Genomic DNA, 144,179 nt, shown 5'->3' with positions numbered 1-144,179 from the left:
GAAAAATACAAAAGATTTTTTTTTTAGGTAAAATCAAGATTTTGTGACTAATCGGATAAAGGAGAAAGGGAGAAGAATAAATATTGTATTCCAGGCAAGCGGAAGATTGATGTCACCACTACTAAAAATAATACTATTTAAAAAAGTATATTATTTCATCATGGGTGAGAATGAGGGTGGGTGTAAGAAATCCATTTCGTTTCAACTGTACTGTGTTTAAGGAACCCAGGTATACACAAGCAAAGGGATTCATGGGCCCTGGAAAATTCGGGTTGTCAACAAGGAGAATGCTTGAGGCTGAAGAAGATGATTTGAGACCTACCCAAATAGTGATAGCAATTGAAGCAGTAGATATGAATGAGTTTGCCCAGAAACAGAAAGATGTTACCAGTGTGTGTGAGTAGAGAATGGTTTATACAGCCTCCTTATCTCATAAAATGATCAACTTATCACAGGCAAGGAGTATGACTCAACATTTGAAATCTAAGGATAATGTGAGCAAAAAAGAGAGACATTACTGATGCTAGAAGGAGAGTGGCTAACTATGTTATTTTCAGATGCTTTCTAAATAATGCAAAGTATTTTCTGTATAATAAAAGCTTTTAGGAAGCAAAGTATGTAGGTCCCAAGGAAATACCTTTAGAAAACAAAGGAGAGGGCGAAAGGCCAACTTGAAGCCATTTGCAAAATGGGATGCAAATGGCCTTACAAATATATATATCTTCCAGGAAAGTTATGTCATAAACATTTTATTTTTAGAAACAGTGCCATCTAAGAAATTAACAGCTCAATAAAGCATTAAAGGAACTTTAAAGTAGACGATATTGCCTGGTTGGATTAAAAGTACAGCCATAGCTGTAGTGTTTGTGGGATTTTTACTCTAAAACCAGACACAATCAAATGAACTGGGATAATAATAGACGCAGGAAAAGTAATCTGACTTAAATAGCCGTTTCCTTCAGGTTAAATCACTTTGACGTAGCATGCTGTAAAAGAGAAGCCTTTGGCTTCTTGTCCTCTCCTGCTGTCCCCACCATGTAAAGACTTGCTTTGTTTCCGAGCTGTTTTATAGGATTAGGGAAGTCAGAAAAGGGCAACCTGTAGGATGGAAGGCAGAGAAATATTCAGACAAATGCTTGTTCAGAAGGCCAAAATATACTGCTTGTGTTGGGCCTCTCTTCTGAGTGGTTGGTGTATATGATGCAAAGGTAGTAAAAGACATTGATTATCAACCCAGGAAGAAACAAGAACAATGTTTCTCCCACTCATTGTGATAAAAGACCAGCTTCCTCCTACCCTACACAATCTATCAAAGACCAACATATTTTTTTAATGCAATTAAAATAAAATAATATAAAAATGAAATTTTTTAAAAAGGCAAAAATCAAGCCCACGTTTTGTTACTAGAGTCACCAAACAACAACAACAACAACAAAAGCTCTATCAATACAGTACAAAAGGTTCTAAATGTTTCCTCTTAATTTCTGTACTTTCCTCATTGCTATTGGCAGCATACATTTCTGGCATGGCATGAGTCTGCACACCTCTCTGAGTCTCCCTGCACTGGAAGACATTGTATTAAAGAAGGAAGGAAAGAAAGACACGGGTCCAGGAAGGTGACAGGGCTGGTGAAAAAGCCAAGAGTCCTTCAGCTGGATTTGGAGAGGTATTTTTGGTAAGGAAGGAAAAATGGAGCTTGAAGAGAAAGCTCTGAGGGCATCTTCTATGGAAAACAATTTTAATAACTATTGCCTTGATTAAAAGTTAGACAACTTTAATGTTTAACCAGGTATTTCCAGCATAACCAGTTATTTCTTTGAGAAATACTGAGTAAAGAATGGATCTCCTTTTAATACTTTTAGTTGCTGATTACTTTACTGAATTTAATACCAAAAGAGACAAATATGCAAATACAGTGTGGTTAGCCCTAGGTTTAGAGAGAAACTACTCAGCTGTCAAAGCATGCTATCTACCATAAACGTATACAGAATGTGTGTCAATTATTTCTCAATAAAAATGGAGAAAAGGTTAAAAAAAAAAGTGAAATCATTCCATCCACAAAGGGAAATAACCCAAGTTTTTATCCAATTACTGCCTCTAGCTCCAAGATCATCACCTATGAATGATGTTTGTTTTAACCAGTCACATTTATCTGAAGCGATACACATTCTGGCAATTTTAGTAATCTAAAATATCAACCTTGAAAGACACATGTTTTGACATTTTATCTAAAATAGATGGCTGTTTGGCAACTACTCTGCTTACATATATAAAAATATGCCAACACTGCAGCCTTGGAAAGGAACTCCCCATTGCCGTTCAATCTAGTTTTATTCAGCACATTCCACATTTTAGGGTCTGATACTTGGAAAGCGTAAGCTCATTTCTTATTTATTACATTAGCCAGGTTTCTTATATTTGCAAATGTTCTAAGTCCAAAGTTCAGGGGGTACAACAGGCTAGAGGGGTTGCTGAATTCAATGGGTTATCTAAACCAATCATCGGTGTATCTCTTTCTATCACTTTTCTCATTTTTCTCCTGTGTTGGCTTATATCGGGGCTAAAATTTTCCTATGAGATGGCAAAGATAACCCCTGGCAGCTCTACGCTTAAATTTTTGGAGAAGTAACAATTCCAGGAAAGGAAGGGATGTTATTTTCCAGCAGTGCTAACATAATCCTATGAGTGTGATTTCTATCAATTTGGCTTGAGTCATGTGCTCCTGAAACCATCAGTAAGGTGCTGTGATTGCACAGGCCTGCACAGGACATTTTTATACCTAGAACCAGGAGGTAAGATCAACCCCATATCAACCACATAGACCAAGAATGAAGGAGGGCCATTTTCCCAAAGAGGCAGTTAGCAGAAAAGCAGATGTCCAGTTCATCTGGAGTCTGTATGATTGAAGCTGCCAGAGAGGACACCCATTCATAAGTAAGTGAGGAGCTTGTAACTACCTTCAATTTCTTTTGATGGCCTTTTGCACCATAAAGCTTTGATGTTAAGTACCACAAATGGACTTTAGTTTACTTTTTTCAACTTTCACCAATTTCTCTCTCTCCTACATTATTCAATTTAATTCCACAATAATATATTCAATACCTGTTCTTTGCTTTTGAACACATAGGATGTACCCTTCAATTAGTGGTATTATAATAAAGAAGACAGACATGTAAAATGAGTAACTTTGTTATAAGAGAGAAATGAGAAAGCACTGCAATGGAATTTAACTGTATTGATTTATCAGATTAGAATTGTAAGAATGTTCCTTTCCAACATATATATTTTGTCTCTGTGAGTCAGTTTTTATTCCTGGGAGTATAATAATGTTCTTCAGTGGTTACAACAGGTCTTTATTTACTCACATTTGGTGTTCACTTAAAACAGATGTTATGTAGCAAAATGCTGATCTCATGCCAATTGCATAATTTAGCTATTCCATGAACCATATTATTACATGAGCTACCTGGACTCATTTCCCACTACTTACATTGGTATGTATTATCCAAATACACCAAAATGGTTTATTATGCTATGTATTGAAATAAAAATATAAAAATCTGCCTAGAAGGTGAAGATGAAGAAATATGGCCTCTAAAAGTATGCAGCATTTTCTGAATTTAAAGATACCAATATAGTGCTGACACTTTGATTCATACACGGGACACATGGCAATTAGCAGTAATAGGAGTTTAAAGTTCACAAGGAGTGCAGAGTTATCACTCAATAGTAAAATATTAGAAGATTTTCCTTCACATATATCTTTGACATAACCTGGACTTGCCAAGTTTGTCATTCTGGCATAAATTCTCTCAGAATATATCTGGAAAACTAAGCTCATAAGATTTATGGGTTTTGTAGGGAAAATCATATGCTGATTTCTTCATCTCATTGTTAATGATAAGGGTTATAAAGCAAGGAATAATTAACCCAAAATGATGACACAAGATGCCAGATTTTATGGTATTCTAAGATAGATAAAGTAACTTCAGATGTTTCAGAATTGCAATTTATTGGCAAAAACTGTGTATCTAAGAAACAGGCTTAATATGATCATGTTTCAGCTATGCTACTTGCCTATATAACCATAAAATGATCAATACATGCTTTGAAAGGGACTCTGAGACAGGGACCATTTCTCAGGAAAAAGTAAATCAGGCTCATTTCCCATTTATTCATCTGAGAACACACATACAATTTTCCAAACACTTACTGCAGAAATGTTGCCATGTAATTAAGAAATGGAGAATTAAGAAAAGAAAAAAGTTGGATTTCTTGATTTTTCATTACAAGGGTCTGGATTAAAGGTCCCTGTAGCAAGCGATTGTATGGAGCAATCAGACATATAATCTTAAGATATATGATGAGGCATTATGGTTTTTATTAGCCTTACATAGTGGTACTGTCAAAGGATACCCATTAGAAGCTACATCCACCAACAATTAAAACAGCATTTTAGCTTTCAATATTTCTCCCTCAAATGTAACACAGAAAGAGAAAATGGGGAAAGTGGAAGGAAAAAAGAGAATTCTGAAATAGAAGGAATACTTGAAAATTAAAAGAAAAACTTCATTGAAATATTTTACTCATCATTCGTATAATTCTAATAACCAACATTAAAAAATAAACAACAGCTGATGTAAGATCTAAGAACAAAGAAGAATCTACAACTTTTATTTTCCTGGGCTCTAAACAAAGAGGAAAATAATACTTTTCTCCTCAATACATTTAAATAATTCCATAGGAATTATGCATGCTGTTGTATAAAGAATTTCAGAGCCTATGGAGAAGATGGGTGAATGTTATCTTTATCATTAATAAGCTCTACCCACTGCAACTGGGTCTTAAAAATGCAAAAAAACAATATTTGGTTGGAAAACTGTCAGATATTCAATAGTTTTATCTCCATGATGACACCTCATTAAGACAGGTAGGAGGAAAAAAAACATTAAGTCAGTTATATACAATTATGTTTGCCCAAGTCTTCAAGGTTAAGATGATAGGTATGAAGATTAGAGAGCCAAATCTGCGTTAACACCTTGAAGAATGCAAGATTTCCCACCTAAAACTCTCTCTCACTGACCATAAAGTCTGTTCTGCGACATAATGCAACATATTCACAAGTTCTGGATTTTTGGCATGGCATCTTTAGGGAGCCATTTTATTCTGTCTATTACAGTCTCCTTTTAAAATGCTAACTCCTGAAGAAAGACGTCACTTTAAATCAGTATATCTAAATTGATCACAGCCAAGAATCCTTTACACACAGACTCCACAATCTGAAATTTTGTATCTAGTCAACAAAGCCATTTATTAAGTGGCTAGAAATTAATTGCATTTTTATTAATCAAAGTGCTTCCATTATTAACAATTAGACCTTTTGACTACCAGGAGGTACCACTGTTATTAAAATGAGTTGATATCAAAAAGAAACATCATATTTGCCTTCATTTACTTAACTTTATCTTAAGTAGCTCAGGTCAGACCTTTTGGAACACTTTGGATGTTCTGGATTCATGCTGAAATGTTCCTAAATAATACTAAAATCTATCATTTAATTATAGAATTGAATCACACACACACACACACACACACAAATCTGAAGATAAAGAAACGAAGCATTTGACTCCTATGCACTCCTATTTTGGAGAACAAAATCATTCCTCATAGCCCTCCAACATACTTCCTCTCAGAGCCCATTGGTGGGTTTCAGTGTCTGCCTCTATTATGGGAGATCTGTTTTATCAATAAAGGAGAGGAAAGGAAGAGGCAGATGGACAGCAACCAACACCGCTATACTGGCACATAGTTTAAAAGTAAAATCCATAATTTGTACTGTGATAAAGTTTGGCTCTATTTTTGAAGTTTGGTGGCTGATAGTTTTTTTTTTTTTTTTAAAGATTTTATTTTTATTTATTTGACAGAGAAATCACAAGTAGGCAGAGAGGCAGACAGAGAGAGGGGGAAGCAGGCTCCCTGCTGAGCAGAGAGCCTCATGCTGGGCTCTATCCCAGGACCCTGAGATCATGACCTGAGCCAACGGCAGAGGCTTAACCCACTGAGCCACCCAGGCACCCCTGGCTGATAGTTTTTAAGACCTACCTCTCCTTTTCCCCCGAATGCCCCCCATCAGGATGAGCTGATAAGAAATAAAACCAGGTGTTCTTATATTTGGTACCATAGGACCCTCACCCTAGCCCAGTCCCCAATCGCCATAAAAATCCTATGCCAGTCTCTTTTTTCCTGCTTTCTCAAGCTGTTTTCAGCCAGAGAGTCTGTCCTGCTTTCCTCAAGAAACCTCATTATGTGAGACATAAACCATTCCATACTTTCTTGGTATCAGTCTCGACATCTAAACCAAATTTTGGCTAAGGGCCCATCCTTTTTCTGTGGGATGGCTCAAACAAGTTCTGCAAAGTGTTTTTTAAAGGCATTACCTCTTTTGATCTTTACAATAATCTGTTCAGGTGGTTCAAATTATCTAAATGGTTACAGACCAGTAAACTGGGATTCTAGGAAATGAGTGACTTTCCCAAAGACAGATGGTAAATGAAAAACCTGTCTCAAAAACTCCAGTTCAGCATTATTGCCTCTGTACTACAGTACCTGTGATACATTCTCCAAATATGGTTTGGTAAAATGTCTTTATCTCAAGAGCAACTTAAAATTAAGGATATATTATATGGGACTTACAAAAATTTCTTCACTAACAGAAAATTCTGCAAAAACAGAAAAGATTTGTATGTCAAGTAACTGTATGATAAGGATACTACAATTTTAACTTAAAAAAAAAAAAAGAACTATTTCAAAACCACTGGAAGTTCCAATGACATAAAACCAGAATTAATTTGCACAGTTTATGATAACATCAAATTATGCGTAAGTGTGCTTGTATGTATGTCTGTATATTTTCTACAATTTGTAAGAGCTTCCTATGAGTGAATCATTATGCCAAAAGCCTTACATATTCCATCTTATTTGATCCTCATAGTCATAGGAGGTAAACATTTTTCTTGCTTCAGGAAAAGTGACAAACTGGAGGCATAAAGAGTTCATATAATTTGTTCAAGATTATAGACTTGGGATTTGGAAGCCTTGGGATCTGAATACAGACTGCTTGAATCCAAAGAAAGTCTGTAATCTCAACCAGCTTTCAATACTATCTCCTTGATAATTACTCTTTGAAATTATCAAGTTTGGGGAGCCTCTTAATCAATATATTTGAAGTGTTTTTAACTGTAGTTATTGTTAAAAATCCAATACTTAAGCATATTAATAACTTAGACTTACCAATTATCTTAAGGTAATGGTGACCAAATATTATTTTCCATGTCTTAGGAGATGGCCTGAGTCTCCATATCTTATTATATTTTTAGATATTATTGTTAAAGAAAATAAAAATACCTTCAAAACTGACTTTATATGTTCATTATTCATTTTAATAATTCCTTACATTTCTACAGTTATTTTTATGGTTCTAAAGTGCTTTTATATTCTCATTTGCTCCTCATAAACAACCCATCAAGGTAGGAAGAGAAAGCATTTTTATTCCTATTTTATAGCCACAGCTACCACAGAGAGTTTATACATAATGTTTCAGAGTCTGATGTAATGCTTTTGATTTGAGAATAAACAAAAATGTTGAAAATACAACAGCTTCTGAAGGATTTTTTTTTTAAGTCATTTAATATATCATTGTGTACTCCACTGCAGGAAAGGATTTATAAGAAATGCTTCCTGCTGAAAAGTTTTTGGAGTCTTTTTAATTTTTTAAAAACATTATGCGTATTCACCCTGCATTATCTTGTGGGGTGTGACATTTTCTGCACAATAAAGTATCAAGTAAGCAACAGAGCTAAAAGAAGGCTTATTTTAATTGGCTTTAATTTATATTGCTTTTTAAAATATTACTTATAAGCTGACACATTTAAATGAAGATCCTAAGAAATAAATTATAAAGTTTATATTTATAATTAAGGTTTATTATTCATTTGTTCACTCACACAGCAAACTTTCACTGAGCACAAACCAAAGTGGCCTTAATGTACCCTCAGCTTGACTAAACTTTAGACAAGCTTCTCCCTGACTCTAGGCCCTTGAACTCCCTTACTTACAGAATTTACTTCAGAAAGTTTACAGTTATAGATTCTTTCTCTAACCTTTAAAATCTTTTTAAAAGCATCTTGCTAATTTTGAAACCCAGGAATGTCTTTCTCAAGAACCCAGGCCCCATCTCTTTGAAATATAAGCACCAAGGAAGATAGCAACCCTGTTCCCGAGTTATTGCAGGACGGTAGGAGCCTCACTTGGACAGGCACCCAGCTGTAAGCTATAAAACCACTTCCTGTCATGAAGACAGGAGAAACTTGACCTGCAATCCCTCTACCCAGCTCTAAACACTCTCCGAACTTGTTTCAGCAGAGTTGAGCTCAGACTGAAGTCTGGCCTCTCTTCTATTGCAATAGCTTCAAATAAAGTGTTCTTGCTGTTTAACTTCGCTGGGTGCAATTTTTGCTTTCCCAGCATTAATGACCTGCTAAGCACTTTACTAGGCAATGAGGGTAATGCAGATGAGTAGCATGGTTACCACATCCTCAAGGAATTCAGAGTCAAGGAACTGGCAGAGAGCGGAGGAGGAACATGCAGATAATTAAACAGATCATTAGAATCTGTCACAGGGGTGTTATAAAAGGCACACACAGATAAATAATTTAAAAGATAACAAACAAAGGTAGCTACAGAAGTGGGTCATGCAATACTTTCCAGGACAAAATGTGAGGTAAACCTTAAAGATAAACTACTCGTAAATTTTAGAATAACCGTAACAAGCCAGGCCTTGTTACTAGCAAGTTACAGGTTAACATCGGCACCATTCCAACTGCCCCAGAGGCAATGGTATTCGCCACATATTTATCCTGCCTTGACCATATTCTTTGTGCAATGCTGAAAGTCACTGTGCAAGGCCCAGAGGATATAGATATGACTAAGTTATTAAATCTGGCCTCAAGAGCTGACACTCTGCATTAATCCTCAAAACGTAACCAGCATTTTAAAACAGGCAAAACTGCAAAATGTACCATCTGTCATTGGTTTCACCTTCCACCATCTCTATACACTTCTAGGAATCCAAAATAATAATGCCTCAGAGCCACCCTGGCCTCCAGCTACTTGAACTCACACACTGTGCTCGCCTGCCTGGCTGCCTTCCTGTGTTTTTTCCTGTGAATTAATTAAAATTCCCATAACATACTTAATTGTCTCAGAGACCAAATCCCTACACCTCCATTTTAATGTTAGCAAATAGAGTAAACAAATTGGACCTAATAGAGTAAGTGTTGGTAAATTCCAGCTCTTCCCATCGGCATCGTTAATAGATAAAGGAAGTATATTAGAAATTTTAAGAGTTTATCTGAGCAGAAACCAATTCCAATCAGGCAGTGCCAAACTGGAAGTGGTTGGAGGACCCCACTGACCAAAGCCAGGGGAGAGACTTTCACAGAGGAAAGGAAAAGGCAAAGCAAGGAAATTGTTTGATTGGCTATAGTTGAAGCATTACCCTTGTTTGGAAAAGTCTCGCTGGCTGTGATTGGTTGTTCCTGTGTTTTGATTTCTGAACCTAGAGGCATTTATAGGCTTAGGTTTGGGTTTTGCTTACAAAGGCTACGGAGGTATTAGAACCAGCTGAGTCTAATGGCCTCCTTGTCTAATTAATAATAGGGAGTGTTGGGTGAAAGAACCTTACAGATTATTTAAGTTAATCACCTTCTGAAATTGACACCAGGCTCAGGAGACACATACCACAACTAGAACTCTGCCTCTTCCGCTCACTTCCCTTTTCTTTCCCTGTGGTACCTTCATTTCTCTGAGCTGCAGAAATGGAATAGTAACTGCCCCTTCCTATAAAATTTGAAAAATTAACCCTGTCTGACCAATAATGAGGACAAATGTTAGTTATAAATGACTTCTTTCTATTCAATCATTCATTCAATAAGAATTTGTTGGTGGGTAACATGAGCCAAACACTGCTTTGGGAACAAGTAACAAATGTTAAATACATTTCCCCAACTCATCTTAAACTTTGATTTGAAGACCTTCAGTGATGGGAAGCCAATGCCTCCTGATACGGCTCATTCAGGTAATTGTGATTGTGAGAAGTAATGCTTTATATTAAATAAGAAATCAGGTGCCCTGCAATTTCTATCCGCTAAAGCTATTTCCACAGAACTTGAGCTCCTACTGAGTGTGTTGGCTTTTCACCACATAGGCTTTTAAATAATAATCGAAAGCAATGTGACATGAAGCCTGGCTTCTTAAGAGCCTGCAATGCTCTAGAATGCTAGACTGGTCACTCTCTCCAAATCTGCCCTTTACTTGTTTTCCTTCTGTCTCTTTGAAAGAGTAGTACACACAACTAGTCATGGTATTTCCTCTTTTAAGGCAATGTACCTTTATTAATAAAGTCTAAGCTCAAAGTAGATTTACCAATAGTCACATTACAATAACAATTCATATTGAGCTTTAGGTCATCCGGCCGAAGCTTCATGCAACACTTCGCCTATAACATCAATTTTGGACATTTGGACATTTTGCTTAAGATATCATTAGTGAAGAGCAATAAAATTCTAAAAGTATATATTTTTTGTTTTTCATCACAGAATCTGGATCTTTATTAATACAACAACAATTTCTAAAAGAGCATTAGACTAGAGTTCTCCAACGTGTATTCGGTGGCACAAAAGCACTAACTCAACTTTTCCATTGCCTTTGTGACCATGGTTGCCAATTTATGCAGGTAAATGAATTTTTAGTATCTTTCAACATTTACTAATACTGAAAAATTCTTTTTTTTTTTTTTAAGATTTTATTTATTCATTAGAGAGAGAGAGAGATCACAAGTAGGCAGAGAGGCAGGCAGAGAGAGAGGGAAGCAGGCTCCCTGCTGAGCAGAGCGCCCAATGTGGGGCTTAATCCCAGGACCCTGGGATCATGACCTGAGCAGAAGGCAGAGGCTTTAACCCACTGAGCCACCCAGGCGCCCCCAAAAATTCTTATAATGTATCAGAACTAATAATATTTTACCTCATTGTTTACCACCAAATTTAGATAATGAACAGAGTAAGAAATGTAAAATATCTTTAACCATTTTGATCTTCTATCTGTTCTCTTTTTCAATTATATGCACGGTATTGTTATACCTCTAACACCTCAAACTATATTTTTATGTCTAGATTAAGGGTTTTTTTATCCCCCTTTAAGTAAACTTCCAAGAATATTGTTCTATGAGTAAAATAGTCCCCCTTATCCACAAGGGATACATTCCAAGAGTCCAAGTGGATGGATGAAATCAGGATAGGAATGAAAGTTATATAATGTGGTCTCTCTCTCAAAATATCTTATTGTACTGGCGATTCACAGACCTGTACCCCTGGGGATAAAAATACATTATATGTTTATTAAAATGAAAAAAAATTTAAAAAAATAAAAATAAATAAATAAAATAAAATAAAATAAAATATCTTATTGTACTGTACTCACCTTTCTTCTTGTGATGCTGTGAAATGATAAAATGTCTACTGATGAGATGATGTGAGGTGAATGATGTAGGTATTGTGTCATAGTGTTAGGCTACTGCTGACCTCCTGACCATATACTAGGAGGGTTGTCTGTTTTGGACCACAGTTGATCGCCAGTAACTTGAAACTACTAAAAGTGAAACCATAGTAAAGGGGAACAATTTTATATCTTTTATTGGATAAAAGAACTTAAATGTTCATTTTGATAGACTTTCTGCACCAGAAGAAAATCTGTGATATATCATAGAGCTTCTTCAATTGTCCTCTAGATACCAATCATTGCCTTGGCAAAAACTTTATAGTATAAACTTTGATCAATGAGACTTTGCCAATATTCTTCTTATGCTAATTTACTCTCTACTTAGGAAACGTCAATAGTTTGCTGGATTTCAATTTGGAATACTTAACACTCTTTTCACTGTTTTCATGTTTGCCAAGACCACTTGATAAATGCTGCCTATATTTTGTCCCTTCTCATTCTTAAGTTAAATATTTTTATCCCTGCCTGATTTGTAAAACAGAAAAAATATGTAGAGAGAGTCCTTTGGTTTGTAATGAAGTAATAGGGATCTGGTATATTTTTAGCAATTTAGAAAAACTCATTAATAATCCTGAAGTCTGTTCTGTCATTTGGTAATTTAAAAATTTTCCATTGCTTAATATTCAAATGACATTATCAAGTATCCAAATCTTCAGAAAATATATTTGGTTTAATGGATTCTTCAAGTATATTTTATCCCAGTTTTTCTTGAAATTTATTACTTATGGTTCACATGGAGGTAGAAGCTAAATTCACATCCTTCTTCATCAGTGACATATTAGTGCCACACTATACTAAGACTAATAGCTCTGAAATCTTTTTATAGCAGTTTATTTACTTCTTCAAAAATGTATTCAAATAATGCAGGAGATTTTCTTTCATTACTTCTCTGATACCTTTCCATTTTTGTTTTCTAAAATTTATCTTTTTATCCTGACATGTGGGTAAAGCAATATGTAATAACTTAGAAATTATTTTAAAATGTGTAACAATTAAAAATAATATGAACATGATAACCTCATCAAAATTTAACAGTAGGTAATTTTGGTACTGACAAAAATTTCCATAACAACATTATTTTTCCATAACAACACTATTTTCCATAGAAAACACCTGCACAAAAATAACTGGCCAAACAACTGGCTGATAATTTATAACTACTTATTATTATGATAATTTATATAGATGCAATGTTTGTGTTTATTGATGATAAGTGTTTTAATCAGGATTCTCTAAAGAAACAGAAACAAATTAACATATATATAAAGAGACTTTTTATAAGGTATTGGCTCACAAAATTATGGAGGCTGAATTCTGCAAACTGGAGACCCAGTAAGGCCAATGGTGTAGTTAGAAGGCCTGGTAGCTGGAAAGACAATGGTATAGATTCTAGTCTGAGTCTAAAGGCCTGAGAACCAGGAATGCCAAAAGCAGGAGATGATCAGTGTCCAAAAAGTCATGTGAGAGAGAGAGAATGATAGAGAGAGAGAGAGAATCCGTCCTTCCTCCACATTTTTGTTCTATCCAGGCCCTCAATGCACTGGACATGGCCCACACATATTGCAGAAGACAGACCCTTTACTCAGTCCACCGACTCAAATGCCAATCCCTTCTGGAATCACTCTTACAGACACACCCAGAAATAATGTTTAACCAGATACCTGGGCATCCAGTGATCCAGTCAAGTTCACGCATTAAAATTAATTATCACAATAAGTAATTTTTAGTTATTACACAGTGATTCATATAATAATGGAAGATATTGTACTTTTATATTATGAACGCAGCAATCTGATTTTTGTCATATAAAAATATGGCAGATGAGACACAGAGCAGCATTACATATCAACTTAACAAGCCCACTTACAATAAAGAATTGTTTTCCATTGAATTTTAAAAAATAAAAAATAAGATTGTTATGTGGAAACATAGCTAATTTCAAATTTTGTTGGATCAACAAGCTCTTTCAGTTATCAAACTAATTCCTCTGTTATAAGTCAAAGCAGAATGATACACTAATATAAGAATTCTGCAAGGAAAAAAAAAAAACACTTTACTTCCATCTTTGGGAAAATTCTTGTAAAATAACAAATGATCTCCTGTCATAGTTGTTACCATCACCATTGTTACTAGAAGTGCTTGTTTAGATCAGTACACTTGGGAGTTTGCATCTCTCTTTATTCCTGGCAGATTGAATTCCTGCTACCATTGCTGTTTTTCCATGGAGGTCATTGCCCCAATTATTTCCAGTCCTGCCCAAATCATTCCCAGGAAGTTCCTGAAATATCATATACCACAGGCACCACAGCGTTGGCCTCTGTTACTGCTAAATGCTTCCCCTGTTAGGATACATAGAAGCCCCTCACGCAGGGAAACTACTGCAAGAGTTACCCATAGTGCTTTCCACCCTGATGTCATCTCTGAGGATGACGAGGCTTAGGATAAACAATCTGATTTACCCTCATTTTAACTAAAATGCACCTTCTGTAGCTTTCTGATGAATGTCTATTTCCTAAGGTAAGGAGACAATCATTAGATCTATCAGAAGGCATTGTTGTTCATTCCTAGAATCTTTGGAGGCACGAGATGTGCACAAGTTACATTAATTCCCATTATGGCAGTGGGATATTCAATTTAGATTCTAATACCACACCAGTTTTCTCCTCACAAAGTCCCCAGATATATGTCTATAAAACCGTAGTGGGCCCTTGGGTTAAGTTTTCAAAAACACAGGTCTAATTCAATCTTCGTATTTTACTGTGTAGAAACAGGTCTCAGTGAAATTCAGTAATTTATCCAATTTACAAAGGCATTAACTGGTAGCTTAACTGGTCTGGACTGGAGCAGAGTATACAGTACGGCCTCATGTTTCTTATTATGGTAAATTTATGAATTTATAACCCATAATTCCCAGCAATTTTTTAAAACAGATATTTTTAAAGAAACCTATTTTGTTTGAACAATACTATTATGCATATGAATGATGAGTTCATTTTCAACTCTCCAATTCTCCCCAGACTTCTAAAATTCTAGAGAAGATATTTGAGAGCTTCACACCTAAATATTATTCCTAAAGTCCTAGATTTTTTTTAAAGCAATGCCAGAAGTCTTCACACATTATTATTGGGTGATCTAAGCCCCACTTCCTAGAGCTCAGTTTGACTATATAAAATCTGTTGGAGGAAAAAAAACTTACTAAAAATACCTTAGCAACATAAAAGTAGTCATATCATAAATGAGAGATAATGAATTAAGACAATTTCACCATGTGGCAAAAAATTCTGTTGCCATATTCTTATTTCTTATTTTGCTTTCACATTATGTTCTGACTAAGAAGCATCAGATTTCATTTTTCAAAATCCTCTGTTGTAATAAAAATGTATTAAAAAGCCCTAATGCTCTCAGGCTTGTTAGCACATTTTCAAAGATAACATTAGATGTGTAGCCCCAAGTGGGAATATTAAAACAACACACATATCAAGCTATTGGACTTGAGAGGAAAATAAGTTTGTGGTATGTTTTGTTTGCCCTGATTTACAGTTAGAACATAACTTTTAGTCATGCATTATTAACTGGAGATAGGACAGGAAAAGAGTTTTATTGTCCCAAGACTAATTAATGGCTGTTCTTCAGTAAAAATTGCCTCAGAGGCAGAGTTAGCTGAAACAATTTCCTCTCCTATTCCGGGGAACTTGCCACTGTATACCTGATTCAACTTTGTAGAATCCCAATTCCTTCAAGGAAACAAAACAAAACAAAACAAATCAAAACAAAAACCTCTGACAAAGCTGACCTACCCACTGGGACAAAGACAAGTATTTGACTCAAAAGAACATTCTTGCCTTTGCCTTGATGGGAAAGCCTCTCACCGTTCATGGTGTTTTTGCATCTTAAAGTGCAGAGAGATGCTTCTTGATTATATCCTGAAATAACTAGTTACATGGGACAACTTACCTATGACTTCCTCTTCTTCAAAAGCATTTGGCCGGCACCCCGAGGAACTGAGGTTCATTCCATGTCGTAAACACCAGTGAACTTTCAACCTAATATTGCTGAAGGTTCTAGTATTAAAAAAAACAAAAACAAAAACAAAACTAAGCATCAGGTGGTTGACTTCCAACTGGACTGTGCACTTCACCACATTCTTCGTTTTCCTTTCCATCTTTCTTCTTTTTGCTGAGAAGCGCAGCATGTACAGTATAAGGATCAAATTCTGGTTTCTGAGACATATGTCATGTCACCAATGCCCCATATCTGTCTTGCTAATACTTTATAATATTTTTCCTACAAGCACAGTGCTTGCTGTTTCTTTGGCTTTCAGTTATTGAACATCTTTTGTGATTACCATAGCAATAAATGCTAAAAGGAGTATGCATATGTATTGCACAAGACTTTATTTATCATTGTTATTTTTATCTGTTTTTCTGTAGTTTGGGTGTGGCTTTCTTTGAATTTATCCAATTTCAGCATTGAGTTTCTTCAAGCTAAATTTTTATCTTTCATCAAACTCCCTTTGGGAACTGGGTAGTAGTCTATCTCGTAAGTCAATTCTTCAAAGTTTTGCCATGTCACAGTATTTTACTGTGATATTTGATCTTAATTGTAATATATCTTTTTAAGTGTATGAATAAGTGATAGAAGTGAGGATAATGTTTATCTCAGGGAGAGGAAGGGACTAGTGTTACCTGGGAAGATGAATGGGGGAAAGCTCTGGTGTGTGGGAAATGCGTAGAGGCTGATATATGAATATATATGTGAAAAATTAGTTGAGTTGTACACTTAAGATAAGTACAGTGTTCACACTTTACTAAATGTAAATTATGCTGTTAAAAAATTAAGGCATTTTTTCCATTAATCACTATCACAAAAACAGGAGTTTCTGTGTTCTTGATATTCCACACAATATCAGCTTTGGGGAATAAAATAATACAATGGCAATATTTATTTACATTATCGATTATTTCTTCAGTAACATTTTTTGAGGCATCTACTTCATGGAAAATGTAGAAATAAAACAAAGCAGGGGCACCTGGGTGGCTCAGACAGTTGAGTATCCAACTCTTGATTTTGCCTAGCTCACGAGTTCAGGGTCTCTGTCTCATGAGACAGAAACAGAGCTCCACGATAGGCTCTATGCTCAGGGCAGAGTGTGCTTGAGATTCTCTTGCTTTCCCTTTGCCCCTCCCCCTGCTCATGTGTTTGCTTGCTCTAAAATAAAGTCTTAAAAAAAAAAAGAAAGAAAAGCATTTCCTTGAGCTTATAGTTTAATATGGGAGACATATAATTTAGGTACAGTTGTATCAGGGCAATATTCTTATGGTTGAGGGACACACATGGGTTTTTTGGTTTTTTTTTTTAAGTAACTGGGATCAACAACCAAGTCGGCTGGGTAGAGTATTAGGGAACACTTTCCTGGGAAGCTCGTGGTTGAGCTTGATGGGAACATACAGAGATTAAAATCAAAGTAGAGAAACTTTTAAAACAAAGTCCCAAAATGTCACTGAAATATGTTGGTAGAGGAATCAAAAATTATTACACTGCTTTTTTCCCATAAAAGCATAAAACAGACAAAATAAATGCAACAGGTAGAAACACTGAGATATTAATAGCTTATTGGAAATACATTCTCACTGAATAAGAAAGACTCAAGATAAAGTAAGTGTTAATTAAAATTTTGAAGGATGAGAGGAAAACTACTTCAGTGTTAGCTGGAAACAAGGTCTGGGAGAAGTTTTTTTCTAGTGAGAGAACTGATAGGCAACAAGGCCATGTGATCTTGTTTTATTTGGTAGAATGATAACAATCATAGCCAGTTGGGACTGTGCTAATGTAATACCTATTAACTTCAAAGAAATACTCTGGCCCAAGACATAAAGATTTCCCAGTATCAATAGTTTCCAGTCAGTGACTCCACTTCATGTCATTTACTTCCTAGCATCAGACTCTGATCCCAAATTATTTACTTGATAACTTTTTATCGCCCCCAGTAGCCAATGTTTCAACCATATTTCCATTCCCTCTGGCTTTGCTCCTTCCTGCTGCCCTATCTTGCTTCGCCACTACAGTTCTGAATGGCCTTCTCTTCTCCCTTCACAATTAAAAGCCATAATGCCTTAGTAAAATAAAAGTTTATCTCTCCCTCATACAAAGCCCAGCACAGATGCTCCTGTCCATTAGGGGGCCTTTCACAGCATCATTCAGAATCCAGCTGCCGCTAGGGCTTCACGTGTTGTGTGGCTTCTCTTCCGGCTGGCAGATGGGCAAGAGGAACTATAAAAAATCATCCAGGAGGTTTTCATGAGCAGGACTGCTGTTGCTTAAATCACTTCAGTCTACCTTCAAGAGGCTAAAGTCCAGTCACGTGGTCATATCTAAATGTAACGGAAGCTGGGAAATGAAGTCCAGCTATCTGCTCAGAAGGAAGAGAAAAACGGTTTTGGTGAGCTGGAGGAATTCTCTACCACATCTGCTCCTTACTCTTCTGTAGTCAATTTCCACTTAAATGTGGATTTCCCAATATTAGAGGCTCCACAGCCAGACCTCTGCAGTCCTGATGGGCCTTGAGTTAACATGCCTGCATTTTGGCAGAGAGATGGTGAAGATATCGAATGCCTACTCTGTGGAAGGCATTGTTCTGGGTGCTGGGGAAAAGCAGTCGATGAAATGATCAAAAATGCTAACCCTCATGAGCTTACATCTCAGCACTTCTCACAGCCTTGTGAGAAGAAAGAATTACAGCCACGTCTATGCTCGAGAATAAAAAGAGCATCCAGAAGATCCGTTTGATTAGAAATATCTCAATTCCAGTAGGATATCATTAATAGAGGTTCAGTCACTTCAGTTAATCCTCTAACCCTCTTTTGAATATATTAAATATTAAATACTATATTAAAATATCAATTCTTCTGGAAAGAATGACTTATAAAGTCACCAGACCTTCTGTGTGAATCTTTCTTTGATGCTATTTCTTTGAGGAAAAATAGTGATACACGGAGGATAAAAGAGTTCCCGTGGACACAGGAAAGGCACATAAAAGACAAATTAAAGAAGTATCTCCTACTTCCGAATTTCGCTCCAGCCATCTATGCATGTTATTGCAAGCACTTTTGCATTTATATGTACAAAACTTTAAGGAAAAACGTTATCAAGAGCCATGGTTTCACCCTAGAATAGTAGAGGATGAGCTCATTTTCCAACCGTTACACGAGTCAAATAAAATATTCAATCTCTAACATCATGTGATGCAGGCCAATTTTGTACATCCAGAAAACCAACTACTGTACATCTTGAAATACATACTCGTGAACCTTATAGTTCAAGGAGATATTTCTCCCTTCCTCCATTTCTGTCTTGAAATAGTTGAAATCATTAAATCCAGTAAGTGAAGAGATTATAAATTTAAATAGCAGGATTTTACATGGGCTTTTTCTAAGTATAGTTTATTGTTTGTAGTTTTCCTATAAAAGAAGAAATGGTATGAAGAAACCCAGTCTCTATTATCTTCCATCAGCAGCCAGGGCCTTATGCTAGGACTTATTGCTTAAATTTTAAGAGCTCACATAGCTATTCAAAGCTTTCTCAAAAACTGAAAGTTTCACCAAAAATTCTACAACGATTTTATGTAAAGTGAGCCTGTCTCCTTATTAATTCTCTTGTCTTGCTAACTAGAAAATTTACTAACCAATTTCTCTTTCAATTTGCGGGAATTCACATTCTTATTTATTTATCATCCCTTTCCCACAAATTCTGACAAAAATTACAGTGAATATTGTTGAAAATGAATCACTTCTATCTGGGCTAAACAATGCCTGAGATTTTGCTACTATGTATGAACATAAATACAAAGAAATTCAGCTGTAAGAGGCTTCACTCTTATAAAGTTTAAGTCTTTCATTTTACAGGTAAGAAAACTGAGACCAGAAATGTTATGAAAATCCTTTACCAACACTAGCAAAAACCCTCAAGGGTGGTCTCCTTTAAAGGAGGGTCAGCAGTGTCAGCACTATTACCAAGAACAATGTTGCTCAGTTAAAGAACTGGTTTGGATTTTTATTTCAGATCTAAGTCAGATGAATGGGTTTTGAATTAGTTCTAAGATAGACATCAAATACGAGTAAACAGGTTCAAAATCTGTTTTTTAAGTACTGTAAGTTTCCACTGAGCATAGTTCATTGCACACATTCTTGTAGGGACAGGAACTCAACCAACCCCAGCCCTGTAATTACTTAAGGGAAGCAAATATTTTATTCTGTTTTGAAAATGGGCTTACCTCTGTTAAATTAGTTATCCTGAAGGAAGGTAAAAACTAATTCAGAGCTTATTTATCTATTCAGAAGAATACATTCCCATTCTGCCCGCACTGCAGAAATTGGAGGAAACTCAGGTCCAAGGCATTAATGCTGAAACTTTAAATCTGTTCATTGACTCTTTACAGGATTAACTTTCTAAGTATGCTTAAGTTCTGAGGCATTTGTTTGCAGTGGAAGTCAGACTCCTTAAGCCTAATCAGGAGCTGTTGCTGCAGTTTATTTATAGTTCAGAAGGTCAAACTGATTCACTTAATTGGAAAACGTTGCTTCCTCGTCTATGTGTCTATTGATGTACTGTACATTTGACGCGATTAGTTACCAGGGTGAAATTCTAATATGACCTTTGTTAATAAGGTGCATTCTCCATAATGCGCTGTTTGCAGTTTCTAAGAGCCGTTTACATGATGTGCTTGGTAATCAGTTATACAGCGCAATTCCCACGGTAGAGAGAAAGATCCACTTTAACTGGAATAGTGCAGAAGGCTCAAATCTCAGAAAATTTTAGCAGTCTGTGGTTGATGACTTGCAGATTTCCACATATGCTTTTAAAATGGAAAAGGCGTGCTTGCACAACTAGCCTGAAATGCACTTTCCATTTGGAATGTTGTAGCAAACGATGTAAATATGATGAGGGAAGGAGAACATGAGTGACAGAATGAAGTTATTTGCCGTTCAGACAATAATTGCTCATAACATAATTATCCCTCATTCACTTTGTAACATAGAACACACGCCCAGAGACACACACCACAATGTGCTTTATGAGCTTCTGCCTAGAATTTCCATTGAAAAGAGGACTGCCATCAAACGGATTTGACCAACCTCTTTTTGAAGACTACCATTTGTGGATTTGCATGATGCTTATGGGGTACAGAAGACAAGAATGGCCATTTTAAGGAGAAAAAACAAAGTATGCTCTTTCAAGAGAGCAGCGTGACATCATAGAAAACCCCTTGGACTTGGAGCCAGGCAGCCTGAATTCAGTGTTTGCTTTACCTCTTATTTGCTGTGTGATTTCGGTGAGGTTAATTAACTGCTTTGAAGCTCTGTTCATTTATCTATGAAATGAGAATAATAATGGGTATCTCATAGGTGTATGAGTATTAAATAAATAGCACACAGCATGCTCTGCTGTAACATGAGAGTTCCTAAGGCAACTCAAAAAAAATCAAGATATTAATATAACAGTTCCATGTATTTTCTAATAAAACTAATTTTAAAAAGGAATTAAGGGCAAGGGAGTTTTAGACCCCCCCCCAAAAGTTATTTTTCCTGCAATATTTAAACAATAAAATGTTTTTATAACAAAAAGAAGCTATAAAAACTAAATATCAGATCCAGAAGCTAAACATCCCTAAGACACCCAGCCTTCAACAGTTTTGTTATGTTTGTCCAAGAGCAATGGCTTGTCTTTTCTCACTACCACATACTTTTTACACATTCCTATCACTTAGTTGTATTTCTAACAAAACACAAAGCCATTAAAATAGAATAACCGTGCTGATAAACACTACTGGGTTTTTTGTCATAATCCAGTTACTATCGAAAGTGACCTGCATAAGTGCAGACATTCCCAACATCTGTATGCTTGTGTATTCACTTGGTAGGAGTCTTAAGAATCCGGATTTCAGATCTATTCATAGTCAGCCTGTTATGGGGCCAAGGAATCTGCATTTTAATAAGTACTCACTGAGCCTATGATGTAAGAGGTCCGCAGCATACATCTTGAGACGCAAGGGCAGGATGCAAATCATGTTTCCTAATTAATCTATATCCTTTGTTGTGTTTAACGTAGGAACTCTTGGACTTTAAGAGAAATGGTTATATTTGAAAATACAAAGCACAAGATATTAATTACGTGATCAGGAACATTATTTGATTCCCTTATTTTTGCATTATTTGATTCCCTTATTTTTGCATAACTCCTGTTCTTATAAGGCCAGGCAACAGGGACAGGAGTATCATAGAAATCAGGGCTGGTGACAAGGCTTTCTCAGGAAGCCGTCTGATAGTGGGTCCCTAAGAATTATACTGAGGTTGAGAATAGCCCTCACTAAACACCCTTGAGAAATCTCTTGTAGACACCTGAAACACAGAGGAGGTCTCAAGGAATCACATTAGGGGTAGAGAGAATTATCTGGAAAATGTTTATTACTATAAGTGTAGAACCCTAATTCCCCCTCCCGCCAGGCTGACCTGGCTTGGTGAAGCACAGATATAAAGCTAATAATATAAGGGAAGATTCTAATAAAATTCCTCATACTGATTAATTTAATATCAATTAATGTAAGAGCACTAACTCTACTCTTACATTAAGAGTAGTGAAGGAATTTATTTATTTTTTAACTTCCTGGATTAAGGCATAAGTGAATAAGAAAAATGCAGTAATTAAAGAAGTGATGGGAATCTCCTTAGCAAAGCCAGTTATCATTCCTTAGTTTATCTTTATAACGAACCACATTTCTTGATCGACAAATTTCTTAAAATGGAGACTCACATATGTTCATTTTCTTAAAGGAAGCAAATTAAAAAAACTTTACCTTTTATTGGTCTGAGAACAAAGTCAAATCAATATTGTTACATTTTCATCATTTATTTTTAAACTTTCAAACACTACTACAATAATCAAATTGCCTAATTTTTTCTAACTCAATTCCTATCCAGACTATTTTCTTGTTCGATCCAAAATTATAACCTCCAACAAAAATAATATATAAGAAGCAAGTCTGAATCACTTTGACATTGCCTATGAATTATGTGCAATAATCTTTTATTTTGCTTTACCCTAAGAATTAATGATGGCATAAGAGATGGATAAATTTTTAGAATAGGTATTTTTAAAACAAAGTTGTAAAAGGAAATATCAGTTACTGGTGCACAACTGATAATTCATCTAATAATGGTGTGGCAAAAGATCTCATGAGCTGTGTGCGCTTTTACCTGTAGACGCAGAACTTGCTTCAATTTTTAGACTCTTTTTGTTTTCAAGGTTTTCACACTCATCTCACAAAACCCTTTTTTTTAGATGTTGTATCCTTCAGTTGATTCAATAGACTAACAGATGCTTTATGCCTCATGCTTCCTCAATCTCCTTAATTGTGCATTGCTTCTACCTCTATTTTTTTTTAATCACATGTAATATTAAAACATTTCTCTTATGTGGAAAACTAAATTATAAGCCTCCCCTGGTAAGAAATGTTTGGGTTTTTCACAGGATCTGTTTTCTGAGCAAGATGCTTGTACACTTTTCTTAAATTGAACATCCACATGCTTTCAGAATAGAACAAGTAAATTTCAAGATTTGAAAGCAGAATCACACTGACATCTTGTTGGCTAAGTACCAGAAGGCCTCTTCATGAGTGACAGCATCACCAACTGCATGTACATGGGAGCTAGCTCTATCTCTCTGGTAGGAAAGTCAGAGAATCCATATGTCTTGGGGACCCTATATAGGTAGAAACTTGTGATAATCAACTTCCCTTGGTACTTTCTGTAACTTCCTTATGAAGGATCTCTCTAAGGTTAATGAATTGGCACATAGGAATGAGCCATTCAAGTTACTAGAGTACATTCAATGAAGTGGTAGTATTGTAGGAAGAAAGCAGACTTTAAAGTTAGGGCTCTCTTTGGGCCTCTGTATTCTTAGCTTTAAACTGAAAGCCTTACAAGAGCTAACCATATTGGGTGGGAGGATTGCACAAGATAAAATATGAGAGGGAACAAGTAAATAGCTCTGTTTTCTTTCACACTTAGTGTCACAACTTTATATGAATATAGTTATAGCCACTTTACAAGAAAATAGTAGAAAAACTAATTTTGCCTTATTTGTATTTAGGCAGAAAAATAATCTGAATGATTAAATCAAAACATGAAAAACAAAAATCCAGATGAAAGCTAACAATTTCAACACAAGTGCAGCAAGCAACTGAAGAAAGTAGAGATACAGGGTCAAGTCTATCTGGTTTTCTGGTTTTTAATCTGTTTCTCAACACTGACCTCCTTAAACATAACTGAAAACTAATAAAATTTAAAACATGGTTTTCACCACATCTGCCCAATTTTTCAGTGTTTTCTAATTCTCACTGTATTGATTTCCATCTCTCAGATTCATTTTAGCTCTGGAGATGGTAAATAACTGAAGTGCTTGGGATGGGAAAAAGTGAAATTAGATAAAACGGGGCAATAGACCTCTTGTGCTTGGTCTCCCCTAAATGCCTTCCATTGACTTTTTTTGCACAAGAAAAGCAAAAACATAGTTTTGCCCATGATGAGTCATTTTATATTATTGCAGTGTAGAGCAGGATCTGGTCATTATTATATAATCCAGGACAAAACACAGCAACATGGGGCTAATGGCAAAGTAACAGATTCTACCCAGAACCTCAGCTTGCTTCTCTGGTCAAATATTAGCTGATCGGCTCTTATTTTCCCTGAGTTTTCTCAATTGTAATCCTAAAATTTTTCTTCCATTTTTCCTACATTTTTAATCTTTTCTTTGAATCATTCTCAAACCTGTTTTTCCTCAATTTCAAGTATATTTGGTACGTGGGAAAGAAAGTGAATTGATCTGTAACAATACAGAGATAAAGATTATACTGTGGGGGCCCCTGGGTGGCTCAGTGAGTTAAAGCCTCTGCCTTCAGCTCAGGTCATGATCTCTGGGTCCTGGGATCGAGCCCCATATCGGGCTCTCTGCTCAGCGGGGAGCCTGCTTCCCCCCATCTCTCTCTGCCTGCCTCTCTGCCTACTTGGGATCTCTGTCAAATAAATAAATAACATCTTTAAAAGAAAAAAAAAGATTATACTGTGAAATGTACACTACTTGGTACAACATAAAATGAAAGGGAAGGAATATCTTCTATGTTCATGGGATCAAGCTGTTTAGTTTAGTCAATAACATTAACATAGCTAAGGAAAGATTGAAATATCAGCAAGGGATCATATTTAGAAATGAAATGTGGAAAAAAGTGAGTCCAAAACAAACTTTGGTAATCCATGTTCATCAACATTCAAGGCCTTTAAAATGCATTCTCTGGTAGACACAAATAATCCAATTACTGATTAGACACACTGTGCTATGGTACAAAGATATTTCAGAGTCTTCCCTGCCTATAAAGAATAGCACTCAAGACTACTTGCTTTCCTAATTCTATTTGTACCAAACATTGTTTTAAGTACTAATTCAGATGCTGAGGCACATGTATATCAAGAATGCACGTTTATGTCAGAAGATGCTCATTGTCATTTCACCAGAAAGGAAAATGTCTGATTATAACGGAATCATTTGGCATACTAGATTATAATTCTGTCTCCAGTGAACTCAAAAAAGAATATCTAATCATCTCCATATTGACTGATGAAACCCAGTTTACATGCTCTCAAAGCTAAGCCCCAAAATAATGTTACCTTATAAAATGTCTTGGTGTCCAGTCAAATGACAACAAATACACTTCAGCTTTTTTTTCTTTACAAACTTCAATTTTAATAAAATAAAAAAAAACATATTTTTTCTCTGAAAATTAAGAGAAAATTATTTGCAGATCTTTAGCCATTTGTATATTGTGCTGCCCTCCCAGTTGTATTCAGTCATTATACAATTCTTTCTGGGAATGCATATTTTTGTTTATTAAATGATTCAAGATAAAACTTCAAGATTTGGCAACTGCATAGAACAGCTAGTTTTTCAGGTTACATTTTTGTCATAGACAATGTTAGATTATGTCTAATCTCCATTTTCTTCTGCTTACTTGCTAATTTTTTCCAAGATTACATAGGGACTAGCCCCAAGGAATAATCATAATTGGTTCAAGCTAGTCATGACCACCCTGTCCTCTTCTTACAGATACTAATTTTTCTAACCTCTTTTTATTCACAGCAAGGGATGACCCAACCCGTCGTTTTGGCCAGTAAAATAGAAGGTAAGTTTTCTGTGGTGTAGGAAAGCTCTTGTTCCTTGATAAAAATAGCAGACACACAAGGAGCAATTACTCAAACCACCTCTTCTCCTGTTTCCTGCCTTTGAATGTGTTGTGAGAATGTGATGTGATGCTTGTAGTTTGTATAACCATCTTGTATTATGAGAAGAAGGCCCAAGATAATCACAAAGATGCCAGCCCTGTGAATTGAGAAGTAACACCAATAACAGCCTATTTCTTGCCTTCATGCTTTGTAAGAAAACTATATTCCCCACTTAATCCATTATTAATAGAGCCAATACTATTTCTATACATTTATTCTGGATCTAGGAAAATACACAGAACCATTTTTATATTATAGGAAACCTAGAGGAGCTACCTGGTGTGTCTGGGCTATTTGTCTTTTTTCATTAGCATGTCTTCCCCTCATCCCAATTCATATTAATAGGTATGTCTAAATTTGCACAGTATCCTACATACTGACATCATTTTTGATTAATGGGTTCAGTTGTTTTCCATGAAAGCACAGTCTTATTGAATACAGCATCATCTTTGGCCAATGTCAGCAATTCCCTCTGCCAAATGACAATTCTCAGTCTCATTTTTAAGGTAAATATTTTGGATAGAAAAATTGGGATTTTAGGGTTACTTGGGTGGATCCATCAGTTAACTGTCTAACTCTTGATTTCTGCTCAGGTCATCATCTCAGAGTCGAAAGATCTAGTCTCACATTTAGCTCTGCACTCAGCACAGAGTCTGCTTAAGATTTTCTCCCCCTCCCCTTGTTCATCCTCTCTCTCTCTCTCTCTCTCTCTCTCTGTGTCTCTCTCAAGTAAATAAAGTCTTTAAAAAAAAAAAAAACTTTGGGATTTTATGAAACAATCCTTTCACTCACTCATAACAATAGTATTAATTATGTATGCAACAGACTTGTATATATATACACATACTTCAAAACAGATTTAACAAAGTATAGCAAACAATATTACAACATAGCCACTGTTACTTATCAAGTCTTTATTTTAAAGATTTTTAAAAATTTATTTGACAGAGATAGGGAACATAAGCAAGGGGAGAGGGAGAAGTAGGCTTCCCACTGTGCAGGGAGCCCAGTGAGGGGCTTGATCCTGGGATCCTGGGATCATGACCTGAGCCAAAGGCAGCTGCTTAACGACTTAGCCACCCAGGCACCCCACTTACCAAGTCTTAAGCCACTGCAGTTTCACAATACCTGTTCCATCCTAAAAAGTTGTGTCTATTTCTACTCCACAATTGGCCCATTCTGAGGCATATCAGAGACAACTACAAAACTTCTCTCAAATTATGTTACCATAAGAAATTGTCAATTAAAACATAATTTAAAAAAAAAGAGTAAAGAAATCTCAGCTTGTTAAAAAAAAAAAGGCTTGAGAAGTTATTTTTATGTAACTGTTTCAACTGACACTTCAGATTATCAAAACCCAGTGTCTAAGTGTCTTAAATTATAAAGAAACCCTAATGCCATGACACAAAAAGATTAGTCTTCAAAGCAAGCATTCAACAACACAGAGGCTGTGATATGATTGTGCATACTTTTCTTTAAATGAGATAATTATCTCCTTCATTCTAAAAGTCAATTCTTCTCCATTTATATCATTTTCATTAAAATTCCTACCAAATTAAATATTGCAATGTAAATAGAAAATATACTGTCCCTATAATCGAAGATATTTTTAGAAGACTATATGCAAAGTGCCACCTAAAAGAAACTGTTATTTTTAAGTTGGAACTTCCTGGAATCAGCTATGAAGGAGGTGCATTTTGGTATGTAAAGATGTGGCAAATAGATAGTCGGGAGGAAAATGGCAGCAGAAGAATTAGAGATACAATATACAGGGCACATTTTGGCAGCAGAAGAATTAGAGATACAATATACAGGGCACATTTTGGGATCACACAATTAGGTTAAGGCATCAGAGACGTGAATGGGAATGGTAGAAGATAAGGTGCAAGGAAAATAGATCTCAAACCACAGAAAGTCTTGAATAACATTTCAAGATTAATACTGATAATCAATATGGACACTGTTGAATTTTTATTTTTAATTTTATTCACTTTTTACTGTTGACATAAGAAACAGCAGCTTACCTTATAATAATATGGCTCTTAATTTTATCCTAGCCAGTAAAAGGCGAGGATATTTGTGCCATAGGTAAAGATTAATATTCATACATTGCTGATCACTCAGACCTCGTGTTTAAAATGAGACTAACAGGCCAGAGCTAGATAAAAATTGAAAACTATCTTCTGGACCTGGTAACATAAGAATTTGGGAAATTAATATTAGGCAACATTTTATAATAATACTGACAGTAAGAATTTGCTTATATGTGTCAAATAATGCTGAAGAAATGTTATTTAAGATACATTTTTCAAGGAAATGAAGAAAGGCTAATCTCTTAGGAAATCAGAAAGGAAATACAAAAAACATATTTGGAAATACAGTTGGGGAAGAATGAGAAAAACCAAACAAAAAAAAATAATGGTTTTGAAGGGGCGGGGGGTGGGAGGTTGGGGGAGCCAGGTGGTGGTTTAAGGAGGGCACATATTGCATAGAGCACTGGGTATGGTGCAAAAACAATGAATTCTGTTACGCTGAAAAGAAATTTAAAAAAAAAGAGAATAAAAACAAGTCATGAGTATTATTATCCCTTTCTGAAAACTATATGCATTATTTTCTAATACGTACATCTGTTGCTGTGTAAAAACATATTTTAAAAACCCTAATGTACATGAGAAAAAGCCAAGATAATAAAATGAGAGATAAAAAGGCATTCAGAAAAATACTATTTCAATGGTTAATAAACTTAGAAACTTGTAAAAAAAAAATAATGGAATTCTTATGCTTTCAAGATGGTGTCAACATGTGAAAATAAATAAAATTCGCGTATGAATGTTTATGTGTGTGTGTGTCCCAAAATATGTTTTTCGATTGTGGTTAAAGTGGTTTCTGAAAATAGCAAGCCAAAGCCAAAAGAGTAATGAAGAAACTTGACATTTCTCATAATGAAAAAGATTTAAAAGATTTTTATAAGCACTGTTGAAAATATAACTACTGAACAAGTTGTTACCCTTTGTTAAAAAAAAGATAAGGAAGTTTCATACATACCAGTTACTATAAAGACACAATGAACAAAGAGCATTTAGCTTGTGGGGTTAAGGTCCCTTTGATGCTAATATATACTCTACCTTACAATAAGGAAATAGAGTTTGGGGGGTATTTTATTTACTGGAAAGAAGAAAGTTCTATGATATTCTACTCTTATTACTTATACTTTATTTTTATTTCCTATATATAAATATTCCTATTTTTTTTTTTGCTTTTGTACAAAGTTTTTCTTAGATATGTTTATGGTACATCTTATTTACTTCCTACATTTATTTTTTTTCCCATTTTTATTTATTTTATTTTATTTTTTTTATTTTAATAAACATATAATGTATTTTTATCCCCAGGGGTACTTCCTACATTTTTAAAAGAAAGTTGTATTTGTTAGAAACATTCTTCATAGAAAATAAAATTTACATACCTAAATTGCTATTTATACACCAACTTTATGCTAATTAACTCACTGTCTGTTCTCTACCTAAATTTAGTCTATAATTCCATGGCTTGCTAGTCAAAAAGCCTTAAGACCCTTTGACTTTTTCTCCTTTAAGTCATGTTTTATAAAAATTGTTATTCTAACAGATTATTTTCTGACAAAACATGAAGCTTGTTTCTTCTACAAAACATTTAGAAATCCAAGTTCAGATTTGGGATCAGGGATATGAGAGTTACTGAGCAAAATAGTGGCAGTTACATAAATGTCTAGCTTCTAAAGAATGAATAATAGGGAAGAAAGAGATAAAAACCATGTTATGATTTAATCACCCATTTAAAACACTTTGGAGAAAGAGCGAGGCAAAAAGAGATTGAAAAAGAGGACATCCAATCTGCTAATAAGAATGTTTATTTCTTCACTCCTACCTCAGGTTTCAAGAAAGTTTGCCTTTCCCTTTTACAAGATGATGACTTCATACCTTAATTCCTCTCCACAAATTTCCCACACTTCACTAGTTTAGTATATATAATTGCCTCATACTTAAGAGAAATTGTTAGACAAAAATGTCATTATCTTCAAATCACAAATCTACACAATAATTTGTACCTACCTCCATATTTTTCCTTCCTTCTGTTACAAGTAACGGGAGAATTTTTTTTTTAATAAAGTCCAATTCTTGTACAAGTGTTTTGGAATCTGTCCTTCACCAGCTTTTCAAAGAATATTGTTCATTTATTCAGTCAATATATATTTACCCAAGCGTTTATTCTTTGCAATACATCATGCTAGGCACTGGAGATACAACAGTGACCACAAAGAAACATAGCCCTTCCACTCTTAGAGCTTCAACATGTGGAATTCTCAGATATTAGTTAAAAAAAAATCACAATTTAACTTATAAGTGTGTTAATTGCTATAAAATAACGAAATAATGCAACAGGAGTTCTTCAGAGAAATTAGGAAGAAGTCTCAGAGGAAGTGGTACTTTTGTTGACTTTTCCTGAAAACGGTTGGTGTTACTAGAGCAAAGAAAACAAGGGGAAAATCAAAAGAAATTGGGTTGAGACGTGGGAAGAGATCAGAGGATACAGAACTTCGTGGAACATGATTAGGAAGTTTGTTGATAGCCTAAGGCTAATGGAAAGCTATTGGATGGCTTGAAACATGGAGGTGGAAAAATTACTCCTTCAGCAATGTGAGACTATATCCCAGGAGGACAGGAGGAGTAGTGGATATGGATAGACCACTAAAACACAGTGTTTGCAGTGTTCTAGGCAAAACATTGTTAGAATTTAATAAAGGTTTTGGGGAAAGATTAAGAATTTTGCCTCTTTCATCTTGTCAATCCCAGTTTATAAACTGTTCTAATTTGACCCCATCCATTGCCTCCATTTTTTTGATGCCACTTTGCAGCCAAACTGTTCAAGTGAATTGATTACATGTGCAGTATCCACATACTCACTTCCTATTAAATACGGAAGCTGCAGAATTTCCCACTGAAATAGATCTGGTTAGAACCACCAGTTACCCAGACTTCAAAGTTTATTGAATTATTTTCTGTCATCTTATTTCACATCTAAAATGCATTTGACTAAGTTGACCAATGATTGATTCAACAAATGCATTTTTCATTCAACAAATACATACTGAGTTTCTACTATGCGTCATTCACTGTACATTTTATTGGGTATACATAAAAGACATGAGTAGTGGTTGAAACAAATAGTTAACAGAGTCATAAATAAATGAAAAATTTCAACTGAAATTAATCTCATGAAAATAAGTGGGAACTCATTTAGTCAAGAGTATCAATGTGTTCATCTCAACTATCATTACAACATAATTTATATCTCTGGATGTCCTTGATATCTATCTACCTAACTATATCTATTTACCTATCTGTCTATCTGTCTGTCATCTCTCTATCTATCATCTATCTATTCTTCCATCCATCTATCCATACAGCTGATTGAAAACCACAAAAAGGAAATGGGGAACAATAAATTGGAGATAATGAGTATATAAGTCATTTGAAAGAGAAGAGACTGGGTGACAGGGTTTAGGAAAAAAAAAAAGGTTAAAAGAACAGAGGAAACTTGACATACCATGGAGAAGGCAGCCAGGGAAAGGGGAAGATTGAAGACATAAAAAAAGCAGCTTACCATTGATAAAGACATAGAATAGATGAGAGACCACTAGTAAGGGCAGAGGTGAACTGATAATTCATTTTAGAAAGAAAGACACTGTATTCTGCAATAAGGGGAAAGATATCAAAAGTGCTAGGTTTTTATAACTATAGAGTAAGATGGTATGGTATGAACATTAATGAATAAGGCAAAGTTGACTGAAGTAGAATTAATATTTAAATTAATAATATTAAAGTAAACTATTGTTTTGAGTTGGGCAAGCCCAAAACCATAACAATAAGATTTTAATATATTCATCTGTTCAAAAGATGAAGCTGGTTGATCAAAGTGTCCAATATTGAACTCTCTCTGCAACAATGTTGTTGAACAATTGAATTCAAAATATTCAAAACACACCTCACTCCACTCCTATTTTAACAAATATTGTGCTGACATTGATACATTTTTTTCAATAATTTTCTCAATAATTATTGAATATCTCAGATTTCATTTTCAATTCCATGTTTGTCTTTTAAATTTGTTGATTGGTTGATCATTTGGTTGGCTGGCTAGGTAACAACAAGTTCTACTTTTATATTTATTGTATCTTTCTTTTGTTTTCTATGCACCCATGGCCCGTTTATGTGTACACACACACATACACACACACCACATACTGAATCCTTTCCTAATTTCGGAGGTTAAATGTTTAGTCAACTTATTTTACCTTATCTTTTAATGTATAAAGCATTTAAAGCTATTTATCTTCAGATATAGATTCTGTTATAGCAAACTTAATGTGATATATGATATATCTGTCTTCAAAAGTATTGCCTGCAAATATAATTTTATTTTCCTTATATGGTGACAGTAGTTTAAGGGAGATTTATTTAATCTCCAGAGGGTTAGTATACTTTTTACTTTTTTGTTTCATAATCATCTAAGGAGTTCCCTGAGTGATGTCTGCTTTTTTCCATCTCTATATGTAGTCTGGTTCACGATCATACTTTGAAAATTTTCTAAGGGGGCTTAAAACAATTATTCTATGGGTAAGAGTATATGTGTGTGTGTGTGTGTGTGTGCACGTGTGTGTGTGTGTGTGTGTGTATTTGAGTTTTGTTTTTTTCTCTCTCCTTTCCATTCCTTTTATTTCTTTTCTTCTCCTCATTCTGAACAACGAGAAATCTATCCAGATTGGTCTTTTCTCTCTGGCAACATGTGGGGAGTATATAGTCTGATATTTGGCTTGTGGGATAACATATTAACCTCTCAGCTCCAGATCTAGAGGGGCTCAATTTATTTCCTATAGATATTTATAAAAGTGGCTCTGCTGGTCTGGTAGGGAGACTTCCAGTCCCAACGACGAAATTCTCTAAATATTCCTGATTTAGGTAGTATATTTCTTTGGCTAAATATGACACCTGAAAGACAGTATCTCCCCAGTTTCAAGTGCTGATAGAGACCTCTCCATCTCTGTCACACCCCTTGCACTGTCAGATACAGCATATCCCCTAAGACGGCCACAGAGCTCAAAATGGACTTATTACCCTTGCCCCTACCTTGAGATGCTGCTATCCTCATGTAGCTATAAAAAAGAAAGGAATTAAAGAATAAGGTTGGAGAGTGGGCAGGACAGATTTGTTTAATCAGTTAAAGGCTTTCTCTGTTTCTAAAATTCCAATACTGTTGAAAATATTTTTACTTTTATGAATATTCATGAGTATTCTATATCACCTGGGGTAACACAAAGGTTCACTTTATACAAACAGACTCACAGGAATTGAGATCTTACCCGAGATCAACTCTTACTATTAGTTTCAAGAATACAGATCAGCATGAGATACAGGTAAAGCAGCAAGAGTTCTGGGGCCTCTACCACAACTACCAGGCCCTTTCTTCCAGCACACCCAGCACTCCAGCATGGCATGGCCCGGTTTACCAGATGAGGTTTCTAAATAACTTATTTAGTCACCTCACTTACATAGAGGTGACATTTGGGTTGTAAAACAGCTCTGCTTTTCTTTCTTTTTTTTTTTTTTAAAGATTTTATTTATTTATTTGAGAGAGAAACGGAGAGCACATGAGACAGAATGAGCATAAACAGGAGGGGGGGGAAAGGAGGGCAGATGGGCAGAAGGAGAGGGAGAAGCAGGCTCCCCGCTGAGCAGGGAAACCCCCCCCCCCAACACTGCGGCTGTATTGTAGACCTCAGGGTCACGACCTGAGCCAAAGGCTGACACTTAACCTACTGAGCCACCCAGGTACCTCAAAATATCTCTGTTTTATATAATCAAATAATTTCATACCTTATGTGACATTTTCAAGGAGCCATGCCCTTGATTCCTTGTATGTTTACCCTAAGCAACCCTAGCCAACTGGGTACATCTCATTGTAAGCATTCCATAGATAGGTGACCCTCCTACTAGCAAAAATTATTTGGTTTGTTTGGCATTCTGTCATTAGTTTGTAAGGACATCGGACTCAGTCACTTGCCTTCTCCAACTCTCCACCCCAGAAGTGCCCTGCCCATCCCCTATGGCCCACTTGCCAAAGTGAGTGCACAGATTACAGGCATGCTATGTTTAACTGTTCATTTCTAAGTTTTAAGAAACTTGGGAATAAGCACAATTTCTTCTGCATTTTACCAATAGAGTGACTTTTTAAACTTTTTTTACACTTGCTTGTTTTTCTACCATCTGAAGATAAAATGAAAAAACTCTAGGATGTAACATCCATGGCCTTCTACAGTCTGTCACTAACCACCCTATATAGACTCAACTTCTGCTTCTCTCAAGCACAGTATGATTTTGCCACTCTAAACTTCCTACTCCAAACCCAGCATGTTCTTTTAGGTATATCTATTTGCTTTCTTTCTTTTTTCCTGACACACAGTAGGCTCTCAGTAAAGACAGGCCAACTTAGGTCAGCTGATGCTTATCCACAATAAGGCGAGAACTATATTCACAATTAGTGACCCAGAGAAATAAAACTGTATCCTAAATAGTTTCAAGAAACAAGGACACACTCTTAATAAGCCTGAAATATTATCAAATTTACCTTGTTAGTAACTGGAAGAAAAGTGAATTAAGCTGATCGCTTTAATTGAAAATGAAATCAGACTAAACCTAATTATACTGTGGCACAACACAGACCCTCTACACAATGAAAACATTTGTCCTACTATTGCTAGACCTTGTAAACACTGCCAGTACTCTGGTAATGCCTCATTTCCCTCAGGCTCTTTCCAAATACAGCAGAATGTATTGATGCATACAGTGAGGTCAGATAATGAATTTTCAAGGTCATTTTGCAAATAAGAGCAAATAGTTTCTTTTGACTCCTCCTAGATGTCTCTGCATCATGGGTTGTTTCTGCTGAATTCATTAACTTTCTCACCATGCTATACACTAACTAATTTTTCTGCCTACTCTCATTATAATCTACATTTATATAACCCATGTTAGATGTTCAAAACACTCTCGTAACTTTGTCTCACAAATCTGTAAAATAACATTTTGAAGAAAATAGAGAGAGCTGTCATATTCCCTTTTTCATCCTCGAGGAAGAAGAATCATGGATAATTTTGCTTTGGATCTGTAAAATGAATCCAGGTCCCAAGTTCCTAATAAAGAGTCTGCTACTCTCGTCTCTGTCCTGTTTTCCCTTGGGCTGTTCCTAATAAAAGAGCTGCTGGTGAAACAAACAAACAAGTAAACAAAGAATTTCTACATTGTGTGTAAAAAGTGTAAGCCCAACAGAATATCAATGAAACAGAAGGGAAATGTTGCCTTTTGATATCCAGTCTTTGCAGGCAAGTTATTCCCAGACATGTCCTTTCCCGGCACACTGTCTCTCACTGCAACCTACTCCTCTCTTGCTTCCCCACAGTTTCTCTTTTTCCTGTTAGCTAGTTATCTATAATTCAGATTCCTATGAGAAACACAAAACCATAAGACATATCTGGGATCATTTTTGTAGGAGGCAAATAGCTAGATACTCCACATTAGATAACAAGATGTACCATTATGATCAAAAAAAAAAAAAAAACAGGAAATTTAAATTAGTGTTGTTCTAAATGGTAAGAATCTAGGTTATCTATCCTCCAGTGCATTCATATTTTTAAGGATATGTGTGAAAAACTTAGCTTACTTAAGGAATTCTGTTCTTGGCTCGTGAAGCTCCAGATCCATGCTGCAATCCCTGAATCTGCACTTTCAGTAAAATATCTAGGAATGGATATTTTGAGTCGGCTATGGCAACGTAACATCAAAGAGATTTTCCTAGAGGACTTGTTATTAGTATTAAGTAAATAAGACCGAGTAATATGATTTCAGGGCTACCAAAATATACAGCTTCCCTCACATTCATTCCACAATCTCCCCACTAATAATTCTCTCCAACCTCCTGATTGGAAGCTAAAATTTTACCAATACGTCTTGATCTCTTTAGCGGATCTGGTTTAGGATTCTGGTTTCTGTTAAAATAAACTTCATCTGGGGTTAGATAAATACTTTACATCTAAGCTGTGTGAAAGAATGAAGCTGTGTGAAATGCATGCGAAGAAGATACTATCAATAAATAGGTGAGAGCAGTAGAACAGAAGGCCCAAGCCCAGGCTCTCCAGGAGCCCAGAATGTGTAGCCACTTTTATCAACATCTTATCTTCTCAGTAACTTACACTGAATGCAAGAGAAACGACCAAGGAATGTACCAGTGAGTGGAAGCAAATGAACGGTACCCAATGGTATGTGAACGGGATAAAGAGTAATCAATCTGACATGTAAAAGGCAAATATTATGAACTTCACAATTCTGTCCCAAATCAGTCTAGGTTCTCTGACTGAATGGTAGCTCAGTACCTGGAATTAATAGGCATAGTGCTCCATTTAATTCTAATTTTTGCTGCTGAAATCAAAGACCTCCTTTATCTTTTAGAACAAATCTTAAGGGGAAGCAGGTTCCCAGCTACTCCCTCCTCAATATTCTGGCCATGTATGTGTTGCTTATTTTCCTCATTACTTCCTTCTCCAACCCCCCAATAAGTTTGTGCTTTGTTTTAACAAAACTTCCAGGGGCACTTGAATTACTGGCAAGTGTGTCTATATTGTAGACATAAAATCTGAGAGTTTGCCAGCTGTCCCTTGCAGTATACATAATGCTATTCAATACATTTTATAGCAAATAAATAGCTTTTTAAATAAATACTCTCAATAAGAATCTTTCTGCTAACTTCCTGAATTATCCATCCCTCAAGACCCATTCTTTATGTATTTTCTATATTTGTTATCTTATTTTCTTTATCCACAGGGTTAAAAGTTTATTTTCTCCTTCCACCATTCTTTTTTTTTAAAGATTTTATTTTATTTGAGAGAGTGAGTGAGAGAGAGAGAGAGAGCAAGAGCAGGGGGAGGGGCAGAGGGAGAAGCAGACTCGTCGCCAAACAGGGAGCCTGACACAGGGCTCCATCCCAGGCCTTCAGGATCATGACCTGAGCCAAAGGCAGACACTTAACCAACTGAGCCATCCAGGTGCCCCTCCTTCCACGATTCTAATGACAAAAATTGTCTCACCAGAAAGAAGGCAGTGCCAAACTGACCCATGGTACTGTGACAGAGGAAGCCAGAAAATGTCAAGTCACTTATCGTGTCACCTACTGATGCAAGTGCATTGTTTGTCAAAGGGTAGAATCCTAAGGCCATGGAAAAAAATGGCCTTTAGTACCAATTCCATGGTTTTCTGGGGGCCTTTGATGAACACACATTAACTTTCTTTTCTCTCTCACATTAAATACAGGATCATAATTTCTATTGCATCAATTATGCATAAAATGTGGTGGAAGGAAGGAAGGAAGAGCTCGAGAATGAGTATGATTCAGTCCCTTTCTTTAGATTCTTGACATATACATGAATACGAGGTGGACTAAAATGAGTACATAGGTTGTGTCTATTGAAGCACAGTAATTGGAAGGCATGGTTCGCTCCAACTTAAAGGACTTGGAAAGATTTCCCATACAAAGAGATGCAAGATTTATCCCATGAAACATTAAATTCTGTTCAGTGAGGAGTACAAAAGGGGGCAGCTTCATGGACATGTGACCTGTGCGACGATACAGGGGCCTACTTCAGAAGGGTCTTATACTTGGTTTGAAATTCCACTGTTGCCATAACTAACAATTTTTGAAAAATGGGACTTGCATTTTAATTTTGCACTAGGCCCCAGTGATCTCATCCAGAGTGTGGAAGAGCAAACCATCCTATGTATATGGCAAAATTCAATTCACTGGGCCACAAAACTGATCAGTACTACTGCAAGATAGGGGTTGTGGTAGGGGTCCTCTTCGTGGGAAACTAGTTTGCAAAGAGGTCGTGCTAGATTACAAGGGTCTGGGTTTTAGTGCTTAGAATCCAGGATTTATTCTAGAACAACTCGCACATCACAGAATTCTACGGTGATGTGAAGGATAGACTAAAAGAATAGAAGAAATTGAAAGCCGAAGAGTTCAGACAGAATGTTAGCAAAATGGCCTTGTGAAAAATAATGAGGTCTTATCAGTACGTATTAATGCAGAAGGAAGAATCTGAGACACACTTCACAGAGTGTGTTAGCCACCCTCTTCCTCATCCTGTGCTGCGCACATCTCCACTGCTTTTCTCTAAAACCAATGGAGAATATTACTATGGCCAAGTTACTGTGTGATCTCACTTCTTTCTCCAGTGATATGCTGAACACATTCCATAATAATCAAGATTATCCAGAATAAAATTTTGTGTAAGATATTCCCTCCTAATATTTCAGGAAATCATCATAAAGCATAGCATAATTTAAAAATGTTTTTAAGGGGCCCCTGGTGGCTCAGTGGGTTAAGCATCTGCCTTTGGCTCAGGTCATAATGTCAGGGTCCTGGGATCGAGCCCCACATCGGGCTCTCTGCTCGGCGGGGAGCCTGCTTCCTCCTCTCTCTCTCTCTGTCTGCCCCTCTGCCTACTTGTGATCTCTCTCTCTCTGTCAAATAAATAAATAAAATCTTTTTAAAAATGTCTTTAAAATTACTATTTAATCACACCAGGAAAGAAAGTTAAGAGACTGATATTCAGTAACCATCTCACTTTCTTCAGCAGTACTTATTTTGCCTTGGTCTGAAGAATGCATACGCTCTCTAAACACTGCTTTTCTCCCTTTCCATCGACTCTCCTCTCTGGGAACTCTTACTACACGTGTTTTAGATCTTTTCATTCTATCCCCTTTGTTTTTAAATCTCTCTTATATTTTCCATTCTGGATAGTGTCATTTTGGATAGTGGTTTGATTTATTTTTCAAGGGTGCTAATTCTTTTTGATTCTATCAAATCTGCTGTATTCATAAAAATTTTCACTTCAAAGTCTATCTTTTTCAGTTCTAGAATTTCTACTTAGTTCTTTACCAAATCTGCCCGATCTTTTTCTTTTTTATAGTATCTCTATGTTTCACAATTCTGAGTCTGTCAGGGTTGTCAATCTGTCTGAGTTGTCAATTTTTTTTTTTTACATTTTTATTCAATTTATTTAAATTAAAAATGGCAACAACAAAGTAGTCTACCCACCTCTTACCACCCCCTGCCTCTGACAGCCACCAATCTGTTCTCCATACCAATGAGCTTGGCTTTTTTTTTCCTTTTTTTTTTTTTTTTTTTCAGATTCCACATATGAGAGAGATCATATGGTATTTGTCTGTCTCTGACATATTTCACTTAGCATAATACCTTCAATGGCTATCCATATTTCACAAATGGCATAATTTTATTCTTGATTCTTTTATTCTTTATTCTTTTTATGACTGAATAATATTCTAGTGTGTGTGTGTGTGTGTGTGTTTCTTTATCCATTCATCCATCCAAGTGATAAACACTTGGGCTGTTTCTAAACCTTCCTTATGTAAATAATCCTGCAATGAACACAGAAGAACATATATCTTCAGTGTTTATATCTTCTTTGGATAAATATCCAGTGGAATTACTAGATCATATGATAGTTCTATTTTTAATGTTGTGAGGAACTTCCATACTGTTTTCCATAGCAGTTGCACCAATTTATATACTCACCAACAGTGACAGGGATTCCCTTTTCTCCATATTCTCACCAACACTTATTTCTTGTCTTTTTGATAAAAGCCATTCTATCCAACAAGTGTGAGGTGATATTTTATTATGGTTTTGATTTTCATTTCCTTGATGACTAATGATTTTGAACATCTTTTTATGTATTTTGAACATCTATTTATGTACACCTTATTTGGTATTTTTTGGCCATCTAGATGTCTTCTTTGGAAAAATATTCAGCTCTTCGGCCCATTTTTTAATCAGATTATATTCTTGTTTTTGTTTTTGCTTTGTTTTGTTTTACTTTGCTTTTTGCTTTTGAGTTCTGTAAGTTCTTTATATGTTTCAAATATTAACTCCTTATCAGATATATGATTTGCAATTATTTTCTCCCATTCTGTACATTCCTTTTTCATTTTGTTGATGGTTTCCTTTGCTGTGCAGAAACATTTTAGTTTGATGTAGACCCATACAAAAGCTTTTCTTTTTTAATGTAGGGACAGAGGTACATAGATCTCTCAAAAGTGTTTTCACTGTATCCCCATCTTTCTGAGATTTTATAACTGATATATCCTTCCAGCTTCTTTTTTCCTTCAATGATGTTTCAGTGCTCAAAGTGTTCTAACTATAAATAAAACAAATACTTGCTTAAAATGCTAACCTTGACTTTGAAACAATTATATTAATCAGAGGTAACCATTTTAGCAATGAAACATCCTGAATATGTACTAAAAGTCCAGAATCAATGCCCAAGGACTGAAAATAAATCTTTATCTAATAGTGACTGTGAAGCATTGATTTTATTCTGAGTATTGACTATGCTGTGTAAAGTGTGTTCTTGCTTCATTTTGTATCAACCATGTCCAGAAAATTGCACAGATTGAGAATCCTGTCCTCAGCCTCTAATAGAAGAGATCTGGCCTTGAACGTAAACTCTGGCTTACCTTGCCTCATCAAAAAGATTGGAGCTTATAGGTTTTGCTCAATTGTAGCCTTCTTGTCTACTTAAAATACAGCATCTGGAATCTGAGCTTCAGGTTAACCAAATAACCATCTGTTAAGAAACTGTCAACACAAAAATCTTAAAATCCCCTGTTTCACTGGCAAAGTTTTCTAGAAACTAACAGTTTTCTGGTGACTGTGACTCTATGTAACTCTAACTTGAGTTTGGTTCATTAGCATTCCTTCAAAATTTCAATACAAAAACATTAACACAGCCAATTTTCCCACCTCTTGCTCTCTTCCACCACACACATGCCCATAAACATTTCTCTCCTTCTCTCCTCACTCTGTTGCAGCCACACTGGGCTCCTTGCCTGTTTTCAAATATATAGGCACATTGCCATTGATGACCTTTTGTCCTTGCTGTCCCCTATGTCTGGGACCTTCTTCTTCCAGATGTCCATGGCTTGTCTCCAAGCTCATTCAGGTCTTTGTTCAAATGGTACCTTTTCATTGATGACTTCGTCTTTAAAATTAAACTCCATCTTCAGCTATCCCTGTTCTTGCTTTATCTTTCTCCATAGAATGTGGCAACATCTACTATTCTATAGACCTCATTACTCAGTTTACTATGTGCATCCACTTCCTATAATGTAAACTCTACATGGGCAGGGATTTGAATTGTTCATGCTCCCTGCTAGATCCCCCGTGTCCACAAGAGTGTTTAGCACATTGTACACATTCAGTAAGTATTAATATTAAAAGAACAAATATTCATACATTAAATATTAAATAAATGGAAGTAGTTCTGTGGATTCATTTTTTTCTAAATCCACCTTTACCCTAGAGAACCTAAGCTGAACTTGTCTTCAAGTCTAAATGAAAGCAATGACCACAGAGGTCACAGGATAGAACCTGCTAACTTTCAAACACTGGTGTATCAAAGTTATCATCAACCTCTGTGAGTTCTTTTATTTATATCCCCACCATGACTGTAATACATTAACAGAAAAAAAAAAATCTTAAAATTAATGTGCCATGACCTGTCTTGGTCAGCTCAGAGTGCCATAATAAAATGCCATAGACTAGGTTACTTAAAAAACAGGTTACTTATTTTCTTACAGTTCTAGACATTAGAAGTCCAAGATCAAGGCACCAGTTTACTAATCTGGTGAAAGCTCCCTTCCTGGCTTATAGATGGCCACCTTCTTCCTGTGTCCTCATCTGGTAAGGGAAAGAGAGACAGCAAACGCTCTTCTTATAAGGACACTAATCTCATCATGAGGTCCCCACCCTCATGACTTCACCTAAATCTACTTGTCTCCCAAAGGCCCTATCACCAAATACCCTCACTTTATGAGTTAGAGCTTCGAGAAATGAATTTTAGGGAGGGACAAAGTTCAGTCCTTAGTATTAACATACACAGAGTGTGGAAGGCAGGGCAAAATATCTCTTGCTTCATCAAGTTTTCTTTCAAAGTAGGCTTTAGGTAAGTGCCTCTTTTCTCCTGTCTCCTCTCAAATTTTTTGTCTCCTCCATTCCTCGGGTATAGTTATTTTTGGTTTTTGTTTTTTGTTTTTTTGTTTTTTGCTTTGTTTTCTATCCAACTTTCCTGTTCCCACCCATCCTGACTTCTTCTCTGAGGTCAAGGTTATACAGATTTTTATTTATGGTTTCATTCACTTATTTATGGTGACAAGGATTTTTATGTTTCTCAGATTTCTACTCTCTTTGGCATGAAAGGCCTTAAAAATAATCAAAGGCTTCTTGGGCTAATATTGCACATCTCTAAATAGCAGAACTTGATAAGTTACTACTAAATTGATAATTATTTTTTACTTGATTTTATTAAAAAGATATTTTCCTTACCTAGATAAGAGGCAAATGAATGTGGAACATTAGAAGACAGAACACTTTATCCTGTCATACATAGTTTAATTGCCTATTTATGGACCTTAAGTCTAAAGGCCAGAATATAAAAATAACATATATGATATCACTAATAGGGGCACCTGTGACATGTCAGTCCATTAAGCATCTGCCTTCAGCTCAGGTCGTGATCCTGGGCTCCTGGGATGGAGTCCCACAACAGGCTGCCTCAAGAGTATGCTTCTCCCTCTGCCTCCCCTCCTATCTCTTTCTGTTTCTCATGGATAAATAAATAAAGGCTTAAAGAAGAAAAAAGAAAAAAAAAAAAAAAAAGAATCCATGACACCAGTTCTATCTGCCCAATCCCTCTCTAGAAATCTATAAAATCATATTTATTGTTTTTTTCCTGCTCATCATTTCTATCCTGGCAAGATATAAATCAGATACTTTATATCACTTTATAACAAAGCAATATTCCAAACAATTGGGACAAGTAGCAGTACACTGTAACTTCTTTGAATCATTAGACTCTCACAGTTTTGCTTATCTAACATAAAATAAGTTTTGTTTTCACCACTATAGACACTAGTTCATGAAACAAGTAACAGTTTCCACAATATTTAATTATTGCTTCCATGAATTCATAAAGTAGTGATTACAAGAAATACACCATCAGACAATTTATTGTCACTCCTATACTGACTCCTTTTTTACACTTCTATATCATTTTTGAGGTTCATATCAAGTCAAATTTTTCCATATGTAATGCCATCTATTTTAAATGAAAAGCACACGAATACTACAAAATGAGTTTCTTGATAGTTCCCATTTTGTGCATGAATTTGGAGATCAGATTGTTACATTTTATTTTCAAAAGAAAAGTAGAGTTTGAAATTAAATACAAGTCTAGATATCAAGGTTCTATGGGGAAGGTGTTTTCAGGTAGGTAGGTTAGCATTAGGGTTATTGATAAATTTTTACTCGAGAGACTAGGATTTAATTTAAAAAATAATAAAAGATATAGAGGATAAGAATGAGAGGCAAATAACACATAAAAATTATACAGCATGATTGTGTTAAATTAGTCTACTTAATTTTTCTTTCCTCAAGTTTCCCACTGATGTTAAACTCTTTTAAGAGAATAATAAGGTACTAAACGTCATCAGTAACACATCATTAACAACTCTAAATACTAAAACAACATCAGAGACCATTCCTCTTTTTTCCCTGATTAGCAAACTCTCTTGTTGATATCATCCTAATTGGAATTAAGACGAGTTTTGTTCATAAAGATTGCTGATCTTTGTGCATGTCTCTAGAGCTCATACCCATTATAAGAGAATTACAGACCGCAGAAATATGAAGACTTCCGCCTTGCTTCTTTCATTCTCCAAGAGATTATTTCCCAGCTAGTTTTTTGGAGTGACAAAAACCTAAATGTTAAATCATTAAGAAATGTTGCTTCAAACTTTCAGCATCTTCATTTATTACAGGTTTTAATTGTGATTCAAGAAGCATTATGAGATTGATGAAAAGGGGTAAATGGCTGAATGGTACAGTAAATGTCATTGAGTTTACTTCATTTGAGGGGTTTAAGGTAATTAATCTTACATGGTTAATATTCACAGAGGAGCTTAATTGGATTGGTGAATTTGGGGCATTTCAGTAAACATATAATGAAAGATGCAAAGATCTGTGAATCCAAAGGCTAATAAGTTATGAAAATCACAATTATCAAAAGGATTTCATTTGTTACTAAAATAATGAAGCCTCATGGAACCCTTTGCTATAAATGATTTTTTTCCTCCTCTTTTCATTATATAAATTTCTGGTGTTACCATATACTTAAATATGCCTAAAATAATCATAAAGCAAAATGCAGGTCTACAACACAATAAGGACAACACAGGAAATAACAGTTAATAATTTCTGCCCTGATAGGAGTGGAAAGAAAAACAATGTTGTCTAGGTACAGTCACTGTCTATCAGTTTTTACCAATCTCTTTCTCTGTTTATTGCTCTCACTTCCTCATTACATCATAACTCCTTAATTTGCTGATGCCTTTGACACTTGCTTCACTATTTTCTGTTCTTCTTTTATTCATATTAACCTTCTTATTGACTTCAACATCAATATAGAGAGATCCCTGACTTCTCAATATCTGGATATCCTGGCCATCATCTCAGGTACCTACTTTCTTTGGTAAACTAGTCCTTACCATCACCAATAACTGCACCATTTCTGAAATCTCAGTTCCAAAGACTCAATAACTCCAATATTCTCCAATCATTTCCTCCCTGTTCATTTGTTATATTAATCTGAACCTACACACACACACACATGCACACACACACACACAAACACACAAATTAGTTACCCTTCTCAGACTCTCTAAACCACTTTTTTTCAACAAGCATGAATTTTAATTGTTAAGAGTTAAACAAGTGATAAAGTTCTTAAATTACCAAAGAGGAGAGGAGGGAGAACATCACAAATGGATGCTTCTGAATTGCATTCTGGGGAAAGCAACCCCTAACCAACACTGCTGAAAGCATTTGAACAACATCAGAGAAAGTCTGAACATACACCTTTCATTAGAAAAAAGGAAATTACTTACAAACACAATCGTGGAAGATATGAAAGAAAAACACAGGCAGATATGATTACAATTATATGAAGAAAAAATAAGATGAACAAAGTTAATAATATATGTAGAGCTTACACATTAATTTCAGTTTCATGCTATGATATAGAGGAAATTTGGTTATCAACATTATTCTACCTATAATCTGCTCTGATCAGCAAAAGCTTAATTTTCACAATTATGGTCACTTATATCTACATTTTAAATTATCATCCAAAATGTAATAGACATACAGAAATAACAGTTCTTTGAATCCATGTCAAAAAACTAACAACTCATTTGTTCACTCGACATTGTTGAATAGTTTGAAAGTACCCTCATCTTTTGGGGTAGAACAGCTGTTAACTTGGCTAATGGGAGGCAAGAAATGATAAATAATGAATAAATCATGAAGGAACTCATTGGCCTTCCCAAGTGCTAATTCCTAGGGATGCAAACCTAGGTTTATTACAAATATTTTAGACAGATTAAGCCACAATGATGGGCATTCAGTGGTATCAGGTCACAGAATGCAATGCCTAAGAACCTTTATATTCAAATTATAAAGGTGTACCATGAAACAAGCACTAAATCTAATAAAGCTTTAGTTTGGATAATCTTCTATTTTACAGTTGACTGCCTTGGTGGTGGGATTCCTTGCCATAGTGATTGGGCCACCTTAATAACAGCTAACATAAACGCCAGGACAAAGAAGGATATTATCACTCTGCAAGAGGAAATTTTAATTGATTGTTGAAGAGAAATTGGGGCATTGGAGAACTAATGTCAAGCTAAAGGGAATTTGTGCATCACTTTTTAAAATAAAATCAGCTGGTCTCTAGCCTTACAGTCTTGCCTTTTGTGAAAATTAAATGTTCATCCAGACGATTAAAAGTTATTAAGAGAGCAAATACAGGAAAGCTAATGATTTTTTTAGCCTTTATCCAAGAGAATTTAGACTAAGCACACCCAGAGATGTTTCTCTCTTGACTCTAACACATGGGTTACTTAGTATAGACTTCTGCATCTGAGAAGGCTAAGGGACTGTCAATAGTTCACAGAGAACCTCAAAGTCATTATCTCAAAGGTATATTCATGTTGAGTTATGATCTCAAAGGTGTATTCATGTTGAAGTGGAACATTTCCCTAGGGCTCTCTGACCTATAAATAAATGTTGTTCAATTGGATTTAAGCAGATCAAGCACTGCATTTGTAGGAAACGGCACAAACATTAGAAACACAAATTTTGCCCTCTAAGAATCTATGTCCCTAAAAAGAAAAGGATAAAATAAAAATGGATAACAGATTTAGACAGAGAAAATTTGAGTATGTTTTGAGCAATAAAACATATACTTTCTAAAAGAAACAAAATATTGTCTCTTTAGGGCATCTACTTCAACATCATTTACTGGTTTTAACAAGTGAGTTCATTTTAATTTCTTTGTTCTATGTGCCAAAAATTCGAAAGAGAGTCTTAAACAAATGTCATAGAAAGCTTCCAAAATGGATTTTAATGATTTCCATCTTCTAGTCACGCTTTTATGTATTCCCTTCCCTGTGGATATAGGCTGAATTTAGTGACTCTCCTCTAATGAATAGGATATAGCAAAGTGATAGAATGTCACTTCTAAGGAGAGGTTACAAAATGGTGATAACTTGATGATACCCTCTAGTTCCATCCCCATTGTTGCAAACAGCAAGATTTCATTTCTTTTGATGGCTGCATAGTATTCCTTTGCATATGTATACTACATCTTCTTTATCCATTTATCTGTTGATGGACATCTAGGTTCTTATCACATGATCTCTCTTATATGAGGAATTTGAGAGGCAGGGCAGAGGGTTATGGGGAATAAGGAGGGAAAAAATGAAACAAGATGGGATCGGGAGGGAGAAAAACCTAAGAGACTCTTAATCTAGGGTGCCTGGGTGGCTCAGTGAGTTAAGTCTCTGCCTTCAACTCAGGTCATGATCTCAGGGTCCTGGGACTGAACCCGGCATTGGGTTCTCTGTTTGGTGGGGGGCCTGCTTCCCCCTCTCTCTCTGCCTGTCTCTCTGCCTACTTGTGATCTCTGTCTCTCTGTCAAATAAATAAATAAAATCTTTAAAAAGAGAGAGAGAGACTCTTAATCTCACAAAACAACCTGAGGGTTGCTGGGGGGTTGGGGGTAGGAATAGGGTGGCTGGATTATGGACATTGGGGAGGGTATCACTAATGGTGATACTATAATCACTAATGGTGATTGCTATAAAATGTGTAAGCCTGATGATTCACAGACCTGTACCACTGGGGCAAATAATACATTATATGTTAATAAAAAAAAAATGATGATGGTTTTCATCTTGCATGCCTTCTTTTGCTTTCTTGCTAACTTGTTTTGATGGAAATTAGTTGCCTATTATATGCTTACCTATAGTAAAAGGCCCATGTAGCAAGGGACTTTGGAAGGCCACAAGCAAGGGATAAAGACTCTCAGTCAAATGAAGACACATGAAGAACTAAATCCTGCCATGAAGCACATGAATAAGTTTAAATATAGATTTTCCCTCAGTCAAGTCTTCAGATGAGAGCACAACCCTGGTCAACACCTGGACTGCAGCCTAGCTAAGCTGTTCCCAGACTCCCAATGCACAGAAACTGTGAAATAATACTATTGTTTTAAGCCTTTACATTTTGTGTAACTTGTTATACAGCAACTGATCTAAAAGAAAAAAAAAATCTATCTCAAGAAATTGTCATTTGGCCCAAGATTTAAAGTTTGGTTTCAGATGCATGTTAAACTAGGTCAAATCATCTACAATACAAATGAGATACATTTTCCTACTTCTTTGAAAATCACAATAAATTCAGGTTAAAGTAGAAAACAATTACCCATAAAAATTTCATCTCTAAATAAGTTAATATCTACTATGGAATACTTCATAAAGGATTTGTAACTATATAAGAATTTATATCCTTATAGCATTAAATGACATCTCTTACATTTTTAAAAATTAACATATAATGTATTATTTGTTTCAGGGATACAGGTCTGTGATTCATCAGTCTTACACAATTCACAGCACTCACCATAGCACATACTCTGCCCAATGTCCATCACCCAGCCACCCCACCCCTCTCACCCACCCCTCCAGCTGTGTGCAGTGAGGCCCCTTGGGTATGGGCAATGCCAAGGTCCTGGAGCTGGTCATCTCTTACATCTTTAATCAGATTTGATAAAATAACTTGAAGCTCAATGACATCTCTGAAGAGCAAACAAATATGCCTTCAAAATTTTTAAATATTGTTTTGATTCTAATTTGTAAGTCCTGAATTTGTTATTTTATTATGATATAGTATTTGTAAGACTTTGCAAACATAGGGGGGCCCTGGGTGACTCCGCTGGTTAAGCATCTGCCTTTGGCTTAGGTCATGATCCCAGAGTCCTGGGATCCAATCCCACGGTGGGCTCTCTGCTCAGTGGGAACCTGTTTCTCCCTCTGCCCCTCCCCCCACTCATGCATGTACTCTCTCTCTCTTTCTCTCTCTCGTTCACTCTAGCTCTATCTCAAATAAATAAATAAAATCTTTAAGATAAAGATTAAAAAAAGACTTTACAAACATACAGTTAGCATCATGCAGCCACCTATTTCATATATATATGAAAACTATGTCAAATAAATAAGCAATTTCTAATGGCTTATAATTTAGAGGTTAAAAGGTAATGATTATTAGATAAATATCCTACTTTTAAGTATCTATTACCCAGTGCTGGAACTTTACAGTTATAGATAAAGAGATTCATTTGGTAGCTAATAATTATAATATTTTAACATGTGATTTAAAACTCACACTACCATATATTTGTACAAAATAAAACAAACAAACAAACAAAAAACCAATATAACAACATTTCTGGAGACCTGAAATCTATAAACAACTCAATTTTATATAACCATATTAAAAGTGGCAACTTCTGGAAAGCAAGAAAGATGTTCCCATCAAATAAAGATAAGGCACAGAGACACTCCATAACTCTTTTCCAATTAAGAAAAGAACTGAGAATAAAAGGCACCTAAAAGGATATAGATAGAAGATGACATGGCTATTGGAAACAAAAAAGTAAGAATCGAAATATCTTCTTAGAATAATTTTAGACAAAATAATGTCCTTACAGTTTTACGCCTTTCAAATATTTCAAAGTATATTCCTATTACCATATGTAGGAAATGTAATTGATAAAGAGCTGTTCCCTATAACTGCACAAAATTAGATACATTTCACATTTGGAATTATCAGCTTTGGGAGCAACTGAGGAGTAGACTGACCTAAACAAAACTGATCATCTTAAGCCTCTACATGGCTCACAGGATCTGTCATTGCTTCTTGTGAGTGTATCCAACTGTTATATGACATCTCATAACACAGTGAAATGGTTCAACTAATTCAAGTGATAAACTGAGTTATACAAAGAAAATTAAATGGTCCAATAACTGGGCTAGACCTCATGGTGCTATCTCTTATGACTTAAAAGATAAAAGTATAAACAATAACACTGTTCATGATAAAGGGCTCAAAGTGCCAAATAAAAATAAAGTCACTAGTTCTCAAAAATATTTGTCAGGAATATATAGGTGTCTCTCTCCTTTATTAATACATTTTTGTGTTAGTCTTACAAAGGTGAACAATCATTTTGTTTTAAATTTTATTTATTTATTTGACAGACAGAGATCACAAGTAGGCAGAGAGGCAGGCAGAGAGGGCAGGGGGTGGGGTGGGGAAGCAGCTCCCCGCTGAGCAGGGAGTCTGATGTGGGGCTCGATCCCAGGACCCAGAGATCATGATCTGAGCTGAAGACAGAGGCTCAACCCACTGAGCCACCCAGGTGCCCCATAATCAGGTTCTAATAAAATATCTTTTACATATGCTGCCAAAGTAGAATACTGAGTTAGAAAGACATGTCTTACAGTTTTGATAAAAAGTGGAAAGTATAAAGAAAGAAAATAACATAGTTTATACAACTCTTAATAAATTATATCAGCAGGGGCGCCTGGGTGGCTCAGTGGGTTAAAGCCTCTGCCTTTGGCTCAGGTCATAATCCCAGGGTTCTGGAATCAAGCCCCTCATCGAGCCTGCTTCTCCCTCTCTCTCTGCCTACCTCTCTGCCTACTTGTAATCTCTGTCTTGTCAAATAAATAAATAAATAAAATCTTAAAAAAAAAAATAAAATAAGTTATATCAGCAGGTCTCAAAGTGTGATCTTGGAAATCTTGAAGGCCCCAAGACAGTTTCAAGAGTCTGTAAGTTTAATAGTTAAAATGAAGATAAGTATAAAATATATGTTTCTTATTTTTAATAACTCTAAAATGCGATGGACTATATATGCAAAAATAGTAAGAATATATTGAGGATTTAAAGTATATATGTAAGTAAAATATATGACAAAAACAGCACAAAAATGAGAAGGAATAGAGTGTATGGTTATAAGATGCTTAAGATATACATGAAGCAGTTTAGTATTAGATAAAGTTAGATTGCAATTAATTAAAAATTTCTACTGTAAACCTTAGAGCAAACACTAAAACAATAAAAAATTTTAAAAAAAGATATAATTAAAAAACCACTAGTAGATCTAAACATGCAACCATAAGAAATCAATACTCCAAAGGCAAGCAGGAAAAGTTTTAAAAGTGAGAGGGACACACAACAAACAAAACCAACAGAATGCACCTATTAGAATGTAGACTTTAGCCCAACTATATCAACATTTATATCAATTGTAAATTATCTAAACATGCCAATTAAAGACAGATAGACTGGATGAAAAGCCACACTCAAGTATATGTCATTTATAAGAATCCTGTTTAAAATATAAAATGATAAATACATTAAAATCATAAAAAAAGATACAGGATGAAAACAATAATCAAAGGAAAGCCTGAATGACTATATTAACATCAGACAAAGTAAAGTTAAGGAAAAGAATATTATTATAAATAAAGGGGAACATTCTATAACAATAAACATTTCAGTTCACCAAAAAACCATAACAATCCTAAAAATACATGCATGTAACAACAAATGTGAACATACATGGAACAAAAGCTATGGAACTAAAAAGAGAGATGTAAAAATCTACAATTAAAATTGAAGACTTTAACATTTCTCACTAATTTATGAAACAAAGGAAAATTCAGTGAAGATACAGAAGACCAGCTCGATATTATTGACCCACCTTTCTAATTAAAATTTATTGCCATTTGTAGAAAGTTCCACATAACAATAATAGAATACACATTTTTTTCACATGCACATGGAACATTCATTGAGACAGACCATAAACTGGGCCATAAAACATATAAACTCTTGAAATCATACAATGTATGCAACATGACAATAAAGGAATCAAATTAGAAATCACTAACCAAAAGATACCTTGGAAATCCTCAAATATTGGAAAGTAATCAACATATTTCTAAGTTACTAATGAGCTAAAGAGAAAATAAGGGATTTTAGAATATATTTTGAATTAGGGACGCCTGGGTGGCTCAGTTGGTTGAACAGCTTCCTTCGGCTCAGGTCATGATCCCAGCGTCCAGGGATCGAGTCCCACATCAGGCTCCTTGCTCAGCGGGGAGCCTGCTTCTCCCTCAGCCTCTGCCTGCCACTCTGTCTGCCTGTGCTCCGCTCTCACTCTCTCTCTCTGACAAATAAATAAAAAATCTTTTAAAAAAAAGAATATATTTTGAATTGAATGAAAATGCAAAACACAGCGTGATAATTTTGAGGATATGGCTAAAGCAGTGCTTAAGGGAAAATTTATGGAATCAAGCACTTACATTTGAAAAAAATAGTTGTGAAGTTAATACAGAGGAGCAAACTGAATTCAAAGCAAACTGAAGGGAAGAAATGATAAGCATAAAATAGAAATGAATGGAGTTGAAAAAAAGAAAATAAGAGAAATTCAATAAAACCAAAAGAAAGTTAAAAAAATGAGTAAATTCGGGGGAGGAGTCAAGATGGCTGAGAAGTAGCAGGCTGAGACGACATTGGGTAGCAGGAGATCAGCTAGATAGCTTATCTAACCATTGTGAACACCTACAAATCCAACAGGAAATCAAAGAGAAGAAGAGCAACAATTCCAGAAACAAAAAATCGATCACTTTCTGAAGGGTAGGACCTGCGGAGAAGTGAATCCAAAGCGACGGGAAGATAGACCCCGGGGGGAGGGGCCGGCACCCGGCAAGCGGCAGAGCGACGGAGCACAAAATCGGGACTTTTAAAAGTCGGCTACACTGGGAGACATCGCTCCAGAGGCTAAACTGGGGGGAAACCCAGGCGGGGTCAGCATAACCCCAGGTCCCGCGGGGTCACAGAAGGACTGGGGGTGTCTGAGTGCCGCAGAGCTCGCAGGTATTAGAGCGGGGAAGCCGGCTACAGCGACAAAGCCGAGGAGTGAGCTCTAAGCCCGGGGTTACCTTGTGCCGGTCGCAGGCTGGGTGGGCTCGGAGCGCGGCCGGAGGCTGCGGAGACAGAACCGACCCGGCGCTTTTCTCCAGCTCCAGCAATTGACTGCTTTCCTCGAGGCGCGACTGCAAGCCAGGGAGGCGGGGCTGTTGGGCGCTTTGCTCTGAGAGTGCACTGAGGAGCAGAACCCCAAGCTCTCGGCTCCTCCGGGCCGGAGACTGGGAGGCCGCCATCTTCATTCCCATCCTCCGGAACTCTACGGAAAGCGCTCAGGGAACAAAAGCTCCCGAAAGCAAACCCGAGTGGATTACTTAGCCCGGCCCCTGGCAAGGGCGGTGCAATTCCGCCTGCGGCAAAGACACTTGAGAATCACTACAACAGGCCCCTCCCCCAGAAGATCAACAAGAAATCCATCCAAAACCAACTTCAGTCACCAAGAACAGCGGAATTCCACAGCAGGAGAAAGCAAATCTTATCTGGACAAAATGACAAGGCAGAAAAACTCACCTCAAAAAAAAGAACAAGAGGCTGTACCGAAGGCTGGAGACCTAATCAATACGGACATAGGTAACATGACAGATCTAGAGTTCAGAATGACAATTCTCAAGGTTCTAGCCGGGCTCGAAAAAGGCATAGAAGATATTAGAGAAACCCTCACCAGAGAGATAAAAGCCCTTTCTGGAGAAATAAAAGAACTAAAATCTAACCAAGTTGAAATCAAAAAAGCTATTCATGAGGTGTAATCAAAAATGGAAGCTCTCACTGCCAGGATAAATGAGGCAGAAGAAAGAATTAGTGACATAGAAGACCAAATGACAGAGAATAAAGAAGCTGAGCAAAAGAGAGACAAACAAATACTGGATCACGAGGAGAGAATTCGAGAGATAAGTGACACCATAAGACGACACAACATGAGAATAATTGGGATTCCAGAAGAAGAAGAAAGAGAGAGGGGAGCAGAAGGTATATTGGAGACAATTATTGGAGAGAATTTCCCTAATATGGCAAAGGGAACAAACATCAAAATCCAGGAGATGCTAAGAACGCCCCTCAAAATCAATAAAAATAGGTCCACACCTCGTCACCTGATAGTAAAATTTACAAGTCTTAGCGACAAAGAGAAAATCCTGAAAGCAGCCCGGGAAAAGAAGTCGGTAACATACAAGGGTAAAAACATTAGATTGGCAGCGGACCTATCCACAGAGACCTGGCAGGCCAGAAAGAACTGGCATGATATATTCAGAGCACTAAACGAGAAAAACATGCAGCCAAGAATACTATATCCGGCTAGGCTATCATTGAAAATAGGAGGAGCGATAAAGAGCTTCCAGGACAAACAAAAGCTGAAAGAATTTGCAAACACCAAACCAGCTCTACAGGAAATATTGAAAGGGGTCCTCTAAGCAAAGAGAGACCCTAAAAGTAGTAGAACAGAAAGAAACAGAGACAATATACAGTAACAGTCACCTTACAGGCAATACAATGGCACTAAATTCATATCTCTCAATAGTTACCCTGAATGTTAATGGGCTAAATGCCCCAATCAAAAGACACAGGGTATCAGAATGGATAAAAAAACAAAACCCATCAATATGCTGCCTACAAGAAACTCATTTTAGACCCAAAGACACCTCCAGATTTAAAGTGAGGGGGTGGAAAACAATGTACCATGCTAATGGACATCAGAAGAAAGCTGGGGTGGCAATCCTTATATCAGATCAATTAGATTTTAAGCCAAAGACTATAATAAGAGATGAGGAAGGACACTATATCATACTCAAAGGGTCTGTCCAACAAGAAGATCTAACAATCTTAAATATCTATGCCCCTAACATGGGAGCAGCCAACTATATAAACCAATTAATAACAAAATCAAAGAAATACATCGACAGTAATACAATAATAGCAGGGGACTTTAACACTCCCCTCACTGAAATGGACAGATCATCTAAGCAAAAGATCAACAAGGAAATAAAGGCCTTATATGACACACTGGACCAGATGGACATCACAGATATATTCAGAACATTCCATCCCAAAGCAACAGAATATACATTCTTCTCTAGTGCACATGGAACATTCTCCAGAATAGACCACATCGTGGGTCATAAATCAGGTCTCAATCAGTACCAAAAGATTGAGATCATTCCCTGCATATTTTCAGACCACAATGCTCTGAAGCTCGAACTCAATCACAAGAGGAAAGTTGGAAAGAACGCAAATACATGGAGACTAAACAGCATCCTTCTAAAAAATGAATGGGTCAACCAGGAAATTAAAGAAGAATTGAAAAAATTCATGGAAACAAATGATAATGAAAACACAACAGTTCAAAATCTGTGGGACACAACAAAGGCAGTCCTGAGAGGAAAATATATAGCGGTGCAAGCCTTTCTCAAGAAACAAGAAAGGTCTCAAATACACAACTTAACCCTACACCTAAAGGAGCTGGAGAGAGAACAACAAAGAAAGCCTAAACCCAGCAGGAGAAGAGAAATCATAAAGATCAGAGCAGAAATCAATGAAATAGAAACTAAAAAAACAATAGAACAAATCAACAAAACTAGGAGCTGGTTCTTTGAAAGAATTAATAAGATTGATAAGCCCCTGGCCAGACTTATCAAAAAGAAAAGAGAAAGGACGCAAATAAATAAAATCATGAATGAAAGAGGAGAGATCACAACCAACACCAAAGAAATACAAACAATTATAAGAACATACTACGAGCAACTCTATGGCAACAAATTTGACAATCTGGAAGAAATGGATACATTTCTAGAGATGTATAAACTACCACAACTGAACCAGGAAGAAATAGATAACCTGAACAGACCCATAACCAGTAAGGAGATTGAAACAGTCATCAAAAATCTCCAAACAAACAAAAGTCCAGGACCAGACGGCTTCCCAGGGGAATTCTACTAAACATTTAAAGAAGAATTAATTCCTATTCTCCTGAAACTGTTCCAAAAAATAGAAATGGAAGGAAAACTTCCAAACTCATTCTATGAGGCCAGCATCATCTTGATCCCAAAACCAGACAAGGATCTCACCAAAAAAGAGAATTACAGACCAATATCCTTGATGAACACAGATGCGAAAATTCTCACCAAAATACTGGCCAATAGGATCCAACAGTACATTAAAAGGATTATTCACCACGACCAAGAGGGATTTATTCCAGGGCTGCAAGGTTGGTTCAACATCCGCAAATCCATCAATGTGATACAATACATTAATAAAAGAAAGAGTAAGAACCATATGATACTCTCAATAGATGCTGAAAAAGCATTTGACAAAGTGCAGCATCCCTTCCTGATTAAAACTCTTCAAAGTGTAGGGATAGAAGGCACATACCTCAATATTATCAAAGCCATCTATGAAAAACCCACCACAAATATCATTCTCAATGGAGAAAAACTGAAAGCTTTTCCGCTAAGGTCAGGAACACGGCAGGGATGTCCGTTATCACCACTGCTGTTCAATATAGTACTAGAAGTCCTAGCCTCAGCAATCAGACAACAAAAAGAAATTAAAGGCATCCAAATCGGCAAAGAAGAAGTCAAACTATCACTCTTTGTAGATCATATGATACTATATGTGGAAAACCCAAAAGGCTCCACTCCAAAACTGCTAGAACTTATATAGGAATTCAGTAAAGTGTCAGGATATAAAGTCAATGCACAGAAATCAGTCGCATTTCTTTACACTAACAACAAGACAGAAGAAAGAGAAATTGAGGAGTCAGTCCCATTTACAATCGTACCCAAAACCATAAGATACCTAGGAATAAATCTAACCAAAGAGGCAAAGAATCTATACGCAGAAAACTATAAAGTACTCATGAAAGAAATTGAGGAAGACACAAAGAAATGGAAAAATATTCCATGTTCATGGATTGGAAGAACAAATATTGTGAAAATGTCTATTCTACCTAAAGCAATCTACACATTTAATGCAATCCCTATCAAAATCCCATCCATTTTTTTTAAAGAAATAGAACAAATAATCCTAAAATTTATATGGAACCAGAAAAGACCTCGAATAGCCAAAGGAATATTGAAAAAGAAAGCCAAAGTCAGGGGCATCACAATTCCAGACTTCAAGCTCTATTACAAAGCTGTCATCATCAAGACAGTATGGTACTGGCACAAAAACAGACATATAGACCAATGGAACAGAATAGAGAGCCCAGAAATAGACCCTCAACTCTATGGTCAACTAATCTTCGACAAAGCAGGAAAGCATATCCAAAAAGACAGCCTCTTCAACAAATGGTGCTGGGAAAATTGGACAGCCACATGCAGAAAAATGAAATTGGATCATTTCCTTACACCACACATGAAAATAGACTCAAAATGGATGAAGGACCTCAATGTGCAAAAGGAATCTATCAAAATCCTTGAGGACAATGCAGGCAGCAACTTCTTTGACCTCAACCGCAGCAACTTCTTCCTAGGAACATCGCCAAAGGCAAGGGAAGCAAGGGCAAAAATGAACTATTGGGATTTCATCAAGATCAAAAGCTTTTGCACAGCAAAGGAAACAGTTAACAAAACCAAAAGACAACTGACAGAATGGGAGAAGATATTTGCAAACGACATATCAGATAAAGGGCTAGTATCCAAAATCTATAAAGAGCTTATCAAACTCAATACCCAAAGAACAAATAATCCAGTCAAGAAATGGGCAGAGGACATGAACAGACATTTCTGCAAAGAAGACATCCAGATGGCCAACAGACACATGAAAAAATGCTCCACATCACTCGGCATCAGGGAAATACAAATCAAAACCACAATGAGATACCACCTCACACCAGTCAGAATGGCTAAAATGAACAAGTCAAGAAATGACAGATGCTGGCGAGGATGCGGAGAGAGGGGAACCCTCCTACACTGCTGGTGGGAATGCAAGCTGGTGCAACCACTCTGGAAAACAGTGTGGAGGTTCCTCAAAAAACTGAAAATAGAGCTACCCTACGACCCAGCAATTGCACTCCTGGGTATATATCCTAAAGATACAAACGTGGTGCTCCGAAGGGGCACATGCACCCGAATGTTTATAGCAGCAATGTCCACAATAGCCAAACTGTGGAAAGAGCCTAGATGTCCATCAAGAGATGAATGGATAAAGAAGAGGTGGTATATATACACAATGGAATACTATGCAGCCATCAAAAGACATGAAATCTTGCCATTTGCGACGACGTGGATGGAACTAGAGGGTATCATGCTTAGCGAAATAAGTCAATCGGAGAAAGACAACTATCATATGATCTCTTTGATATGAGGAAGTGGACATGCAAGGCGGGGGGGTTGGGGGGAGGTAGGAAAAGGAAAAATGAAAAGATGGGATTGGGAGGGAGACAAACCATAAAAGACTCAATCTCAAGAAACAGACTGAGGGTTGCGGGGGTGAGGGGGGACGGGAGAGGGTGGTGCGGAAATGGACATTGGGGAGGGTATGTGCTATGATGAGTCTTGTGAAATGTGTAAACCTGACGATTCACAGACCTGTACCCCTGGGGATAAAAATACATTATATGTTTATTAAAATAAAAAAATGAGTAAATTCATAAACCCCTAAACTACAAAGACAAAAGACATAAATTATTAGTATCAAAAGTGAAAGGAGGATCATCATTATAAAATGTTCAGACATTAAAAATCTAAGCAGGAAATACTAAAAGTAAAATCACACCCATGAGTTCAACAACTTAGATAAAATAAATTTCTTGAAAGACACAAATTATTAGAGCTCACTTTGAGAAGAACTAAATTATCTGAATATTCCCACATTATTAAAGGATAAATAAACAAAGAAAACTGAAGTCACATTTGCCCTCGCTGGTAAATTTTACCAATATTTAAGGAGAAAATATCAATTTCACATAAAATCTTCCAGAAAAAATACATAACGAGCATACTATTTAACTCCTTTAATGAGGCCAAGATTAGCCTCATACCATAACCACACAAAGTATCACAAGAGAAAAAAACAAAATAAAACAAACAAAAAAACTGTAGACCAATAGTCTTCATGAGCATAAATGAAGAACTCCTCAACAAAATACTAGCAAATTAAATTCAAAACTACATCAAGGATAATATATCATTTACAAGCAGGGTTGATATGAGAATTGAAGGCTGTTTTATTTATTACTATTATTATTTTTTTTGTTTTTGTTTTTTTAGTTTTGTTTTGTTTTTGTTTTTGTTCTAATATATTTTCTTTATATTTCAAACATTAAAGTTCATTCAGATCAATGAAAAATACACTGGGATGTGTATACCTTCTTAAATTAAATTAAATTTTTTTTATTTTTTCAGTGTTCCAAGATTCATTGTTTATGCACCACACCCAGTGCTCAATGCAATACATGTCCTTCTTAATACCCGCCAACAGGCTCTCCCAACCCACCACCCTCCTGCCAACCAAAACCCTCAGTTAGTTTCTCACAGTCCACAATATCTCATGGTTCGTCTCCCCCTCCGATTTCCCCCAACTCACCTCCTCTCCTTCTCCCAATGTCCTCCATATTATTCCTTATGCTCCACAAGTAAGTAAAGCCATATGATAATTGACTTTCTCTACTTGACTTATTTCACTCTGCATAATCTCCTCCAGTCCTGGCCATGTTGATAACAAAAGTTGGGTATCCATTGCATATATGGACATATCTTCTTTATCCATTTGTCCATTGAAGGGCGTATGGTTCTTTCCACAGTTTGGCGACTGTGGCCATGAACGTTGGGGTACAGATAGCCCTTCTTTTCACTACATCTGTATCTTTGGGGAAAATACCCAGTAGTGCAGGTCCTAGGGAAGCTATATTTTTAATTTCTTAAGGAATCCCCACACTGTTTTCCAAAGTGGCTACACGAACTTGCATTCCTACCAACAGTGTAAGAGGGTTCCTCTTTCTCCACAACTTCTCCAACACTTGTTGTTTACTCTCTTGTTGATGTTGGTCATTCTAACTGGTGAAAGGTGGTATCTCAATGTGGTTTTGATTTGAATCTCCCTGTTGGCTAATGATGATGAAAATTTTTTCATGTGTCTGTTAGCCATTTGTATGTCTTCTTTGGAGAAGTGTCTGTTCATGTCTCCTGCCCATTTTTTGCGTGATTATCTGTTTTGTGTGTGTTGAGTTTAAGGAGTTCTTTATAAATCTTGGGTATCAGTCTGTAGTGTCATTCGCGAGTATCTTCTCCCATTCTGTGGGTTGCCTCTTTGTTTTGTTGACTGTTTCCTTTGCTGTGCAGAAGCTTTTGATCTTGATGAAGTCCCAAAAGTTCATTTTTGCTTTTGTTTCCTTTGCCTTTGGAGACATGTCTTGAAGGAAGTTGTTCTGGCCGATGTCGAAGAGGTTACTGCCTATGTTTTCCTCTAGGACTTTGATAGACTCCTGCCTCACGTTGAGGTCTTTTATCCATTTCAAGTTTATCTTTGTGTATGGTGTAAGAGAATGGTCGAGTTTCATTCTTCTATACAAAGTTGTCCCATTTCCCCAGCACCATTTATTGAAGAGACTGTCTTTTTTCCGCTGCATATTGTTTCCTGCTTTGTCGAAGATTATTTGACCATAGAGTTGAGGGTCCACATCTGGGCTCTCTACTCTGTTCCAACTGGTCTATGTGTCAGTTCTTGTGCCAGTACCATGCTGTCTTGGTGAGCACAGCTTTGTAGTAAAGCTTGAAATCAGGCAACGTGATACCCCCAATTTTTTCTTTTTCATCATTTCCTTAGCAATTCGGGGTCTTTTCTGGTTCCATACAAATTTTAGGACTGTTTGTTCTAGCACTTTGAAAAACACTGGTGGAATTTTGATCGGGATGGCATTGAAAGTATAGATTGCTCTGGGCAGTATAGACATTTTAACAATGTTTATTCTTCCGATCCAGGAGCATGGAATGCGTTTCCATCTTTTTGTGTCTTCTTCAGTTTCTTTCATGAGTGTTCTGGAGTTCCCCGAGTACAGCTTTGGTTACGTTTATTCCCAGGTATCTTATGGTTCTTGGTGCTATAGTAAATTGAATCGATTCTCTAATTTCCCTTTCTATATTTTCATTGTTAGTGTATAAGAAAGCAACTGATTTCTGTACATTGATTTTGTGTCCTGCCGCATTACTGAATTGCTGTGTGAGTTCTAGTAGTTTGGCGGTGGAGTCTTTTGGGCTTTCCATATAAAGTATCATGTCATCTGCAAAGAGAGAGAGTTTGACTTCTCTTTGCCAATTTGAATACCTTTTATTTCTTTTTGTTGTCTGATTGCTGTTGCTAGGACTTCTAGTACTATGTTGAACAAGAGTGGCAAGAGTGGGCATCCTTGTCTTGTTCCTGATCTCGAAGGAAAGGCTGTCAGCTTCTCCCCATTGAGAATGATATTCGCTGGGGGATTTTCACAGATAGGTCTTATGAAGTTGAGGAATATTCCCTCTATCCCTATACTTTGAATCGTTTTCATCAGGAACGGATGCTGTATCTTGTCAAGTGCTTTTTCTGCATCAATTGAGAGGACCATGTGGTTCTTCTCTCTTCTCTTATTGATTTGTTCTATCACACTGATTGACTTGTGAATGTTGAACCACCTTGCATCCCAGGGATAAATCCCACCTGGTCATGGTGGATAATCTTTTTAATGTACTGTTGGATCCTGTTAGCTAGGATCCTGTTGAGAATCTTGGCATCCATGTTCATCAGGGGTATTGGTCTGAAATTCTCCTTTTTGATGGGGTCTTTGCCTGGTTTGGGGATCAGGGTAATGCTGGCTTCATAGAAAGAGTCTGGAAGTTTTTCTTCTGTTTCTATTTTTTGAAGCAGCTTCAGAAGAATACGTATTATTTCTTCTTTGAACGGTTGTTAGAATTCCCCAGGGAATCCGTCAGGTCCTGGGCTCTTGTTTTTTGGGAGGTTTTTGATCACTGCTTCAATCTTGTTACTAGATATTGGTCTATTCAGGTTGTCAGTTTCTTCCTGTTTCAGTCTTGGAAGTTTACAGGTTTCCAGGAATGCATCCATCTCTCCTAGGTTGCTGAATTTATTGGCATATAGCTGTTGATAATAATTTCTGATGATTGTTTCTATTTCCTTGGTGTTAGTTGTGATCTCTCCCTTCTCATTCATAATTGTATTAATTTGGATCCTCTCTCTTTTCTTTTGGATTAGTTTGGCCAGAGGGTTATTGAGCTTATTGATTCTTTCAAAGAACCAGCTTCTAGTTTCGTTGATGTGTTCTATTGTATCTCTAGTTTCCAACTCATCGATCTCTGTTCCAATCTTAATTATTTCCCTTGTGCATGGGGTTGGCTTAATGTCTTGTTGATTTTCCAGTTCTTTACTTTACTATTTTTAATTCCAGTATAGCATAATAGTATAACAATGTTTATATTAGTTTCATATATATAATATAGTGATTCAACAATTCTATACATTAGTCAGTGGTCATCAAAGTACATCTACTTTTGTTTATTTTTTTAAAGATTATTTATTTATTTATTTGACAGACAGAGATCACAAGTAGGCAGAGAGGCAGGCAGAGAGAGAGAAAGGAAAGCAGGCTTTTCGCCGAGCAGAGAGCCCGATGTGGGACTCTATCCCAGGACCCTGGGACCATGACCTGAGCTGAAGGCATAGGCTTTAACCCACTGAGCCACCCAGGCACCCCAATACTTGTACTTTTAATCCTCTTCATCTATTTAACCCATCCTCCCACCCACTTCCTGTCAGGTTACCATCACTTTGTTCTCCATAGTTAAAAGTATGGGTTGTTTGGTTTATATATTTTTTTCGTTGTTGTTGATTTGTTTTGTTTCTTCAACTCCATGTATGAATGAAATCATATAGTATCTATCTTTCTTTAACTTATTTCACTTAGCATTATATTCTGTACATCCATACATGTTGTTGCAAATGGCAAGATGTTATTTTTAAGGCTAAGTAATATTCCATTGTGTGTGTGTGTGTAAATATATATCTATCTCACATCCTTTTTATCCATTCATCTATCAATAAATACTTGGGCTGTTTCTGTAGTTTGGCTGTTGTAAATAATGCTGCAGTAAAATAGGGGTGTATCTATTCCTTTGAATTATTGTTTTCATATTCTTAATGAAAAATATTTATGAAATATTTATGAAATATCTTTATGAAATATTTATGAAAAATACCCATTAGTGGAATTACTGGATCATATGACAGCTCTATTTTTAAATCTTCTTAAAAATTTTATTTATTTGACACAGAGAGAAAGAGAGAGAGAGGGAACACAAGAAGCAGTAGTGGGAGAGGGACAAGCAGGCTTCCCACTGAGCAGGGAGTATGATGCAGGGTTCAATCCCAGGACCCTGGGATCATGACCTGGGCCAAAGGCAGCCACTTAATGACTGAGTTACCGAGATGCCTTATTTTCAAGTTTTTGAGGAACCTTCACAGTTTTCCATGGTGGCTACATCAGTTTGCATTCCTATCAACATTGCACAAGGTCTCCTTTTCTTCACATCCTCTCCAACACTTTTTTTTTTCTTGTTTTTTATTTTAGTCATTCTCACAGATGTTAGATGATATCTCACTGTGGTTTTGATTTGTACTTCCCTGATGATCAGTGAGGTTGAGCATCTTTCATTCGTGTGTTGGCTATCTGTATGTCTTTTTTGGAAAAATGTCTGTTCATTTCTTCTGCCCACTTTTTAATTGGATTATTTGTTTCTCTGGTGTTGAGTTTTATAAGTTCTTTATATATTTTGGACACTAACCCTTTACCAGATATGTAATTTGCAAATATCTTCTTCTATTCACTAGCTTGTCTTTTAATTTTGTTGACCATTGCCTTTCTTGCACAGAAGCTTTTTATTTTGATGTAGTCCCAAAAATGTACTTTTTATTTTGCCTCAGGAGATGCATCTATAAAACTTTTCCTACAACCAAAGTCAGCAAAATCACTGTGTTTTCCTCTAGAATTTTTGTGGCATCTGGTCTCACGATTAGGTCCTTACTCTATTTGAGTTAAATTTTTGTGTGTGTTGTAAGAAAGTGGTCCAATTACATTCTTTTGCATGTTGCTGGCCAGTTTTCCCAACACCATTTGTTGAAGAGACTGTCTTTTTCCCATTGCATATTCTTGCCTCCTTTGTTGAAGATGAACAGGCCACATAATAGTATGTTTATTTCTGAGCTGTCTATTCTGTTTTATTGATCTATGTTTCTATTTTTGTGTCAGTAGCATACTGTTTTGATTACTACAACTTTGTAGTATAACTTTAAATCTGGAGTAATGATACTTCCAGATTCCTTCTTTTTCAAGATTGCTTTGGCTATACAGACTCTTTTGTAGTTTCATACAAATTTTACAATTGTTTGTTCTAGTTCTGTGAAATATGCTCTTGCTGTTTTGATAGGGATTGCATTAAATGTGTAGATTACTTTGGGTAGTATAAACATTTTAACAATATTTGCTCTTCTAATCCATGAGCATGGAATTTCTTTTCAATTTCTTTCACCAGTATTTTATAGTTTTCAGAGTATAGGTCTTTCATTTCCTTGGTTAAGTTTATTCCTATTTATTTTTTTATTTGTGGAGCAATTGTAAATGGGATTGATTCCTTAATTTCTCTTTCTGCTGATTCATTACTGGTGTATAGGAATGCAATTTCTAGAAATGGATTTTCTAGAAATGGATTTCTGTACATTGACTTTGTATCCTCTGATTTTACTGAATTCATTTATCAGTTCTAGTGGTTTTTTTGTGGAATCTTTTGGATTTTCTCTGTATAGTATCCTGTCATCTGCAAATAATGCAAGTTTTACTTCTTGTTTACTGATATGGATGCCTTTTATTTGCTTTTCCTGTCTGGTGGTTGTGGCTAGGACATCCAGTACTATATTGAATAAAAATGGTGAGAGTGTATATCCTTTTCTTGTTCTTGACGTTAGGGGGAAAGCTCTTAGTTTGAGGATGATGTTAGCTATGGGTTTTTCATATATGATCTTTATTATATTGAGGAATGTTCACTCTAAACTACTTGTTTTTATCATGACTGAATGTTGTACATTGCCAAATGCTTTTTCTGCATCTATTGAAATGATCATACAGTTTTTATCCTTCCTCTTGTTGAGGTGATGTTTTATCATTTTGATTGATTTGACAATGCAAGGCTGCTTAACCTCTAAAAATAAGTCAGTATATTTTTTCATATCAGCAGACTAAAGAAGAAAATCATATGATCATACAAATTGATATAGAAGAAAAACTGTGACCAAATTCAACTTAAAAGCAGGAAAATAATGCTCAGAAAATTAGGATTAGAAAAGAATTTCTTAAACTGTCACAACATATCCACAAAAATATCCTATGATAACATTATACATAGTAAGAATCTGAAGATTTCCTCCTTGCATTCAGGAATAAATCCAAGAAGCTCACTATCACTCCTATTCAACAAAGACTGCAAGTTGTAACCAGTACAAGACAATAAGGCCTTAAAGACATACAGAATGAAAAAGAAAAGAAAAGAGAAGAAAAGAAAAGAAAATTGTGCCTTTTCAAAATTTAATTATCCACATAGAAAAAAATGTGTAAGATGTAAGAAAGAATTGTGAGTAAAAATATATACATAAATAATGAAAGTAAATCTAAAAATCATTCCTTATAAAATTAATAGCAATCAAATGAAATATGTGATTTTTGATTAATTATAGTCACATTTTCCTCTGCACTCATATCACTCTTTTTCCTCCCCAAAGATTTTATTTATTTATTTGAGAGAGAGCATGAGAGGGGAGAGGATCAGAGGGAGAAACGGGCTCCCTGCTTGATCCTTGGCATGACCTGAGCCGAAGGTAGTCGCTTAACCAACTGAGCCAGCCAGGCACCCCTGCACTCACATCACTCTTCATGAAGACCCGTAGTGAGGATACTATGCACCCCTTTTAGCTGTATGTGAAACTTCTTAATGACATGGATCTCATCCCTTTTAACTCACAGCCCTAATGTGCCTGATAAAAGATTTAATAAATCCTTTGAATCAGAAAGTGAAAAATTAGTAGTAGAGACAATCAGTTCAACTCAAAGATTAAAAACAAGCCTAAAGTGTGAGATTAAAATATACAATAGAAATAAAACACTGGAAATCATAACTTGTAGAGCTTAGTGAGGGTTTCTTAGAGTTTAAAATAATTCTAGAGTTCTTGCTCTATTTTGTGATGAGAAAAATACTGATTAACTTTAAGACTTTGAAATTATTTATGGTAAAATATCAAGAGTAATGATAAAAAATTATAAAAGAGAGTAAATAAATTCTAATCTAGTTGAGGGAAAGATATCAGAATATTAAAAAATATCTAAAAAGAGGAAGAAAGAGGGAAGAAAAGAAATGAATGAATGAAATATATAGCTATACAGAAAACATGAAATACTATGATAAAAATAAATCCATACGTATATGAAAGATAAATGGGCAAAATGCATTTCTTAAAACACACAGATTTCCAAATATAATTTTCACATAAAATATACATGTGTCTACATATTTATATCTAGATGTGGCTTTCAGGAGACAACTGAAACATAAGAAGCTAGAAAAATTGAAGGTAAAGGGCTAGAAAAGGCAAACCAAACAAAAAATGACTGAAAGATAATTGGACAGTATGTTAATATAATTTAATATTAGGGAACAAACAAAAAGCATTATCAAAACTATAGATGGTTTTTAAGTAATGATCAAGATTCCTTTTAAAATGTAATTTTAAAATCTTCCAAACCTATGTACCTATTAAGATAATATTAACCCACAAACGAAAATTTATAGAAATTTTCTATAAATTAACCATTATTAGAAGACCTCAATGCAATTTTGTCGGTAAATGATAGGCCAAGCAGGCAAACAAAACAAAAACAAACAAACAAAATTATTATGAATGTAGAAAATTGGGACAACATAATTAATACCTTGATCTAATGAGCATATATTAATCATTGCACCTCACAGATAATAGCCATCCTTCTTAAGCACATACAGAATATTTAAAAAATTAAACATTACACCAAAAAATGGCATATTAGGCTATAAAGCATATTTGAAAATTTTTCAAAGAATCAGTAATATATTATGTAACAAAAATTAACTAATGAATAAAACAGGAAACTTAAAATTACATTTCTAAAAAACTCACAGGTCAAAGAAGAAATCAAAGAAATATTAAAGTATTCCTATAGTAGAAAAGAAGAAAGTCAGATAATTAGGAGCCTGTCATCTAAAATTAGTTATAAAGAAAACAGACAAAATCCAAAGAAAATAATTGGCAACGAATAAAGAGCAAAATAAATGAAATTAAAAAAATAACAGTATAACAGGTAAGATAAAAGTAGCTAAAAATTGATTCTTTAAAATGAACAATAGGGGTGCCTGCTGGCTCAGTTGGTTAAGTGTCTGACTTCTGCTCAGGCCATGATTTCAGAGTCCCAGGACTGAGCCCTACCTTAGGGGCCCATAGTCAGCAGGGAGTCTGTTACCCCTCCCTCCCCTCATGTTCACTCTCTCTGTCTGTCTCTCTCTAATAAATAAATAAAATCTTAAAAAATATATAAAATTAATAAATAAGAAAAGCTCTAATGAACATTAAAAGACAAAAAGCACAAATAAATGGGAGCCAATGACTATGAATATAGTAAAGACTTAAAACTAGAATCTCTGTATAGTCCTTCTGCACAATTGCAAGACAGTGTGCCTGAGATATCACTACTTTCAAATGTTTTCATAGCCTAGTGGGGCCTGGAGCAATTGAAGCACAGCACAATGATTAAAAAAAAATTGAAGCTGTAGTTAAAATCTTCCACCATGGCATCAACCTCCAGAGAGTGGCTGTTTTAGACTTTGAAAGAAAGATTATTTCTACCCAATACAAACTTTTGCAGAGAATGAAAAAGGAGAAAAATATATCCCAACTCAATTATAAAATGCTGGTATAACATTCATTAATAAACCAACAAAAACAATGTATTAAAGAAATTACAAGGCAATAACAGATGCAAAACCTTAAAGAAAGCAATGACAAACCATATAAAGAAAAATAAAATATTACAAATATATTTATGTAATGTCCACCATGGTTTCACCCAAGAATGCAATATTATTTTAATATTTTAAAAAACCTATTAAAAGAAATTGGAGCAGGGGCAAGATGGCAGAGAAGTAGGAGACCCTGTTTCAACCACTCCCTAAAGTGAGCTAAACATCTACCAGAACACTCTGAACACCCATGAAATCAGCCTGAGATGTAAGATTATACAATTCTGAGAAAAGGCAATTCTCATATCAGATAAATTAGATTTTAAGGTAAAGACTATAGTCAGAAATAAAGAAGGACACTATATCATTCTTAAAGGCTCTATCCACCAAGAAGATCTAACAATTGTAAATACGTATGCAACCAGTATGGGAGCAGCCAACTACATAAGACAACTTAATCAAAATAGTCATATTGATATGAACACATTAATTGTAGGTGATCTTAACATGCCACTCTCAGCAATAGACAGATCATCTAAGCAGAAAATTAATAAAGACACAAGAGCTTTGAGTGACACATTGGACCAGATGGACCTCATAGATATATACAGAACATTCCACCCTAAAACAACAGAATACTCATTCTTCTTGAGTGCACATGGAACTTTCTCCAGAAGATCACATATTCTGGTTCATAAATCAAGGCTCAACCAATACCAAAAGATTGAGATTATTCCCTGCATATTTTCAGACCACAATGCTTTGAAACCAGAACTCAATCACAAGAAAAAGTTTGGAAGGAATACAAAAACGTAGAAGCTAAAGAACATCCTGCTTAAGAATGCTTGGATTAACCAGGAAATCAAAGAACTTAAACAATGCGTGGAAACCAATGAGAATGAAGACACATCGGTCCAAAACCTATGGGATATGGCAAAGGCAGTCCTAAGGGGGAAAAACATAGCCATCCAAGCCTCCCTCAAAAAATTAAAAAATCCAGAATACACCAATTCTCTATATACCTTAAGAACTGGAAATCAACAAGACATTAAGCCAACCCCATGCACAAGGGAAATAATTAAGATTGGAACAGAGATCGATGAGTTGGAAACTAGAGATACAATAGAACACATCAACGAAACTAGAAGCTGGTTCTTTGAAAGAATCAATAAGCTCAATAACCCTCTGGCCAAACTAATCCAAAAGAAAAGAGAGAGGATCCAAATTAATACAATTATGAATGAGAAGGGAGAGATCACAACTAACACCAAGGAAATAGAAACAATCATCAGAAATTATTATCAACAGCTATATGCCAATAAATTCAGCAACCTAGGAGAGATGGATGCATTCCTGGAAACCTGTAAACTTCCAAGACTGAAACAGGAAGAAACTGACAACCTGAATAGACCAATATCTAGTAACAAGATTGAAGCAGTGATCAAAAACCTCCCAAAAAACAAGAGCCCAGGACCTGACGGATTCCCTGGGGAATTCTAACAACCGTTCAAAGAAGAAATAATACGTATTCTTCTGAAGCTGCTTCAAAAAATAGAAACAGAAGAAAAACTTCCAGACTCTTTCTATGAAGCCAGCATTACCCTGATCCCCAAACCAGGCAAAGACCCCATCAAAAAGGAGAATTTCAGACCAATACCCCTGATGAACATGGATGCCAAGATTCTCAACAGGATCCTAGCTAACAGGATCCAACAGTACATTAAAAAGATTATCCACCATGACCAGGTGGGATTTATCCCTGGGATGCAAGGTGGTTCAACATTCACAAGTCAATCAGTGTGATAGAACAAATCAATAAGAGAAGAGAGAAGAACCACATGGTCCTCTCAATTGATGCAGAAAAAGCACTTGACAAGATACAGCATCCGTTCCTGATGAAAACGATTCAAAGTATAGGGATAGAGGGAATATTCCTCAACTTCATAAGACCTATCTGTGAAAATCCCCCAGCGAATATCATTCTCAATGGGGAGAAGCTGACAGCCTTTCCTTCGAGATCAGGAACAAGACAAGGATGCCCACTCTTGCCACTCTTGTTCAACATAGTACTAGAAGTCCTAGCAACAGCAATCAGACAACAAAAAGAAATAAAAGGTATTCAAATTGGCAAAGAGAAGTCAAACTCTCTCTCTTTGCAGATGACATGATACTTTATATGGAAAGCCCAAAAGACTCCACCGCCAAACTACTAGAACTCACACAGCAATTCAGTAATGCGGCAGGACACAAAATCAATGTACAGAAATCAGTTGCTTTCTTATACACTAACAATGAAAATATAGAAAGGGAAATTAGAGAATCGATTCAATTTACTATAGCACCAAGAACCATAAGATACCTGGGAATAAACGTAACCAAAGCTGTACTCGGGGAACTCCAGAACACTCATGAAAGAAACTGAAGAAGACACAAAAAGATGGAAACGCATTCCATGCTCCTGGATCGGAAGAATAAACATTGTTAAAATGTCTATACTGCCCAGAGCAATCTATACTTTCAATGCCATCCCGATCAAAATTCCACCAGTGTTTTTCAAAGTGCTAGAACAAACAGTCCTAAAATTTGTATGGAACCAGAAAAGACCCCGAATTGCTAAGGAAATGATGAAAAAGAAAAAATTGGGGGTATCACGTTGCCTGATTTCAAGCTTTACTACAAAGCTGTGCTCACCAAGACAGCATGGTACTGGCACAAGAACTGACACATAGACCAGTTGGAACAGAGTAGAGAGCCCAGATGTGGACCCTCAACTCTATGGTCAAATAATCTTCGACAAAGCAGGAAACAATATGCAGCGGAAAAAAGACAGTCTCTTCAATAAATGGTGCTGGGGAAATGGGACAACTTTGTATAGAAGAATGAAACTCGACCATTCTCTTACACCATACACAAAGATAAACTTGAAATGGATAAAAGACCTCAACGTGAGGCAGGAGTCTATCAAAGTCCTAGAGGAAAACATAGGCAGTAACCTCTTCGACATCGGCCAGAACAACTTCCTTCAAGACATGTCTCCAAAGGCAAAGGAAACAAAAGCAAAAATGAACTTTTGGGACTTCATCAAGATCAAAAGCTTCTGCACAGCAAAGGAAACAGTCAACAAAACAAAGAGGCAACCCACAGAATGGGAGAAGATACTCGCGAATGACACTACAGACTGATACCCAAGATTTATAAAGAACTCCTTAAACTCAACACACACAAAACAGATAATCACGCAAAAAATGGGCAGGAGACATGAACAGACACTTCTCCAAAGAAGACATACAAATGGCTAACAGACACATGAAAAAATTTTCATCATCATTAGCCAACAGGGAGATTCAAATCAAAACCACATTGAGATACCACCTTTCACCAGTTAGAATGACCAACATCAACAAGAGAGTAAACAACAAGTGTTGGAGAAGTTGTGGAGAAAGAGGAACCCTCTTACACTGTTGGTAGGAATGCAAGTTCGTGTAGCCACTTTGGAAAACAGTGTGGGGATTCCTTAAGAAATTAAAAATATAGCTTCCCTAGGACCCTGCAACTGCACTACTGGGTATTTTCCCCAAAGATACAGATGTAGTGAAAAGAAGGGCTATCTGTACCCCAACGTTCATGGCCACAGTCGCCAAACTGTGGAAAGAACCATACGCCCTTCAATGGACAAATGGATAAAGAAGATATGTCCATATATGCAATGGATACCCAACTTTTGTTATCAACATGGCCAGGATTGGAGGAGATTATGCAGAGTGAAATAAGTCAAGTAGAGAAAGTCAATTATCATATGGCTTTACTTACTTGTGGAGCATAAGGAATAATATGGAGGACATTGGGAGAAGGAGAGGAGGTGAGTTGGGGGAAATCGGAGGGGGAGATGAACCATGAGATATTGTGGACTGTGAGAAACTGAACGTTTTGGAAGGGATGGGGGTGGGAGGATGTGTGAGCCTGTTGGTGTGTGTTAAGAAGGGCACATATTACATGGAGCACATGGTGTGGTGCATAAACAATGAATCTTGCTTCACTAGAAAAATAAAATAAAATTTAAAAAATTTAACCCCAGAGGAAGATGGCAGTGTAGGAGGACCCTGTGCTTACCCATCCCACGTTTGTAAGTAGGTATCATTCACATCCATGTAAATAAACTGGAGATCAAACCAAAGACTGGCACAGCAAATTCACCATTAAATATAGAGAAGCATCTGAAAGGTTAGGAAGGTCAGAAAGGCAGAGGGAGGCTGTCCACAGGAGAGAGGGAGCTGTACACAGAGAAGGCAGAGTAATGGGACCCCACACCAGGGAACTCATATGGGAAAGACTAATCCTCATATGATTAGGCTTTGCAAACCAGAGGGGCTGAATTTTTTGTATGTGATTATATGGCCAGTGGAACTTGGAGCTTGGAGCTTTAAAAGTCAGCTGTCTCAGCACAGGGCTATCCAAGAGGGAAAGTGATAGCTGGGTTGCCACCCTTAAGGAGACAGCAGCCTTCATGGACAGGCAACATAATAACATCAGTTTACACAACATTACGGGCAAAGTGAAGAGAGAGTTGTTCATATTGATTTCAGGGCATGTGAGGACTTCTCTGAAAATGAGGGACCTGCCAGATGCCATACTCTCCACCCCCACCCTCCAGCATAAACACAGGGCCATCAGTGGGAAGCAGGGCTGTGCAAACACTTGCTACCTAACCTGCTAGCACTGTGCCACACCCACAAGTTCTCCTGAGAACTTACCCACTCCAAGCCTGCTAGCCTCAGCCCTGGGCTCAGGGCAAATTTTGTTAAAGCTGAGGGCACCACACCCAAAAACTGGGTGCATAGCTGCTCGAGTTCTGCACCTAGCCGCATGTCCCCAGTCACCTTTGGGTGCTAGACCAGCTTAGCTCAGCCATCACTGCATACTGAATCTAATCTTGCACCCTTAGCTGCCCTGGTACACGGTCCCCAGCTGTTCCAGCACTTCAGGGGATCTGGCACAGGACTACTGGCCCAGTGAAAATTTTGCTAACACCATTCCCCCATTCCCAAGCTCCCTGGTGGGCACAACTGCCCAAAGTTGTCCTGTCTGGGTCCCACTAGCACTTTGGAGAATAAGCACAGCCCACAATAGGCACAGAGTCAGTGCAGAAAATAACACTGAAAGGAAAAGTAACTCACACACAACATCAGGGCATAAGGGGCACACCTAGGATACTCTCCTGAAGTGCCACATTTTGGTGAACAGGGGACACAGCACTCCAGGGAACTCCAGAACCTCTTCATAAAGCCAACACTTTGAAGAGCAGAAGACTCAGCTGACTTTCTTAACAGAGAGAACAGACAAAAAGTGACTGACAAAATGAGAAGACAGAAATTATCCCAAAGAAAAGAACAGGACAATGCCATGACAGAGATCTAAATAAAACAGATATAAATAAAGTGCCTGATAGTGAATTTAAAGCAATAATCATGAAGATATTGACTGGACTTGAGAAAAGAATGGAAGACATGAGTGAGACCCTTAACACAGAGCTAAGGAATAACATAGCAGAGATAAAACGTTTAATAAATGAAATGAGAAACATGGTTGACAAAATGAACAGTGGGATAGAAGAAGCAGAGGAACAAATGAGGGACCTAGAAGAAAGTAATGGGAAATAATGAAGCTGAACAAAAGAGGAAAAAATAATTATGTGAAATTAGCATAGATTTAGGGAACTCAGTGACTCCCTCTAATGTAATAACATTCATATTATAGGAGTCCCAGAAGAAGAGAGAGAAAATGGGGCAGAAAATTTGTCTGTAAAACAATAGCTAAAAACTTCCAAAATCTGGGGAAGGAAACAGTTATTCAGACCCAGGAGGCACATAGAACTCCCACAAAAATCAACAAAAACAGATCCACACCAAGGTATGTTGTAACTTAATTGGCAAAATATAGTGATAAAGAAAAAATTTTTAAAGTAGCAAGACAAAAGAAGACAGTAACTTACATGGGAAAACCCACAAAGCTAGCAGGAAATTTTTCAATAGAAACTTTGCAAGTCAAAAGGCGTGTCATGATATATTCGAAGTGCTGAATGGGAAAAATCTGCAATCAAAATACTCTATTCAGCAAGGCCATTTTTCAGAATTGAAGGACAGATAGTTTCCCAGACAAATAAAAACTAAAGGCATTCAAGACCATGAAACCATTCCTGCAAGAAATATTAAAAGGGACTGAGTGGAACGGAGAGACCAAATGAGATAGTATGAAACTAGGAAACAGAAAAGCATCAAAAAACTGAATATTTTTATAAAAAAATAAGTCAAGGAACTCATAAAATAAAAGGATGTAAAATATAACAAAGTATACCAAAAACGTGGGGAGGAGAGGAGTAAAGAATGAGTTCAAACTGAAAAGATAATCAATATAGTATAGACTGCCAAAAGCAAAAGATGTAATATTACAAACAATATACCAATATATCAAAAAACACTAACTAATGAATATGGGAAGAATAAAGGGAAAGAAATCCAAAATAACACTAAAAAACAAAACAACCCAGCAAACCCTTAAAGAGAGAAAGACAAGAAAGGACCAGAGAAAATCTTCAGAAACAACCACAAAGCAAATAAAATGACAATAAATACATATCTTCAATAATTACTTTGGTATGTATATGAACTAAACACTCGAATCAAAAGACAGAGGGTGATAAAATGGATAACAAAACAAAACCCATATATATGCTACCTACAAGAGAGTCATTTTAGACCTAAGGACAGAAGATAAAAAGTTAGAAGATAGAAAAACATCTATCAAGCAAATGGATGTCAAAAGAATGCCAAAGTAGGAAAACTTATATCAGACAAAATAGACTTTAAAACACAAACTGTAACAAGAGACAGGGGCACCTACCTTTGGCTCAGGTCATAATCTCAGGGTCCTGGGATCGAGACCCATGTTGAGCTCCCTGCTTAGCTGGGAGTCTGCTTCTCCCTCTCTCTCCTCCTCACACTTGTGCTCGTTCTGTCTCTCACTCTTTCTCATAAATAAATAAATTAATTAAAAGATTTTAAGAAGAGCCCCAAAAAAGCACTATATAATAATAAAGGGGATAATCCAACAAGATGATATAACAAATATAAATATTTATATACCCAACATAGGAGCACCAAAATACACAAAACATTTAATAACAAACATAAAGGAACTAATCAATAATAATAAAATAATACAATAATAGCAGGGGACCTTAACACCCCATTTACATCAATAGATCATCTAAACAGAAACTCAATAAAGAAATGATGGCTTTGAATGACACACTGAAACAGATTGATTTAACAGGTACATTCAAAACTTTCCATCCTAAAACAGCAGAATATATATTCTTTTCAAGTTCATATGGAACATTCTCCAAAAAAGATCATACATTAGCCCACAATATGAGACTCAACAAATTCAGGAATATCAGAGTCATATCATGTGTCTTTTTTGAACAATACAGGAATGTTCATCTCACCACTATTTTTTAACATAGCACTGGAAGTCCTAAACACAGCAATAAGACATAAAAAGAAATCAAAGACATCAAAATTTGCAAAGAAGAAGTAAAAGTTTCACTATTTACATACGACATGATACTATATAGAGAAAATCCAAAAGACTCCACCAAAAGAACCACTAGAACTGATCAACAAATTCAGTAAAGTCACAGGTTACACATTTAATGTACAGAAATCTGTTCCATTTCCACACAATAATGAGGCAGCAGAAAAAGAAATTAAGACACAGTCCCATTTACCAAAAGTTATAAAGTTATATATAAAAGTTATATATATATATACATATATATATAACTATATAGTTTTATATAAAAGTTATACCATGAACCAAAAGTTATAAGATACTTAGGAGTAAAACTTATCAAAGAGGTGAAAAACCTGTACTCTGAAAGCTATAAAACACTGATGAAAGAAATTGAAGGTGACAGAAAGAAATAGAAAGGCATTTCATGCTTATGGATTAAAAGAACAAATATTGCTAAAATGTCTATACTATCCAAAGCAATCTACACATTTAATGAAATTCATATTAAAATATCAACAGCATTTTCACAGAGCTAGAAGAAACAATTCTAAAGCTTGTATGGAACCACAAAAGACCCTGAATAGCTAAAACAATCTTAAAAAAAAGCAAAGCTGGAGACATCATGATTCTAGACTTCAAGTTATATTACAAAGCTGTAGTAATCAAAACTATGCTACTGGCACAAAAATAAACACATTATTTTAAATCAATGGAACATAATTGAAAACCCAGAAATGAACTCACAATTATATGGTCAATTAATCTTCAACAAAGCAGGAAAGAATATCCTAAGGGAAAAAGACAGTCTCTTGAACAAATGGTGTTGGGAAAACTGAATAGCAACATGCCAAAGAAAGGAAATGAACCACTTTTTTTATACCATACACAAAAATAAATTCAAAACATATAAAGAATTCATAAAACTCAACACCAAAAAACAAATAATCCAATCAAAAATATGCAGAGGACATGAACAGTTGTTTCTCCAAAGAAGACATACAGACGGCCAATAGACACATGAAGAGATACTCTTCATCAGTCATCGTCAGGGAAATGGAAATCAAAACTACAATGACGTATCACCTCACACCTGTCAGAATGGCTAAAATAAATACACAAGAAACAACAGGTGTTGGGAAGGATGAGGAGACAAAGGAACATATTTGCATACTGCTGGTGGGAATGCAAACTGGCACAGCCACTGTGGAAAACAGTATGGAGATTCCTCAACGTCAGGTTTGGCCAGCAAACCCTGAGACTTTATTCCAAACACCTAAGTAGGAGAAAGGAAAGGGCCTGGGGACCAGCCTCCCTAGTGGCAATAGGCCTCAAGCCAAACTCTACCTCTATTTTTATTATGCATGTTATCAAAGAATCAAGATTAGAAAGAAATGTAAAGTTTCAATAACTAGGGCAGTGACATTTATGGGCATTGTGTGATTAGAATTATCTGTGTTCATGACTTGCAGGCAGGATGTAGGTGACTATTAAGGATTTGTGTCTAACCTAAGTTAAGCATCTGTCCCTTGGGAGATAGCATTGAGCCACAATTAGGATATGGCTGCTTTTAGCCCAGAAAGTTCAAAGGAGGCCCAGTTTTCTGGTCACTTCTTTGCTTTTCAACTAGCCTCTCCCAAGGAGGATTGTGCTTATCATATCTTACCTAGCAAGTCATTGTGAATTCCCACGCCTAAAAAGTTAAAAAGAGAAGTATCCTACTATCCAGTAATCACACTACAGGGTATTTACCCAAAGAATACAAAAACACTAATTCAAAGGGATACACAAGGCAAGCTGGTATAGCCACTCTGGCAAACATTATGGAGGTTCCTCAAGAAGTTGAAAATAGAGCTACTCTACAACCCAGCAATTGCACTACTGGGTATTTAACACAAAGATACAAATGTGATCCAAAGAGGCACCTGTACCCCAATGTTTATAGCAACAATGTCCACAACAGCCAAACTATGGAAAGAGTCCAGATGTCCATCAACAGATGAATGGGTAAAGGAGAAATGGTATAGATATACAATGGAATATAATGCAGCCATTAAGAAGTAGACTCTTGACATTTGCAATGAAGTGGCTGGAACTAGAGGATATTATGCTAAGTGAAATAAGTCAATCAGAGAAAGATAATTACCATATGATCTCACTGGTATGTGGAACTTGAGAAACAAGGCAGAGAATCAGAGGGGAAGAGAGGAAAAAACGAAATAAGACAAAACCAGAGAGGGAGACAAACCATAAGAGACTCTTAATCTCAGGAAACAAACTAAGGGTTGCTGGAGTGGAGGAGGGTAGGGGGATGGGGTGGCTGGGGGATGGAGTGGCTAGGTGATGGACATTGGGGAGGGTATGTGTTATGCTAAGTGCTGTGTATTTGTAATACTGATGAATCATAGACTTATGCCCCTGAAGCAAATAATACATAACATGTTTATGCAGAATTATCTACAATAGCCAGCATATGTAAGTAGCCCATGTCCATTGACTGATGAGTGGATTAAGAAGATGTGGTATATATATAAATATACAATGGAATATTTAAAAAGAATATTTAAATTGCCATTTGCAATGACATGGATGAATTTAGAGAGTATTATGCTAATTGAAATAAGTCAGTCAGAGAAAGACAAATACCATATGATTTCTCTCACATGGAACTGAAAAAAACAAAACAAATGAAAAAAGGAAGAAAGGAAAGAGTGAGAGAAATCAAGCAGCAGACTCCTAAGTATAGAGAACAAACGGTGGTTACCAAGGGGCAGGGGGTGGGGGGATTGGGTAAAATATGTGATGGGGATTAAGGAGGGCACTTGGGATCAGCACAGGGTGATGTAATTATTGAATCACTATATTGTATACCTGAAACTAATATAACACTGTATGTTAAATAACCAAAAGTAATCATAGATAAATTACTAGAAATAATAAATAATTCACCAAGATTTCTAACTAATATCCCCCAATTACTTATTTTCTTTACCCTAAAATACATATGTAATATTTTCTAATTTAAAATAAGGAATTTTAAAATATTATTCTCAAATTTAATTTTTACAATGTTAACTCCATGGTAAGCATTAAACAAAGTATTTTCTCCTATCATCAGAATTAAAGATTTTGCACTATGTTTTATTTATTTTTTTGAGAGAGTTGGGGAAAGAGCGAGGAATATGTGAAAGCATGAGCACAGGGATGGGCAGAGGCAGAGGGAGAAGCAGGCTCCCTGCGAGCAGGGTGCCTGAAGCAGGACTCTACCCCAGGACCCCAGGATCATGACCTGAGCTAAAGGCAGATACTGAACTGACTGAGCCACCCCGGTGTCCTACAGTGTGTTTTATTTTTTATTTATTTATTTTTAACAAGCCTTTTCCCTCCCTCTCTCTCTTTATTTTTTATTTTTTATTAACATGTATTATTATCCCCATGGGTACAGGTCTGTGAATTGCCAGGTTTACAGACTTCACAGCACTCACCATAGCATATATCCTCCCCAATGTAAATAACCCAACCACCCTCTCCCTACTACCCAATGCCCCAGCAACCCTCAGTTTGTTTTGTAAGATTAAAAGTCTCTTATGGTTTTTCTCCCTCCCAATCCCATCTTGTTTCCTTTTGTCCTTCCCTACCCCCCAAACCGCCCACATTGCCTCTCAAATTCTTCATATCAGGGAGATCATATGATAATTGTCTTTCTCTGATTGACTTATTTCACTCAGCATAATACCCTCTAGTTCCATTCACATCATTGCAAATGACAATATTTCATTTCTTTTGATGGCTGCATAGTATTCCATATATATACCACCTCTTCTTTATTCATTCATCTGTTGATGGACATCTAGGTTCTTTCCATAGTTTGGCTATTGTGGACATTGCTGCTACGAACATTCGGGTGCACATGCCCCTTTGAATCACTACATTTGTATCTTTTGGGTAAATATCCAGTAGTACGATTGCTGGGTCATAGTGTCTATTTTCTCTATAGTCTCTATTTTCAACTTTCTGAGGAACCTCTATGCTCTTTTCCGAGTGGTTACACCAGCTTGCATTCCCACCAACAGTGTAGGAGGGTTCCCCTTTCTCCGCATCCTCGCCAGCATCTGTCATTTCCTGACTTGTTAATTTTAGCCATTCTGACTGGTGTGAGGTGGTATCTCATTGTGGTTTTGATTTGTAGTTCCCTGATGCCGAGTGATGTAGAACACTTTTTCATGTGTCCGTTGGCCATCTGGATGTCTTCTTTGCAGAAATGTCTGTTCATGTCTTCTGCCCATTTCTTGATAGGATTATTTGTTCTTTGGGTGTTAGGTCTGATAAGCTCTTTATAGATTTTGGATACTAGCCCTTTATCTGATATGTCGTTTGCAAATATCTTCTCCCATTCTGTCAGTTGTCTTTTGGTTTTGTTAACTGTTTCTTTTGCTGTGCAAAAGCTTTTGATCTTGATGAAATCCCAATAGTTCATTTTTGCCCTTGCTTCCCTTGCCTTTGGTGATGTTCCTAGGAAGAAGTTGCTGCGGAGGAGGTCGAAGAGGTTGCTGCCTGTGTTCTCCTCAAGGATTTTGATGGATTCCTTTCTCACATTGAGGTCCTTCATACATTTTGAGTCTATTTTTGTGTGTGGTGTAAGGAAATGGTCCAGTTTCAATTTTCTACATGTGGGTGGCCAATTTTCCCAACACCATTTGTTGAAGAGGCTGTCTTTATTCCATTGGACATTCTTTCCTGTTTTGTTGAAGATTAGTTGACCATAGAGTTGAGGGTCTATTTCTGGGCTCTCTATTCTGTTCCATTGATCTATATGTCTGTTTTTGTGCCAGTACCATACTGTCTTGATGATGGCAGCTTTGTAATAGAGCTTGAAGTCCGGAATTGTGATGCCACTGACTTTGGCTTTCTTTTTCAATATTCCTCTGGCTATTGGAGGTCTTTTCTGGTTCCATATAAATTTTAGGATTATTTGTTCCATTTCTTTGAAAAAAATGGATGGGATTTTGACAGGGATTGCATTAAATGTATAGATTGCTTTAGGTAGCACAGACATTTTCACAATATTTGTTCTTCCAATCCAGGAGCATGGAACATTTTTCCATTTCTTTGTGTATTCCTCAGTTTCTTTCATGAGTACTTTATAGTTTTCTGAGTACAGATTCTTTGTCTTTTTGGGTTAGGTTTATTCCTAGGTATCTTATGGTTTTGGATGCAATGGTAAATGGGATTGACTCTTTAATTTCTCTTTCCTCTTTCTTGTTGTTGGTGTATAGAAATGCAACTGATTTCTGTGCATTGATTTTATATCCTGTCACTTTACTGAATTCCTGTATAAGCTCTAGCAGATGTGGAGTGGAGTCTTTTGGGTTTTCCACACAAAGTATCATATCATCTGCAAAGAGTGATAGTTTCACTTCTTTGCCAAATTGGATGCCTTTAATTTCTTTTTGTTGTCTGATTGCTGTCTCTACCTTTTTTTTTTTTAAGACTTTATTTATTTGTTAGAGAGAGAGCACAGGCAGGGGGAGCAGCAGACAGAGCAAGCAGAGGGAGAAGCACACTCCCCGCTGAACAAGGACCCCAAAGCTGGACTCAATCCCATGACCTGAGCCTAAGGCAGCCGCTTGACTGAGCCACCCAGGCATCCCCTGTACTGTGTTTTAAAGTTAATGAGTTAGTTACTTCATTTGGCTTTTAAAGAATTTTATTTGGCAATTTAAAAGAAGAAAATGTGTCTTTTAATAAAGTTCCCACATTTAAGAAAATCTACTTAGTCCTTTTATATGTGTTGGATTAGTTAGAACTATTAGTAATATATATGTAATTATAACCAGATTAATAATCAAGATCAATCTTCAATTTTAACTGTAGTTTACAAGTTTGGGAGAACAAACAGAGTTAACAAATATTTTAACAAATGTGGTTATTCATAGCAAAAACTGAAAATTGAAACAAACAAAAAGCATTTGATTTCAAATTTGCAAAGCAACTTTTCTTGAAACCATTATATGAAATGTTCAATTAAAGAAGAAAATTCTTTGTCCTTGTTAGCATCATTTTAGACAGACTAAACTTTATATCAAGAAGTAGAATGAAAATTTAACTTACATTTTGTAACCACAAATATATAAAAATATTTATCTACTTAACATGATGAAATTGTCCCCAAGGTTTGGCTTCTGTAAATACCTGTGTTAACAGAGCTCCCTTCTAGGAAGTTTCTTCTTCAGTTGTGACTAAGGCCTGTTTTTGTTTCTGCTACAATTTCTGTTTAAGGCTGAAATGAAACATTCTGTGCTCCCCCCCCACACCGGCCTGGCATTGATGGCTTTGCCAAGATAAACTATTTTCAAAGTGAATCTTTGCATAACTAAACAAATTAAAATATTTCATGGAAGTAAGGGATATGCTATAATCAAATTCCATGTGATATTTACCCCAAATAATCATTTAAGTTTTTTATGGGTAATTATAATTTCTGATAACACCTAGGCAGAATAATAAATTCTTCAATTAAGTTATACTTGGTTCACAATTTTAAAATTCTGCTTTCTAGATCATGGCCCACATATGCAGATTATTCAGTTGAGCCAAAATGACTTCAAAATATTTATATAAAAGGCAAAGGAGAAGTTAAAAAAGAGCTGTTTTATACTCCCTGAAATTACCTGTTTTGTCATTAAAACATTCTACCTTATACCCTTACTATCATAGGATTATTAAGACACAATTCTATACAGACATCAGTCACTGAGAAACTAAGTCAAGCTGCTGAAATGTAGAATGTGTGCAGAACTGAAATAGAATAGAAAAAGAAAAAGAATTTTACTCCTGTGAGGGGCTTTAGCCAATTTAGAGCTGAGGTCAAAAATAGATCAAAGGGAGATGAGGTGGTAAAACCAAGGTGAGAAACACTGCAGCACTGAATAACAGAAACAATGGAAAAATACTTCAGGGTGTGTGCGTGCGTGTGTGTGTGTGTGTGTGTGTGTGTGTGTTAAACCAAAAAGAGAAAGCTTCATTGTTTCAGCTGTAGAAGTCATACAAATATCGACTGCTATCTATTACTCTTAGACAGTATTTGCATATTATGCAGTTTTTCTCCCCCTTGTATATCAGAAACAGTGTAAATGGGATATATTGATTTCCTCTATCATTCATTAAACCTCCTTCACTGTTATTTTTAACACTGCCCCATCAAAGTGTTTCTCAATATCACAATAGTATCTTGGAATTTTATATGGGTATGCAAATAAAAGTCTTGTGTTTTATGACAGTACCTTTTAAAAATATGTCTTAAGGAAGCTTCCAGTATAATTATTACAAAATAATTTATATTTATATTATTGAAAATAAATATCTAAAGGATCTACTCATGAGATTATTTGTCCTTCTAGAAAAAGAACTGAATAAAAATTGATGTTGGGCTAAAATCTAGAAAACTATTTAGAAATGTATTTTCCTTTGTAATTAAAAAGCAAAATCTGTCCAGTATATTTCGTCTAATTAGTATTTAAAAAGTAACTGCATTTCTCAAATATGTGAAAATGTATATATGTAGTTTTAAGAATCCTAATTATCATATACTTTATGAATGGCAAAAAATACTATCTTTCCAAACGCCATGTAAACGCCAAGATTTACTTATTTCAGAAAAATGATACATCTATTATTTGCTCTAAATTCTATTCTATTAAATAATTTCTGGAGGATGTTAAGATTATCATTAATTCCTAGTTTGAGTCAGTATTTTAACAGTAAATACTAAACAAGTACAGGCTTTTTGTTACTTATATAAAAATAAGTAAATAATCGAACAAACAAATAAGGATAAAGCAACTTCACTGCAAATTCTCCATATTAGCTGACTTAAACTGAAGCTTACAAAAGTTGGAATTGGATAGCATGTATGTTTTCTTTCCTTCACTGGTCTTCCTACCACTAAGAGTGCTGTGCTATTAGGTGAAATAGAATCCCAATGAAATTCTTCTTTATCTCTGCTTATGATCCAATCCCTAAAAACAGAGTCCAAGGCACACCAGTTTATACCACTTTGGGGATTTTAATTGTTTGCTTTAAATGTTTAATTGAGCTCTAGTGAATTTCACATTAAACAAAACAAAACAAAACCATAAATCCCCATGTAAGCACCAGGTTTAAAAAAAAGAAACCGAAGAATGTATTACATGAGCTGCATCACTAGTATTCAAGGTGAAGGAGAGCAGGGCAGAGGAAAGATTTTAGGAATGATAAACAGGGTCAGCGGCTTTTCATTAGCATGTGATGGATATATAAAGCAAAGTTACTCTCTTTGGAGCAGGTTTGGTTATATTCACACGAAACGGGCATATTTAGAACAGGTAAGTAATCAACAATTTTAAAATCAAAATATCTTGGTCCAAAAAATAAACTCCATTCTGCAGTCTCACAAGGCATAAGGTGTACCAGGCAGGAACCAAAGGGGGTTCCTTCTGCAGCTGGGTTACACCCTTTCTCTGGGCAAGGAAAGCATGATGCACCCTAGGAAGGTCCAGATTTTCTCATGTGTGTGAAGGAATTTATCCTTCACATGAATTCATCTTTCATTTAAGTAATAAAAGTAATAAAAATAATAACATTTATTCATCTACTTACTCTCTCAGGCATTCCCAGGTATCATTTAATCCCCACTGTAGTAACCTCATCAGGTAGGTACTATTTTCATTCCTATTGTACAATTGAGAAAATACACATAAAGGTCATAGAAATTGGCCAACTTTAAAATATTAGCAATTGCAGGATCCAGGCTTTGACCCAAAGATACAAAATTTCTTAAAAAGAGAAGTCAGAGATGGATTTTGATCATTTCCTGAAGTTAACAGAACAGAAAACATTAAAGATTTATGTCATTCTCAGTCCTGTCTTTTAAAAAGGTAAAGGAAGCTATTTTCTACATCAATTCATGAAATCACCCAAACTTCCCATACTCTTACTTATTATAATCCCTAAAAGAAGCAGTATTTTAACTACAAAGTATTTCTAGAAGACTAGATATGCACCTTATATTATCTGATACACTTATATTTAAAAGTCAAAGCCCAGTTATATTTGAAAATATGCACATTAAATTTCAATTTATACAAAATTCTTCTAGGGTAGTCCCTATGAAAATGTTCACTTTAATAATAATTAAAATGATAGCTTACCATATACATATCCATCCTATAGTATGTAAATACAGTCAGCATTTAATTCATCAAGTACAGACTAACACATACACATATAAAACCCTATTTTTTTTCATTTTATATTACCAATGAATCCTAAACTATTAATAGTTAATATAATGCATTTTTTTAATTTTGCCTATTATAGCAATCAGTCAAGTGCATATGTGAAAAATACTTAAGTTCTTTTTTCTCTCAAATCTTTCACCTCCTTGATTTGAGCAACAGCTTCTCTTTGGCTCCAAAACTCTAGGAAGCCGATTTAAGTGGGGTTTAGAGGGGAAAAAAACCCACAAAATCACTTCAAGGCTACCAACAGACTTCAGAGAGCAAAGTAACTTTTCTTTTCATACAATTCAAAGTATATTTCTACCCAGAAGTCACTGAATTTTAGAGAGACTTTATATCACACAAAGTTCTATCATGTGCTATCTTGTGCTTTCCTAAAGAAAGTGTTGCTAGTATTCTTTAGTGATAAATATGAGCACCATGAAGTTATTCCAGAAAAAGAAAATATTTGGAGGTTTTCTTTCCACTCTTCTCTTTAAGCTTCAGCATATGCCATTTTCAAAAGAGCCTCTCTAAATTAATGTCAGGGTGTCCTTGATATAGCAATCAGAACAAATCTGCAGGCATCCTGTTGGGATTAGGTCTGCAAATTATGGCTCAATTAGCCCTATGTGAACAAAGCCAAATGAGCTACCTCAAATTACCCTTTTTTACCCACTTCTTGGTATACATGTCTAAAATGACTTTGTAGTAGGATATTTTGTTATTTTGTTCAAGTCATATCCCTAGTTCCAGCATATGTACTCTTTTGTTCCTTGCCCCTGTACTCTTTTGGGTCTTGCCCCTAATTTCTTTGTTCTATGCCCCTTAATTTTTTGTTTGTCCTTTGCCCCTTCTTTCTCATTTCTAATTTATGTTATCTTGCAAAATAATATTTTAGGAATAAGAAATGAAATAATAAATGAATAAACAAGCAAAAAAAAAATCATTAACTTGCATAACCAATCATGAAGCAAAGTGGAGAAGTTCCATGTCTTTCTGATTCACTGAACATTTACTGAGCACCTGGAGGTCTGAATCGACAATACTTTTTTTTTTTTTTTTAAGATTTTATTTACTTATTTGAGAGCAAATGAGAGAGAGAGAGCATACAAGCACAGCCAGAGGGGAAGGGTAGAATGAGAGGGAGAAGCAGGCTCCCTGCTATCCCAGGACTCTGGGATCATGACCTGAGCCAAAGGCAGATGCCCCACTGACTGAGCCACCAGGTGACCATGAATCTACAATACTTTCACATGTGCTAGTTTACTTCAATCTTTGGCTTGGAAATCAATGATTAAAAAGAGTTTTTAGAACAGCTCAGAAAATGACTAGTAGCATATGTTTTAGCTTGTTTTGGAATATTCACAGGAACTATTCTCGCATGGGAAGGCATTTTTTTCTCCCAGCAACTGGAAAATAATTCAGTAGTGTTTAAACGTGTTCTCAATTGAACCTAAAAGACTAATATATTTAATATAGAACCATCAAAAAATGTTTTAATACGGGGCACCTGGGTGGCTCAGTCACTTAAGCCTTCCACTCCTGATTTCGGCTCAGGTAATGATCTCAAGGAGGCCCTGGGTCAGGATTGTGTTCAGCACAGAGTCTGCTTGAGATTCTCTCTCTCTCTCTCTCTCTCTGCCCCTCCCCTGCTTGTGCTCTTTCTCTCAAAATATATAAATAAAATCTTAAAAAAAAAAGAAGGAAAGAAAGAAAGAAAAGTTTTAGGAGAACTTTTTCTAATTCTCCCTTTTCCAGATGTCCTGCCAGTGCAAAGTTCAAATGCCCACATTGACAAAATCCAATCCAAAAAAGATTATAACAGTATTTATTTTTTACTAGAAGAAAATAGAAAATCCAAGCTAAGCTTCAAATATACCATGATCTTTCATAATTTAAACTCAAAGCTGACAAAATATAGTCATATCCATCCTTGAGGGTGCATGCTTAATTTCCAGAGGAGGAAAAATAATTTTTCATATTTCTTCTAACTTAAAACTGAAGGGGAATGAGAAAAAAAAGATTATCCAACATTTGATTCTGTAAGGACAAGACAAAGAATGACAGCTGGTTTTACCACAGACATTAATGAGTCTTTGGATATAAAGTAGAGTCCCAGAGAAAAGTTAAGGGTGAGGAAAACTAAACTGAAAGGGTAAAACCAGGTTTTTCAGCAATCTTTCAAAAGATATACACCAGAAGCTAGAAGGAACTACGAAAGGGGTAATCATGGGGAAAGCAGCATGGGAAAGAGATGCTTTGCCATGGTTTAACAATAAGTCATAGGGATGCCTGGGTAGCTCAGTGGGTTGAGTGCCTGCCTCCTGCGCAGGTCATGATCCCAGAATCCTGAGATCAAGCCCCGTTTCAGGCTTACTGCTCAGTGGGGAACCTGCTTCTCCTTATCCCTCTCCTGGTCCCCCTGCTTGTGCTCTTTCTCTCAAATCAATAAAATCTTAAAAAAAAAAAATACCAATAGTAAATCATGGCCAGTGAGAAATTTTGAGTAGCAAAGTGAACAATGGTTTTTTTTTTTTTAGGATAAGACAATTTGCAGAGATGAAACACAGAATTCATTCCATTGCCCTAAAATCTCAGTAGAGTCTATTATACCTATAAATTATGTGTCTGGGTCATTTGTGGGAAATTAAGGAAAAGAGATTATCAGTCCAGTTCAGGGTGATGTGCACAGAAGGGACTAGAAATGATAACGAAGTGGGAGAGTGAGATTCTTCTCTCATGGAGTTGAAGAATGAATCTTGTGGATGAACAAAAGCGAGTAAAGCGATAGAGTTTTATTAAGTGAGGTTACAAAAAAGCTCTCAGGGGTGAGAGGGGTCCCAAGAGGGTTGCCACCGAGGGCCTTTAGGATTAGTCTTTCATTGAAGGCTAACTGGGGAACTTAAATCCTTTTAACATCTCTACTGATAGCATCATTGAGTAAGGACTAGCGATAACACCTTCAATGGCTTACTTCCTTTTTAGGGAATGATAATTCTTTGTTGGTCACAAGTAGCTATTATAACAAGACCCCACCTCTGACACCTAGGACAGGACCATCTGGTTTGTTCCTTTATCTCTGGTTTTCTTACACCTCCACAGTTTTGGGATTTCCATGGGCCTGATCACTGAACCCCCTGCCTATCTCTCCCTACCTAGCCCTGCTTGTCCCTTACTCAATAATAAGAGTTCAGTGTATGTAAGAAGTCAGAGCCAGAATGGATGACAAGGCTATGATCCCTTAGAAATCTGCAGAAATTTAAAGTCTGCATAGTACATGGGATAGGCATTCCTGATTTGTACTTCAAGCTCAAGCAACTGAATGAAGTCAGCTGACATTCAGTTTACAAAACAACAACAACAAAACAAAACAAAACAAAAAACCCTGAACAATTACCTCTTTTTTTTTTTTTAAAGATTTTATTTATTTATTTGACGGACAGAGATCACAAGTAGGCAGAGAGGCAGGCAGAGAGAGAGAGAGGAAGGGAAGCAGCTCTCCACTGAGCAGAGAGTCTGATGCAGGGCTCGATCCCACAACCCTGAGATCACGACCTGAGCCAAAGGCAGAGGCTTTAATCCACTGAGCCACCCAGGCGCCCCAACAATTACCTCTTAAACAGAGGGAATGTAAAGTTTAAAGAAACATGGAGAGACAGTTGGAAACTTACACACTTTCTTTAAAGTCAGTCTTCCCTGAAGGGAGAGAGTTAATGAAAAAACCAAAACAAACCAAAAAATACCCCCCCAAAACCAAAAAACTTGCTACCATTTCTCACCCCAAGCTTCTAAGAGAAAATTAAACTGTTTCCAGTTTGAATTAGAAAGGTTTTATTAAGAATATCATTTGAAATATCTTCACAGATCCCACCTGTATTTGGACCCTTTGTAAAAGGGGCTCATGCAGGTTCTGAATACTGAGGGCCTGATTGCTATGGCTGTGTAATGCCTCGGGTCTGGGAGTCTGTTAGTCATCAGGAGCCTGGTGCTAACACATCACAGGTAATAAAGCAATTATTATATGTTGCTGCAGAAAACTGATATGGGGCCTCATAAAACATGAAGGTGTCCAAAGCATGTCTTTTGCTGTAGTTGTCATTTGTACTTTATTAGGATTCCTAAGAACCAGGTCAATATTAGAAAATTGGACATGAGCCCAATCATTGCCTTTTGTTGACAGCTTAACTGAGCCAGAACCTGAATCTCCATTCCTCACACTTAGCAGACAGAATAGACTTCTGTTTCCAATAAGCTCTTAACAAAAAGAATCTATGAAGACTGCATGTTTACAGAAGTCTGTGCACTGTGAGGAGAAGAATGTGAGACCATCTGACAGACTGCAGCCCCCGTGAATGTGTTTTACATGTAGGATTTCACTAAGCTTCCTGGGTAAAGCTAGAATATGACAAGGTACACAAATTTGGGAATCCTAATGAGGAATTATTCTGGGGGCAAATGTTAATTTTCAGGTATTGTTTATGTTTCCAACTTACCGGTTTTCCTTAAGAAAATGTATAAGCTATCAACCAAAGTATGTATCATCAATATGTTTATCTTAGTGAGGAAAGCACACTTAAATATCCATGTTCTAACTATACACGATCATATCTTAATGGCATCGTGAGACCAAATTAGAGGTTTCATACAGCTATATATTTTTAGAAGCATTGTTATTCTTTACAGCTGAGGATAAATCAATTATGTGCTAACAAAGTTCTGACAGAATGTTGATTTATACTGTCGCACCACAAAAATAATATTTTATTCATTATTCTTCTTTGCCTGTTTTGTTTCAGCTTTTAACTCCCAGACATCTACATTTACAGAGACACCAGATAGCTCTAAGTGTTACCCTTTAGATATGAGGTTAACAGAAATGTCTTCTGAATTATGCTATGTCTACTTGATCATTATCAAATTCATTCATCCAAGCAAGTTCCTCTGGGATATGGAAGAAACTATGGGTTCCATTTTTAATGACAGCAATCAAAAGCATATATTCATTCATTTCCTTCCTTTTTGAGTAGTAAAATAGGATCATATTCATGCTTTAAGATAACCATTTTAAAAATCTTCCCTCCATTGACATTCTATCAAAATTTAATGTTTCCTAAATAGAGAGCAACATTCAAGGTAACATTGCTCTCTAATGGTTTGGCCTTCTTAGAATGTATGTTCATAAATCTCAAATTTTACAACATGGGGTTAGTTAAAATGAGCTCAGAAATTTTTAGAAATAGAGTATAAACATAGTAAATTCTAAAGAATATGAAACATATAGTAACAATTTTACAAGATTTTTCTTTCTAAAGTTTCTGCTAAAGCCCCCAAAGGTCAAGAACAAAATAAGAGAAGGCCTTCCAAAATGAAAAAAAGACATAGCTAACATAAAATACGCTTTTATAAAAAAGTGTCTGACAGAGCCAGGAAACATCCAGATATTTAGCCAAATGTTTTTCTAGATGTATCTGTGAGGGTTTTTTGGATGAGATTACCATTTGAATGGGTAGAATGAGTAAAGCCAATTGCCCTCCCTAATACGGGTAGCCCTCATCTAATCAACTGAAGACCTGAATAGAATAAAATGGCTGACATTCCCATAAGGAAGAGAGAACTCCTACCTGACCATTTGAGTTTGAACATCAGTTTTTTTTGTTTTGTGTTTACTTTTTTTGTTTGAGAGAGAAAGAGAGGGAGAACATGAGCAGAGAAAGGGAGAAGCAGTCTCCCTGCTATGTAGGGAGCCCACTGTAGGGCTCTCAATCCCAAGACCATGAGATCATGACCTGAGCCAAAGATAAGACGCTTAACCAACTAAGCCACCCAGGCGCCCTTGAACATCAGTCTCTTTATGCCATTAGACTCAAACTGAAACTTGTTTCTTCTTAGGTCTCAGGCTTTTTGGACTAGAATTTACACCATTAGCTCTCATGGTTCTTGGGCATTTAGACTGGGCTGGAAGGAAATCACCAGCTCTCCTGGGTCTGCAGCTCATATGGAGATATACATAATAAGATATTATATACACCTAGATTTAGATAATATGTAGGTGTATATAAAATATTTTTTATAAGGAATATATATATATATGTGTGTGTGTGTGTGTGTGTGTGTGTATATATATATATATATATATATATATATCCTATTGGTTTTCTCTGGAGAACCCCAGCCAATACAGCTAAAACTGTCACAAGATGACTATATTGGAAACAAGCTATATTGCCATTCCTGATACAGTGAAGGAGTGTTTTCCATAGTCCAGATGAGATCTGCAAGTGGTAGCTGCCTTTAGGGTCACTTTTCAAAGAGACTCTATCAAAGAGCCCCTCCTCAGCAAAGAGACACTGGAGATGTACTGTTGGATGAGGAGGCTGAAGGCATTATCACACAGCCCTCAACAATGAAGAGGCATTACCTAATGCAAACCAGCCTGCAGTCTTTGAAATCTCAAAGAAAATCATCAGAATATCTCAAGAGAGAAAGATTTAGTGTTGAACTTGAACACACAGATGTCAGGTCAAAACTGTATTTGTTAAAGTAGATCGTTATGCCCCCTACTCTTCTCCCTTCTGTTCCAATCCAAGAATGGTCACAAGACAAGTAAGAGGGAGAAATGGAGAAAACTTACCAAATTGACCATGCTCATTCCCTTAACTCACTGCAGGCTTCCTAGACTGAAGCACATGTATTCAAATTATGTCCCAAGTGTTCAAATTCACAGAGACGATGTGATATGTTCTTTATAGAAGTAACATTGTTATGCGGCATTTACCAGGAACTTTTTACTGTCTAGGAAAAACTGGAAAAATCTATAAGGACTGATTAAGATCTGTTCCAGAGCCTGGAGAAAAAAAGCCTAGTCGATGTGCAGGAATAATTACAGAGAAAAGGAATCTTACTTTATAATTTCACTCAATTAAGTTCCCACTTATTCAATATAATCATTAATAGTCATTTGTGAAAGTGGTATTTGGACAGGAAAATATGTGAATAAATCCCAAAATATGGGAAGTATTCTTGTTATTTCTCAGTTATTTTTACCTCAGTTTAACAAATACTTAAAGTATGTCTGCACTATGCCAAATGTTGTGTTAACTTTTGAGTGTACAAAAATGAATAACAAAAGCTCCCTGAAGGAGCTTAGTGTGGAAAAGAAATATGTGAACCATAATTTCCACACGATGCACTTAGTAGTTCTGGTAGAGATGGCCAGAGGAACTTAGAAGATTCTGTGGAGGGAGCCCCACCACTACCAAACACCCTCACGGGGTGACTGGACACAGCACTCAATGCGTTCTGGCCCCGATGTTCCTGTTCCAGGCCTTGGAAGTCAGTCAGGCACCTTAGAAAGTACGTATCCCTAACACTCTGTAAAAATGGTTATTTCTCCACATAAGAAAAGGTTTCATATGAAAATCATACATTCACTTGACTCTTCTGTCTACATGGTCACTCCTAAGGTATCAAGATTTGTGGGGTTTGGTGTCCAAATATGCTGAAAATAACTTTTAAATAAAAATATTAATTCAAAATCTACCACTACATAATAGTAAATCACAAAAATATCTAAATCTGAAGTGAAAAAGTGCCCAAATTATCTAAGCTATGGATAAAAGTTAGGACTATTCAACATAAGGGACAATGGACTGGGTTAAAATAAACCCAGTGTAAAACAACTTTTCCTTTTTCCTATTTTACACTTTTGGGCTAGGGTAAAGTTTATAAAAGCTGTAAAAATCATCTTTAGTTCTTCACAGATAAATTTAGGCCAGGCAAAGCAGCCTCTGTAGGTTGGAGGATGGGGGAAACATTCTCCATGGGAGCTGCACAAGAGAGCCCACTAATTATGTGCATGAATCCTCACAAGACTCAGACTTACCTCTGAGCTAAGTCTGTGGGGAAATAAAACAAACCAGTGTAGCAAAGCTTGGAGAAACAGACTGAGATTTGAACCACTAACTCAGACTAACCCCTGAACTACATGTATGTGCAGGAAAGACATAAGTAGCCCAGGAGTGCCTTAGAGATTTGAACCACTACCAACAGAAGGCAACAGAACTTAAGGTCTGAACCTAACTGGACTGATTGCCTGCTAAAACAAACACATCAGTATTATCTAGAGGATTGTAACACAACTCAGAGTCTACAGACTGCAACATTCACAATGTTCAGGACAAAACTCAAAATTACTCAGCATATAAAGAAATCAGGAAAATCTGAAAAATTTTCAAGGGAGAAGATTATCAGCGAATACCAACCTTGAGATCAGACAGATAGAACAAATTATCTGACACAGATTTTAAAGCAGTTATTGTTACTATCCTCCTGAGATAAATAAAAGGCAAATAAATATCTTCTAACAAAAACCCACATAGTAACGGTAAGAAGTAGAAAATGCAATAACTAAAGTAAAGCAAACAAATAAAACACCTTACTAGATGGGCCAGACAGAATGGAGAAGAAATTAACTTGAAGATAGTCAGTAGAATTATCCAATCTGAAGAACAGAGAAAAAATATTGGAAATAAAAATTAATAAAGGCTAAAGAACTTTGAAAAAATATCGGAAGTCCTAACCTAAGAAAATTAAACTATTAGGAGAGGAGAAAGACTGGCAGAAAAACATATTTGAAGAAATAATCACCAAAATTTTCTCCAATGTGAGGAAAGACATAAAGGTAAGTGAATACTAAACAGAATTAAACTAATAAAACAAAACAAACAAACAACAACAAACACAGGCACATTATCATCAACTTACTGCATTAAAACATAAATAAAAAATTAAAAACAGCTGGAAAAATGATATATTTTATTATAGGTTGAATTGTGTCCCCCTAAAATTCATATATTATCCCCCTAAAATTCATATATTGAAGTTACATTCTAACCCCTAGGACCCCAGAATGTAACTATTTATATGTAAGGTCTTTAAATAAATAATTACAGGGGCATCTGGGTGGCTCAGTCCATTAAGCAGCTGACTCTTGATTTTGGCTCAGGTCATGATCTCAGGATCCTGGGATTGAGCTCCACATCACCCTCCATGCTCAGTGGGGAGTCTGCTTGAGGATTCCCTCCCCCAATTTTATCCCCCTCCCCCTGTTTTCTCTCTCTATCTCTAATAAATGAATCTTTTAAAAAATAAATAGGTGATTGAAATAAAATAAGATCACTAAGCTGGGGTCTAATCCAACATGACTGGTGTCCTTATAGGAAGAGGAAATTTGGATATAGATATACACAGAGGGAAGACTATGTGAAGAGAGAGGGAGATGGCCATCTAGAAGCATAGGTGTAGGTAAAGATTTCTTACAAAACACTGAAGAAATCAAAACATAAAAGGAAACAGATAAATTGAACTAGATCAAAATTTAAAACTTTTGCTCACTGAAAGAAACCATTTGGAAAACAAAATGGCCAGCCACATACTCAGAGAAAAATATTCACAATGCATGGGTCTCACAAAGGAAATGTAACTGGAATATATAAAGAACTCTTAAACTTTAATAATAAAAATAAACAATCCAATTAAAAAACTAAATGTTTGAACAGTTACCTTAGAAAAGAGTGTATATGACCAAAAAAGTACATGAAAAATGTTCAACAGTATTAATTATCACAATGAGAAACCACAATGAGATACCAATGGCTAAAACTAATTCTCAAAAATCAAACTTACCTGACCCAGCCATAACATTCCCAGCTATCTAACCAAAGGATATAAATACATTATGTCCACAAAACATTTATACAAAAATATTTTTAGCAGCTTTGGTTGTAATAGCCAAAAACTGAATAAATATAAATGTCCCTTTATACATAGGAACAAAGAAATAGGTATAATAATTCTCTAGAACAGTGCTCAGCAATTAAAAAGGAATGAACTATTGATGTACACAAGAGCATAGCGCAAAATCTCAAAACCATAATGCTGAGTAAAAGCAGCCAGATTTTTAAAAAAGTATATTACATTTATATAAAATTCTAGAAAAAATTAAATTATAGATTCAGAAAACAATTGAGTGATTGGAGATGGGAAGATTGTGAAGGGAGGGATGAATTACAAAAGGGCACAAGAGGAGTGCCTTGGTGGCCTAGTCAGTTAAGCATCCGACGACTTTGGCTCAGGTCATGATCTCTGGGTCCTGGGATAGAGGCCCCTGTTGGGCTCTGTGCTCAGTGGGGAGTCTGCTTGTCCCTCTACTCCTCACCCTACTCATACTCTCTCTCTCAAATAAATAAAATATTTTAAAAAAGAGCATAAGTAAACTTTTGGTTATAATGAAAATGCTCATTATCTCGTGATTATTTCTCAGATATAAATATACACATATATACGCACCTGTATGTATACATACATATACACATATATGCATATATATACCTATTTGTGTGTATATATGAGAATTGACCAAATTCTATATTTTAAATACAGTCAAACCTTGTTCTTCATAGTAGTTATGCTCTATACAGTTGTCACAAACACTGAAATAGAGAATATGCAACTATTGCTCTTGGGGAAATAAAGACTAACTTCATGTGAGCCTCTGGTCACAACACTTTTGTCAAACAAGATTCTATTTGCTTATACAGGTTTATTTGCCAACATTCTTGTAAAATAAGCCTGTCACCTCAGCACTGAAAATCTGTTCTTCCGCATTACCACTTAGCAGGTATTTTTAAAATTCTTCCACAGCCTCTTCATCCATCGAACTTACCTCATACACAAATTTAACATTTTTCACATGTTGACATAAATTTCTAGCCCCAAGGTAGAGCCACTCCTTCCTTCCTCAGGGTACCACATTGGCAGTCAGCAACCTGAAACTTAGGAGACACTCCCCCATTAAACCAGAGCACAGTGTATCTGTCAGCGAGGCCCCAAACATCAAGCCAACTCTGGGCTCTAGACTCAGTTTCCTTGTTTTTTGATCTCTGTAAAGAAGATCAGAGATGCAACCCCAGCCAATCAACTTAAGCTGAGTATTTCCTCGTTTCCTGCTTGACTCTTTTAAAAGCTGGAAACCCTTTTCTCTTCTTTTAGAGTTCTCTGAACTCCTGGGAATGGAAAGTGCCACTTCATGAAGTGTTCAATAATGTTTGTTTCTGTCACCTGAAACACAGAAGCTAGCCAGCACTAGTCAAGGAGGGTTTAAGATTTTCCTGACATAAATTTCTTTGGCTTCCAGCCTCACCATACTACAGTCCAATCAGTCATCATCTCATGAACCTACAAATGTAGCTGCTTTCCCACATTTCCCACAGCTTCATCTATAGACGTTACTTTAGTTCTTTCTGGAGCAGCCTCACATACAGACTGACCAATTTCCTCTTCGTCTTTGGGATGTACTGTGTTGTTGATTCATGAACACTGAACTCAAGAGCCAGAAACTCTAGAACTCATGCCTCAACAACCCTTACCTAAACTATCTATTTTCTTGGTTAGGCACATCACAGCCTTCTCAGTGCTTATAGATAGCACTTCAACATTTGGCTTGGGAGACCATTTTAAACAGCAAAATCACTAACAAAAAGCACAAAAATGTGAACAAAGTTTTACTGAAAAGACCTGCCAAAAGGGTCTGTCTATAGGAGGGCGAAACATAAAAACAGAGAAAATTTTTCAAATTCTTTTCTGTCCTCTCCCTGTCTGAGAATGATTGCAAAAGTGCCATGACTATGGATTTGGGGGTAACAAACAAATTTCAGCAAGTAGGTGAATTCACAAACATGGGATTGCAGATAAGGATCAACTGTATGTAGTCTGCTGTACTTCACTTATACGCCAAAAAATTGTGAAGAAAATTGTTGGTTCGTGTTCGGGTGAATGAATGGAGGAGCTTAAGTAACTTGCCGAGCAAAGCCTTCAGTTACAGAGGGACACAACGGCTTGTCTGAGACTCTGGAAAAATAAGCAGTCATCTCCGCCCATTCCTTGTGCGCTGTCTGCAGAACAAAGACCACACCTGACAACGGGTAGTAGCCTAGGCTGCCAGCTTGGTGACACTGAGGCTTCACAGGTGTCCCATCCACACTTGAGCAACAGAACAGGTGGGGAAAAATGGAAATACCAGACCACCCTCCAACACAGTTTATACATGTGTTCCCCCTGCTCTGAAGAGGGAACCAGAACACTTCCTCTGTGGAGACTTGTTACAGGTCTATTCGTTCCCAAGTTGCAAACTAGCAACGGTGACCTAAAAGAAGTCTGTGCATTTTTCTGGTCTAAAATCAGCACACGGAGGGTGTCACTGGAATGACTCTTGCACAGGTAATTTAGGGACTACAGCTCACTCAGTTCTAAATCATGTCTCTTTCCAAGTTTAGTTAGCATACGTGCCACCGAGTAACTTAAAAAAAGAAAAATTTTAGAGTCTCCCTACAAACAACGAATATTGCCACTATTCCTTAAATGTGTCACTGGCCTCCTGTTGCTAAGCTACTCATTTTAAGATTCTTTCTCCACATTCTGTTTTAAATTATTCCTCATCATTCTTATTCATAGATTACATTTGTCTAAATGTGAGCTGCTTTATCTATGTTTAGTTGTTTTAATACGTCTAACAGTTGTTTAAGCTGTTTACTTCTTTTCAGACTTGAATGTCTCCCTCTAGGCTGCTGTCTTTGTGACAGCCTGTTTCTGCCTCTCTGAGAATATGTATTTCTATCATTCTCCATTCTTTCCTTCTCTTTTTCTTCCCTGATTACTATCATTCTGTGTCATTGTTCATCTTTGCGGGTCTTTTTCTTTATCTGCCTTTCAGTTTTTGTCATTTCCTATAACTGACTTTTTTGTTGTTGTTGTTAATTTTCTCTTTTTCATTCCATTATCACAGAGGACAGCCTGGTATAGAGGTAAAGAGTTTGGTCTCTGGAACCAGACTTCTCAGGTTTCAGTACTGAGTTTGACCCTTAGGAGCTATAATGGAGAAGTTATGTACACTTTCTGGGTTTTAGTTTTTTCATCTGTAAAATGAGGATAACCATAACATCCTCATACAGTGTTTGTGAGCTTTCCACGATTCATCCTTAAAATCACTTTTAAAAGAGCCTGCAGGGACGCCTGGGTGGCTCAGTTGGTTAAGCGGCTGCCTTCGGCTCAGGTCATGATTCCAGCGTCCTGGGATCGAGTCCCACATCGGGCTCCTTGCTCCACGGGGAGCCTGCTTCTCCCTCTGCCACTCTGTCTGCCTGTGCTCACACTCTCTCTCTCTCTGACAAATAAATAAATAAAATCTTAAAAAAAAAAAAAAAAGAGCCTGCAACCTAGGGATCACTATTGCCACTTGCTAAATAAATTAAATGCTTAATTGTAATTTATTATCAGAAATACTAGGGAAATAGTATACTGGCATGGAGTCCAGTGATACTGAATTAATTGGAAACAATGACTGGAATGGGCTAAACGGGGCTTTGGAAATATGGTTGGGGCAGAAGGTAGGGACTTGGGAAGAAAACACGATTTAGATACAAACAGAGCCTTTATCATATTTTTGGTTACTATCAATGCATTTAAGAGTGTAGGACAGCTGATTCTTTTTAAAAAAGTGGTGAGAACCAGGAAGCTTCTAAGGGGTCTGCATGAGAGAAGAACAGTGGGTAGGAGGATGATAGGGATGGAAATATCAGAGATAAGTACGGTAAGGTTTTTAGGATAAGGTGAAAGGGAGAGTGGAGTTTGTCTGGGTTCGATCAGGTTCAGAACTGGAGCCTGCTGGATAGCATTTTGAATAAGGCAGAGGCCTTGTCAGGCTCAGGATGAGAAAAAAGCAGTGATTCTAATATGGTTTATACACACTACAGATGCACTGTGTCATCATGGTGCTCCAAAAAACAAGCGGCTATGTGTATGAACTACTTTTCTCTAGGTATAGTACTTATTAACAAAATGAAATAGAAAGCACCAAAAGAATAAATGCTGAAAAAATTCCATCCTGAAAAGACATCTACTTCAGTGATCTGACTTAAAAGAGTTTGATAAACTGTAACCATTGGTAACAAAGCAATTGCGCTGGTTGACTGCAGTTCTGGGAACTTCTCACTGACACACTCAGAATGCCAGTACGAGCTTATCTTTTGGTCAGGATGCTGAGTCACACCAAAAAGTAAGGTAATATTTATTTTTTTATGTAACTTGTTTATTTCCTCTGTCGTGATATTTTTGTTCAAGTCCTGAATTCAATGTCCACCTTCCAGAAGTCACTACCTCATTTAACCATTGTTTCCAGCAAGCCTATAATGAACTCCTTGTATGGGTAGGGCATAATCTTATTTGCAAGTGAAGGAACAAAGCAAAAATTTTCTGATTTGGGGGATCCAAGTCAATTTTGGAAGACCCATTCCACCAAAAAGTAATTACAATAGAAGGTGATAACTATTAACAAGATTAGGTGTAAGTACCATAGGCACAGCAAAGACATTGCGCTTAATTAGATCAAAGATTCTTCTGAAATAAATGGCGATTTTTAACCACATATCACCCTATCTACTATGATTTTCTAATCCATATATAACTGGGGCCTCCTTATCAGGATATATTTATCCTCATGGTTCAAGTTGTTCAAAATCACACTGATTTTTTTGTTTGCTTTGTTTTTTGAGTTTCTCTGTTTTCAATTTTATTCACTAGGTATATTTTGTATTGTGTCAATTTACCAAGCTGAAACCATATTTCCCAGAATTCCTTTCACTGTAAGGTTGGCCACAAGAGAAATTTCCTCTCAGGCAGAAAGGAAACAACAGGCATTATCCTCAGAAAGGGTAGTGTAGGATACCAGGGGTCACTGTAGCCCGACACCTTGTTGCTGATCTGCTCCCTCAACTTGTGGGTGTGGGGCAACAGCCAGGCCCACAACTGGATCCTAATAATGAGAAACTGTGGACTCCAAGAAACAAACTGAGGGTTTTAGAGGGGAGGGGGGATGGGGGGGATGGGTTGGTCAGTGATGGGTATTAAGGAGGACATGTATTGCATGGAGCACTGGGTGTTATACGTAAACAATGAATCTTGGCACACTACATTAAAACTAATGAGGTACTGTATGGTGACTAACATAACATTAAAAAAAAAAATGTTGAATCTTACCTGAGCCCTCTACTCCTGAAAAACAGGGATGGTTATGAAATCTCCCCCAACCCTACCCCCATACCCTTTTGTGTTCCAGAAAAAAAAGCTTACTGCAAAGAACCATCCTTACCTTATGACCTAGATAAGACTTACAGATGTTCCCCTTGTCTACCTATGATAAGACCAGACACAGAACCTTGTGTCATAAATGATTAGCTGAACTGCTTGTTTCCACTGATCACTGGGAACAAAATGCTTGTTAACCAAACTTTGTTTAAGCTTCTCTCCTTCCCCGGGTCCCTCAGCTGTGGCCAATATACAAATTTGCTTTAACAGCCACTTCTGAGAATAAGCTGGTCTCTGAGTGAAACAGTCTGTGATCTACTGTCTGCCACACTTTCATCCCACTTCCCCACATCCTTTTTTTCTAGCCTCGTTTACTCTTCTCTATAAAAGAAAAACCCTTCTGCCTAACCTTTGAGTGCTTGAAGTCTTACGGTCACAGCTTTCACCCAGTTGCAACTATCCGTTCCCTCACCCTCACATTCCCCTTATATAATTAAATAGATTTATATAATCTATCTATATATAATATATGATATATATTATATAATCTAAAATATAACCTAAATAATAATCTAATCTTATATAATCTAAAATATTTCAAAAGTTTAATGTGATCCCAAGGAAAGAGATTTCTGTTAATTTAGGGGGAAATATGTAGAGAAATAAGTACAAATCTACATTATCTTATTTTATTATTTTCACAGGCAGTTATTTTTTATCATTTGAATAGTAAGAGAAACTTTAAAAATGGGGAACTTTAAATCTCAGATTTATATAAGTTCATGTGAGAAAACATGCATCAGTGAAGAAAATATCCCTAGTTGGATTAAGGAGTTCACTTAAGGATGTTGTGGGAAAAGAGCATGAAGCATGAAAGGCTTTGAATTCGACGCTTAGGAGTTTGAACTTTATCTCTGTAGCAAAGAAGAGTCCTTGATGCTTTCTGAGCAGAGGAATGATATGGTATGTTAGCTATTTTAGGTTGACTTTTCTATTCTTGATATATAAGACTGTATAGGAAAAACCAAAGCCAGGCAGGTTTGTCATGGCTATAGCAATTGTTTGTATGGTGGTGAGGATGTGAACTAAAATGATTAGAAAGGGGAAAAAAGGATGTTCAAGAGCACCTGAGAATTCCCTGGATTCCAGAAAAACATTACCTTAAACCCAGTGAAAGTTGCCAGATTTAGAAAATAAAAGCATGGGAAACCCAGTTAAATGTGAATTTCAGATAAACAAGTCATTATTGAATGCAAATATATCCCAAATATGGCATTTATCATTTCTCTGAAATTCACATTTAACTGGACAACCTGTTTTTTACCTAGCAATCCTATCCTCACTAACCAATTTCACCTTTAAAATCAGGTTTAATCACTCTACAAAGTAGTTTAACTCTCTTGTTTGATGGCTCAATGATGTGAGAAGACAGAAGTGGCCACATGGTAGCCACAACATCCTGCCCAATTGAGACAGGGAAACTAAAGGGACCCCATGAAAAACTGCTGTTTTGGTGTGGGTTGGGTGTTTTAGTTTTTGTTTGTTTGGTTGGTTGGTTGGTTGGTTTAGTTTAGTTTAGTTTTCTCCTTTTCCTGATTTTATTCTTGCTAGGACCTATACCCCTACCTTACATATACCTTATAGAACAGATAACATGTCGTTCTTGTAAAGGTCAAGGATTTAATGATTTCTTTGGGGTCTACTAACATAATAGAAAACATCAATGGAGTGACTTGAGAGGGTCGTCATGGATGTTTTCCAAGATCCCTGATTCATCAAGACCCCTGGCTCTAGGGTGTAAGTGACTTATGGAAGACACCTCCACCTCTTTATTCCTGGATACTTGGGAAGACATGTGTACCAGACCACTGTCCTCAATAAAAACCCTAGGCCCCAAGCAAAGACAAGACTTACTATTCTTTCCTTTCTGAGTCTCCTGGATCCTCTGTCCATATCTGTATTATCTTTAATAAACCCTATTCTCACTTTTTGACTCACGTTTGATTTCTATGCAGTGTGAAGCCCAGAACACTGTTGACTGGTCCTGTGGGACGCATTACCCATTCTGGGTCCTCAGACCTAGCCAGCCTGTATCACAATAGGATTGTCATTATCTCTTCTAGTGAAAACATTCTTCTTCATATTTAAGACATCAGAGCCCATAGCCATGGGAATAGAACACAAAATGTTTATAAACAGGCTATTAGTGACAGGAGATGCTTCCACTCCCATACCACACCAATCATTGGTTCTAAGCATATAGGGCATCTTTCAGACTATACCACAATATTGCAATTTGCTATCATGCAATGAGACTGCTATTGTGTCTTTAATAGGTTATTCCTTTCTTCCATTACAATGGTTGATTTGTACATGATAAAACTTGTTTATCCTCTGGGTTAAAGCTCATTTATCACTACTTTTCCTATAAAAATATTACTTTGTCGGACATTACAGTAAACACAGTATTTAGAAAGTCAATACATGGTGGTGCTGGCAGAAGCACTGTGGATGGGAAAGGCAAATCTATACTCAGACTTAGTGCTATCCCAATGAGAACACATGATGGCTTTCTTCAAAATGGAAGAGGTCAAATGTAATTAACTGCCATCTAGAGACTGGCTGACCTCCAAGGAAACAGTGTCATATCAGGAGCTTAGCACTGGCCTCTACCATTGGTAAGTTGGGCATTCATCAGTGGCAATAACCTTAGCTGACTTGGTGAATGGATGTGCACTTTATTTATCTATAGCTAACCCTTCTTCCTGTCACCATGAACATTTTGTTAATGAGCCCCCTGAACAAGCAAAAGGATGATTGAGGAAAGAGGATGCTTGACATTCACAGGATGGGTCATCTTATTTACTTGAATACTGTGAGACTCCATGAGTAGATATCCTCTGGTGGGCACATGGGATTTTTGGTGATGGTGGTGGGGTTTGTTTGTTTGTTTGTTTGTTTGTTTAGAGGGGGGAGGTGCAGAGGTAAGTGAGAGATAGAATCTTAAGCAAGCTCCACACCCAGCACAGAGTCCAAAGAGGAGATCAATCATACATCCCTGAGATCAAGACCTGAGCAGAAATCAGTAGTCAGATGCTTAACAGACTGAGCCGCCCAGCCACCCCTCCTCTGGGGGGTATTTGTATGCACAGGAACATCTTTGCACTCTGAGAATTCTACCCATGTATCTTCTCCATACTCATTTTGGCAACAATTCTCTAATCTTGTTTTTCCAGGACACTGGTCACTTAGCCAAATTAGCCCTTCTCCATAAACAGATATAATTCCACACCTTTGGCCATTGTTCCTTCAACACAAACTGAATATATAGGTGTTCAGCTCATTAGGAGTCTTTCCATTCTTCCCATCCCCCAGTCTTTCCTGGCCACCCCTGAGCAGGACTATAATGCCTATAATTCAGGTTGGTGTCAACATAACATATGAAACCTTCTATAAATAAGGTCCCTATGTACTTTTTTAATCAGCTAATCATAGATAAACCCTCCATGAGGCCATCGGTGGAACTGAAAGAGCTGTAACAAGTGCCTTGGAAGTTACAGTGACTTACTCATGCTCACTTAAGCCATCAGGACATATTTCCACTTGCTGATGGAGTACCAGTGAATACATCTGATATTAGAACTTAGTGGGTCAGATAATGTATTAGTTTTCTACTGCTATGTACAAATTACCACAAATTAAGTGACTAAAAATGACACTCTTTCATAAGCTCACAGTTCTGGAGGTCAGAAGTCTGGCACTGTATAAATGGATTCTCTGCTCAGTGTCTCATAAAGCTTAAATCAAAGCAAGACTGTGTTCCTTTCTGGAAACTCTGGGTAAGAATCTGCTTCCAAGGACATTCAGATTGTTGGCAAAATTAAGTTTCTTAAGGTTATAAAACTGGGGTCACTATTTCTTTGACATGCAACCTTCTTTAACTTCAGGTCAACAATAGTGTATCATAATCCCTTTCATGTTTCAAATCTCTGACTTTCTCTTCTTTGCTAACTGGAAAAAAACTTCTGGTATTTCAATGGCTCAATTGATTATTATAGGACCACTGGGATATTGGTGAATAATTTCCCTATTTCAAAGTCAGCTGATTAATAACCTTCATTACGTCTTCAAAGTGCATGGTATTGCTTGAAAACTCCGGGGTTCTATGCTGTGATTCTCCTACTTGAGCTTGCCAATAGTTTATAGAGCATCTGCATCTTCCATGGATAACCTTTACCTAAAGGAAAACATTGAATCTGTTAACGCTCAGCTGAAAAAACTTTTCTTACTCTGGGTTCCATTCAAAATCAGCAATTTTGCGGCCCATGTGGGAAATACATCAGCGTAGTGGTTTTAAGTCATATCCCTCTCCATTTACCCAAGCTAAATTTCTTTATCTTTTCTCAGTTATCTGGGTAAAGTAATTTTAGAAGATGTCCCACCTGTTTTTAGAAAAACACCGTGATTAATTAGCTAGATCATTCTGTTTCTCCAGCCTTGCTACACTTTTGGTAATCACACCCATTTTTTACGTGGCTGAGTATTGCCACTCCCAGATCCAATCAAGCTCCAGTTAGCCCATTTCAGAGGTGGAATATAATACTACTGAACATCCCCAGCTTGCTGAATAAGCTACTGCAGAGACTTTAAAGGATGCTGACGTTCCCTCACAAATATATTTCTCAGTGCTATTATACAGGGAGTATCTTCAGATCACTTGCAGGATATAATGAAGTAGGGAGTGATCAAGCTGCATATGATAAATCCAGTCCAACTTTCCTTTAACTTGGGTTCCCTTCTTTACATTTCACCGAGGAAATTCTGAAATCTCGACTTAATTTAATGTAAGTCAAAATTAATTCTAGGTTTCAGTCAACCAACCAAGAAGGCAATATGATTCACTACTAGTTCCTTCACCTAAAACATGGAATCTATTAAGTCTATGAAAAGTGAACCCATATAAGTAAGTTCATCCTGGTACAATGTTAGGCTCTTTTCTCTTTGGTCAAATGCTTTGACAATTGATTCCCCACATATACTCTCTGGGATTCTTTTGATATAAATGAATAAAATTTCACAATCATTTAGATTTGAGAATTATCTTCCTTCAGATCACACAGTATACTAGTTCCCCTTAGGTATGTTGGAACCCTTTGTTATAGTTTTGAAAGCCAAGAGGATTGGTGGAATGTCTTCAGGGATATTAAGATCTTCTTGAAAGCTGCTTGCCTTAGGTGAGTATTTTACAGGGTACTTCTGGTTTTGAGAGAGGCTCAGTGAAATTTGAGTGGTCAAGATTATCTGAATATATACATATGTTCCTGTTCTAATTCCTAAGAGTCCAACCATTTCTTAGCCACTTCCCTAACATGAGACCTGGGTAGCCAAGTAGGTTAACTATGTTGTAATTCTGCTTCCCAAAGGATAAATTTGAGACAGATTATAGCCCCATTGGCCCTATTATGATTATAACAGATAAGAAATTCTTTTAGGATATTCATAAAGACTTTCTGGTTCTCTAACTGTGGCTTGAGTTGAGAATCTAAAATCTTAAATTTTTCTTTTGTTTCTATAGGTTCTGTGGGACAGCTAAAGCTTCCATCCATCCCCACTTTTTATAATGATTATATATTTCCTAATGTAACTCTAGTTCTTTAGTAGAAATACTCCAAATTCTCAGTGGCTTAACATACTAAAACATTTTTTTCACATCCTAGTCCTATAAAAGTTTATTGTTACATAGCTTTCCATGCAGTCATTCAATTGACTCAGGTCCTTCACTTATTTATTCCTTGAAATTCTCTAATAATATTAATAATTCAAATTGTAAAAGAGAACATAAGATTTATGCACATTTCCACTGGTCAAGCCAGGCAATAGCTTACATCACTTGGGTCCTATTCTATGGACAGAATTTAGTCATATGGTGACAATTATGTAAGACATAGACACCTTGTAAGGCAGACTGAACTTTATCTAGCTGTAAGTTCAAGAAGAACTTTTTTGATAAGCACACGAACTTGTTACTACTCTCTATCCTCTTATTCTCGTGAAAATATCAAATAAATGTTTTTTTACAAATATCACTCTTATTGTCACACATCGTACTCATTCCCAAAGTCTCATGCATTCTTGCATTTCAGTGTCCAGAAACTGCAAGTGATGCACATTTCTTATCAGGTTCAGTTGCATCTTTCTATGATGCAGCAACCTAGGAACCAAACTGTCATGTTATCTTCCCCCACCTCTAAAACACCCAGTAGTAGAGTAGGAAAAGAAGACTCCAGTAAAATCTCTCCTTCAGAAGCGAGGGAAATGGATGGCACAAAGCATCTCTAATCTGTAGAAAGGATGAAATTCTGCTGGGCAGGTATTATAAAGTCCCTATACCTGGGAATAGGGAAATACTCTAATTATGTTGTTAATCTCCTTTCTGGGAATAATAGTTCTTTGAGAACCCTGTTTTTGCCCTCTTTGAAGCATTTCCTTGTTGAATATCCATTATCTACCTAAGTATGAAAAATGTCTGCCCTGGGGAACTGAAAAAATTTTGTAGTCACTTTTGATGCCAGGGCTTTTTTGGTTATTTTTTTTTTCTTTTTAAGATCACCAAATATTAACAAATTCTGTTCTTTTAAGCTCGTGGTTCCTTTTTGTTTGTTTCTCGTCGAATCCTTGTTCTCCAGTAACTATATGCAAAATTGTTTTCTAGATTATGCCTTAAAGCTAGCCTATTTCATTACTTCCTCAGTCTACCTCTTTCTCACAGTACTGGTGATGTTATTGAGGTTACCTGAAACAGCAGGCTGAGGTAAGGGGAAAAAAATTCTTAATCTGATAATCAGCACACAAATTATTCACTTTCTTTAATAGAGTCTTACTAGATCCTGGTTACTTAAGGTCTTCTACAAGCTTACTCTTAATATTTGGTTTTCTGAAACAGTCAACTTTTCCAATCTTGTAAGGCACTTGCACTCTAAACTTTCTCTATTACCTTTGATCTCTGCTTCAAAAATCAGTCAATTCTTGCTTGAGCTAATCTCTTGGCTAAATGTCACCAATAATAACAGGCACACACTGTTACTCCCTTTCAAACTTTCCCCTAGAAGGATAGTACCTTCTGCCAAGTTATCAAAGTGACAATTTTACCAAATATCTTGCCATAGAATGAAGGCTCCACAGTCTTCTAGCTGTGTAGCGTTTTCAATGCAGCTTGCCACCTATTTGCTATTTTAGCTCTGTTGTTATGGCAGCACCCAAATTATGGCACCAATTTCTGAATTTAGTCAGGGTTTATTCATAAAAGCAAATCACTTAGAAACCTAATAGTTTCTAATAGGGAAGAAACTTAATAGACTTGTGACAATTTTAAAACATGACCATAATATGTTCTTCAATAATATGGTAAATTACAAGTGACCCCTATATAACTTCCAAATCTAGATCATAAGAATCCACAAAACATATTCCCAGTTCATTTGGGATAGTTACTGTAAGAGAAGCCAGATTGCCATGTAAAACGACTATATATATATATATATATATATATATATATATATCTACCCACAGTACTAAGCTGGAGAAGCAAGCGGATAGTCAGCATCAACTACAGGCCATGTGAACGAGCCTTCTTGGAATTCAGACTATTTGAACTTTCAAGACACCTAATGGCAACCATAAAAGGGAACCACCCAGGCAAAAATTTTGTAGCCAGACCTCCTTAAATTTCTGGCATACAGAACTATGAACAAAATAAAATGGTTGTTTTAAGTTGTTATATTCAGGGATAATTTTTACTCAGCAACAGTAATCAGAGCAGTAAGAATTATGTATTTATGAAATTTCTGGAAAGAATTTCTACTTCCATACGTGAAAAATTAACTGCCATAGATATTTCTTTTCCACCAAAAAATAAATAAACAAACAAACAAACCAACAAAAAACCTAGAAGACCAGACAAAATACATGACCCTTATTTTCAGGCACTGGAAAACAGGCAGCAAAGTACTGTGATCACTGAGAGAAGGGTAACCAATGAGGTAGATTCTATGATTGCCGAAGTTTACTACATGGAGGCAGTTCCAGGCTGCAGATTACAAAGGAGAACACAAATGTAGGCCAGAGGCCTCACAGAATTGAAGAGAGAAGAGACAGTGAAAGGAGTTCAGCAAGGTCAAAGCAGCTAGAATTTGTAGAGCAGAATAATGGAGTAAAAGGAGCTACTTAGAGAAAGAATCTCAGAAATCTACAGTCTTTGTTGAGTACTGATCTGGATAAGCATGAGTTGAAATTCCATGGGACCAAGGAATAAAAATACTGGAAAGTTTTTCGTAGGTCAGGTAATAGCTGGAGTTCACATAATGATTGGAATAGTTCATATACCCACCACCTGAAGTAGTATGATATTAAATTTACAAGGCAATCTTAAGTCTTCTGAGGGGTATCACCTCAGATGTGCATCTAAATTAGACCTAATTACATGCTGTTTAGTATCTATACACACCGCAACAATGTAAAATTTACAATCTTCACCATCCAATAAAAACTTACCAGGGATGCAAAGAAGCAGAAAGATATGGCCTATAACCAGGAGAACAATAAATTAATAAAAGCTGAACAAGAAATGACAAGGATTAAAGGCTTTAAAAAATATAAATATCACAAACATGCTCAGGGATGTAAAAGAAACATGACCATGATGGAAAAGGAAAAGAAGCTAAAAAAAAAATCAAATGGAACTTATATGAATAAAAAATACAATATTTTAACTGAATAGAAGATTAACATCAGATTAGACACTTAAGAAATGATCAGTAAATTTGAAGGCATAGCAATAAAATTACTCAAACTAAAGCCCATAGAGAAAAAAAAATCTGAAAAACTGAACGGCACATCAGTGATCTGCGTCCAGTGAAAAAATATTAAGCTGCTAAAATTATATGTAATCAGAATCTCAGAAAAAATAAGGGTGTGAGTTAGGAAAAATTGATGAAATAAATATAATATCAAAGTCAATAAAAACACTAATCCTATAGCTCAGCAAACCCTAAGCAGAAATAAAACATCAGTCAATAAAACATCACAATGAAATTACTAAAACATCAGTGACATTGAGAAAAATTTTAAAGTGGCCACAGGGGAGAAAAAACACATTATATTAAAAAAGAAAAGCTAAGAATGAAAACTGGCTTCATGTCATAGTCTAGGTAAGACACAGAAAATTAATTTACATCTATAAACTATTAAAAGTAAAACAACAACAACAAAAAACAAAATCTATCAATGACAATTTTATGCCCAGAGAAAATACGTTTTAAAGGCAAAAATAATGACTTCTATACACCAAATGATCTGACAGAACTTGTCACTAACAGAAACTGCACTAACAGAAATCTTAAAAGAAGTCCTTCCAACAAAAGAAAAATGATACTGGGGGAAATTTGGATCTACACAAAAAAATGATGAGTACAAGAAATTTTAATTATGTGGGTAAATACTAAAGCTATTTTTTTCTCAATGTCTAATCTTTTAAGATGATAGTGATGTAAAACAAAAATAAAAGTGTTTGGAAGGACTATAACATGACAACATCATCACAAAAGCAAGAGGGAGTTAAATGGAAGGTTCTTTCACTATGTGTGAACTGGTTTGGTATCATTTGACTATAGGCTGTGATAAGTTAAAGATATAGTGTAAACCTGGGAGAAACCTCTAAATTTACGTATATATACGTGTGTGTGTGTGTGTGTGTGTGTGTGGTGTGTGTATAGCACCAACAGTAGAGACAAAATAGAACCAGAAAAAATTTCTCAATTAATCTGAATTAATTAATTAATTAACTCTTAATTAATCTGAAAAAAGACAGGAAAGAAGAAGAAAAAGAACAAACAGAAGATGGAAAAATAGAAAACAAATACTAAGATTTTAGATTTATACCAAACTACATGAACTTTAAGAGGTCTAAATATGTTAATTAAGAGACGAGAGAGTGTCAGAATAAATAAAATAGCAAGATGCAACCATATCCTATTATAAGAAATCCACATTGAATATAGTGATTCAAAATGTTTAAAGTGAAAAGATGAAAAAATATATGGCATACAAACACTAATCAATAGAAAGTATACAAAACACTGATCAGTAGAAATCAATAGAAAGCTAGAAAAGCTATATTAATATCAGATAAGTAGATTTCAGAACAAAGAGTATTATTAGAAATAAAAAGGTATATTCTGTATTGAAAAGGATACAATTCAGTAAGCAGTCATAATAATCCTAAGTGTCTATGCATCCAGGAACAAAGTACCAAAATACATTAAACAAATACTGATGGATGTCGAAGAATTGAACAAAGATATAATCAGATCTGAGAATTTTAATATTCCTCTTCCTTCAGTCAATCAAACAAGTAGTGCCCCACCACAATAAATCAAGAAGAACATGGATTTTAATAACATGAAGGAATTTTACTTAATTGGCATTCCACTCAACAACAGTTGAATACAAATTTTTTTCAAGTGTTCATAAAACATTCCCTAATTTTATTTTTAAATTCTCTATGCATTTGAATGAAAACATGCAGAATTTGTTTTTTAACTATGAGACAATTAAACAACAACAAAAACAACAACAGATATCTGGAAAATCTCCAAATATTTGAAAATGAGAAACACACATATAAATAACATGTAAGTAAAAGAAAAGATCACAAGAGAAAACAAAAATATTTTGAAATGATAGGAAACAAAACACAATATTCTAAAACTTGGAGATGCAGCCAAAGCACTGCTTAAAGGAAAATTTATAGCACTTAACATCAATATTAAAAAGGAAGAAAGTAGAAATTTATCTTCTACTTTAAAAAACTGCAAATGAGTATCAAGCCTAAAGTAAGCAGAAAAAAACCCATAAGGATAAAAGTAGAAACTAATGGTATAAATAATTGATAAGCAGCAGAGAAAATCAACAGTACCAAGCAATGGTTCTTTAAAACTGGAAATAATAATAGATAACCATTTTTCTTAGGTCAAGATTAAAAAAAAAAAAAAAGTCAGCAATATCCAGCTTGAAAGAAGGGACATCATTGCAGATACTACAGTCATAGAAAATAAATAAACTAATAAAAGAATATTATGAACAATTTTATGTCAGTAAGTTTGAGAATTTAGATAAAATGGACAAATTCTTTCAAAGATACGAATTTTTAAAGATTCATTATTACATGTATTAAATAGGTCTACATATGATATAAGGTTCTATATATATATATATATATATATATATATATATATATATATATAAAGAAATTGAATTTGTAATTTTAAAACTTCCCAAAAGGAAAATTCCAGACTTGTCCAGATAGGAAATAAAGTAAAGCTTTCTTCACTCTCAGATGATACAATCATGCCTGTATAAGACATCCTAAGGAATACACAAGTCAACTACAAAAAGTTATAAATGTGTGTAACAAGATTATAGAACATAAGGTCAATATACTAAAACTAATTGCATTTCTATTTTTTAGCATCTGAAAGTTGGAATTTGAAATCAAGAAAATACTACCATTTAGAAATGTCATATAAATAGAGTAATATTATGTAGTTTTATATTTGGCTTCTTTTGCTCACCATTTTTAGCACTCCATATAGGTTGTTGAATTTATCAGTAATTTGTTCCCTTTTTCTGCTGAATAACACTCTATTATGTAGCCAAAACAAAATTTGTTTATTCATTTGTCAGTTGATGGACATATGGAATGTTTCCAGTTTGGGGGTTTTACTTTTACAATGTAAAACTCTCTGTGTAAACATATATGATTATAGTTTGTGGATAAATATCTAGAAGAGGTATCGCTAGGTCATATAATTAAGTGTACGGTAAATTCTATCACATATTTCTAAGTGATTTTATAACTTGTCTGTGGCATTTTACATTCCCCTAGCAATATAAAAAACTTACAGTTGTTCCTCAATCTCACTAAAGCTTAATATTGTCAATCTTTTTCATTTTAGCTCTTCTTGCATTACACAGTAGTATTTCAGTGTACTCTTATTTTCATGTCCCCAAAGATTAGTTATTTTGAACATTTCATAATATTAAATGAAATATTAAGTGACCACTAAAAAGCAAATTTTAAAATATTACACAGCACGGTATCACGATTACTACAAACCATGTTAAAATGCCGGGTAAGTTTGTGGTCTACGCAGAGATTATACTCAACTTAAACTTGCACATGTTTCCATTCGTGACAACATGGATGGTATTATGCTACAAGAAATAAGTTAAACAGAAAGACAAACACTACACGGTTTCATTCATCTATGAAATCTAAAAAACCAAACTAATGAGCAAACAGTAACTGCCACAGCAACAAAACAGAAAAACACTCATAAATTGCCAGAGGGGAGGGGGTAGGAATGGATAAAATAGGTAAAGGAGACCAAGAGGTACAAACTTCCAGTTATAAAATAAGTCACGGAAATTAAAAGTACAGCATGGGGATTTTTCAGTAATATTGTAATAACTTTGTATGGTGACAGACGTTAACTACATTTATTGTGGTGACACTGTCACACATAGAATTATCAGATCACTAGGTAGCACGCCAAAAATTAATATAACACTGTATGTCAACTATACTTCAATAAAAAACAATAAAATTTTTAAAATTGCATATGCTTATGAATAAGAACAGGGATAAAAATAAATTATTTGTTTTTCCAGGATTATAATTACATAGTTTCTTATTTTTTCACATCACTGATATTTTCAAGGGTTGTAATGTCATAATGTGAGTATGAGAGAGGGTAGAAAAGGGAGAATCTAATGCAAGCTAATTATCCAAGGACTGTCACAAGAATTAGGTAGAATAGGGGTGTCTGGGTGGTTCAGTCGGTTAAGTGTCTGACTTTGGCTCAGGTCATGATCTCAGGGTCCTGGGATGATGGGTCTCCCACTCAGCGGGGAGTTTACTTGTCCCTCTCCCTCTGCTCCTCCCCCTGCTCATGCTCTCTCTCTCTCCCCTCCTTCCTCTCTCACTCTCTCAAATAAATAAACATTTTTTAAAAAAGAATTAGGTAGGATATTTGCTCAAAGGCCTAAAAATGATATATTTGTTAAAGTTTGGATGTGTACCACTATGTTTTTCTGTGTGTCTCTAATGCTTCCAAAATGAGGATGAGAAAGACACTGTTGCCAAGTGGTCCAGGGAGGCACCAGGCCCTTGAGGCCTCTGCCCAGCCAATCCAAAAGATGTCACTGAAGGTTCTTGTTCTTCTTATGTGAAATAATTCAAGAACAGACACAACATAGTGGATGAGTGACACAAGCAGGGAAGTTTATTAAAGCAAAAGCACACTCTGCAGACATGAGATTAGAGGTGTGCTTGGGTGGCTCAGTTGGTTAGGTGCCTGCCTTCAGCTCGGGTCATGATCCTAGGATCCTGGAATCAAGCCCCACAAGCAGCTCCCTGCTCAGTGGGCAGCCTGCTTCTCCCTCTCCCCACCCTACCACTTGTGCTCTCTCTCCCTATCTCTCTCAAAGAAAGAAAGAAAGAAAGAAAGAAAGAGCTGTGTGTGTGCCCTGGGGCTTGGGTTTCTAACTTTTGTGGACAGTTGTTAACAAGAGGAAGGAATATTCATCACTAGAGACAGGGATTTCTTAGAAGCAGGGTTTGGGGATTTGCTTGGGTTTTTTTCCCCTTGTTTGGTCATGGGCTTTCTGTCATGGCAGCCGCCATCTTGGGCCTGTCTGGTTTGATCCAGCTTCTTAGGGCTTTGTTTTGGAGTGCTGACAGGACAGTGACTCCCAATAGTTGGCCAGGACTTCCTCTTTGTTGACCCCCAGGTGTCCTGTTAGAACCTGACTGCCTCTAGCAACACCATTTTCCCTGAAGAGCTGGCACTAAATTAGCAGAACTCTAGAGAAACTAGGAGGCAGATCATGGATGAAAAGAATTCCAGTGAGTAACTTGGAGGCTCTGCTGTTTTTCATTCCTATCTAAAACTCTTCTGAATTAAGTATTCAGGCCATACACAGAACAAAAAGTCCAGAAGAACTTGTACAATATTGAGCAGTTTAATGAGTCCTATAAAACAACTGGAAATTGATACCACAGAACACTGTTGGTGAAGACAGAAAGGATGAGACATTCACCTAACGTCGTCCTTCTTAAGTTGCCTCACTGGTCAGCAGTGCTCCAAGTTCAGGAGCATCCTATGTGCTTCATGTCTAAGATGTGCTATGTTCATTTTTCCCTTGTTTCACCACTGCTATTTATTAGCTTCCATGGCACAAACTCCTATCACCTACTTGCATCTCCTGTTCACATTTCCGCAGGCTTTTCTGTATCTTGTGGCTTTGTTTGGGCTTGCTTTGAATCTACAAATATCCTGATATGTAGTCCCAGGGGAAGTGTAACTTTGTTCTATCATAGTTGATAAAGCATTTGTCATTCTCTAATGCCCTCTTCTTTAATACCTACCACTAGACTTAGCTGGTGGCTTTACATTTTTTTACCATCTCTTTGTCTCCTTCAGCCCATTCTAAATAATTTCATTTATTCTCTGTTCATTCCTCAAGTTCATCATTTTAGCTTCTCTGCTCAGTAATTGAAACTATGTGGTAAATGTTCTTAATTACTTAATATCTCCTGTAAGTTGCACAAAAATCCACTCACACAATCATGCACACTTATTACATTTCTGTCATTTAGTTCTGCCTTAATTGTATCCTTTGACTGATTTTCTGCGTTATTAATGTTGGTGGTGTTGTTACAGTTCTTTATTTCTCTTTTCGATACAATTTCCAATATTCCTCTCTCAATTCCCTTTGTTTCTATCTGCCAATAATTTATAAAATGCTCATCTTGGTGTTTTGATTGTATCGAGGATAATAAAACTTTATATTAATGAAGCTTAATTTTAAAGATATGCCAAATAAGGATCTTGAATAGCATAGAAGATTTTTTTAAAGATATGTCAAATAAGGATCTTAAGTAGCATAGAAGGCTGGAAGGGAACAACATTTCCAGAAGTTTGAGAAGGTAATTTGCATAAATTTGGCTATAACTCTCTAAGATTTACACCTGATTTAATCATTTCTAACTCATATATGTATGAGTTTTATTTCACGATTACTTCCAAATCCACATGCTTCCTAGTCAGATCCCTCTATTAAGACTAAAGATACTTGCTTGTCACTCATTCCTGTAAATGCAACTCCTCCACTTTATCTAGAATGTGGCTTCAAAACTTAGTTCTCGTCTCTGCACCGCTGTAATTTACTCCTATAGATTGTTCCTTTTCATATCAATTTCTTTACTTTTTTACTTTTTGTGATTTTGGCATGGACATCAGTTCTTCTATTCCTTCTTGCTAGAGCGCCGTATATGGGTATTTCAATACATACTTTGTCATTCTTCAAAGTTACCCACACAAACCCCAAATATTCTGTAGAATTTTTAAATCTCTATGTGTGTGTGCATGCACATGTGCTCATGCATGTTTTTCTTTTAAAGGTTTATTTATTTTATTTTAGAGAGAGAGTGCACGCAAGTGAGGGAAAGAGCAGAGGGACAGGGGATTTTAAGCAGATTCCACACTGAGTGCAGAGCACCACATGGGGCTCGATCCCATGACCCTGAGATCACGACCCCAGCTGAAACCAGATGCTTAACTGACTGTACCAGCCAGGCACCCCAAAACACACACATGTTCCATAGCCATAGATTCATAATACCACTTTGTGACTAGATTTTTAATCATTAAGAGTAGGACAGAGTTGCCTGAGGAATTCAACCCTATGGAGCATATTATTAAAATTTACCATTCAAATGGTGGCATGATGCAGGAAAAGAGAAGCTAATGATGGTTAAACTAGTCCTCATGTTTGAGTTCAAATTAAAAGTGCTACAAAGTTCAGTGACAGCTTTCATGAAAAGAAATAATAAATTTTATCCTATCAAAGTAGAGAGACTCCTACCTGAAACATGACATTCAAGAGAGAAATCTTGACATTCAGAAGATGATAATCTTGTTATCTTCATAAGTGTGGAAATGTGACTACAGGCTCCCAGTTTTTTATCAAATCTCATTTCCAAGAAAGTCTATTTTTCCTATACATAGATTTCAACCTAATTTTCTCTTCAATGCATACAAAATTGCCTTTTAGCCACTTTTTCATGACATATAAAGTGCTTGGGACCTTAAGTCACTTATTTTAGGAGTGTCGATGAAGAGAAGCCCAAAGATGACCTGAGACCTAATTGGCTAAGTGTCTATATCAGTGAGAAGCTCCAGGGTCCCAAAATATGGGGAGTTCAAATAATAAATTTTTGCATGACACAACTTTTTATGGCCGCTGGAAAATTGCTGAAACCTCCAATTTTAAATCTACAAATGTCAAAGGACTATCTGAAATAGTGATTCAAACCTTTCCAATGTGTATGTGCTTTGTGGTATAATTATATGACAAACCAAACTGCTGGAACAATGTTTAGAACTAAAAAATGTGAATCAGGGGCCCCTGGGTGGCTCAGTGGGTTAAGCTTCTGCCTTTGGCTCAGGTCATGATCTCAGGGTCCTGGGATCGAGCCCCACATCGAGCTCCACACTGAGCCCAGCATCGGATTCTCTGCTCAGCAGGGAGCCTGCTTCCCTCTCTCTCTGCCTGCCTCTCTGCCTACTTGTGATCTCTGTCTGTAGATAAATAAATAAAATATTTTAAAAAGTGTGAATCAGAAATTATTAGGGGAAGAGAAATATCTCTAAGATTTTGTCCTCTTTTCTGGTTCTCAAGACCATCATGAATCATTTCCCAAGATGATACAGTATAAACTTGAAAAGCTTTAAGAAATGAATATGGAAATTCACCTCCCCCAACTTCCAAAGTAAATCAAACTTATCAGTTCTAGATTTTTAGGAGAGAAAAGTGAGACATGAAGACATTTAGAAATTAGCCCAATTTGGAAGACAAAGATGAGCCTTCAAATTTTCCAATTTTTGTTCAACAAAGAAATATTTGTCCTCAAGCCAACTATAATATGTGATCTGCATGTAGCTTTATCCAGACTGGCTATCCCTGTAATGTCACTCCATCATGGTAAACACCACTCTAAACCGCCTTTTCTGTCATTGTTAACACTTCTATCAGATACTTTGAAGACTGCTGTAGAAAAACATTTATTGAGCTTCTAGCTCACACAAATACCATTGGGACCCGGAAAATGGTTTCACAGTTAAATATAGCATTTCAAAAAGAAAAAAAAAATGGCATTCATAAGAAATAAAAGCTCTCTCCCAATCCACCTCCAACTCTTTGTGCATCAATTCTGTGAAGTTTGGCTAAGGTAGTCCTGGTATTCATGCATAATGGCTCTAAGTAAAGTTCTCCTACAGTTTCTTGGCTTCTTAAATGAAGCTTTATATAATACAGGAGTAATGGAGGCTTTTGAAAGTAATTTTGGATTTAGGTTAAGAAATAAGAAAATTAAGATTTTGAAAATTACATACTCATCATACCCATTTTTAGCTGAGTTTTCTGGTCATGAATCTTTATTCTGCTTTTAAAAGAAAACCACATGTTGAGGATAGATATGTATAATAGGAAAACTGAGCTTTATGTGGCCTCCTACTACACTTTGAAATACAGTATCTGCCCTTATTTTAATGTCACTCCCAAGACTACTGTGTATCCTTATGTCTTGTTTTATTTAAATTAAGTATGAGTGAAAGTTCCCAGTCCCTACATTTTGGTTGGAAAAAGAATGATAAAAGTTTGAGTGACTGCTGTCTGAAATAATTAATCTCCCCAAGTTACTAATGTATCATTGAGAATGTGGCTTATCCATGAAACGAAATCATGTTTGCTTTGTTGTTACTAAAGACTGGCAGTTTCCAAACCCCTCTGAAAAATCTAAATCACTGGAGAATTCCTCAAAATGCAGACTTCAGGACTCCAACACAGACATATTAGGAATCTCTAGAAATGGGGTGCTACCATTTCTGTTTCCTACAGTGCTCCCCCAAATGATTCTGATATTCAGAAGGTTTGAGAACCACTTAAATACAATACTGGACAAAAAAAATTGAAGAGCTAATACCTGTGGGTTTTCCATAGTAATAGGTATCAAGTACTAACATATTATCTTATGTTTAAGCATTCTACTATGAACAAATAATTTGATAAACTTAAATGAAAACCATTTTGTTTCTGATTTCTGATTCATGCTTGCATTAAAATCTTATTAAGGTGAATTTTAAATAGATCTAGTAAATAAACTACAATCTCTAAAATGGAAGATGCAAAGCATAGGTTCAATGTTTGTAAGAACATATGCTGTGAACAATAAAAATTCCAATTAAAATTGAAAATATTACCCCAAGCTAGTGTCTTTTGGAGCACTAATTCTTATTTTAATCAAATGCATCAATTTTTTATAGCTTAGTAGAAAAGGGTATTATGTGTTATATATGTGTATGTGTTTTTATAGCATTTCATAGAGTCTAAATGGCCTCTAAAGTAGGCATTGTGCTATTATCTCCTGTATAAATTTTCAGAATATTTGAGAAGAAAGAGGCACTTCCTTTACAAACCCTAACTGTTTTTTCTGAATTGTTTTTGAGACTTATTGAGCATAAAACTTGCAGGACTGTATCTTTGCCATCTGGGCCCTGTGCAAGACAAACATAAAGATATATGTGTTCTTATTCATCTGTGTATCAAGGAATCCATATGGTGCCCACTCAAGGAGAGAACTTTGTGCTGAAGATACAGGGGTAAAGAAATCAGAGACAGTCCCTATCCTAAAGGAGTTTACCACCTTATGAGGAAGATAGACATTAAACATTGAGAAATTATGAATGAAATAAATTCCACCAAGGAGAAATGACAAGTATGAACAGGAAGGGTATCACTGCATAATTGATGTCAAAGCAGAATCCCAAAGGATAACTATGAGTTATGTAGTCATCTGGATAAACTCAAAGAGAGTTCAAGGCAGAAAAATCTGAGGTGGTCAGAGAAGGGTCCTAGCCTTTGTTGAATTGACCTTAAATAGTAGGTGCTGATAGAAATGATGGTGGGTTCTGAAGTAAGACGGCTGTAGTACTAAATCTAACTCTGCTAACATTACTGAGTCACGTCTTTGGGCAGACTGACCAATCTCTGAAAAGTTGTTCATCTGTTAAATGAAGTTTATGATAGGCTTGTGGTGAAGCTGAAAGAATCAAGTAACAGCCAAGTAATTACAGAAAACAACATTAATACTTGCTTATACATAGTGATACACATAACCTCATCTTTTTTAATACCTAAATTCCTAACACAATTCCTAACTCAAGAACTGGGTTCCAACTCCAGGGCTCTCTACAAAGAATTACATTGCAAGGTACCAAGGATGGGCTCCTGCAGAAAGGCTTTGTAAACATTATTGCTGTTCAAGATTCGGTAGGGGAGAAAATTAGAGGGGGAAACTGAAAATATCATGATGTTTGCTTCCATGTTCAAAAATGTTGGATAGTTTGGGGCACCTGGGTGGCTCAGTGGGTTAAGCCTCTGCCTTTGGCTCAGGTCATGATCTCAGGGTCCTGGGATCGAGCCCCACATCAGGCTCTCTGCTCAGTGGGGGGCCTGCTTCCCCTTCTCTCTCTGCCTGCCTCTCTGCCTACTTGTGATCTCTGTGTGTCAAATAAATAAAAATAAAATATTTTTTTAAAAATGTTGGATAGTTTTATTGAAAAAGAAAAAAAGTTTCCTATAAATTTTAGATGTTAGAAAAGAAAAAGCTGCTTGTGAATTTGAGAGAGTAAAGATGGATTTAAGTGTAGGAAGTAGAAGGACAGAAAGCAAGATGGCAAATGAAATTTACATTAATAAATGACTCAGAGGGTGTCGGCAAAAATTATTTTAATTGGCTTTATGCACAGGTTATCACTGGAATAAATATAAAATTAGATATGAAAGTGACTGGATTACTTTAGGAGCTTCAAAAGTACTTGCACCTAACCAGTTCAAGCAATGATTTTTTACTCAAACCTCATGATTTAGGAAGTAAACTGATCATTCAGAGATCAAGATGACATTTATGGGATTAAGAGATTTCTATCTGTCTCTGAAACTAGCTGAGAGGGCATGCCCAGAGGTAGAACTTGAGTAAAAGAATTTATTACCCAATATAGGACACAGGCCTTATTATTACTAATTAATCATTAAGGGCAAATAGAAGACCTTGTCTGAGACTAACTCAAGTTTTTTAAATTAATAGTTTTGAAGAGTATCATACGTAGAACTAATGGATAGGGTATAAGATTTAATACTCCCCAAATTTTAAAAATAGATAAATGGGTTCTCATTTATTCTTCTACTACTCATACATGCATTCAAAGATATTTGTTGGACATCTATGCTGAGTCATACATTGTATTAGGCATTAGGATCTATTATGGCTTGAATTTCATACCCCAAAATTCATATGTTAAAGTCCTAACCTCAGAATGTGACTTTTTTTGTATCATTGTAGATATTGTATCATTTTGTATCATTGTAGATATTTTTGCATCATTGTAGATATTATCAGTTAAGATAAAGTCACACTACAGTAGGGTGGGCCCAATCCAATATAACTGGTATCCTTATAAAAAGGAGAAATTGGAACACACACACAGAAAGAGGACTTTATGAAGATAAAGGAAGAGATTGGTGTGATGCTTCTACAAACCCAAGAATACCAAACTTCCACCAGAAGCTAGGGGAGAGGCATGGAACAAATTCTCTCTCACAGCTCTTAGGAGGAATTGACCCCACCAACACCTTAATCTTAGACTTGTGGCCTCTAAAACTGTGAAACAATACGTTTCTGTTTTAAGTCACCCCCTTTGTGCTACATTGTTATGGCGGCCCTAGCAAACTAATGCAGGATTGGAGCAGAGAATCTTCCACCCTCACTGTACCTGTATAGTTGCTGGCAATAAGTCAGCATATTTTTCTGTATCTCCACCTCAAAAGAAGTTGTAGGGTTTTTTTCCTAATCAATAAAATTATAGATTTGCACTAAAAGAATGAAATAAAAATGTCAGTCCAAAAAATCTGTTTGTGAGTCAAAAACATAATCTGTGCTTCATGTTGGATTTTCTCTACATACTCTTCCAGATCTATGTGTCACCCATCTCTGTGTTTTGGTTTCTCAACCTTAAGGACTGCATCAGTCAGGATCTCTTCCCCTCTGTTTTCCAGGTTCATTCAATGGATGGGAGGCCCTGGAAGGAGAGCAGGATTCAGGAAAGAGCCCATTAGCCTTTCACTATTGATCTCCCATGTTGACAATGGCTAGAATCCTCTCCACTCAATCATCAATTAGGTGCCTCCTCTCAATGAGTTCCAATAATGTTTCTCCCCTGTTCCCCCCTTAAAACTTGTCCATGGTAACTGTTCCAAAATAATTGTTACTTATTCCCCGGGGGCTTTATTATTTCTTCTTACCCTTAACTCTGCCATCACTTGGAAATAATCCCATTTTCATACTCTGTTTAATGACCTCTTTGAGTATCAGTGACTTCTTGCCCATACAACGGCTGACACAAGAATTTTTCCCAGGAAGCAGACCCTAAAATTTGGATTTCAGGATTGATGTTTCACATATTTAATGAGCACAAAGATGATCTCTTTGCTATGGGGCAAATAGAAGACACTGGTAGTACCTTCATGACTGCAGTGGTACCAAAGTTACTCAATTTATCACATGTGGCATGAGATGGAGTGCAGTGGAAAAAGGCTTTGAGAGATCAATTTGATATGGCATTTAGTTGCTATGTTGACATTGTTAATGTAAAAATCTGGAATATGTTTGTTTCTTCTAACCGAACACACACACAAATTGACTCAAAGCCTGGAATTCCTTTTCGAAGTGCAGAAAACCTCTACGAAGCTTTTTCTCACATGACGTGGATCAGATACAAAGCCTGAATGTAAGTGCTATGGAGATGCAATGCCAGTTGAATGTACGATTTCCTGAGATTTCTTGAGCTAACTTTAAGGCCACTAGTTAGAAAGCAATAGAACCTTGAAAATTGGGGTGGGGATTATCGTCAGTATATCTGCTTGTCCACTTCCTGTGAACATCTGGAAGGAGAGATGGATGACTCAATGTAAAAATCTACATTAATTCATAGTCCATAGATAACAGGTTAGTTGTTAGTCATGGTATTGGAAAGAACAGATTGGAAAATAAGTAGCAATCTTATTTTCTAGATTTCTAGAAAATTTCTAGATTTCTAGTGAATAAGATTCTTATTCTAGAATAAGATTCTAGAATCTTATTCTAGAGGAGAGGATAGTGCATAAACATTTCAGAGTATGAAAATATTCATGAGCCACATAAATTCCTCTGCAGTGAGGTGAAGGTGCTAACCAAACAAGTGAATAAATTTACCTATTGTGTGGATATAAGTCAGCTTCTATCCTTGGCTGCTAAATTGCTTGTTTAATGGGCCCATTTAAAGTGGCCATAGTGGCTGGGATGAGGCTATGTATTGGGCTCAATAACACAAACAACACAGACTTCCCTCTGCTAAGATTGATCTGCTCACAACTACTGCTGAGTACCTAACATGCCAACAGCAGAAGTGAATGCTAGGCCTCTGATATGACCATTTCCTGGGAAGCTAACTATTCACCAGGTGAAAGTTGATCACTTTGAAGCGCTTTTATCACACAGGGTGTTCTCGTGGAAATATACTTATATCCCAGAAACATATTTCCTTTTTGTGTTTGCAAAACTCTATCAATATTCCTATACAGGACAAAAAAAATGCCTTATTCATTTTTAAGATAACTTAGTATCCTAAAAAAATCACTTTTGCTGAGAGAACACATTTTACAGTGAAAGAAATATAGCAAACAGTGTGCTCTTCTCAAGATATTCTCTGCTTTTATCATATTCCCCAAAAGAGCAGCTGGTTGACAAAGTGACAAATTAGCCACCAAAGGCTCAGGAATGACACCATGTAAGTGAAGACATCCTGTGATTTTGTAGTGCTCTTCGATGGATGCAGAATATGCTTCAGGCCAGTAAACAGTAATAACATGAGCCTGGGAAACAAAGAGTGGATGTGGGAAAAGCCCTTCTCACTACTGCACCTAATAGTGCTTTAGAAGGGACCTCAGTGTACTTCAAAAGCTGATGCTTCCACCAGTAAACACAGTCCAGATTCTACTGAAATGGAAACTGAGACTGACCTTACGCTGTCTTGGGTTCCTCATTTTGATGAACCAACAGGTAAAGACAGAGGTTAATGTACTGGTTCGAATAATCAATTTGATTACCAAGGAGAAATTGCTTCCAATTAGTGGGGGCAAAAAGAATTTTGAAATCAAGGCAAATTCATTTAGCACCAAATTCATTTAGCCATTCTTCTCTCAGTTGCCAGTGGAAACTGGGGCAACATACCAAGAGAGGACCACCAGAGATTTGGGCTCTATACAAGTGAAGATTTGGGTCACCCCATCAGAAAAAAAACTTATCAACTAATGTTGGCAGAGAATAAAGGAAACATGAAACTGGTGATCAAAGAATGAAACTATAATTTCAACAAACCTTGTAACTTAAGCCTTATAATTGGCTATAGAATTGGACGCTATGATCAGTTATGTTCTCTTTCCATCCACTCTGGATACTGGATATTGATACATTATATGAAGGACACTGATACTCAATAACACTGCAGTTGAAGTTCCTGGTGAGATTCTAGTTACACTGACATCTCCCCAATGTGGTATCATTATTAATAAGACTTTTTGCTTCCTCTTTGCTGGGGATTTTTCCTTTGTGTTTCAGAACTGTCTCTCTCAATGAAGAGCAGGAATGAATGCTGACTGGAAAAAAGGGATGAACTGTGCTGGTTATTCTGCATTTACTGTCACCTTTTTGGATCTGTTCTTTGCCCTGATCTTTGCCCCAGAACTAGATCACTTAGTATCTCTTGCCCTCTGACATTTTGTTGGTTTCAATCAATAGGAGGCATTACTAGAAGAAAAGGAGTAAGAGGACAAAGTTATCAGGTACTGATTTCTACCACACCTCAGCTCCCTCCCTCCCAAAACATGATTTTGACATATTCCTATCTATGTGTTCACTACTACTGGGCAAGCCACCTCTCACAGTTGCAGCCATCACTGAGTTCTGACACTACCATGCTCTACCATTTCCCATTAGGCTTTGGAGTAGTAACGGCTTTTCCTTGTGGGCCCCTGAATGCTTCACCAGCCCTTTTCAGTTTTCTTAATTCTACCTATATCTACATAAGTACTCACTTTTTACAAAGCTCATTAGTTAACCCTCTGAGTGTGCCTTCTGCTTTCTGCTAGAACTCTGCATGACTAAACTTATAATTGATAAATGTCTTTTGTAATTCCCTAGTGCAGATCAAAACTTACTTGCCCATTAAAAAACAAAATCAAGATTCAGGTGCCTGGGTGTCTCAGTCATTTAAGTGGTTTCAGCTCAGGTCATGATTTCATGGGTCAGAGGACCAAGCCCCTCATCGGGCTCATTGTGGAATAGAGAGATCGAACCTCTCATCAGACACCATTGTGAAACACATCTTAACAGGAGTGTTGACTGCACAGCTAAAAAGGTTCTGAAGGAGAAGATATACTTCCTGAGACCAGATCCTTTAAGGGTAGTGATGTTCTTGGTATTGTGTTCAATAAGAAGATACTAAATATCTGGAAAGTTGCTATATTTATACCAACTAATTGGATAAAAACTCTATCTGCAATATGCTAAAGTAGGAAGAACTGTTGGAAAAAAACATAATTACAAAGGTGACAAAATCCAATATATTAGAATGAATAACAGGGAATCTTCTCACTTATATCTTTAAAAAGCTATTAGATTTTTAGACCAGCATAATAGCTATCAGTTGTTTGGCCAACTGATTATATATATAAATGTGTGTGTGTGTGTGTGTGTGTGTACACACACACACACATATTATATTATATATATTTTGGGGGGGTTGTTACTGTGCTACTTTAGAATACCAGCAGTCTATTTTATGAAGACTGAACTATCCTCTTGAGTGTTATTCCTTAAGAACCTACACAACTTATTCAAAACACCAAGTAAAATCCTGCCTTTTTTTTTTTTTTTCTTTTTTGGAACAGAAAATGTGAAAAAGACACCTTTAGAATATTACATAGAATCAATGACCACCACATATCAACTCTTATTGGCCATTGCCTTTGCCACCTACCCAAACCTTTTATTGAGAAACAGCGTTTTATGATTCACATTTAACCTCCCAGTTTTGCTCTTTAGGGGCTAAACACAATATTGTTGAAACATACCCTTTGAATTTAATAAGAAAATGATCGATTTTAATGTTATCTCAGGAGAAAAAAAGTGTAACGCTCAACACACTATAGTAAAAAGGAAGAGGCAGGCTTTCGTAGCTGTTCATTGTAATTGAGAAAGCCTCCTATTTCTTCCTACATTCCAGACTAAGTCATTGTAGCGAACTTGTGGGCTTTAGCCAACTTGTGTTTTTATGTCTCAGTAGAGATGTGCTTCAAAGGAATCTCCCTTTGAAACCTGTGATAAAAAACTACTCCAAGCAAACTGAATCCATAATCAAATAACTATATTTTCTTTTTTTTAAAAACAGGGAAAGAAAAACAGAGCTCTTACCTGCAATACATTTTTAATAGTATTTTGAGTAGCTTTATTCTTTTTTTTCCCCTGTGGGACTATATCAGATTCAGATATACTCTGAAAGGACAATCTTCTTGTTAAATGATAGGTAGTTAATAATTGAATTTAAATGGAATAACATGGGAACATTAGTCTATCTGTATCAAGGAATCTTTCCTTAAAAAAAAAAATTTAAAAATCTCAAAAATTAAAAAAAAACTATAGCTAATATTTTTAAGCATTTCTAATAGCCAAGAAAGACTCATAATACAAATTTTAGTTTCTATTGTGGGCCACAAACCATATCCCCCAAATCCATTCCCCATTCCTCAATCTAACACATTACTACCTCCCTATATTGTCTACACTCCTTAGATTCTGATTCATTTTGGACTAAATCAATATATATGAGGATACATGCCATGTGCCAGTATCTGAATTGATATGGTGGGAAATACTGGCACTAATGTTGAGAACAAAGTAGCAAATCCCCAAATAGTGAATGAATGCATGAATGAGTAAACAAATAATACACTACAGACAAAACTTGAATTTGAACCTTATAAAAATGAATGTTGATAAATCAAAACTTGAAACTAATACAGAAAATTCCTTTTTGATTCTAAATTTATAATTTTTATAAGAAAAAGATTTGACAGCAAATAACTCATGTGCATCTCAGAGAAAGAATAATTTCACCACCCAATGGTTCCAAAATTTTAAGTTTTATTTCATTGAAGATCACAAATACTGCAATTGATACCAAATATGAATAAAATTATAATAAAAATAATAAAAATGTATGTATAAAGGAACTAACAGAAAAATATAATCCAGAAATAGACCCAGAAATATATGGTAGCCTGATTTATTTTTGTAAGATTTTATTTATTTATTTGATACAGAGAGAGAGCACAAGCAGGGGAGCAGCAAGCAGAGGGAAAGGGAGAAGCAGGTTCCCTGCTGAGCAAGGAGTCCAATTCAGAACTTGATCCCAGGACCCTGAGACCATGACCTGAGCTGAAGGCAGCTGCTTAACCAACTGAGTCACCCAGGTGCTCTGGTAGCCTGATTTATAACAAAGTACCACGGTACTTCAAACCAAAAGGGGCATCTTTTCAATAAATCATGTTGATCCATTAAAATATCTCTAAAGGAAAAAAAAAAAATGAAATTGACCCCTACCTCACAACATTTACAAAAGTAATTTGAGGTAGATAATAATCCTAAATGTGAAAAGCAAACAAAAAGCTTCTAGAGGAAAAAAGAAGACAATATCTTTCTACCTTATTGTGATCTCTGTCTGTCAAATAAATAAAAATAAAATCTTAAAAAAAATTTTTTTAAATCTTTCCACCTTATATAGCCAAAATTTCTTAATTAGATGTAAAAGCACTATTCTTAAGAAAGCTGAATTAAAAAGCTCTGTCATCAGAAGATATGAATAGACATTTTTCCAAAAAAGACATACAAATGGCTAACAGACACATGGAAAAATGCTCAATATCACTCATCATCAGGGAAACAAATCAAAACCACAATGAGATATCACCTCATACCTGTCAGAATGGCTAAAATTAACACCTCAGGATGTTGATGAGGATGCAGAGAAAAGGGAACCCTCTTAACTGCTGGAGGGAATGCAAACTGGCACAGCCACTCTGGAAAACAGTATGGAGGGTCCTCAAAGAGTTAGAAATAGAACTACCATACAACCCAGCAATTGCACTACTAGGTATTTACCCAAAAGACACAAAAATGCTGATTTGAAGAGGCACATGCACCCCAATGTATATAGCAGCAATATCCACAATAGCCAAATTATAGAAAAAGCCCAAATGACCATCAACTGATGAATGGATAAAGAGCAGCTGAATATTATTCAGCCATTTAAAAGAATGAAATCTTGCCATTTGCAATGATGTGGATGGAACCAGAGTGTATACTTCTAAGCAAAGTCAGTCAGTCAGAGAAAGACAAATACCATATGATTTCACTAATATGTGGAACTTTAAAAATGAAACAGATGAACATAGGGGAAGGGAAGGAGAAGTAAAATAGGGTAAGAACAGTGAGGGAGGTAAACCATAAGAGACTCTTAACTATAGAGAACAGATAGAGTTGCTGGAGGGGAGGCAGACAGGGGATGGGCTAAATAGGTGATGGGCATTAAGGAGGGCACTTGTGATGAACACTGGATGTTATATGTAAGTGTAAATCACTAAATTCTACTCCTGAAAACAATATTATACTATATGTTAACTAACCTGAATTTAAATAAAATCTTGGAAGGAAAAAAAAAAGAGAGAGAGAGAGAGCAAGAAGGATTGAAAAGTAGCTGCCAAGTTTGGGAATTTGGAAGCAAATGATGATTTTTTTTCTGGAACCCTTTAAAAGTATGATGGGGGAAAAGATCAGAGATGAGCAAGTCAAGGAGGCAAATGTTGACAATTGTTTCAACAAATTGGAGTGGAAATTATTGAGGAGAGGCTGAATATTAGTGGAGAGAAAAGGCAGAAAAGGAAGCATAGCCAGATGAGGACATTTTGAGGGAAAGGAACAGGACAACAAAGATTTCTTTATAGACAAGGGTTATATGCTATCAAGTAAAAGAGGTTGAAGACACTGGAAGAGGGACCAATCAATAAAACAAGATAGAAAAACAAGGTGAAAGTTTTGATTTAAAAGAGAGAAAGAAAGAAAAGAAACTAACAAAGCAAGGTGGGGAGGAGAAAAAATTCCATGTGGCAGATTTAATCTTGATTAGAAGAAAGAAAACTCATCCAATAATACTCAAAAAATACAAGTACATGAAGGTTTGGATTATATATCTTTAGGTGGCTACCTCATTTGGATGCCATACAACCTGGTGGTCCATGTATACAAGGTTTGGAATCCAAGATGTGAAGACCACAGATATTAGACACCTTTACTCAGACTAAAGCAATTTTTCTAATCAAAAACAAAAAACAAACAAACAAACAAATAAACCTCACAAACACACACACATACATGCACGCACACACACACAACACACACAAAACCTCTGCCATCAAAAATACAAAAGAAAAAATGTCAAGCTATAGACTGGGAGAAATTATTACCAATCTTTAAGTACAGTAAAGGACTTACACTCAGAATCCTGTAAATCAATAAAAGGCTAACAATCTAATTTTAAAATGAAAAAAAAACTTGAAAGGGAATATCACCAAAAATGATCTGTAAATGAATAATAAGCATATGAGAAGATATTCAGCATCATTAGCACAGAAATGCAAACTGAAATCACAAGGAGATATTACATTCCACAGGAATGGCTAAAATTATACATGACATACATTTTATATATCATTTACAAAACCAACCTTTAGTGTTATCAAGTGTTGGTGAGGATATGGAGCAATGGAACTCTCATACATTTTTGTTGGGATTGTAAACTGGCACGAACACTTTGGAAGATGGTTATAATCATACATGCACACACACACACATCCTGTAACTGCAAATTTCAATGTTTCAAGAAGAAATGACTGATTTTGACCACAAAAAAACATGTACAAGATTGTTATTAATGTTCATGGTAGTGTTATTTACAAAAATCAAATGCTGGAAAAAATCCAAATGCCCAACAAATGTAGAATGAACAAGGAAAGATCACCAACAGCAATGGGAAAAAAATAACTATTCCTTCAGGCAAAAACATGAATACATCTCATACACATAAGATTTAGCTAACAAAGTCAGAAACAAGCATATACACTATATTTAATTAATATAAAGTTCAAAGTAGGTAAAACCAATCTATGATGATAGAGATTAAAATAGCAGTTATCCATGAGTGTAATACCAATAGATAGGAAGCATGGGGTAGCATATTTGGTGTTAGAAATACTTACTTTGATATGAGTGATGGTTTACCTGGGTGTTTACATGTGTAGAAATGCAAATATTCACAGCTTTATAAGCCCATCTTAGTTAGCTTATGGCATTTAAGAACCAAGGGTAGCCCAGAGGGCTATGCAGCAGTTTAGTACAGGGTGATCTGCAAGGAGTGCTCTTTCCAGAGATCTCAATGAGGAACTCTGGCAAAAAATTCCATCCTACCACTATTTAGTTGTATTTTGTTTACTAAAACATCTTTGCCTTCCCCATCCTTGTGTTCTCTTTCTCCTTCCAGATACCCAGAGTCAGCGCTGGAATAATTTTCTTTTCCTTCCTCCATTTCAAATATTCCTTCTTCTAGAGAAGCAAGTCTTATAGTTCAGCTACTCCAGGAAAAAAAACACCTTTACTATCTTCTTGGGGAAAAAAACAATGATTTAAGTCCTTCTTAGACCATGAGGGAAGGGGCCAGCTCCTGGCAAGTGATAGAGCAACAGAGCACAAAATTGGAACTTTTAGAAGTCTGCTCCACTGAGGGACATCACTCCAGAGGCTAAGTGGGGGAGGTGGAGCCCTAGTGGGGACAGTGTGGTCTCAGGAGCCACGGGGTCACAGAAAGACCAGAGGTGTCTGAGTGTGGCAGAACACCCAGGTATCAGACTGGGGAAGCTGGCTGGGGAAGCTGGCTGCAGAGACAGAGCCAAGAAGGGGGCTCTCAGCTTGGGATTACCTTAAACAGTGATCTGCGGCACAGCAGGGCCATGGCTCTTTGGGCAGGGACAAATCAGGCGGCAGATCCAGGGAGACTCACCTCCCTCTTCTGGGAGGAGTGGCACAGGAGCACATTGAAGGAATCTGCTAGGTTTGGAGACACCAAATGAGGCCATGCAACAGAAACAGAAACACTTGGTCACAGGCTGGGTGAGAGTGCTGCTGGAGACCAGGAACACGGGAAGGATTGGCTGCTTTTTTCTGACGGCACATTGAAGAGTGGGGCTCTGAGCTCTCAGCTCCTACAGGGCTGGAGATTGAGAGGCTGCTATTTTCATTCCTGTCCTCCAAAGCTCTATGGAAAGTGTTCAGAGAACAAAAGCTCCCGAGACCAAAACTGCAGATTACTTAGCCTCGCCCCTGACAAGGGTGATGCAATTCCGCCTCAGGCAAAGATATTTGAGATCATTGCAACAGGTCCCTCCCCCAGAAAATCAGCAAGAACATCTAGCCAAGACCAAGTTCACCAATCAATGAGAACTGTGGAACTCCAGAGCTAGGGGAAAGCAACACATAGAATTCATGGCTTTTTTCCCATGATCATCAGTCATTCAAAGTTAATTTTTTATTTTTTTATTGTATTTTTTTAATTTTTCCTCTTTCCTAGTTCAACGTTTTTGAACTACATTATCTTATTAATAACTTTTTAAAAATCTTTTTAAAAATTTCATTTTTATAGCCATATTTTATCTCTGATTTTTGGAATACATATAGGGTTTTTTTTTTCCTTTAAAATTTTGGGATATAATTTCTTCTAATAGATTTAAATATACCCTAAATCTAGCACATGGTTTTGTTCTAGTCTCCATCCTGATCATATTCTTTCCTCTTTTATTTTTCTTTTCTTGTTACAAAAAACCACTTATCAATTCCTTATTTAGACTTTTTTAAAATTTTCACCTTTAGAGTCATATTCCATCCCTTCATTGTGTTTACCCTTATTTTTGTATATATTTAAGTTTTTCTTTCTTTAAAATTTTGGGAGGTAGTTTCTTCTAACAGACCAAAATACACCCAAAATTAAGTGTGTGGCTCTGTTCTATTCACCAGTCTAATATATATATTTTTTTCTTTTCCCCCCCATTTTTCACCCCCCAGTTTCGGGTCCCTTCTGATTTGGTTAGTGTATATTTTTCTGGGTTCCTTACAACCCTTTTAGTATTTTGTTCTCTCCTTCACCTATTCTTATCTGGATAAAAAGACAAGGCAGAAAAACTCATTAAAAAAAAAAAAAAAAAGAACAAGAGGCAGTACCAGCAGCTAGGGACCTAATCAACAGGGAAATTAGTAATATGTCAGAACTAGAGTTCAGAATGAAAATAATTAAGGTGCTAGTTAGGCTCAAAAAAAAAAAAAAAAAAAAGCATGGAAGATGTTAGAGAATCCCTTTCTGGAGAAATAGAAGAACTAAAATCTAACCAAGTGGAAATTTTAAAAAACTATTAATGAGGTGCAATACAAAATGGAGGCTTCTACAACTAGGATAAATGAGGCAGAAGAGAGAATTAGTGATATAGAAAACCAAATAATGGAGAAGAAAGAAGCTGAGCAAAAGAGAGACAAACATATATTGGACCATGAGGGAATAATTCAAGAGATAAGTAATACCACATGACAAAACAATATTAGAATAATTGGGATACCAGAAGAAGAAGAAAGGGGGAGGGCAGAAGGTATTGGAGCAAATTATAGCAGAAAATTTCCCTAATTTGGCAAAGGAAACCAGCATCAAAATCCAGGAGGCACAGAGAACTCCCCTAAAAATCAATTTAAAAAGGTCCACACACACACACACCCATCATCTAACAGTAAAACTTACAAGTCTCAGTGACAAAGAGGAAATCCTGAAAGCACGTAGGGCCAAGAGGTCTGTAACATACAATAGTAGAAATATTAGATTGGCAGAAGACCTATCCACAGAGACATGGCAGGCCAGAAAGGACTGGAATGATATATACAGAGAACTAAATGAGAAAAATATACAACCAAGAATACTATATCCAGCTAGGCTGTCACTGAAAATAGAAGGAGAGATAAAAACTTCCAGGACAAACAAAAACTAAAATAATTTGCAAACACCCCAAACCAGCCCTACAGGAAATATTGAAAGGGGTCCTCTATGCAAAGAAAGAGCCTAAAAGTAGTATACCAGAAAGGAACAGAGACAACATACAGTAACATCCACTTTACAGGCAATACAATGGCACTAAATATCTTTCAGTAGTTACCCTGAATGTAAATGGACTAAATGCCCCAATCAAAAGACACAGGGTCAGTATGCCTGGGTGGCTCAGTCAGTTAAGCATCTGCCTTCAGTTTGGGTAATGATCCCAGGGTCCTAGGATCAAGTCCCACATCAGGCTGCCTACTCAGTGGAGAGCCTGCTTCTCCCTATACCTGCTGTTCCTTCTGCTTGTGCTCTCTCTCTCTGACCAATAAATAAATAAAATTGAAAAAAAAGATATGCTGCATACAAGAAACTTTTAGGCCCAAAGACAACTCCAGATTTAAAGTGTGGGGGTGGAAAACAATTTACTATGCTATTGGACATCAAAAGAAAGCTGGGGTGGCAATCCTTATATTAGATAAATTAGATTTTAAGCCAAAGACCATAATAAGAGATGAGGAAGGACACTATTTTATACTTAAATGGTATGCCCAAAAAGAAGATCTAGCAATTTTAAATATCTATATGAAATTCTCAATAGATGCAGAAAAAGCATTTGATAAAGTACAGCATCCTTTCTTGATCAAAACTCTTCAAAGTATAGGGATAGATGGTACATACCTCAATACCATCAAAGCTATCTATGAAAAATCCACAGTGAATATCATTCTCAATGGGGAAAACTGAGAGTTTTTCCCCTAAGGTCAGGAACATGGCAGGGCTATCCACTATCACTACTGCTATTCAACATAGTACTAGAAGATCTAGCCTCAGCAATCAGGCAACGAAAAGAAATAAAAGGTATCTGTATCGGCAAAGAAGAGGTCAAACTCTCATTCTTTGCAGATGATATTATACTTTATGTGGAAAACCCAAAAGACTCCACTCCAAAACTGTTAGAGCTCATACAGGAATTCAGTAAAATGTCAGGATATATAATCAAAGAACAGAAATCAGTTGTAGTTCTATACACCAATAGTAAGACAGAAGAAAGAGAAATTAAGGAGTCAATCCCATTTACAATTGCACCCAAAACAATAAGATACCTAAGAATAAACCCAACCAAAGAGGCTAAGAATCTGTACTCAGAAAACTATAAAATACTCATGAAAGAAACTGAGGAAGACATAAAGAAATGGAAAAATGTTCCATGCTTATGGATTGGAAGAACAAATATTGTGAAAATGTCTGTGCTACCTAAAGCAATCTATACATTTAATGCAATCTCTATCAAAATCCCATCCATTTTTTTCAAAGAAATGGAACAAATAATCCTAAAATTTATATGGGACCAGAAAAGACCCTGAATAGCCTGAGTAATGTTGAAAAAGAAAGCCAAAGTTGGTGGCATCACAATTCCGGACTTCGAACTCTATTACAAAGCTGTCATCATCGAGAAAGTATGGTACTGGCACAAAAACAGACACATAGATTAATGGAACAGAATAGAGAGCCCAGAAATAGACCCCCAACTCTATGGTCAACTAATCTTCGACAAAGCAGGAAAGAATGTCCAATGGAAAAAAGACAGTCTTTTCAACAAACTGCTTTGGGCAAATTGGTCAGCCACATGCAGAAAAATGAAACTGGACCATTTCCTTATACCCACACGAAAATAGACTCAAAATGGATGAAGGACCTCAATGTGAGAAAAGAATCCATCAAAATCCTTGAGGAGAACACAGGCAGCAACCTCTTCGATCTCAGCTGCAGCAACTTCTTCCTAGGAACATTGCCAAAGGCAAGGGAAGCAAGGGCAAAAATGACCTATTGGGACTTCATCAAGATCAAGCTTCTGCACAGCAAAGGAAACAGTTAACAAAACCAAAAGACAACTGACAGAATGGGAGAAGATATTTCCAAATGACATATCAGATAAAGGGCTAGTATCCAAAATCCATAAAGAGCTTATCAGACTCAACACCCAAAGAACAAATAATCCAATCAAGAAATGGGCAGAAGACATGATCAGACATTTCTGCAAAGAAGACATCCAGATGGCCAACAGACACATGAAAAAATGCTTCACATCACTTGGCATCAGGGAAATACAAATCAAAACCACAATGAGATACCACCTCACACCAGTCAGAATGGCTAAAATAACAAGTCAGGAAATGACAGATGTTGGCAAGGATATGGAGAAAGGGGAACCTTCCTACACTGTTGGTGGGAATGCAAGCTGGTGCTGCCACTCCGGAAAATAGCATGGAGGTTCCTGAAAAAGTTGAAAATGGAGCTGTCCTATGATTCAGCAATTGCTCTACTAGGTATTTACCCTAAAGATACAAATGCAGTGACCCAAAGGGCACATGCACCTGAATGTTTATAGCAGCAATGTCCACAATAGCCAAACTATGGAAAGAACCTAGATGTCCATCAACAGATGATTGGATAAAGAAGATGTGGTATATATATACAATGGAATACTATGCAGCCATCAAAATAAATGAAATCTTGCCATTTGCAATGATGTGGATGGAACTAGAGGGTATTATGCTGAGCGAAATAAGTTAGTAAGAGAAAGATACTTATTATATGACCTCTCTGATATGAGGAATTTGAGAGGCAGGGCTGGGGGCTGTGGGGTGTAGGGAGGGAAAAAATGAAGCAAGATGGGATTGGGAGGGAGACAAACTATAAGAGAATCATAATCTCACGAAACAAACTGAGGGTTGCTGGGGCGTTGGGTGGTAGGGATAGGTTGGCTGGCTTATGCACATTGGGGATATCATGAGTTATGGTGAGTGCTGTGATATGTGTAAGCTTGATGATTCACAGACCTGTACCCCTGGGGCAAATAATACATTATATGTTAATAAAAAATAAATAAATTCATGTTTAAAAAAAATTTTTCCAGGGGTACCTGGGTGGCTTATTTGGTTAAGCAACTGCCTTCAGCTCAGGTCATGATCCTGGAGTCCTGGGATCGAGTCCCACATCAGGCTCCCTGCTTGGCAGGGAGTCTGCTTCTTCTGCTGACCTCTCTCCTCTCACGCTCTCTCTCTCTCTCTCAAATAAATAAATAAAATCTTAAAAAAAATAATTTTCCAAATTATCATCTTATTTCCATCCATAAATTCATAATTAATGTTCTGCTAGTTAAAATGGATTTCCCTCTATTTCTGCATTTTTATATTCCAAACTCCTTTCAGAATCTTTCTCAGGGATGCCTGGGTGGCTCATTCGGTTAAGCTTCTGCCTTCAGCTCAAATCATGATACAGGGTCCTAGGATAGAGTCCCGTACTGAGCTCCTTGCTCAGCAGGGCGCCTACTTCTTCCTCTGCCTGCCACTCCACCTGCTTATGCTCTCTCTCTCTTTCTCTCACTAACAAATAAATAAATAAAATCTTTAAAAAAAAGAATCCTTCTCAAATATTTGCTCTTTCATGATCCCTGTAAGTAGAGGTAATCTCAAATATAGCCAATGTCTCTTCTATTTTGCTTTTACTGTGTTTATCACTCTCTTTCTTCATTGTAATAGCTACATCTACATTTTTCTCTCTTGCTAGACCCTATGCTCCTTGTAGACATGGGATATATATTAGACATAGGCTGACATAATAGGAAGAGATGTCTAGTTCTTTTATGAGATTCAACAAGTGACTTAAAGTCCCTATATGCAACATTGTTTTATTTGTAAAATGATAACAATAATATCTACATTGTAGCCTTATATAATTATTGTAAAAAATATCAATACTATATCTGAAGATATTCCTCCATAGTGTCAATTAGCAGTTGACTCTCAATAGACAATTACTAAAGTCAATAATTAAATGTGGCAAACTTTTAAAAATCATCTAGTTCACAAAGCAGATACTCAGTTTCTGTTCTATTGATATTCAGGAATGACTCTAAGCTTTGAAACAAAGCTTATAATGTTGAGAATGCAATATAAGAAACTATGATGAATGATGTAATTAATATTATCATTTACATCAAAAACAATTTAAATAATCCAATGAACTGCAACTATAATATTATATACTTTCATATAGGATATCATAAGGTATACAGTTTATTCCTTCTTTCAAAAGTCCAATTATTATTATGAGTAGTGACAAAAATTGAACCTTATTTTGTATACTATATTCCTTAGTACTATATTCCTTAGAGCTTTTTTACACAAATATTATCTTATTTGTTGCTTTTTGAAGTATAGTTAGGACAAGTTATCTAGATTGGAAAATCTAAAATTCAGAGGTTGGGACATTTCTCCAAGGTCAATTACTGACTAGCTAGTAATGTGAATGGGTTAAGAGTCAACTCCTCCTAATTTCTTGCTTCAAGTCTTCCTTCATCAATCAGTGATGACAAATCTGTGAAGCTGATATTTTGCTAATGAGAATGCCATTCAGTATAGTTAGAATATATGAAAGAATGTTTTTCTATTTATGTCATTATTAGTAATAATGATAATAGCACCATTGTCTATTTATTATGTGGGACTTACAAGAAATAAATTTCCTGCTGTTCTGAGAATCTGGATGTATGCCCACACCATCAGCAACTGCTGACCCACTATACCTTTTGTTACCCTCACAAACAAGATTAAGTTCCTGTCATCTGAGAACTGATCTTGGCATCAGGAATGCCTAGATTCAGTCACTAAGGTCCATTCACTCTTTATGGACCCAAGCCAGTGATCTACTCTTCTGCCCAAAGATATACCTCTGCAACCTAACTAATAAGGCTGATAGCTGCATCCTGTTATGAAAAAGAAGAAACACTTGAAATATCATTCAGAGGAGATTAAATACCTTGCTGGATAAAGGAAAAGATGTTTTCTTTTTCTCTTTCTCCTTTTTCTCCTCCTTCCCTTCCTCCCTTCCTCCCTCCCTTCCTTCATTGCCTTCCCTCTTTCTCTTCACAAAACTACAGCATTGTAAGCAAACACCAAGCGTTATACTAATAGGATCAGAACAACCAGAAGTCTTCAAAATGAGACCTTCCAATTATTTTGCATTTAGAATTTTTATTCAACTTACAAAGAATTTCTTTTTCCCTGTAAACTAAGTTGTTGAAAACATAAAAGATTTGAAAAACAATACCTAAATGTAATGCTTTAAAACATGGTAAAATTGTGCTCACTTAGGCTTAAAGAATGCCTTCTAGACAAATTTTTTGTGCAAACACATCAGTTAGAATTCAATCCAACAAAAGTAAATTCTGTTCCTTTATGTACCATTTGGGAGCAGTCTCTCACTAAAGAGGGTGTTTGATATATTCTACTTATATTGTAAAATCCTACCTGCTTTCACATAAAGTTTCCAGAGGAAAAATACCTTGCTCTAAAATGTAGTGGTAACTGCTGCAGATCAACCAGAGATTTGTGCATTACAGCTGACCCTTGAACAAGGCAGGGATTAGAGCTGCCAACATCCTACACAGTCAAAAACTCAGGTATAACTTTTGACTCCCCAAAAACCTAACAAGTAATATCCTACAGTTAACTGGAAGACTTATCAATAACATAAAACAGTCAATTGACACGTATTATGTATATGTATTATACACTGTATTCTTACAATAAAATAAGTTAGAGAAAAGAAAATCCTAAGGAAAAAAGATACATCTGCAGCACAGTATGTATTTATCAGAAAGCATCTGGGTGTAAGCGGACCCACGCGGTTCAACAGTCAGCTGTGGTCGGAAAAGTGATCAGAATAAGCCAATCACTTTTCAATCTATTTTTTCTGATCATTTAAAATAAAGCCTTCATGACATTGAGTAGATTTGTTCTAGATTGGAGCAGCTTCTTAAAGGGCACGACTTTTCTGCCTTCCCAGAGAAAACCATTGATGTGTTCAAAGATAAGAGTAAGTGGTCTTAGCACAAATACAAAGTTAACTCACAAAAGAGAACTCACTTTTGAGAAAAAAAAATGTTTTCTACAATTTTCAAGAGTTAAAGTTTACATGAAATTCTACTGCCATACATTCTGCAATAAAGTTTTGAGACCTCCCTACTAATATTCATTAGTATTTAAATCCATCCGTTCCATGAATATTGATTTACCATCTTGTGCGCCAGGCACTATACTGATCCTTTATCCCATTGATTACACATTCACATGTACACACACAATCTCTACACATATGCGAAAACTCCTCTGGTTTTTAGGTATTTTAGGTATTTTAGCATACCCTGTAAAAGTTATTTATACAGGCTATAATGATGAATAGCAAAATAACAAAACTCAGTGGATTAAAATATCTATTTCTGATTGTTCATGAATCTGCATCAAATGGGTAATTCTGAGATATTCCTGAGTTCACTCATGCATCTACAGTCACTGTGGGTCAACTATAGGCATACCTTGGACATATTGCATGTTTAGGTCCATACCACTGCAATAAAACAAATATTGCAATAAAGTGAGTAAAATGAACTTTTTGGCTTCCCAGTGCATATGAAAGTTGTATTTACCCTATATTGTAGTCTACTAAGCATGCAATAGCATTATCTCTAAAAAAAAACAAAACAACAACAAAAAAACACCAACAACGCACCTGCGTTAATCAAAAGACACTTTGTTGCTAAAAAATGCTAAGCACGATCTGAGCTTTCAGCAAGTAGTCATTGTTTTGCTTGTGGAGGGTCTTGCCTTAATGTTTCTGGCTGCTGGCCGATCAGGGTGGTGGTTGCTGAACGTTAAGATGGCCACGAAAATTTCTCAAAATAAGACAACAATGAAGTCTGATGCATCTGACTCATCTCATGAAAAATTTCTCTGCAGCATGTGATGCCATGGATAGTGTTTTACCCAAAGTAGAACTTCTTTCAAAACTGGAGCCAATTCTCTCAAACCTTGTTGCTGCTTCATTAACTAAATTATGGAATATTCTAAAACATTTGTTGTCATTTCATTAATCCTCACAGCATCTTCCCAAGGACTAGTTTCCACCTTTACTTGCTCATCCAGAAGAAACTCCTCATCTGTTACAGTTTTATCATGAGATGGCAGCAATTAAAGTTACATCTTCACACCCCTCTACCCATTCTAGTTATTTTGTTATTTCTACTACATCTGCAATTACTTCCTCCACTGATGTCTTGAACCCCTCAAAGTCCTCCATGAGGGCTGAAATTACTTCTTCCAAATTCCTGTTCGTGTTGATATTTTGACCTGTTCTTAATGGCATCTAGAATAGTGAATCCAGAAAGTTTTCAATTTACTTTGACCGGATCCATCACGGAAAGCACTATCTATGGCAGCTATAGTTTTATGAAATGTATTTCTTTTTTTAAAAAATATTTTATTTATTTATTTGGCAGAGAGACAGATCACAAGTAGGCAGAGCGGCAGGCAGAGAGAGAGAAGGAGGCAGGCTCCCTGCTGAGCAGAGAGTCCGATGCAGGGTTCGATCCCAGGACTCCAGGATCATGACCCAAGCCAAAGGCAGAGGCTTTAACCCACTGAGCCACCCAGGCACCCCTGAAATGTATTTCTTAAGTAACATAGCTTGAAAGTTGAAATGACTCCTTGATCCATGGGCTGCAGAATGGACGTTCCATTAGCTAGCATAAAAACGTTAACCTCATTGTCCATCTCCATCAGAACTCTTGGGTGACCAGGTGAGTTTTCAATGAACAGTCTTATTTTGAAAGGAATCTTTTTTTCTCAAAATAATTGGCTTAAATATTTTGTGCTATCATCCAGCCTTTTTTTTTTTTCTATTTCTAGAGCACAGATGGAGTAGATTTAGCATAATTCCTAAGGGCCCTAGAATTTTCAGAATTGCCAAAGAGCATTGGCTTCAACTTAAAGTCACCAGCTGCATTAGCTCCTAACAAGAGTCGGCTTGTCCTTTGAAGCTTTGAAGTCAGGTACTAACTTCTCTTCTCTAGCTATGGAAGTCCCAGATGACATCCTCTTCCCATAGAAGGCTGTTTCATCCACAGTGAAAATCTGTTGCTTAGCATAACCACTTTCATTAGATCTTCTGGATAGCTGTTGGTTCACAGCCCTCTCAGGAGCTTCCCAAGTGTAATCTGAAACTGGCCCGCATACTCAGAAGGCAAGGAGAGACTGAAGAAAGAGGGAGTCCACTCCAGATCAGGGGTGACGGGGCAGTTTTAATAAGCAAAGGGAACTTACATATCAGGCTTGTCTTGGGTAGCAGCAAGATGAATGGATCCCTGCCCCTGCCCGCCAAATCTTAAAAGTTTATAAAGACACCTTAACTGGGTACAGTCACATATTCTGTGCAGGTGTTCTCAACACCTCATCATTGTCTAAAGGTTATGTCCTTGGAGTAGCCTCTGGGAGCAAAAAAGGCAAGCAGAACTCACATTCCAAGGGCAGGGGAAGGGATGAGAAGCCTCCAAATGCGGGAGTCCAGCTCACAAGCCAGTGGATGTTCATGTCTTTTTGATGATGTTCCTCAACAGTAACTTGCTGCAGCTCCTACATCAGCACCTGCCTACCTTGCACTTTTACGTAATAGAGAGGGCTTCTTCTCGGAAGTCTTATGGACCCAGCTTCTGTTAACTTCAAACTTTTCTTTTGCAGCTTCCTCACCTCTCAGCCTTCACAAAATTAAAGAAAGTTAGGACCTTGTTCTGGATTAGGTTTTGACTTAAGGGAATATTGTGGCTTAGTTCTGCCACACCACTCACTATCCAGACCACTCATGCTTTGTCCACATCAGCAATAAGGCTGATTCACTTTCTTATCATCTGTGTGCTCACTGGAGTAACATTTTTCATTTCCTCCAAGAACTTGCCTTTTGCATTCACAACTTGGCTGTTTGGCACAAGAAGCCTAGCTCCAGGCCTATTTTGGCTTTCCACATGACTTCCTCACTAAGTTCAGTCATTTCTAGCCTTTGATTTAAAGTAAAGACATGTGACTCTTCCTTTCACTTGAACACATAGAGGCCATTGTAAGGCTATTAACAGCCCTAATTTCGATATCGTTGTGTTTCAGAAAATAGGGAGCCTGGGGAGAAGGAGATAGATGGGGAAATGGCTGGTAGGTAGAGGAGTCAGAACACACACAACATTTATCACTTAAGTTTGCCATCTTATGTGGTTGCAGTTTGAGGTGCCCCAAAGCAAAATTGCAATAGAAATACCAAAGATCAACAATTGCAGATCACTATAACAAATATAGTAATACTGAAAAAGTTTGAAACATTTTTAGAATCACAAAAATGTGATACAAAGTAAGTAAATGCTGTTGGAAAAATGGTGCAGGTTTGCCACAAATTTGTAAGACATGCAATATCCGTGAAGCACAATAAGGCAAAGTGCAATAAAGCAAGGTGCACCCGTTGTTGGTCTTGACTGGGCTCACTCATGTCTGGAGGTTAGCTGATGAAGATTAATCTGGAATATCTCCAGAAAGATAGCTTGGGGATTTGATAGCAGGTAAGTAAAACTCAAAATGCAAGTGGATTTTATGCTTTTTTATGTCCAATTGTTTACAGGGAAGGCCACAATGATTCTTCCCCTTCTTTTACACATGCCATTTTGCAATGTGTCTGTTTACCCACCTCTTGAATCTGGGTGGTCTTTTGACTTGTTTTGGCTGATAGAATGTATCAATGTGACATAGTTCAACTTCTGACTCTAGGTTCTCAAGGCTTTTAGCTTATTCTTTCGTTTTCTTGGAAAGCCATGTTACCACATGAGGAAACTGCACAGCCTGCTTGAGGATGATAAAACTACATAGACCAGAGACCAATCACCCAGCTGAGAACTCCAAGGCAAACCAGCCCCTAAATCAAGCCACACCATGAAAGATGAGTAAAAAATCACCCAGCAGAACTAAGCCCAGATTGCTGACCCATAGAACTAAAGCAAAATGATTTTCATTTTAAGTCACTATGTTTGGGGTGGTTTCTTAAACAGCAATAGATAACTGAGAACTGCATCATGCTTGATAATAATATACCACTGTCAAATCATGAATATACCACTGTCAAATCAGAGTCAAGAAGTGGGGCAGAAGCCTCAGCAATCAGACAACAAAAAGAAATTAAAGGCAGCCAAATCGGCAAAGAAGAAGTCAAACTATCACTCTTTGTAGATGATATGATACTATATGTGGAAAACCCAAAAGGCTCCACCCCAAATCTGCTAGAACTTGTACAGGAATTCAGTAAAGTGTCAGGATATAAAATCAATGCACAGAAATGAGATGCATTTCTTTACACCAACAACAGGACAGAAGAAAGAGAAATTAAGGAGTCAATCCCATTTACAATTGCACCCAAAACCGTAAGATACCTAGGAATAAACCTAACCAAAGAGACAAAGAATCTATACTCAAAAGCTATAAAGTACTCATGAAAGAAATTGAGGAATACACAAAGAAATGGAAAAATGTTCCATGCTCCTGGATTGGAAGAACAAATATTGTGAAAATGTCTATGCTACCTAAAGCAATCTACACATTTAATGCAATCCCTATCAAAATTCCATCCTTTTTTTTTTTTTTCAAAGAAATGGAACAAATAATCCTAAGATTTATATGGAACCAGAAAAGACCTCAAATAGCTAAAGAAATATTGAAAAAGAAAGCCAAAGTCGGTGGCATCACAATTCCGGACTTCAAGCTCTATTACAAAGCTGTCATCATCAAGACAATATGGTACTGGCACAAAACAGACATATAGATCAATGGAACAGAAAAGAGAGCCCAGAAATAGACCCTCAACTCTATGGTCAACTAATCTTCAACAAAACAGGAAAGAATGTCCAGTGGAATAAAGACAGCCTCTTCAACAAATGGTGTTGTGAAAATTGGACAGCCACATGCAGAAAAATGAAACTGGACCATTTCCTTACACCACACACGAAAATAGACTCAAAATGTATGAAGGACCTCAATGTGAGAAAGGAATCCATCAAAATCCTTGAGGAGAACACAGGCAGCAACCTCTTCGACCTCCTCCGCAGCAACTTCCTCCTAGGAACATCGCCAAAGGCAACGGAAGCAAGGGCAAAAATGAACTATTGGGATTTCATCAAGATCAAAAGTTTTTGCACAGCAAAGGAAACAGTTAACGAAACCAAAAGACAACTGACAGAATGGGAGAAGATATTTCCAAACGACCTATCAGATAAAGGGCTAGTGTCCAAAATCTATAAAGAGCTTAGCAAACTCAACACCCAAAGAACAAATAATCCAATCAAGAAATGGGCAGAGGACACGAACAGACATTTCTGCAAAGAAGACATCCAGATGGCCAACAGACACATGAAAAAATGCTCCACATCACTTGGCATCAGGGAAATACAAATCAAAATCACAATGAGATACCACCTCACACCAGTCAGAATGGCTAAAATAACAAGTCAGGAAATGACAGATGTTGGCAAGGATATGGAGAAAGGGGAAGCCTCCTACACTGTTGGTGAGAATGCAAGCTGGTGCTGCCACTCTGGAAAACAGCATGGAGGTTCCTCAAAAAGTTGAAAATGGAGCTGTCCTATGACTCAGCAATTGCTCTACTAGGTATTTACCCTAAAGATACAAACATAGTGATCCAAAGGGGCATCTGCACCCGAATGTTCGTAGCAGCAATGTCCACAATAGCCAAACTATGGAAAGAACCTAGATGTCCATCAACAGATGAATGGATAAAGAAGAAGTGGTACATATATATACAATGAAATACTATGCAGCCATCAAAATAAATGAAATCTTGCCATTTGCAATGATGTGGATGGAACTAGAGGGTATTATGCTTAGCGAAATAAATCAATCAATTATCATATGATAATAATAATTATTATTATTATTATTAAAAAGACAATTATCATATGATCTCTCTGATATGAGGAAGTGGAGATGCAACGTGGGGGGTTTGGGAGGTAGGAAAAGAATAAATGAAACAAGATGGGATCAGGAGGGAGACAAACCATAAGAGACCCTTAATTTCACCAAACAAACTGAGGGTTGCTGGGGGGAGAGGGGGGAGGGAGAGAGTGGTGGGGTTATGGACACTGGGGAGGGTATGTGCTATGGTGAGTGCTGTGAAGTGTGTAAACCTGGCGATTCACAGACTTGTACCCCTGGAGCTAAAAATACATTATATGTTTATAAAAACATTAAAAAACTAAAAAAATCTAAAAAATAAAAATAAGAAGAAGAATAAAAAAAACCAAACTGAGGGTTGCTGGGGGGAGGGGGGTAGGAAGAGGATGGTGGGGTTATGGACATTGGGGAGGGTATG

The sequence above is a fragment of the Martes martes genome, assembly GCF_963455335.1.
Source record: "Martes martes genome assembly, chromosome: 2".
Lineage (NCBI taxonomy): Eukaryota > Metazoa > Chordata > Mammalia > Carnivora > Mustelidae > Martes > Martes martes.
The sequence above is the reverse complement of the archived record's forward strand: the minus strand, read 5'-3'. Positions refer to the sequence as shown.